General features: G+C 41.2%; 5 protein-coding genes across 7 annotated transcripts; 1 reads left to right on the forward strand and 4 right to left on the reverse strand.

Annotated features, from left to right (window-relative positions):
* Positions 1-23,381: 23,381 nt before the first annotated feature.
* snai2 (snail family zinc finger 2) lies at positions 23,382-25,649 on the reverse strand. The gene is made up of 3 exons (XM_062403528.1): positions 25,440-25,649; positions 24,718-25,239; positions 23,382-24,332 (listed from the first exon to the last, which is right to left on the reverse strand). The coding sequence occupies exons 1-3, from the start codon at positions 25,516-25,518 to the stop codon at positions 24,151-24,153; spliced, it is 783 nt and encodes a 260-aa protein (XP_062259512.1). The 5' UTR covers positions 25,519-25,649; the 3' UTR covers positions 23,382-24,150.
* A 13,179-nt stretch (positions 25,650-38,828) lies between these two features.
* Positions 38,829-59,855, forward strand: sntg1 (syntrophin, gamma 1). The gene is made up of 17 exons (XM_062403598.1): positions 38,829-38,855; positions 41,134-41,268; positions 43,377-43,433; positions 43,630-43,687; positions 43,771-43,814; positions 44,203-44,244; positions 44,599-44,701; positions 45,268-45,350; positions 45,702-45,832; positions 46,873-47,002; positions 51,694-51,732; positions 54,311-54,427; positions 55,940-56,011; positions 56,493-56,645; positions 56,820-56,912; positions 59,263-59,373; positions 59,465-59,855. The coding sequence occupies exons 1-17, from the start codon at positions 38,829-38,831 to the stop codon at positions 59,645-59,647; spliced, it is 1,578 nt and encodes a 525-aa protein (XP_062259582.1). The 3' UTR covers positions 59,648-59,855.
* Positions 59,856-62,427: 2,572 nt separating this feature from the next.
* pcmtd1 (protein-L-isoaspartate (D-aspartate) O-methyltransferase domain containing 1) lies at positions 62,428-77,241 on the reverse strand. 2 transcript variants are annotated; one of them, XM_062404208.1, is made up of 7 exons: positions 77,010-77,241; positions 72,978-73,058; positions 69,455-69,925; positions 68,498-68,600; positions 67,670-67,841; positions 65,486-65,609; positions 62,428-65,131 (listed from the first exon to the last, which is right to left on the reverse strand). In XM_062404208.1, the coding sequence occupies exons 3-7, from the start codon at positions 69,759-69,761 to the stop codon at positions 64,746-64,748; spliced, it is 1,092 nt and encodes a 363-aa protein (XP_062260192.1). In that variant the 5' UTR covers positions 69,762-69,925; positions 72,978-73,058; positions 77,010-77,241; the 3' UTR covers positions 62,428-64,745. The 2 variants fall into 2 exon arrangements, with proteins under 2 accessions (XP_062260192.1, XP_062260193.1); XM_062404209.1 differs by lacking the exon at positions 72,978-73,058.
* A 5,341-nt stretch (positions 77,242-82,582) lies between these two features.
* st18 (ST18 C2H2C-type zinc finger transcription factor) lies at positions 82,583-101,467 on the reverse strand. The gene is made up of 21 exons (XM_062403512.1): positions 101,363-101,467; positions 99,314-99,365; positions 98,486-98,516; positions 98,160-98,347; positions 93,860-94,561; positions 93,037-93,171; positions 92,090-92,180; positions 91,900-91,992; positions 91,139-91,347; positions 90,638-90,837; positions 88,529-88,774; positions 87,530-87,639; positions 86,818-86,880; positions 86,429-86,497; positions 86,095-86,157; positions 85,517-85,597; positions 83,938-84,159; positions 83,683-83,771; positions 83,445-83,548; positions 83,191-83,334; positions 82,583-83,063 (listed from the first exon to the last, which is right to left on the reverse strand). Exons 2-21 carry the CDS (start codon positions 99,363-99,365, stop codon positions 82,923-82,925), a joined length of 3,033 nt encoding a protein of 1,010 aa, XP_062259496.1. The 5' UTR covers positions 101,363-101,467; the 3' UTR covers positions 82,583-82,922.
* A 25,668-nt stretch (positions 101,468-127,135) lies between these two features.
* rb1cc1 (RB1-inducible coiled-coil 1) lies at positions 127,136-142,061 on the reverse strand. 2 transcript variants are annotated; one of them, XM_062403976.1, is made up of 23 exons: positions 141,731-142,061; positions 140,628-140,760; positions 140,406-140,532; positions 140,138-140,308; positions 139,779-139,981; positions 137,900-138,359; positions 137,652-137,822; positions 137,380-137,564; positions 137,076-137,262; positions 136,169-136,250; positions 135,983-136,047; positions 135,767-135,870; positions 135,047-135,173; positions 132,825-134,758; positions 132,422-132,608; positions 131,434-131,542; positions 130,929-131,256; positions 129,849-129,900; positions 129,699-129,746; positions 128,908-128,966; positions 128,591-128,718; positions 128,266-128,336; positions 127,136-128,046 (listed from the first exon to the last, which is right to left on the reverse strand). In XM_062403976.1, the coding sequence occupies exons 2-23, from the start codon at positions 140,696-140,698 to the stop codon at positions 127,969-127,971; spliced, it is 4,947 nt and encodes a 1,648-aa protein (XP_062259960.1). In that variant the 5' UTR covers positions 140,699-140,760; positions 141,731-142,061; the 3' UTR covers positions 127,136-127,968. The 2 variants fall into 2 exon arrangements, with proteins under 2 accessions (XP_062259960.1, XP_062259958.1); XM_062403974.1 differs by having other exon boundaries at positions 135,047-135,194.
* Positions 142,062-144,179: the final 2,118 nt, after the last annotated feature.

The raw sequence follows: 144,179 nt of genomic DNA on the forward strand, positions 1-144,179 counted from the left end.
ACAACAAAGAGAGTTTGAGCCCATATATATTATGGATGAGTACGAATGTTGTGTCGCCGTTGATTCATTGTTCTCTGGGACCACACCAGAGAGAGTTCATCGAAACGCTGATTCAGAGAGCAGCCCCCCCCCCCCCCCCCCCCGTGTTCACTTACACACATCCGCGGAGCCGGTCCGCATTAGGATGATGATCACACCTGTACTCTCAGAAGCTCCCAGTGATCAATGAGACTGTAAGATGAAAAGGAGAGGATTCTCTTTTTTTCGGCGGACAGAAAGTGATTCCAATCAATTTGAAGAGCGATGCGAGCCGCGCCGCTGAAAGCTTTGAGAACATCCTCACCTCGGATGACATCAGATCTCTCTCAGAAGCTCGGGATGAGAAATAAAATCGACTTCTCCGCAACTCCTGTGAAAAGTGTAACGCTCTGTGAAAAATCTGACCAAAGCGAGGGCCATGATGGAAGACAAGTCGTTCCACCCTCTGATAAGGCCCCATACGGAAAACTCGCATAAACTCTAATTAATTAATTGATTTATTAATTGCTGCTCGGTCATTTACTGACTCTGTAAAGATCAGCTACTACCTATGAACGAGAACAACTTTTATTATTCTTTAACGAGACCTCTTCAACAGACTGTTTGATGGCCTCCCCTCTGGAAAATAGCCATTGTAAAAGTTAATAAGCAGGGTATAAATGAGTGGTGCCCTTTTACAGAGGATAAGTAACAGTCCACTGCAGAGCTTTCGCTAATGAGTCGAAGGGCTGGAAGGACGAGCGGTGTCTTGCTAGCAGAGGATTTTCAACAACCTGGCAACCCAAAGGTTTTTCCCCTAATAGTCGCTTATAACTAATCCATAAAGCACCCACATCAATAATGCCATTAACTACAGTTTATAACCCCTTATAAATAGTGTCCTATCAGAAAGAGGCTAAAGAACTGTGTGATTTCTCCTTATATAATCCCAATGTGTGGATCTGCACTCGAGTTTCACGCTGACGTGATCTTTGTGACAGAGCCTGACTGCGGCTGGAGGCATCAACCTGACAGGCTAACACCACGTTTCCGTCCTGGTCAGGTAATCCACCTTACAGGTCACCGTCCCTGCACGTCTCAGGGCACATTGTGTGTTGTCTCCAGCTCCTGGTGCATTGTCAATATGAAGGGGACCAGCAGATTATATAACCTCACGTTCATGCACAGTGGGGATGATGCAAAAAGGTGAAGCGTGCACATCCAGAAGTGGGTTGGATGACGTATTCCGATATTTATGTCGTATTTCCCTGTCACATAGATGAGTCTAGGTTTAAATTAACTCAACAAAAATACATCAACAAAAGCCCAACACAATAATTAAAACTCATCTTTGACTATTTATATCATAAAAGTTACCTCAAAATCCAATCACAATCTGCACTTTCTTCATGACTGCCTTATTTACTTGTTCGTTTTCAACTGTGAATAAAAAAAACAAAACATAGTAATTAAATTAATAATAAATGTGTCTTTTTTGTGCTATACATTATTTCAAACTATGTTTTACTACATGATTCATGGCAATCATGTGCTTAATAAATCTAATTTGACTACACAGCTTCCAGTCCACAAACAGCCCTCTTTTTGTTAAGTCATCACATTTCTCCTTCTGCATAAACAGCTAAATGCTTTTGTTTCGTGAGGAAAAGCTGTGAAGTGGTTTTGCGAGCGATGAACTCTTCACCTTCGCCTTTGGGCTCTTCGTGGAGCAACTTCCTGTTGTTTTCTCAGTTGCATGGATTGAAAACTCTGAATGGGTTTGGAAAAGCCTCCTTTTAGTCTTGGCCCTGGGCGGTGATTACAAAATAACTGATAGCCGAAGGCGGAATGATGATAATATGGAGATAAGAGCTACTTGAACCTGTCCTCTTCACTTCTGCACATCCAGCGTGTCTCAATGAAAAACCAAGGGGATCCTATATTGTTTAGCATAATGACTGTCTGCAGTTTCATAATGCATCGCTCTGCAGACAAAAACTAAACTACACAATAGCACGTTGAATGTGTAGGAGGGAAAACTGGTGAATCGTGAGGGAGAATTCCTATAACTCCGCTTGTTGTCAGTTTCCTCTTTCTCTATTTGTGCAGGTTTATTTCCCGGCGTCCACCGTGCACGTACGTGTCTCGGGAGATTGAGTGACATCCCCTGCTTTTAAGAGGATTTCATTTTGTGAAGCCGGGGAGATGGACCATGGCGCTAATCTATTCTGACACTACCATGCTGGTGGATCTGCTATTCATTCAGGCAGAGCAAACAAAGGAGGGAAGGAAGATCGTTTTTTGCTTACTCTGCCCTCATTGTTAAGAGCCTCCACTCCTTCAGGTGATAATTACGTCTAAACTTTGTGTTTTCTTTATCCCCACGTCGCCACGTGTGCTCCACTGGATGTCGAGAATAACTGGAGCATGAAGCTTCCTCACTTAAAAGTACCTGCTCTAACTCGGAGGCTTAAAGGGTTATATTTAAATTCATGTGGATCCAAGTTGTTGGGCATTGACGTGATCTTTGATTACCCAAAACCAGCATGAGGGCAAAAAAATATTTCACATCATCTCACTCAGGGGCCTTTTCTTCTTCTATTTTTCAACACAGGCTGAAACGCTTTCTGGATCTTAAATTTCCCCGCTCAGATCAATCCGCAAACGTCCTGGAATTTTTGATAAGTTCTGGCCTAACACCGCCACAGTGAGGAAACTCGCTCGTTCTCCGTGTGTCAGTAATAAGTTTGCATGGAACATCTTTGAAACGCTCGCCTCAGGCCTTCCATTGCCACTCCTATTAATAAAAAAGAGAAAATGTTTTCATCAAGTGTAGCACACGGTGAGTCACATCTCCTTCAGAAGATTCTCCTGCACATTATTCACACCAAATCTTTTCATTCGCCTTTTCCCCCCTCCGCTCAGGCTCTTCTGCGCGGATGATTACTGTTGCTCTGTGATGATAGGAATTCCACCTGACATGGCCAGACTTGCAGGCTGACGCTGGTCCGTGATTCGCTGCTGCGTATCGGCAGCTACAGGTGCCTCTGTGGCGCAAGCGAAGGGAAAGCAGATTTTTTAAAGCAGTTTAATTTTTTTGCGCAAGGAGGCTGAGTGATGAATACAGAGGAGGCTTAATGGAGAGAATGACGGGTTTTATTAAGAAATACGGCCACATTTCTGAATAACTCATCAGTGGAAAAATGAGAACTCTCTGCTGTAATGCCTCATAAGTGCTCGGGCTATTACGTACCCTCTAAAACTCGAACTTTAGGATCAGTCCACTCCCATAAAAACCAACATGTCGAATTTCAAATATAACTGCTGAGCTTTGTTGAAAGACATGTGCCTTTATTTAAATGTCTGTAAAGGCATTTAGGGTGGGACATAAAAGAGACAATCCCTGGGACTGTAATGGCTGTTATGATGTATTATCTTCCACATATGCCTCCACGACATGCATCACAACAATCCTATAATTTGATGTTGGAGCGCTGGGATTTTCCAGCTCCTACATCCCGATTCCAACCCAGGGATCTGGTTAGTTCTTTCAGAGCTGGGTGGTGACTGAGCCCTCCAACTTGTCCCGACAACTCAGCAGGTTGGGCACTTCTCAATAGAAAACACCTCGGCAGCGTCACGTCTGCTACCTGCACCTGCCACAGGCAAGTGCTTCTGCCTCACAAAGGCATAACTTAATGCCGGAGCAGGTCCCAGCCTGCATCCACCCCCCGCACCTCCCCTGCATCCTCTTGCTCAGCCCTGCCCTGTTGTTCTGCTGCCTCATTGTCAGACCACAAGGAAGGCAAGAAAAAAAAGTGTCTACTTGACCTTCTTTGGTCATTTTCTCCGCCGTGACTTTCACATACGAGGATAACGTTTTACCCTGGAAGAGTCGCTGGATGGAGTCCAACGTTAAGAATCTGTCCCAGGATTTGAAAGCCTGCTCCCGGCTGATGTTCTGGCTGACAGAGTGAGCAGCGCTGGTAATGCTGTTTGCCAGCAGCTCACAGTGTGTCTTGTACATTAGCATATCCAATTTGTTTTCCTGCACTGGCCCTGCGTGCTCTGTGATCAGACGGGGGTCTGCTAAGTTTGTATTAAAGGCTCCTTCTTTCAGGCTTGCTGCACTCTCCCTCCACAGCATCGCTGTCAGTGTTGCACTGAAATGTCAGATTTCCACAGCTCAGACTGTGAAATGAAAGCGCTTGAGCAACAGTGCACCAGTGAGACAAAAGTCAAAACATGATCCCTCTGTGCTCATGATAACCCCATGATGCATGCCCAAACAGATAGTATTTTGAATTCCTCCTCCTTTATCTCCATCTTCCTCCGCATCTGCTGCCAATTACATCATCGTAATGCTCAAGTTCCTGTTTCCTCCCTCCGTTGAATGGCTGATCACCCCTCGGTGGCAGCCGAGCAGACCCACAAAGGCATAAATTTAGAAGGTGCACACACTAGTGTGCATTGTGAGCAGATGAAGGGGAGCTATTAGTGTCAGAGAGATACAGAGGATATCAGGAAAAAATCTGAATTATTCTGCTCCTGGAGGTGGAATTAAATTCATCATCAGAAATCAGCTAAAATCTGTTATCTGAAGCGTGAACAGGTGGTGGACAATATAACAGACACCTGAGAATGAAATCCAAGCTTGTGTCGTCTTCATAAGGCTCATAATGTTAATCTCTTAACGAATTTTGACAAAATCACAGTACATTTGATTGCAGATGAAAAAAATGTTGATTAAACAATTGTAGCGATAAGCAGTTAATTCATATCTGAAGGAAAACAGAAACAAATGTTGGATTCTCACCCAAATATGAAGATTTGTTGGCTTTCACACGTCCAGTAGATAACATTGAAAATGTTTTGGTGTTGGACTGTTTGTTGGAAAACTAATTATGGGGTTGCTGGCTGAGATTGATGACATCAACTTGGGCCTTAGGAAATGGGGATTTGCATTTTCCAGCAGGAAACCAAACAATTAATTGATTAATTGAGAAAAGAAATGGCAGATTGCTCATTAGTCATAGTTGATGACCCCAAATCACACATATGCCTCAAAGGGCTTTACAATTTCATGTTGTCATCTGTACACAGCAGTTACAAGGGTAATAACTTGTTATTCAGTTGATGTCATATTATTATAATTACAATAAACACCTCAGTAGCATCTGTCTGTCTGGAAAAGTTCATGGTGACGTGTTGACGGCTTGTCAAAAACAGATTATATGTGTTTCATCAGATTTCAATGAATTATTTCGTAGACATTAAAAATAAGAAAATAAACGAATAAAAAACACTTAAATTTGTTGTTGTTTGCCTGGACAGATTGCAGTTTAAAATGTATATACAGTTGTTTGGATCTGGCTTATGCATATATACATATGCAGGATCAATGTTAAAGTATCTAGTATTGAATTGGGTCCAACCAACTTATACGGTAGCCTATTGCTGTTATGTTGTCCACATCCAGTCATCCCAGTAATTTCCAGGCTGAATGCAGCAGAGCTTCTTGGCCCAGTTGAGGAGCTGAGGCTGAAGTCATGTATATATTGAAAAATCCCCTCTCATAATTGCTTGCAGCACATGTTTTCGCTCCTCACTCTGTGGCTTTATTGTATTTCTCACTCCTTAGTCTCCTTTGAATGATGCACATGAATGTAGGTCAATGAGATGAGCACATAGCTGCTCCGTTCTTATTGTGCTCCGCGAAAAAAAGCCAAGACATTTGTCATTGATTCTATTCCCCTGGCCTTGCCTCACGGTTGCTCTTGCTCCTCTCACAGCGCCCACTACCTCTGAGGGAGAGAGAGAGAGAGAGAGAGAGAGTGTGGAAAAGGAGGGCAGCTACACCTGTGGCTGCTGAACAAGTGTATCACTGTCTGGGCGCTCTGTCTTGGCTTGTCGGGGCCTTCGTACCTGGAATGTGCCGGTGAGACAATCAGGTGCAGCAGGCGCGTGGCAGCTTGCTGCGGGGGGAGATAACCTGCTCTCAGACGGCGAGCAGGAGAACAGCGGAGGACTCTCTCCCCCCCCCCCGGTCGACACCTCTCCAAAGCCCTGAGACATGCCGGTGCAGAGAGAGAGAGAGAGAGAGAAGTGACACAGCGTCGAGCACGGCGGATGATTTCTAAACAGCTCCTCACCGGCAGTAATGTCAATGGATTCATCATTGTGCAGGCTTGTTTGACTCTCCCAGCGTGACTCACTCACAAGGGTGGAGTGCTGCGAGATTTTGTTTAGCCCGAGGGGGAGAAAATTTCATTTCTATCAAGATAAAGGTCGTGAGCAATGTTCCAGCTTCACAGGAAATGCATCAACGCACATAATTGGATAACCTATCAGTTTTGGGGGCACCGTGATTGAAGTGACACTATTTGCCGACGGTATTTGGTCAGCTGGATTGGAAGCGCATGAAAAATGAGGATTGAGAATCTCTCCGCCTGCTCAGGCCCAACTGTTGCATTAATCATTTATTGGGATGCGGATGCAAAACATCTTAAATACAGTGAGTTATTGAGCTTTAGATATCATCATTAAACCGCTCAAAATCTAATTTTAACTCTGATTACCAACCAGGAATAACCAAGGCGTCATTGTTATATCCTTTGGCTGGCCTCATGTTAAGACATCTCTGAGTGATACAAATAACTAAACTGTTTAATTTTTTGGGGAGTTATGAGGCCCCCCCCCCCCCCCCCCCTCCCTCCCTCTCCCCCACTGTTAAACAACTTCACTCTTGGGTCACCATGTGGTTATATGCTCTTTTTCTTTTAAACGACACATCACAGCCCTTCACTACTTGTAAATTTAGATTGATGGTGTGATAACAACACGTCTCGTATTATCTCCGGGCAGTTTTGTTAAGCTGCGCGATTTTCCTCCCTTCAGAGGGGAATATTATTTACCACCGTAACCCAAGCAAGACGTTTTGAGGAGGAAAACGACCCCTCTCAAGTGTTCATTTTTCCAGAAAGTGTGTGTTTTTGTTGTCTAGGCTTTCCTTGGTGGCAGTGAACAAAGTGTTCTACTGTGGAGCAGTTTCAGCAATCGCAGACACAGTGTCTGTACAGGGAGTTCCTGTCCCTGGCCCAAACCCACAGACCAACAGCAGAGAAGGACAAGGTCGACCATTGCCTCTGCTTTCTCCTGGCATCACGGCAGAAGAGCTCTACCTCACGCTTCGAGCTGTATTCCTCCCGGCCTCAAGTCAGTGGGTTTCTTTTGCAGGGAGACGTGAGAAAAAGAAGCGTTTGGGATGCTTTACTTCAGCACCAAGTCAAATCTGCTTTTATTAAGGCTGTTTTTTTTTTTTTTAACTTGAAGACATAACATGAAGACAACAGGAAACTTTGGGGAGCTGGTTCACTTTGTTTAGTTGGCAGTGTAATTTCATTATGGTTTAACTAGCAGCCAAATGAACAGCCTTGTCATTCAAAGCGAGAGACTGGCTGCTGTCTCAACTTCATGCAAGCTATCCAAACTATCCAGATAAATGGTTTAACACTGCGAATGATCCGAACCGTGGTTCAGCCTCATCCGGACGGGCACCACCGCTCTGGGTCGCATTCGATTTTGGTCCGTTGGCCTGAGGCACCTCTCAAACCTGCACCTTGCATTTGCTAATTATTTCAGTTATGTGTGCTGTTAATTTTTGTAGTGAACTTTATTGGCTTTAATATTTTCCTCCCGAGGTTTAAATAGCTATATATCAAACTCCAGCTGCTTGAACATGCACTGAACTCTGTATACTCTCCGAACATTATCCTGAGGGGCTGCATGTAAGAATGCGAATGTCCGACTGGGCCCTCGGGATTTCGGAGGGCTGTCTCCAGCCAGTCCCCTTGTAATTAAATAACTGCAGAGAATTCAGACGAGGTGATGTGAGAAATCAGCAGGAGGTCATCAGCAGGAGTCACCGCCAGCGAGTGGGCGTGTTGATGACGTTTTTAACGCACGACAGACGCGGCAAAAATAAGCGATGTGCTGGAAACCGAAACACGAGATCTCTGCAGCAGGATAAATAACTTGTGTCTGCTGCCTGAGCTGAATCCTCCAGAGGTTTGTGTGTCGGGATTGTGTCTAAGTGGAGGATCTACTCCTGCGTTGAGCATGTTCTGAAAAGGAAAACTCCGGAGAAAGTCCCGACCTGATTTTACGGACATCCTCCGGAGTTCACTGTGCACGGCCGCTGTTAAACAAACTGATAAACCAAACAAACTAAACCAAACAGACACTGGGGAAAACATAATATCGTTGCTGGAAGTAATTGTGGGTGCATGTGTTTCCTGTGTTGTCTCTTCTCAGCGCTCCTCTGTTATTGTAAAACCACATTTCCATCCATTTCCTAGTTGATCATAAAAAGAAGATATTGCTCCATTAGCTGAGCAGTGTCGTAAAAACTACAATTCAAAACATGGCAGGGCTGAGAAGCGTTGCAGCTTTTCGAGCGACCTGCCGTTGAGGTAAAGGACGTCTGCTTGTGAAATATTCTCCAGTCCACGGTTGTTTAACTCTTTCCTTGGGTAACCAAAGATTACGAGTCAATTATCAGAGGCTGGAATTCCAGACTGTGCTGCACATGATAAGAGCAGCTCAGCGGTGGTAGAAGATAAAAGCAGAGACACTCACCAATGAAAACACCACAAGCCTTATCAGATCCCGATAGACTTTGTAGATCCTCCCTAATCTGTGTGTGTACTTGCTTTGAAAAAAGCTTTCACTGTCACATCAACTCTGCCATATGTGATTCGTCACCTCGGCCTGTGTGGGAATACATGCTCAATTTTTTTTTGGTGAATGTTTTATTGATTTTCATTTTTTCAAATGAGCTGTGTGCTCCAGTTCGGTTCAAAGCAGACGAGCAATTATTCTTTCACAAATGAGAATATCCATTAAATCTGGATAACATTGAAGTTTAATTGTAGGAAGTTAAAAGAGAGAGCGACAAGATAAATGCGATAATTGTGTTGTTGATTTTTGGGAGAGGTGACGCTTCAAAGTAATGAAGAAAGTCTTCAGTCAACACAATGAACCCAGACTTTCATAACTTGTCGCTCCCTAATACACTCCAGTGATGCACATGATTATAAACACACACCTCACGGGATTTTGCACATGATGCACAAGACTTGTGTTTTGTGGTGTGACGCTGACGGGGAGCTTACACATCCTGCGGGGGGGGTGGGGGGGGGGGGGGCGTGCCTGCTCCAACATCATGTTAAGAGATTCCAGAGTCCATGCACTTCAGCTGCATCGTGGGGGAATCTGACCTTTGACCACCTGCTCACACTGACATCATCGATATGTTTGGAGCCACGAGGGAACGACTCAGTGTGTGACTAAAGCAGCGTCACTTGTTTAAACCTGACACGCTGATACACATCAGATAAAATAGTTTGAGAGCGTCTGTGTTTAATCTGGGGCTACAAACATCATGTTTAGGCTACTGAGGCTTGAGCTGTGTGACCAGTTTCTAAAGGTTCTAAACACTCGATTAAAATCACAGCTGCCGAAACGTAATCTGAAAAACTAGGGATTCATTCTTATTTATTGGTTTTCATCAGGTAAAACTATTTATTTTTTATCGTCATCAAACTACTATATAGACTAAAACACCCATCTCACATCTGGCTTTTGTCTGCAATGGGAACAGATACAATCGGCATTGCTCTCATAGACTTGGATTTTTACCAGCTCCGATCGGCCACCTGATGATCATTTCTATTTAAATAAAAAAAGGGCAATGGCCAAAGACTCATCACCTTTTTTTAAGCAAGTTTTCCAGCTTTAAAAAAAACCCTCTATATACCAACTGATTCAGGTGTAAAAGAGGTATAACACACCAAATGTGCATCCACTGCTGAAAATAGTCTATCACATATTTACTTTTTCACTCCAGTATGAGTTATGTCAATATAACCTTTCAGTGGTTCGCAGGTTTAAGAAATTAATTAAGAATGTTTTTAATTAGAGTTTAAATATAAACTCATAACCCAAATATACGTCTGCTGTACAAAACAGGAGGCTTAAAGACAAATTGAAAATCTGAAAGTTCTGAGACGGAGATGAATGTTGGCTTGGTCTTATCCTGTGATTTATAGACAGTAACCCAATATATACAGTTCGTGAATATATTGAATAGTGAGATTCAATCTTTAAAGAAATTGTTTAGGTGGAATAATTCGATTGTCTTTGTCTCTGAGCGTTTAGAGAAGAACTAAATTCCAGCCAAGAAATACACGGGTCACATATATTCCCTTTGAAAACCTCAACTTGATAAAACATTTCAATAAGCTTACGTTATACCTTAAGGTGCCTTTTTCTTTTTGTTAAGCAAAGACCAACTAACCTGCTGTAGCCTCATATTGATCATACAGAATGGTAGCAGCCACCTCTTGGCAAGAAAGCATAAAAGCACATTTCTCCAACAATAATGAATTATGCTTTTAACTTGCAGCCTACACAAGTGTTGGGACTTCTCGTAACTTCACCTCGAAACTCAAAGTCAAGCGCGAACAGTCAGTAGTTATTTTTCAAACACCAGTAATTCATTACCATACATTATTATGTCAAAATAACAACTTAAACATACTGTCCCTTTGAATTATGTAAAACAAATTGTACTTAGAATTGCACCGCGTCGCTTAACGACTCTTTGATGTGACACCCCGCGGAGAACAAAGCACAACCGGTCTGCGCTTCATGATAACAATTCAATTATAGGACAGTATTGGCCATGGCCACTGCTTCTTTTAACACATCGTGCCAGTGCAGGCAGAGCCCCCCCTTTGGGAGCTCCCTTGTCTACACCACATCCTAGTGAGTAAGAGCCGCACCAGACGCTGATGTACTGCGGGGCCCTGCCTTCTTCTCCACACCTACCCCACCGTGTCATCATGGTCAGGGCCACTCGCTGGGCCGTAATTACCTCGGGGCTGACACGCACAACAAGGGAGATGCCTTCAAGTAAACACAGTCCAGATTCTGGCCCAGCTCACTTCAAAGCTGGAGCGCGCTGATAACAAAGCAGACCCTGGAGAGCGCCCCACCACCAGCCCCTTTCCCTCTCCCCTCCCGCGGAGGAGGGTGGCCAGGGCTCGGGGGTGGCTGCTGGGGCTGGGTGGGTGGGTGGGTGGGTGGGGGTGGGGGGGGGGGGGTGGCAGTGGTGTGAGAGAGAGCGGGAGAGGAGAGGTGTGAAGTGGCTTTTGACAGCACAGCACCTGCTGCGTCTTCACTCGCAGGCAGCTCCTCGCCATTTGTCTCGACTGACCAGTTAACTGTGGGATTATAGAGGCTGGGGGGGGGGGGGGGGGGGGGGTGGACGGGGGTCAACCAGGAGGCATGTTGATGGGGAAGGGTGGTGTTGAGAGAGTTGGAGGCGAGGGGGGGGGTTGTTGTTGTGTGATCAGACACGCCCTCTGTCATCCCAGTGGAACATTCCAGCTGTATGTGGCAACTAACACTACTGTTGTGGGATGATGACGCGTCTGCCCCCACAGGCCCTCGATTCATATCCAGTGCTGCGCTCAGCGGCATTTCTCGTACAGACGCCATCACCAGTCGTCCCAAGCCGGTGCCTTTCCAGTGTAGCTCCAGTCACAGAGGCCGGAGTCAGAGCTTAATTCGAGGGTCGTTAGCGTTATCTCCTCACACCATCCGAACGCCACTCGTTTGCCTTTAAAGTCGTCCCCTTATTATCCCACATCACTCAGTGTCTGCTCCCTATCAGCCGGGGTTTCTCTCTCCGCGGCTCGCGACACAGCTGGACCAGGTCTCCTGTGATCAGTCCGCTGGAATGAAAGCATCGGCGCAGACCAAGCAATCTCCGGAAATACTCAAAGGCTGCGGTGGAGGCGGAGGAATGCACCAACGACAGACAATATTTATGACAGGGAAGACTGTGACTGCTAGCTCGGAAACACAAACAATCTGCTGCTCGGGGGGGGGGGTTGTTATATTGACTTGGTGTTTATAAGACTCATAATTGCAGAATATCCCTGCATGCGCGTCTTTGGCTGCCTGCTTTGTTATGTTTGAAATCTTATAGCGCTGAGACGTTTCCAACTCGGCTTGAAAAACCCCGAAATATCAAGAGCCAGTTGTGTTCGACATAAATAAAAAAAAGCTGGCAGTCCCAGAGGTGGTTTCACTTCACTGTGGACTGTTCTGTGGAATACGGTTGTAAACACTCTTGTATCTGTTTTGTTCCAGTGATTGAGATGAACACATCTGGAGCCAAAACACTGAACAGTTTTTCTGAAAGGACCGATGACACGCTGCCAGGCTAATGGTGTTTCATGGAGCAGAACCTGTCAACATGTGCCCCCCTTCACACTGAATTCATTATTTTGTATCCCTGCTACTTCCAGCACTACAAGTTTATATGAAATGGTTTGTTTTATTAAAACTTCCCCTTTCAAAAATTAAATCAGAGTGCATACCTTCTTCAAGGCCCAACAGTCCCCTTTAATTCAATCAGGCTGCACCCCTTTTCAGAACCAAGGCTTTCTTGGCCCATGTTCCAGGTAGTTTTGATTAATTAACTTAAGGACAAACTTAACACTGTGTTCTTTTACTGTGGGATAAACTTCTTAAAAATTTGGCCCCGATTCAGGTTCTCAGCTTCTTGGCTCATCAGACCAAACAAGTAACTCAAGTGAAAACTGAAAAGGAGAGAGGTCAGAAAATCTCTTGCTGATATGCCCATTTGATTCTTTAGTAAATGAACATGTTGGCAAGAGGAAAAACTCTCTGGCGTTGCTACGATCAGGGGTTCATCCTTTAGTGAGCAAGGATACCACAACAAATCCTCTGGGGATCCAGCTGTCAAAGTTGACATGTTGGAGTATAGAAGGTTCACGTGTCCAAATAAGGGAGGAATATGTGCATGTATGTATGTTTTATATGAGTTTACCCACTCAGATCTGATATAGTGGTATTTGGCCAATAAGGAATTAATGGTCAGGCTATAAATAAATGTTAGTTTTCATCCTCTTGGGACCATGAATCTACCACAGCTTTACTTAGTGTACGAAATAAAATAGCTTATTTTCTTTTTCTTTTTCTTATTTCTCACAGAAATTCCAGGCTATATATTTTTTTCTCCTTCAGGCTCAGGAGATGAAAGATCAGAGGTAAGACTCGCTCATCGCTGGTCACAACTTTTTGATACATACAACATAAATGCATAAGTCAATGTAAGTTTGTGTTAAAGGTGAACAAGCCAAAAAGAATGAGAACCTATCATGATCTACCACGTATGAGAATGTATGGTAGATAAGACTATACACGTTATATAAAAAGTTTGTTTAGCACTTTTCACTTGATTCGTAAACAAACTTTAAAAAGAAGAATTGCGAGCTCATTAAATACAGATCGATAAATACTGTATCATCCTCATTCTTATATTTATGACTGCTCTTGTGAGACTTAGAGTTTTTAATCTTTGTTTACTTTGAGTCAAATATATTGATTCAACTCTATGGGAATTTATGAGCTGTATTTGGAGGTGTTGTTGTATTTATAACATTGTATTGAAGCGGAAAGTAGAACAGGCCGATGCAGTAGCTGCCCCTGAACTATAGAGCAGTCTGTCCCTGCTTTTAAACTTTTAAAACTCACCTGAAAATCCATTCTTACTCTTATTTATGTGGTTTTATCTTATTTCAATATGTTTTGTTATTAATGCATTCATTCAATTATGTCCTATTGCTCTGTTCTTTGCTGTTTATTTAATTCATTTTGTGTATCTCCCATATTTTGGGAGCAGTGCATGCTTTACAAATACATTGACTGGACTTGACATTTAATTGTATTGTTGACTTTTTCTAATGTTTGATTGACCACGATAAAAGAAAGTGCAACCCGAAAATGCACAATCAACCTCAACAAGAAACCAAAAGTGAGCGTCTTACATCCAGTAATATCACTGCAGCGCTGCTGTATCACATTACACAACATCCTAAATACGTTTCTATTTTATTAGTTTTGATATTTCATGTAGTACAGCTGTTGGGATTTGTGACTCAGGTATGAATAATGCAGCAGGTAAATATACAGAATATCTACATAACTTTTTTTCGGATATATATATATGTAACAGCAGAGATCGTTGTTGAGCAAGCAAGTCCTACCCATCCCCGGAGAAGCGTCTCTGACGGCTCACGTCCTGTTGAGGCTTGTCAGAGGAGTACAATACCTGAGTCTGAATAATGTGGCCGGGAGCTAGTTTATTCAAGCACCTTTTGTTTGCGCTCCACACTCAGCGTTTCCCTCCCCTGATGATCAGATAACCACAAGACAGAGAGAGGGACAAAATTCCAGGCTATCTGAGGAATGTGTCACAGGGGATATTGTAGATTTCATACCGTGTCATGGTCTGAGGCTCATGCCACCATCTTAGAAATCCCCCCCAAAATCCCTCAAAGCAACATAATCGAGTCTTAAAATGTGATGTGGATGGAGCCTAATACCAGTCAGAGGCCCAATGTCATGGCAAACTACAGGACGGGCCTTTTCTCAAGCCCCCAGAGTATTCAGTTTCACTATTTACCCATAAGTTAAGAGAGGTCACGCAGTATTGTGTGTGTCCCTGAACAGCTGCTCTTTGATGTGGCTACCTGGGACTCAACAGGAATACATATAAGCTCACACAAAATGGATCAAGTTATATTTATGCCAGAAAGTTTCTCTTTTGAATTTTAGGACAATATGTATTTATTTCGTTGCTGGTATTTTGATGAGAAGATCGATACCGCTCTTGAGCTGACAAAGCTAGTTCCAGCGTATGATTAGCTTAGCATAGACCGTGTTTAAAGATACTGCTGCCATCTCTTTCGCTTTTGTTGTTATTTGAAGCCAGATTCCGCGAAGTTGCAGTCTTTCAGTTCATTGGCTGTCATCAAATAAGCCTCTGGGGGAAACGACCAATATCTCCCGGCTTCCAGCGTCGTTATCCAGGCTAAGAGTCAGTCTCCTGCCCGCTGCACGTTATCTTTACAGTGTGACTCGTTTCTTTTATCACAGGGTTTTCTAAACACCTAACACAAACAACAATACTTTTGTAGATCAGTCCATGCAACATTTTGGCTAATCTCTATTAACAGCTACCTGCAGATATATAAAAAAGCTCATAGCAGATGCCTTTCGGTCAATGTGATCTTCCTCTTGTTCTCTCCCATTAACATTCTCAACCAATCGTGAGACAGTGTCAGCTGTCAATCACAATCTAGGAGGGGTTTATGACCTATACTGCCGCCAGCCACCAAGGGGCGATTAAGATGGTTTGGCTTCACTTTTGAGAAGCTGTCATGTCGTCCATCTTTTTATACAGTCTATGATGACAGCTGGAAATGGGGGAAACAGTTATCCCGGCTCCGGGCTAAAGTGAACTCCACCAGCTTCTCTAAACCTTACTATTTAACATGTCATATATTTTTTTTTCGCATACTAAGCCAAGCTAACGGGCTGCCAACCATATATTTCCCAGATGTAGGAGTGGTATTGATCTTATCATTTAGCTCTTGGCAGGAGAACAAATAAAAACTGAATAAAACTATTACTTTAACTGCAAGAAAGACATCATATGTTATTCGTTGCATTTTTAAAAGGCTCCGACCGACTCTCTGGTTCCATTACGGGTTTGCAAGACTAAGAATAAGTGCTAATTGGCTTATCTAAAACCCCTCCGCGCTGCTGCGAGCATCTCTGTTGTGTTTTTCTGTTAGGTCAGGGCTGTTCCTCCTGTTGCTGTGTAGTGTAAAACCACTTAGAAACTGCTGATGGCTAAACAGCTTTCCCTCAGCCTTGATTCATCATAATTAGGGCATTGGCTGGGTCTTCCGGCCTCTCAGGGATCATGTCACAGTCGCACTCGTCGAACACACCACCCAGATAATCAGTGATCACAATAATACACAGGGATGAACACACAGCCTCTTTTTTAACCTCCACATTGTCTCGCGAATCCATCTCCAGCTCATCTCTTTGTCTTCATCTTCCAGTGTGATTAGTATAGATTCAGAGAGTGAAATCAATCCGGGGTAATGGCTTTTTACCACACCTCACCTCATCAGTGGACGTCACGTTAAGTGCTCCCACAACATTTTCAATATTCAATGTATGTAATGGATTGAAATCAGAATAGCATTGAGATGCACCGCGCGGCCCACAATAGGTAAACACAGTGGGGATATTAATCTGAATAAATGACTTGGGACACAGCTGTACAATCACAAATTAAATCTCATTTCCGTGATGGTTATTTGGTCTTTTTAAATCTGCTGCGTTCTGGGTTTGTAATTTAGCCTCCTCATTTGGACGCGAGTGAACGCAGCCTCAGTCATGATTGGACCCACACAGCTTGTAAATACGCAACTGGCTGAGACCTTCCCGCTGTTAATATGTCGCTCACAGCAGAGGCAATTGTGAAATTGTTCAATGGCCACTGAAAAGCCGGGATCCTGGGAGACAAACAAACATGTGTGCTGTAATTAAAGTAAACATTTACCAGGCCTGCTTATTTAAAGCTCCTGATGCAATAGCTTGCGTACTTTATTTCCCTAAAACCCCTCTATTCTTCTCCAGTGTCGTCTTTTACCTCTTATATATCTGTCATTTACTGACACTGTGACCTTTTCATCTAAATTGGCACGAGCCAAACAAACGTCTGGTGTCTAACATTCATTATGAAAAGCATCTACGCCATTTCAAAGACCAAAGACAGCTCCAGCAGGATCAATTTACGTCTCACAGCTGATGGCTGTCAAAACCCTAGAGAAAGAGGCAGAGCAACTTTTGTGTTGTCTTACCAAATGAAGAAAATATTAATATTTCATGCTTTTGAAAATACTGCTGCTCAAAAAAACTATCAGAGCTGTCTCCCGGCTGTGAATAGAAAATGAAATGTCTCAGATGGCAGACGATTACAGTGATAACGTTGAACAGGTGGTTCAGAAATGGTTCCATACAGATAGATAATGTTCTGTTTGAGTTGGTTTCCATCAAATAAAAAATTACCCTAATTTCTTTTTTAAACGTCTATTGTGCCAAACACAGGAGTTTTTCATTGTTGACACAACAGCACAATAACAGTTTTCTCAAGATGCTATTTTGGAGAGATTATTGGAAAGAATCATATCCTGTGGTTTTCAATGTAGAGGACATAGGACTTATTACACACTATCTGGAGCTGTATATGAATCTTTGTTTCCATATGCTGGCCTTGAGATATGCTGGCGACCTGTTCGGGCTGCACTCGCCTCTCGCCTGGTGTAAGCTTGAGTTGGTTCCATCCCCCCCCACCCCCCCTACAACCCTTAAAGGAGAAGCGATGTAGATAATGGATTATATGATGGACTATGTCGCTTCGAGTCTTTCAATCTGCTAAAGTGTGGACAGGACTTTTGTTTATAGTCAATTGTGCTTCTGCAAATGAGTGGTCCAAATGAAATCGATTTAAATGTAAACTAGAATGGTGGAGTGCAAAGTGTCTCCGCCAAGACCCACAGTCCCCTTCAATGCAATCAGGCTGCACAACAATATTGCCTACACTCATTGATATTAATATTCTTTGATTTTTTTCATAAATATTTAGAAATTATACCCTGGAAAATTGGTGAAGATGTCAAAAGAAAACTCTTAATCTGTCCCTTTGGGCAGATGGATGTCGAAATTCAGTGGGTTCTTTGTTGGCCCGTGTCCCATCCTTCCACTAAGTTCCGAATAAATCTGTAATGCAGTCTTTGCAAAGTCCTGCTAACAAACAAATCACGAAACAAACCAAAGGACAGGGGCAACAGCACAGTCTGCTTGATGGAGCTAATGGATCTCTACTGCTACAGAAAATACAACCAAATGCTCCCGAGCAGCTACTAACTGAGCCCTGTGGTGAGACTGCTCTGTCAATTTCTGTCTCCGAGCTCCACAATGAACTTTCAGTCTCAACTTCAAGCCAACATCCACAGGACGGCCCTGAAGTTCTCAGAAAAATATAGAAATTTGAACATGTAGTTTGCACAAACTCCATCTGATAAAAAAGATTGCTTGATATGACTGAGCGCAAGAGAGTGGGATTGTTTTTAAACTGCTCCTTCCAAGGCCAAGAATTTCACAATATTAATTTATATATTTATTTATTGAGTCTATGGCCATACGAGTGGCTCCGTGGCTTTTTGACGGTTGTAATTACATTTTTGAACAACACAGCCACAAAATTAAACACTGTGTTTGCAGATTATTCATCCCAGGGGGAAAACTTGTATGAAGAAAAGGTTTCGACCAAAAACAAAGCACTGCAGAGCTCCAGGAGTCGCTCAGGAGAATTGAATTGAAGTTTCTACTGGTGAGATAAAAGTTTGTGCTTCAGACGAGAGAGTAGAACCAGTGGAGCGAGGGACGGGTAACCACCCAGAGCTCATGGCTTTCAAACTCAAATTGGATGATCACTGGTGTCAAAGGCAGCTCGGAGGTGTAAGAGGATTTAAAAATGCATGATTTGCTGCATCCACAGTCATCATCATTATTATTAGGCAGGGTCTGCCCATTTAGTGTGACAGGTCTCCTGCACCACTTTGTGATGAATATGATGATCATCCAGCATCACCTTGTCCTGACACATTCACCTGAGTTGACCTGGAGGGACATGGAGGGAAGAGACTTGACTCTGCAGAGCTCCATGTTAATGGAGATCAGCTCAGCTCTGTGTCAGCAGCAGTAAATAATGTGGTTTTATGTCTCTTCTGGTTAAGTTTGAAACTATATGAAAAATGATCCTCCAAGTTCTAATGGTTATGTTGCATTAAAATTGGAAATGCATGACCGAACCCTACGGTTAATCATAATTGCAAAAATAATAGATAAAACTCAGTTTAGAAAATGCTTAAAGATTTTCCCTTCCCAGGTTTGTCATGTAACTTACCCTATTTGAAATATACAGCAGTTTATTTCACATGTAATGAATGGTTTATTATAACCTAAAGTGTTCTTATTTATAAATGTATTTATTATATGTAAAAAATAAACTACACAGTCATCAGTTTTTTCATATTTGTAGAAATGTACACTATATTTTATATGATAACTAAAAATGTATTAAGTGAATGTTTTATATAAAGTGCAAACTGCAGGTATATGATAAGATGAAATACATGCGATGATATTTCTGTGAAAACTTGGGCAACAAGTAAAGGAAGAAAGCTATAGGAAGTGTAAGCTAGCTCCGAGCTAGCTAGTGTGGGAGTCATAGCTGGACCTAAACTACATTTACTTACTGAATTCCCTGGATGTTATTTGAAAATTAAAAATATAGATTTTTTCCACTTCACTAAATGGCTGCAGCATGTGAAAACCCAATCATGATGGAATACAGAAAAACAAAGGCTTAGCTCGCGTAAAAGTCCTCATAACTTGGAATAACAGCTGTCATATTAACTTTAGATTAAAATTATTTATTTTTGAATGTGATTTTAATTAAGTCATTACAATATTGATATTAATTGTAAAGAGACAGACACAGAATAACAAAATATAGAGCGGGCTGTAATCCCTATAATCCCTGTAAGCTCTAGGCTCTGTTAAACAAATAAATAAAGATGATGGTACCTGCCTGTCTGAGGTACTTGAGGTTATATAGTGACATATATAAAATAGTTGCCATAAAACTAAAAGTTACGCGAAGTTTTTCTATCTGTTGTGAAGTTTCAAAACGACTCCATAAACTTCAAACCCTCTTTTCTCAACTTCACTGCTTCTGTGGTGAACTGCTTTGTGTCAGTGCACCTAAAAAAGTGTTATCTCTGCCGCTTGATTGTTTATGTGGCGCTTAGATATGATACGCAGAGGGTTCAGAGCAAAGGTTTAAAGAAACTCTCAGAGTACCACATCAAATCATCTCTGGCCACAAAGGCCTGCATTGTTTACGGGGATGATCTCTTACAGCTGTGGTCATGAGGTTTAGTGTGCTGAGAAAACGATCAAGTAAATATGATCACAGGATCCTTCGACAGCTGACCTCTGCTCAGCAGAAAGGCAACAAACAGAGACCAGCGCTATTGATTAAGTCAACACAGCCTCGTCTGTCTCTGCTGGTTTCCTCACTTCAACGCTCTTAATGACACAATCCCCCCAAAAAACTCTTTTCTGACCTGGTGCATGTGGTCAGAGCCTCATTTAAAGTATTGACACAACAGTGTTCTCCTTCATATTACTGCAATGAGATAAATACACAAGACGAAAGCTGTGTGGCAATTTGGAAGCTGCATTTCTCATAGCGGCCCAACTAGGCTGACCCATTTCGAAGACCCCTTCCCAAACAGCTGACAGGACGTTTTTAAATCAACCGTAGACTCTTTCCATTCGTAACTTTGTTGTGAGGTGATGGCTGTAAGGGCGGGACAAGTTGATGATGCAATAGGGAGACCAGAGCGGGATGCTGCCAACTTCAGCTGCACAGAACGGGTCCTTCGAAGGATGCACCCGCTGAATTGGGACATAGCTTATAAAGCCATTTTCAGACATGGCCTCTAGAAATAAAGGTCCAGAGAATTGGGACTGGACCTTCTCAGGAGGTTTCTTTTCACACATAAACAACGCAGATTGACATTGGTGTCTGCCCTTATCACCGAAAGCTCTGTTGACATCTTTGTCGGTTTCTACATGTATGGCCCCGCTTTGAGAAACATGTGTTTGAAACATCATCAACACACCCACTCGCTTGTGGAGATTCCTCCTGCCGTCGTTCTCCAATCGGCTCCTCTGGACTTTCTGCAGACTTCTTACTCAGACAATGGACGATAATAGTCATTCAGTTCATGTCTGAAAGCAGCTTAAGACAAAGCTTCCCTGCTGATGAAAGGACGTCACCTCGATCTGCATGAATTAAAATTTTACCAACAAATAAACCAGTGATGCTAACGACACAATATAATTAGAGACAAACAGTGTCATCTGGACTCTAAATGAACAGCAATGCCATTCTGAGCAGACACCCAGTCACTGGAGGAGACAAGACAAATGAAAGAGAATCGTCTTTAACAAGATGCAGGAGCTCAATAAACAGGCAAACATTCCTCCAGGCGCTCGGAGTGGAGGGGAATACACAATCATCTCCATCACTTCCGAGCTGAGACAATCAGACCGCAGAGGACGCCGCTAACTTTATTTGTTCCACTTGATGGTCGTAGAGGAATTATGTTCCCTGATTCACCATAAAGTCAGCAGGTTGGTGACAGCCCCGCCCTGCTTTACATCCGGCACGCTGCTCTCCGAGGCTGCTCCGGATTCGTTATGTCACCCGTGGCACTTCTGTGTGGAGAGAGACTGTGATGTGATGTAAAGGAAGGACATTATGAACGGATGCATGAATGGATGTGCCGTAAGATTTGAACAAGCCGGTGGGAAGATGCGAGAGCTGCAAGAGTAAATCTATTTCCTGATTGGCAAAAAGATAATTAATCGGGTCATTTATCAAACGCAAAAATACCCAACAATCTCTAGTTCCAGCTTCTCGGGTGGAAGGATTTGATAATTTTCTTGTCATAAATAAGTTAACTGAATACCTTGTGTGTTGGTGCAATAGAAAAATCGATTTGAATACATTTGGAAATTATTGAAAGCATTTTTCAAAATGTTCTGTCATCTTAGAGACAGAAATGGTTTTAAATGATCAGCAAAATAATCAATAATGAAGTGAATTGTTTGTCTCAATCTTAACTTGCATTTAATCCAATAAATGACTCAATCCAGGGCCTCAAATAAAGTCATTCTTGTCGACTTGTTGGAGAGAAAAAGACATTTTTAACCTCATCTTCATATTCTTTCTGTGAGACAATGATTTAATTTGTTTTTTATCTAACTGCAAAAACACCCACAGGGTATTTTACCTGCATTACCGGCAAAACAGTCAGTTTCAATTCTTCAACACGTCTTCTTATAGCCATCTGCTTTGAAACAAATAAAGGAATAATATAACAAATAATAATTAACGACTAATCCCTCTCCTCACATTCTCCTCCTACAATCATCACGACTGCATTTAACAGATTCTTGTTATCTGAGAAATCTGTCATGCACTCAATTGTCATTGTAAAGGGGAAATCTTGCAAGACATATATAAAGCCATAAAGCTAATTTAGCATTAACAATTCATGATTTTTTCCCCCGTCTCTCTGAAGTTGCATATGAAAGAAAAGGTATTCGATTCTCCAAATGATAGTGAGGACAAACTGCCTCAGCATCTCAGCAGCGCTAGTGAGAGTTTAAAGTGCCCACTCGATGGCACTTTCCTTTTACGATGCGGATGATGTGTATAATAGGAGTCGGCTGCTTGTAACGTTTCCACGCGAGGTCATGGCGGAGGTTTGTGCAGTCTCGGCGGACCTTTGGCTGCGGTTTGTATCCATCTCGGTTGCACCTGCTTTTCAGCGAGAGCCCCGGAGCCACATGGTTTGAACCAAAGAGCGGCAGCGAGCACCTGGAATAGCTCGAAAATGACTCACAGCGAGGGAAAAAACCTACCTACAGGGGAGTTCAGGCCCTCGCAACCAGCAAAACAAGTGTCTGTTTGTCAGATCACATCTTTCAGGTCAGCAGCTTCCGGGCATTAGGGCAAACAGGAACACATTCAGGGGTTTGCTAGAAAGAGTCCCTGGATTTACTGTAGCGCTTAAGGCATTGCCCTTTTTTTGTGCTCTAATATTTATCTACTGCGAGTTGACAGCATATGGTGAAAGACAACAAAATGTAGCCCGAGGACGTCTATTTAATCCAAGATGGCAAGCGTCCCAGACTCCAAGGAGGTTGTCAAAGCAAAAGCAGACGTGATCTTTTTGTGAAAACACATTCAAATCTGGAGCTGAAATCTGAGTGACCTGTGACCCTGTAGTGACGGAGCAGGAAGATAAAACACTCAACTTTTTACTCAAGTTATTTTGAGGATATTTGTTTGTAAATGAGGATTTTACTTTAAAATCGACATCGACATCCTCGCATTGGAGCCGGACACACACCTGTGTAAAGAGAGAGTCATGGGCCCTCAAAGGGTCTGACAAGTGAGTGCAGATCAATATCACTAGTATGTGTTAGATTTCATGATTGTTTGATGTCTGGACAGGTTGATAGGGAACAGGTTCAGGCCTGATTCAGGAGCTGAGTCACCTCGCCCCCTCGGTTCTTCTTTTATTTCACATCGCCATAACATGAGACGGTGCAAGCTGGATTATATATCATTTGTGTAAATGATTCTGTGTGACGCTCGTGACAATCAGTGAGTCCTGCCCACTGAGCTGCTCGTGCCTCAAAGCAAGAAGAAGAAACTTCACAGATGAAAAAATGCCTTCAAATATATATATATATATATATGTACAAAATGTCATGAAACTTTATTTTCAAAAGTGTCATGAAAATATGAAAAGTATCAAAATCATTCAGCATCACAGTTTTCACTGCAAATATACAATCATCTCAGTCACGCTTACATTCAGGATATAAAAATATAAAATAAAACTGTCGTTGAAAAATACATATTATTGCCAAAAACCTGTAAAAACTGAGGCACTTGAGAATTAACCGTGTTGCTATTTGAGTGCTGGCAAACCTGCTTCTACTGACTGTGCAAACGTTTGAAAGATTTCGCCCTTAAAAACTAAGTTTGCACTTGTTCCCTAAGTAGCCATGGCTTCCGTATTCCTCAGGTCGTATGTATACTGTCGTTCATAATGCACCTTTCGGTATAGTTTGTATAAAACACAAGTGGAGGACTGTGTAACAGCCATTGAGAGACACTGGTACAAACACTGACGATAACATTGAGAAGGCATATTACACACTCTAAACATGCAGGAAAGTGCATGAGTAGCACAGGTAGGTGAGTACATGTTTGACAAAGCTCGACACTGATTGCAATCATAGAAACACTGCTTGAAACGAGAAGCACGTGAGCACGGAGCTGTTTCTCACTCTGAAATGAAATCGACCGTTCGTGGGGAGAAATAAAAGTCTGCACGTTAGGGAACGAACCCCCTCGGTGTGATTTCCTGACAGTTCTCCACTTGGGCTTGGGGGGGGGGGGGGGGGGGAGAGAAGCAACAGAGGAGTTTTTTTCCTCTGGTGGTGGAGACGTATCCCAGTTCAGTGTGCTACACAGCAACCAGATTCCTCATGCTTGTGCAGAAGAGACATCCTGGAGAAGGTTTTGGAGCAGTTCTTGCACTGGTATTTCTTCACATCTGAATGGGTCTGTAGGTGCGCCCTGAGATTGGACCTGTCCGCAAACGCCCTGTTGCAGTGAGGGCAGGAGAACGGCTTCTCTCCTGTCAGGGGGGGAAACGAGAAGAGAGACAATGTCAGTGGTTGAACACAAATAAATCAAATATCACATTTCACTGGGCCTGTTATTATTGAGATGGCAGCCACACACTCACTGCTGATGGATTCGAATTGAAATTTGTTTAACAGGAGGAAATGTTTCTTTGCAGAATATAAAAAAATTACCCGACCCTGAGAGCTTCACATCTTATAATTCTCAACAGCAATTTATTCAACCTCACTTCAAAGTTTCTCAACAGGGTCAAACGCAGCTCTGAAGGTTGTTCAATTATGTACCAGGGTGAATCTGTGTCTGCAGAAGCCCAGAACAACAACAGCAACTAAACCCTCCACACCGGAGGCCCCTGTCTCGCTGCCTCAGCCACTCACCGGTGTGCGTCCTGATGTGTCCTTGGAGCAGCCACGGTCTGGAGAATGCCTTCCCGCATATTTTGCAAACACAAGGCAAAGTGTGAGTCCTGATGTGCATTTTGAGAGCTCCGAGGCTGACGTACTCCTTCTCGCAGTATTTGCAGCTGAAGGATTTCCTCGTTTGGGCGTCGCAGTGTAGCTGTTTGTGTTTGAGCAGTCCAGAGTACGTGGAGTAGGACTTGCTGCACAGACCACACTGGAATTTCTCTGCCTCCACTCCGTGCGGGTCCGTCAGCTTGGGCAGCATCTGCTCGTCTTCATCGCTCCTCGGGCTCTCGGAGCCGCTGTGGTCTTTGGACGAGGTGTCGGAGAGCGACGAGGGGTATCCGGAGATGGGGGAGAGGTCACTGGGGAGCGGGGACAGCGGCAGGCTGCTGGTAGTCCACACGGTGATGGGGCTGTACGCTGCCGGGCTCAGGATCTCCGGCTGGGAGATGACAGGCAGGGGCAGGCCCTTGTAGATGTGCGGCGTGAAGAACACTGGAAGTAAAAAGGAAAGTTAGAACGGAGTAGGTGGAACTTTTACGCACAACTGTCAGTGCGTACATTTCAGAGTTGGGCAACGGCTTTTACAACTTCTGCAAAGTAAAAACACTTTGTAACAACTTTATGTCATGTCCGAAAATACTTTAACACAAATATTTAAAGTTACACTTTTCCTTAACTTTAAAGAACTTTACCTGTTGTGCCTTCCAACTCACTATAGTTTGGCTTCTTTGCGGAGTTAATGTGTTTCTTGACCAGAAAGGAGCGTGGCATCTTGAAAAACAAGTGGACAACTTTGGCAAACTTTGTTTCTCTCTCGGTCAATACAGAGCCGGACGTCAGTGTAGTGCGTAAAGATGGAAAATCCTTAAAGTTTAAGTCCAGTGGGAAGTCATGGTGCAGCGCTGCGCTCTTGGAAACTGCAGCGAGTAGCTGTAAAGAGCCGTAAATACTCCCTATCAGGTGCATGGGAGGAGCCATCCACGGACATTTACATATGCTAGGATCACAAACCAATTACATCTCGTGTTTGAAACGGAGCTTTAAAAACGCCTATAGGGGCACATGACCCTCCAGAGAGGGGGGGGGGGGGGTCACCGCCTCACACTCCCACTTAAACAGGTGCTTTGTGGGGATACAAAGCGAACATGGCACCATGCAGTTGGCCTTGGTTGTTACTCAACAGCAGAGTCGGTTTGCACATTGTGTAGCAGCGAGCATGAGCTTGCATCTGATAGATTCCTGCAGCTACAGAAAGACCACGAGAGAGGGAAGTGCTGGGAGGAGAGAGAGGAACAGAGCCACAGCGAGAGGTAGAGAGAAGAGTTTAAAATGCCATCGGTAATGCAATCATCACACAGAGCGCGCACAGTGATTGTTGTTATGAACCTCTGGGGACTTGATTATCCTGTAAGGGTGGAATATTTGAGTGTGAGCATACTCCCACTAAGAGCAGCTCGCCTAATGATGATGATAATGAAGGAGGATGGAAGATTTGTCTTCTACATGTACAGAAATGTTCACAACCTACATACTCGGATCTATTGAACTGACAGATCTGTGGTTTCCAAAGCTCCAACCAGGAGCTGGACCAAACTGCACGCCGCCATTGTCATTCTGAGGCTCTGCCAAAAGGATGGCTCTCCCTTAATGCAGTTGTCTGTGGAGGAAGCCACACATCCCGTTGCCAATAATGCAATAAGGCATTCCTCCTTGAAATGTAAATCTAAGTGTAGTTGCCTCTCAAGGTCAGACATGATATCATAATCAGATTTATCCCTCCCGCAGCTCCTGCTCAACTGGGCAACTGCAGAGGCAAACTTAGCAGTCTACGCCCCCTTGTGTTCAAATGCGTGCTTCTGAGAGGGAGGCGGGAGTTGCACATCTCAAACAGCAGCAGCGAGGCAGAGGGAGAAGAAACACAAAAGGCTTCAGCTGTGGTGATATTGAAAAGCATCTCCTGGAGCAGTTTGATTGGCTAGGTCAGCAGATATGAAAAAGCTCCCCGTGTCTGGGGCAGGCCTTAAGTTAATTGTGAACAGCTTATCTTATCTAGAAAACATAATTGCAGATCATGAATAGTTTCCCTTTGTGCTTGCTTGGATTAAAAAGGGAAAGGGAAGGTTATCTGTGCATAATAACTCCAGGCTATTGTCACACATTTAGTGCTCCGTACGGCACAGCAGGATGGGCCGGGAGAGGAGTGGTGGAGTTTCGAGGAGATCCACCATGTACACCATGTACACCATGTAAGCCATAATAGATAATACTTCCGAAATCAATATCGCCCACCCACCGATCCCTATCCGAGAGGAGAGAAGCCATGCATGGCCAGGTGAAAAAATTCCTCCTCACAGATTTCATGCTTCACCTCTGTTCCCGCCTCACGGTGGATGTGGAGGCTGTTCCACTGACAGTAATCAAGGGGGAGGGAGAGCCGAGCAAATCGTCTCACTAATTCTGAAAAAGCAGAGGCAGAAGTTTATGAGCTCGAAAATTAATTAGCAGAGAGGAAGTCTTGTCTCCTCTGCTCGGCGTTGTGTCTTAGCAGGACGGTGTAACCGTGTCAATGTGCAGGATTATATAATTAACCTTTTTTGTAAATTCTCTGGTCAAACACACATAGAGGATTGATATTTGTTTTAAGAGGAGGCAGCAGCTGATTAACACAATGTGCAGCATCTTCAGCTCCCTTCAGATTTAGATTGACATGAATACATGATGTCTGGTGGAATCCAAACATGCATTTGACTAAATCTCAAACAAATATTGTCTATATCCCGATTACAATGCTGACTGATTAACAACTGGAATGAAAGTCCCTGTCCCCCCTCCTCAGTTCTTCCTTTTACAGTTTTATTTCCATCCCCGTTGCCGTTATGTAGCCTGGTCCTGGTGATCTAACCTTGATTTGTTAGGGGTTAGATTTAACTGTATCTTTGCATATGGATGAACGTCTTGGTGCACTTATTGTATCTTTAACAATAAATCTTTGCAGCTGGGGGTCAGGAGATATAGAGTGTCGTCCACTGACCACAAGGATGCCGTTGTGGTTCGATTCCCTGCTTCTCCAATCTGCTCAACACATGAGACCTGGCAGCTTCAAATCAGCCATCATTTAATTTGAATTAGTTATCACTTGAAAATCAAAGGGCAGCAGGTAGCAGAGAGGATGCAGTGAACTTGAATTTTATGTTCATGACAAAGTGTTGGCAGAGACACGGCAGTAGATTTCCCATCTGGATACAGTATGTGTTCATTAGTTTAATATTGTTTATTTGTTTACCCGCTGCACAGAGCCGTCGATGTAGTTTGAAGTGTCTAATCCAAAGTGTGGAAATCAAGTCCAACGATCAGGCATTGTGTCCAAGTCTATCACCATTTCAGTATCTGTCTCCCATGAATACTCTTTCCTCTAGCGCCCCCTTCTGTGGGGGGTGTGAGGGCCAAATTACAAAAGGCATAGAGGTAGAAGAGGTGGTTGAGGTTAAGGATGATGTTTGGTTTGGATTCAGGTTAATAAAGAGATGAGATAAAAATCAATTGATGCAACACCAGCACTGTGCAGGTTCTGTTCTGGGTGCACAGAGTGGAAACAGCACAATTGGGACTACAAAGGCTTTCTCTGAATACATATATAGTCATAATAAATGTCACTGCCTCCATTATTTTCACTTAAAGTATGTACATTATTTGTATAGACCTGGATTACTACTATTAGTCAAAAGCCTAATATGACCCAATCAATGTATCATACAGCCAAACGCAGAATCTTTTAATGACAAAGTCACTGCAGGACTGTTTATTGTGTATATTGTGTGTCGCATCACGGCCGATATCATAGGCTCCTTCCGATCTTGATCCAACACATCCGTTTCAGATCAGATACAAGAAGGTTAAGGGTGTAATCAGATCAAATGTAGCTCCCCTTTAATTCCTCTTCCGAGACCTGAAAGCTATACCAGAGCCACTACCTGGATGTTAGCTTTTGCTTGCTCATGGATCACGGTTAAGCCATTAGGAGGGACAGGGATGGAGAGACACGTGTGAAGTCACTGAGAGCTTCCATTTATTATCTTCAAATCACAGCACTTCCCCCTTGGTACGGACAACCTTTAGAACATCTGCTGCAGGACCTTCAGGGCTAAACCCATCCAGAGCTGCAGGATTTGCCTTTAAATTAACAAACTTTTCAAAATAAAAGACTCAATCTGCGTCGGGTCGTAGACTAAAATGTCTACGTGCTCCTCAGTTTATGGATGATTATGGACAAGGGCAGCCTGTGGTTGGTAGGCAACATGAAATGACGTCAGAGGAGTCAACTCGCATCTTGTGGGGGAGACAGTGTGGGATCTCTTGGCCTGATGACAGCATGGAGACTGAAGTGCACCTGGTTCACCTGCTCAGCTGTTCAGGCCAGGGCCTCAGGGAGGGAGTCCACATACGACTCACTACTGTGTACGTGTGTGTGTGTGTGTGTACAGATATCTTTAAAAGGACCATATTGAGCCTAGAACTATGCGTAGTGAGGGCATTTTAGCCAAGTGAGGGATATTATGGTAAAGTAGGGACATTATGACCCGTCCTCAATTTCTGACCCATGTTCTAAAGGCTGTTTGAGGCTTAATACTTGCTGGTTCCCCATGAAGACCACTAGACCTCATAAGGTCTGTTTTTATGCTGGAAAGGGTCATAAAGAGGTGACAAGTACGAGTACACACACACACCCTCCATTACTCCAGAGGATATTACATCGACTTTCATTGATTTCCTGGAGACTTACTCTTACCTTAACCTTAGTTACTGCTTCCCTGACCCAAATATCATAACCTAAACTCAAAGTTAACCAAACCGAACCTTTACCTTGACCTCAAACAACACAAAAAAATCTTAAAAACACACAAACATATCTTTCACTGATTTTTCACATTACAGGGACCTATAATGTCCTCAGTATATACGTTTTAGGCTCATAATGGTTATCAAAGATAATTAAAGTACACAAACACATATACACTCACTTGTCTCACTATAGTTGTGAGGACACTCATTGACATAATGCATTCCCTGGCCCCTAACCACAACCCTAAAACCAAGTCTTAACCCTCAAACAGCCTATTGCATTTGTGAGGACCAGCCAAAATATCCTCACAATGATGGTCTTGAACCTAAATTGGCCCCCATAACTAAAGACACACGCGCACACAAGCGCACGCGAACTCACACGCACACACACACACACTGACACACACTAGGACTGCAGTGCAATTGGCAGAAGAGGAACAAAAAATAAAGCAGAGTGGTGAGGTGTTGGTGCGTTCTCAGCTCGACTCGGCTCGGCTCGGGTGGGACGGAGCTGCTCACCCTCCCTGACTAAGACTCACACACACACACACACTCACTCACACACTCACCCTGAACGCCAAAGTGTAGCATCATTTAACACTGAAGGATCCGGAGTTGTGCGCGTGCTGCAGCTTCCGTGGATGAACGGAGCCGATTGACGCGCGCGCGCTGGAGGCGGCCGCGTGTGATTTCCAGCCTCAGTCATTGAGGCAGCAGCAGCACGATGCGCGAGGGAGACTCACAGAGAGCCGAGGAGCCGCTGCCGGAGATGTCGACCGACAGGAATCCCTCAGCCTGCCCAGGATATAGGGACTAAATCCGGCTTCTCTCTGGCTGTTTCCCCCCTCCTCCCTGCTTCGGCTTTTTTTTCTGCACGTCGCCACAGTGTTGTGTAGTGGACCGGGATGCCGTGTGGGCGATGCTGCCACAAGGGATACGTTGTGATTTCGCAGAGATGTTTGGCCAAAGCGTCGCTTGCATATAATTAGAAATAAAGGAGCAACCTGGAGCGCCAGAAGGGGGATCTAATAATAAAAAGACATCACCACCTGTTACCAGGAAAACCAGGTAAAAAAAAACAACCTTGCACGGACATTCGCATTCACACAGAGCATGATGGAGGCAGCAACATAATTATAATCACATCATTAATGCACTTTTTGTCCTTTTGAGATGTCATTTTCTTGTGTGAAGCGTTCAGCAGTGTGAGATCCGAAGCATCACCTAATCGTCACATTGGTGTTCTGCCATGAGCACAACAGTTTGACTTATGAAGGGCCTGCAGGATGAAACATGCCTGCTGTGTGCGATTTGCAGGGAATATATATTTATAAACATCTGGGAGCTGGCAGGAGCTTTTTGCTTCGCCTCAGTGCAGGTGTACACACACACACAAGCAGCAGACGCAGTTTCTCCGGCCAGTGCAGAGGCAGCAGACCCCCTCTCTCCTCCACACTGCTATAATCCAGTACCCTCTCACCACAGGATGCCCATCATCCAGAACAGTTTTTCTTCCCTGTGCACGAACGTCACTGAACTATTCACAAATCAGTCCTGCACCCTTCTTTCTGCATCCTTCTTTCTTGCAAACAGATCCACTGAGTGATGCACCAGAGGAGGATTCCAGCCTGACGCTGCTGATGCTGCTGCTGGTGGGTCCAGTGTGTTTTATTAGCCGTGCAAAAAAAAAAGAAAAGCTCCTGAATCCTCTCTTCCACAGAATTTACGTCGCTTCTCTAACTATATACTGCTCTGGCAGGCTGCTTATAAGGCAAAGCTTGTTTTTTTGTATATCTCATTATGGGCTGCGAGGTGACAGACAATCAGTGGATGACAAATAAAGAAAGGGAAAACAGTGGAGATGGAGAGAGAGTGATTTCTGGAGGCGCCCCCTGCTCATACAGGCATATCGAGCTGCAGCCGAGCGCAGCCGGTCCATTTGCTGGTCATAGGTCAGGAGCAATCTGTGTGATGTACTGGAGGTCTCACTTGTCAGAGGCAGAGACGTTGACATGTCATTGACGATTTTATGCCCCGGCACACCCAGCCCCCGTGTCTGCCTATGTGTGTCCTAAATCAAAGAGCAGTTTGAACCGAGTGACAGAGGCTCACAGGCAGAAAATCCCATTTGAGTGAAACAGTGTCAGTCACGTCCTGTCACCTGAGCGGGGCCGGGTTCATGAACCCCTCGTGACGTGCAGGGTGTGGATCTGATGACAACTTGCCTCAAAGTTATCTCCCCCCCCCCCCCCCCCAACCGCCATGATTTAAAGTGCACTGGCGTCAATCACGGCCCGCAGACAGTGGCCGCACGCACTCCACAGTGAAGACTTCCTCCTGGACACTTCATTTTCCTTATACTGACGTGATCAATAACCTGATGGTTCTGCTGCAGCCAAATCCCAAAGGGTCATTTAGAAAAAAAAGGAAAATCCAGACTGGTTTAATTTCTTGAAATGGGATAAGCTGTCCTACGGCATCCCAGGAAGCGGTGGATGTATGCATTAGCATCAATTATGTACAGCAGCACATTCAAAGTGATAAACTCCCCTGGCAACACACCGCGGCCTGATATGTAGCAGAGCACGTCTGAATTATCAAGGATTACATACTTTCCCAGTGTGTGTTCAGAGAAAGCAAGTGTGTTACCTCTGAATGGAGCGATTCCTCTGAACCTTTTCTCTGCAGCGGTTCCTCTGGCTATAAGGGGGAGGCTGCATGGGAGAGCCCGCGGTGTGCCAGCGTTAGCCTGGACATCTTCATCTCACCATCCAGCCCCCAGAGCCCGTGGCCAGGCAGCAGAGAGAGAAATGCATCACACCTGATGTTTCTGTGGGGCTTTTCACGGCAACCGTTTGGTCGACCATCCGTACAAACTGCTCCAGATGTGGAACTCGCTGAGGAGGAGCCATATGCTTTTATTGCGGCTTGATGTACGCGGAGGACAAATAAAAGAAATCGAGGATATTTGTCTTTAGAGAGAGAGAGAGAGAGAAAGAGAGAGTGTGCAAGATAAAAAAATATATCAGTGCTCCGTTGGTGTCATGCAAGAGGAGAGCCATTAGTCTGTCTCAGAGGAGACTGATGGCTAATGAAGCGAATGCACAGCAAACTCTTGAGGAACGTAGAAGACACAACTCTCATTTATATGCGCCTCATACAGCAGCCCATCTGATGTAGAGGTTCAGGGCTGCAACACTGAGAGCTGCACATAGGTGATAACTGCCCCATCAGAAAACCAATGAGGGGTTAGAATATTCATCTACATCTATATAAGGATTTATGATACTGGCTTCACATCGATATCTCCCCAACACTGGGCCTCTGTGCAGTGGAAGTACAGTGTTTCTTTTATGCTTCGCAAGCTGTGAAGTAGCCCGGGCTGGACAATTTTAGGTCACATTTGATTAATGTGCAGCGTCTGCTTGTTGGTGAAGCCCTGTTGCCTTGACAGCACGCTCGCAGCTCCACCTTGATGGAAGGCAGTCTCCTACACTGTGAATTGCATTGTTATGTCTCCTTGGACGCATTTGGAATTCACTCGACCATTAACTTCACCATTCTCTCATACAGCAGCCAAAAGAAAAAGAAAGGGGGTTAATTCAGGGTCTGTTACCAGTGTTATCATTTGTGAAATTGTCCGCGACACAAGCATTTGATTGATTCATTTAATTTTATTGAGGCATAAATGTCCTGTATTCAGGTTATGAAATGTGCAGTTTGGCTTCTTCTCTATTTTCTATCACAGAATACTGATACACATCTGTGTTTAAGACTCTATTTCAAAGACGTCACTTTTGCACATTTTCATGGAGACGACTCAATCTATTGATTAATCTCAAAAATGTGTCAGTGATTAAAATAGTGATGAGTTGCAGCGCTGAGGGATTGCATGCAAATCGTCCAGGTAGTCAAACGCACTTATCTCAATGAGTTTCTGCTTTTAGCCACGATGCAATTTACAACTTTTTAACGTTCGTACTCTGCAGAACTTCATTTACATCCCTCAGGTTTGAGATTTCTTTCATGTCACGCAGTTTGAAGCCATAAATAAGAGATGGCTCCATGTTTCCCCTACGTTATGTTTAGTGGTGAACAGATGTGTCCCTTGACTGTGCCGCTTCATTTCAGTGCAGTCGAAGCCTTCAGCGAAGTGCCGAGCTTTTTAATCCTTTCATGCACTCGAACTCGCAGCATGGGGCCATTTCCAGGCCCCCAAGTCTTCTCCTGTAGGGCTGCTCAGGCCGCAGGGCTTAAATCACAAAAAGAAGTGATTATATGTAAAGGCTGTATATTTAGAATCGACACGTACACTCATATACAGTGGTATAATTATGGGAGTGCTGTAACTCAACGTGGTACAAAGGCTGTGCGCTCATTTGCTAAGGCTAATTAAAGCGCTAATGTGAGATCACATGCTTGATTTGCCCGGTCTGTTCATCCACATAATGTCACATATGAAACAAAAAATAAAACTGATTACAATCCAATCAGGGAGCCCGTTAGTGCCGGATCGGCTTCCTTCCCCTTGTAGTTTATTATGTCTGATTTTTTTGCTACCTGATATCCAGCATTAAAAAAAAAAGGGAACTAGTTTATGAAATGATTCCGGCTGATTTAAGTTGGCACCCACCTGATATCTGGTGGCTCCCGGTTGCCAAAAAACATACATCACAGTCTGGAGGGTCAGGAGACCGGCTCATAAATGTGTCCATCACTAATTTACTCCTCTGCCTATCATTCATGAGCATCTGGCGCCGAGAGCACCGCCGGCTGCCGCAGGGGGCCGCAGGTATTGACTTACGAGGCAATGAAAGACTTATTTTTTGACAAATGCGCTAAAAGAATTGAAAAACATGATGAGACGCTCTTTCCGCCTTTCCTGCGAGTGATCGATGTTGAACATTATCTGAGAGAATAAGGAGAGGAAGTAGCACCTCTAGCGGCGCAGACAACAGGCTCTGCTGGATACTGAAAGTGCTCTGTAAATACAGAGCGGTTCACACATCTGCCTCACCGCAGGAGGGACACCGGGGGGGGGAGGCTTGGTTTATTAATGTGTCACTTATTGTCAGGTGAAGAGGAACCTGAACACAACACACAGAGGTTTAAACCATTTAGAGCTGAAATGAGTCGACTGAAAAACTAAATCTGCAATAAGTTTCACGATCACACAAATACTGTGGCTCCAACTTTTCTCAGGTTTATTCATCCATCCATTATCTGTTCCGCTAACACTCTTAGGGTCACAGATCCTGCTGAGCTGGGGCGAGAGGTTCACCCTGGACTGGTCGCCAGCGTGTCACACGTCTAACATACAGAGACCACCCTCTCTAACCCTAACCCAGAACATTAAATTTCAAGATGTGATGCTGAGCTCTTGGAACATTATTAAGGACTTGTCCCGCAGTCCAAAGACATGCAGACTGGGTTCATTTGAAACTGCTAATTGTAAATTGTCCAAAGGTGTTAACGAGAGCCTGAAGTGTTGTTTGCTCCTGTATCTGACACTCATGGTGATGCCCCCCCATGCCCAATGTCAGCTGGGATTGGCTCAAGCTCCTGACGCGACCCGGGAAGAAAGTAAACATCCAGGTAATGAAGGGATGGGATTGACCAGAAAAACTTAATAGAGACAAAATCAGCTAATGAATTGATACCGGAACAGATAATTAATCACAATTCATGTCAAAGAACAAGACAAAACAAGATATTTAAGAAGACGCTCTGGGCTCACCTGGAAACTTTTGATGAGGGCTTGGCGTCACCTTCCAAAACTTCAAGATTAAGATTTCCTTTAAATAGATATTGACACTTTTATGGTTTCTGCCTCTGAGTGAAGGTTGTGTTTTTTCCTTTATGAAACAGAAGATGATAAACACTTGATAAACAGCAAAACACAAATCTGAGGCCGTTCAATTCCGTCTTATATCCCCTCACTGTGCTGCACAATGCATAAGCAATGCATCAATACGTGTTGAATTCATTGCGATTGGGGAAATTTACGATGCAGCATCATTGATTATTGTGTTGTTGCCTGGCTCTACTTCTGATGCACTGGTTCCAACTCTGCTGAAGTCAAGAATAACAACTGTGATCACTGATCAATAAAACACTTTGATGTTGAAAGAGCAATAACGAATGAGTGCTCTGCCTTTTCTGTTATCTACAGAAAAAATAAAAGTGTTGCTTTAAAGACATTTCCATTTATAACAGCAGAGGGGCAAGAGGAATGTCACTATATATATTTTGTTGACATTAATTGGAAAGATAACTGTGTCAGTGCTCTGCTGCTGCCGTTGAGCACGACTCTTTTGGGATGCTTTAGTATTTGAGAAGCACAACGTCTGCCGTGGCACCGGCCAAATTAAAAAGCTGCCCTCTCAGGCCCTATACCATCCAGGTCACAGAGCAAGTGGACCTGTACAGTGAGCGAGAGCCGTCTCAGTTTTGGGAGCAGTAAGACCACATTTGCCGGAGCGCGGTGCAGACAGCTGCTCCACCTGCACGCACAAACGGCCATTCATCATCCTCCACGGGTCACAGCTGTCCTCAGGTCTCAGAGATGGAGACGTCAAGATACACATCTCTACATGGTGGAGGCAGCCTCGCTCGCTCCTCTCTCCTCGTTGCAGAAAACACTTCTTGGCAAATTGGTCGTACCGAAAATATCTGATAGCGTGGTTGGAGGAGGAGTTACGTCGACGTAAAAAGGCACAAAAGGTTCAAGCTTATTTAATCTTTGGAGAATAAAGGTGAAACAGAAAAGGCAGAAGAGTGCTGGTGTCTGGATGTTCGGGGAGGGGGGGGGGGGGGGGCCTGCTGAGACAAAGACACATTTCTCTGCTGACCATGTGAGCGAATTCATTTTTAATAGCAGGTCCACAAATGATGTCAGGGTTTCTCTCACATCCGGTGAAGCAGCTGGCTCGACTCGGTCGCAGACACAGCTCACAGTGTGGGCGCGGGCAGAGACAGAACCTGGGATCGAGTTTTTCCAATGGATTTCTACGGAATCGATAAAAGTCCGACCGCAAATCTGTGAAAGAAACACACATATTGGGCGTACACTGAAAAACACTTCAGCTAGGTCATGATATTATTCTACGGATACTTGAAAAATAATTCACAAATAGTGGACAATATACTGTCAACACATATACTGTCTATACAGGGGGCTAAACTATGGCTCCAGTAAAGATAATTCTCATTATTGATCAATCGGATTAAGACATTGTTTATTAAATCAATGAATCAAGATCTATAGAATGCCACCAAATGAAAAATATCCCTTAATTCTCTTTTAATTGACCAACTGTTGCAGATTGTATATATATATATAGCAATATAATTTAAATTAGCATTTTCTCTATACTGAACTATCCCTCGCTACGCTGCAAATAATATTAAATTGACATTCAGTTGCTTTCTTATTAGATACACCTAGCTTAACACATATCTTGGTATAATGCAGTTCAACCCAAGGGAAACTCAAATGATCTTTAAGATGAAATCTACGCCTCTTCAACAATGGCTACACGTCTTTAAAGTAATAAAGATGCTCTGGATCACTCGCTCCCGCTCCTCTCTCTCTCTTTTCCCCACTTAGACAAACAACCGTGTGAGTTTCATCAAGGCTTCTCTCTCTCTCGCTCTCTCTCTCTCTCTCTCTCTCTCTCTCTCTCTCACTCTCTCTCTCTAATCAGAAGTCAATGATTTATGCATTAATTGTGGCTTGAAATGCATACGCCGTGAGTTCTGTTCTAATCCTGTACAACAATGATCATAGTAGCACTGCAGCTCAACAAGACGGTGGCGTGGAGCCAACAATGCACACTAACGAGGAGGATATCTCGAGGGTTTGCTGCTTGAATTTAATAAACACGCTGAAAGAGTCATTTGCACTCGGCGTACAGAAATCCAAGAATCGCAAGAATGTAATTTAATTGCATTTTTTGGCTTTTGTGCAGACGAATCCATAGTTTTGTGTTTGTTTGTTTTTTGACGAATTTAAAGGGTTGTTTTTGTGGATCCTCAATCGCAGTGAGTGAGAGATGGAATTCACAATTCGGAGTTTGCTTTCTGAATTTCCCCTTATCTTGCACCGGATGCGTATTCGGGGAAATGAAGTCGTGAATTGCTCCTGATTCAACATCCCACGTACAAGCAGCAGTTATATATCGACATGTTGCAGATTGCATCTCCTCAGTCGATTTCAGAAGCGTTTAACAAACAATATATTCAGCTCTGTCTCCCATCCCTTTTTATTCCTCAAGACTTCAATTTTGTTTTTGTATTCTTTTCCTCCAGCTCTTATCTCGTCACAGCAGCTCCTCATCTGCAGGTGGCTTTTGTGTCAGTGTGGTACCTCCGCCGCGTCCCCTGCAAGCACGGACACCGATTAGCGGCCACCAGGAGTGAAGCCTCGCTGCACCGATAGCCTCATTCTGCTCCTCAGCTCCTCCGGGAGCCATCCTGCAACATCTCCAGCCTGCCAGGGGGGGTGACAGCTCCGCTCGCCGCCTCCCAAGTCACCAAAGCCTGTCAGCCATGACTCGGGGAGGCCTCCTGCCGAGGCTCGGATCAGGGAGCGACTCGCTGCTCGATGGCTAGATCTCGCCACTCAAAGAGCTGGGGGCCTTTCTGCTGAGGTAACTCTCAGTCTCTCCACGTGAGTGTGAGCCATTTTTGTTCTGTACTTGTTATGTGGAGTCAAGTGGCAGTCAGGTCTGATTAGGAGTGAGTGGAACTGGTCCATTTAAATGAGGCCCTCGTGTAAAAACTCCCACAGCATACTACAGTGTTTCTCTGTCCAGAGCAAATGGGATGATAGTGAAAGCATCTGGTGTTCATGTGCAGCTTCATACCTTTTCATTTTCTAACCAGGTAAAGGTACTTTTTGCCGTAGCCCTTTTTACTTGTGCCCTCTCTGACAAGACACCTCATTCGGCTGCACACATCGATATTGAAACATTTATTAGGATACCTGGGCTCTCACCTTTGCTAATGAATTATTCATTAACACCTAATGGTCTCTGGCTTGATGGATTGCATTTCAATGAAAAATCTACTCCTCTCCATCGTCTCTATAATGAAAATAGGCATCCTGCTAACAATGCCGGTTTAATTTGACTGCGGTTTTGCTGCAGCGAGTCGGTCATGTCATTAAGCGATTGCCTCCCCAGTCCAACTTAATCTTGTTTTTCTCCTTCGCAGTATCCCTCACTGCATAGTAGCACATGGATTTCAAGACTTCAAATGAAGAGGTTGGTGGAATTCAATCAAGGGAGCAGTTTGAGCGGGGATTGACTGTGATTAGAGAAACTGTCGGGACATTTTCAAGTGACAGAAAATCAGCACGGTGCGTCAGGAAGCACGTGGATAAAGCAGCGCTCTGGGCCCCTGTAGCCTTTAACACGTCTATTCTCAGACCCGAGCAAATAACCAACTCACTCTCTGCTGCATGAATAACTGATTGCTTTTTGTTTCTGTTCAATCGCATTATTTTAAATTACATGATAAACTGATCACATGTACTCATCATATCTCAAAACATACCTGTTGGGAAATATTGTACCTTCCAAGCGTCTTAGTGCCTGGTGTAAACCCGCCTGTTTGGAAATTGGTTGTTTGTTTGGCCTGTGGTGACGCTGGTCGCAGTTTTCTATCTGAAACTGTGAAAGTGACCTGCAGCAATTGAGCTGCAGTAAGTAAAGCTCGCTGCAGGAGTCACACCCCTGAAGCTGCATCCACCCCCCCCCCCCCCCCCCCCCCCGCTGCTGCACAGAGAGCTGTTCGCCTGTTTATCCAAAGTTCAGTGAAGCTAGATTCAAGACGCAGAGCTGGAGAATCAGTTGTTCTTGGGCCCTTAACTACACACATGCCAAGGGTGAGGCGGATGAGATCGGCAGCTCTGGAGATATGTGAGCAACACAAAGACAGACAGGGATAGATATGATCTTTTTATACGCCTCAGAACAAGAAGGTGCTCGGTTCAAGTCCTGGTTCGGCCGGGGTCGTTCTCGTCCTCCATCTTCCTCCAGTGGTCCTAAGTCCTGCAGGTTGATTCATTGGAGACTCTAAATTGACCGTAGGTGTAACTGTGACAGTAAACGCCCCCCCCCACCTCTCGCCTAATGTCCACTGGGATTGGCCCGTGCCCCAACGTGATCCTCAAAGGATATGCACTATAAATAATGGATGGATTATAAATAAATAATTCCCCATCTTCTTATTGTGTTGTTTCAGATGTGAGAAACTGTCAGTGATAATCTACGTATTATATTAATAACATACACTTAAAAAACAAACAGCGTTTATGAGGATCATACTCAGGGCTCTTCACCACATTGCTCCTGTCACTATCACACCCTTGGGATGAGGAGCAATGCCCGGGTTGCACACGGTGCACCAGCTGCTGCTGTTTGCCGGGTAAATAATCAGGTGGCACGCGCTCTGATTGTAGACCATGATGTAGATAATAATGTAGCTCTGTTTGCAGGGGCAGAGTAATGACACATAAGAGATGAGTCTAATTACACACGGTGCTAATTATACACAACAGGTCAAAGTACGGGAAGATGCCGCCTGACCCGACTGTGTACAGTTATGGCTCCACTGACCTGGTTTTCCTGCTCGGCTAATGACTCTCACACGCACATTAGTCTAAATAATGTGGATTAATGGCCCCTCCCCCTCATGTCATTTCTCACGCCGCTGCTGCAGGCGGAGGCATATTTCTTTGCGTTCCTTATTAGAGCTGAAGGATAACACGCTCCATGAACTGACTCTGATTCCAGTCTGACCTGCGGTTGATGTACGCTCTGTTAGAGCAGCAGCCGACTGTCACCGTGAACTGATGAGTGGTGTGTATCCCTGGTCACAAGGACGCTGACAGCGGTGGTTTCTTCTTCATGATGATATTATACATCTTGTTTGGTAGAGGGGCTGCTTTTATTCTGACCTTCTGAAGAACAGGGCAGGACAGGCATTGCAATTAGCCAGCGGGCGGGCAGGGGGGGGAAGGACATGCAAGATGCAAATGTATGCGGATTAGCATGTTTTTAAATGGATCATTGGAAACACACACCTGCTGTGGAGGAAGCATGGAAATTCAAATGTGCAGGGTGCAGCTTGATTCCAGCCGCTCAATTTCACAGGCTCTTAATTTGTCGATGTCACCGGCAGCAGCCTCACACTTCCACACTAATGTTTCCTCTCTTCACGGGTTTACACCGCGCACACAGAGGACACGGAATTACATCACGACCGATAAAAAGCTCTCTTGTGATTATAAGCCATAAATATGTATTTTTTTTCTTTGCTTTTTTATAAATGTGTGTCTATTACCCAGAGCGCTGAAAAGTGGATATATGAAAAATATTGAAAAATGAAAAGAAAGAAAACTGATATTTGCAAAAGCTGTGTGTCCCTAATTTCCATGTTCATCCCGCAACAAGTCCTCTCAACCACATTTCATTTCACGGCCAGTTAATTCAGTCACGGAGCGATGATGAATGAGTTTATCTCTCTGACTGTTCACAGACAAAGACTGGGATTTATTTGATGCAAGAAGGTAATGAGGAGCCGTTTAATATTCGACTGCACTTGGCCAAAGATATTCTGACCATTCAAGAACAAGATGTCATCTGTGTGTCAGGGGAGCCTTTTTATTCAAGCGTAAGTAAAACAGTCCTGTAATTACTGAATGCTGGGGTGCCACACTTCACCCTGGTGCTTTGATGTCAGTTACATGTACTGTTCGTGAATACATGAAGGTTACAGCTCAATGATACTGAGAAACATTATGAATAGCTGTGCTAATGACGCATCTGCAGCAGTTAATGTGTACTTGTGTAGTTATTACATTTTAATATCACGTAGCTAGAATATTTTTGAATATGTGAGAGATATAAACACAATGAAAGATGTAGGAGATGCAGCTTATAAATGTCGAATTTGTAACACACGTGAATTAAGACTAAAAAGTAATAAAGGAACTAACAGTAAAAGCATAGACTAAGAAAATTCAGTGGAAATAGGATAAAAGTATAAAAAATATATTTAATATTTTCTTAAGAAAGGACTCAGATGAGCCCTGAGTCTATGACCTTTATACAAAATTACCTTATTCTTTTCTGAGTAAAATAAAACCTTCAAATACAAATGGACGACGCGCTCGTGTCCTCTGAAACATGGGCGAAGCCGAGGGGACACCAGAGCAGAATGAGGATGTCAGGAAACGTCAACTTCTCAGCTTCGGCGGTCGATATAACTTTCACATGTTTCTTTTAAAAAGAAATAGATTGAATTTGTGTTTCTCTATGAAATGTGTCGTGAATGCAGTGTAACGATTACACACCTTTGTCAGGCGCCATAATATGAATCCTTCAGAAAATCACAAACAACAGAGACATCAACACAGGATAAGACCATATAAAAAAAAAAAAAAAAATCCATTAAATTCAACAGATGAACTGAAATGGGGAAAAACCGGAAAAAAGAGAGAGAGAGAGAGAAGACATATTCTTAGGACATGGAGGACTTCAGATATAAAAGGATAAGAGGAAGATGGGAAACCAACAAGTCCAAGTCACATGACCAGGTTATTACCAATTTTAATAGGAAATTTGGATTTGTTTGATCCTCCCGTCTTTCTCTTATTCTGCTTTGACCTTCCAGAGTTTTCATTTTCCATTTTCCAGTCTGATTTTTACAGAAGTTATTTCTCATTTGTCAACGCTCTTATAGACGCGGTACACACCTCGTATTAACATTTGGATTTTGTGATCCGCTCACAAGTGGACTCCTCAGAGTAAGAGTGTTCACACTGGACATAAAATATGGCCGCACAAGCGTCTCATGATTGGATCGGAACACAACACCTACATTTTAAAACCAGGGGCCTACTGGGTCATCGTCTCAAGTGTCTTTTTTGATTGGCTGTTGACGTCCATGGATTCAAGAATATGTTTTTATTTCATGAATTTTATGTCATGCGAAGTTGGATAATGTTGCTTTTTCAATAGATGAATATTCAGCAGCGGCCGTGTCTGAGAATCCAACACTTTCCTTGGCAGGGTTTAATTTGTCCGTGTAGGCGTACCTACTGTGTTTTCACTAGACTGCACTTAATTTAACATTCAGCCTCCGTGTGCTTTCCAAAGATGTTAAATGTTAAAAGCTCACGGCAGCTTTTCTTAAAATGGACAGGACTGACGACCTAATTGAAAATGAAATGAAGAACACTCTAAATATGACACAATGCAGCAGCTGCATGATTCTCAAAGCACTGAACCGAGACGTGAAAAAAACACGTCAGAGGAATAGTTTGATGTTGTGGAAGTCGATTATTTGCCCGTTAGCTTTTCATTCTCACATTTAAAGTGCAAATATTAGAGCTCCATACATTCTCTATGCTAAATCTAGGCAACAAAGCATTAAGCGTATTTTGAGAATGATTCTTTTAATTGTCAATTACATGTTAGTAAATATTACTTTGTCCGATGAAAACATGTTAAGATCACATCACCACAAAGTGTTTCAATTAAAGTTATCACTGCTGCCTATGTGTTATTATTATTATTTGAAAATATGCTGCCGTATGTTTAGCTCTTTAAATCTACTAGAAATAAGCATGTGTAACTTAATTAATTGGTGTTGTTATCTTGCAGTGTTTTAACCACTTGCTATGTTTGTGTTGCTCAGATTGAGTTTTGGTTTGAAAGCTCCCTCAGGTTCAGCGTCAGCCTGAACTCATTTGTTGGTTCTAACTGAATCTCTTGCAGGAGCGGACCGTAACGATCAGGCGGCAGACGATTGGAGGGTTCGGTCTGAGCATCAAGGTAATTTAGATTGCGGCTGATTGGACCGCTCCTCCTCCCGACTTCTTTAAATTAAGTCCAAAACAAGCGTTATTGATCATTCTCTTGTAGAACGACAATAACAGCATTAAGCAGGGGGAAATAGACTTGCACTCGAGTGTCTCCGGCGTTTGAGTTACCTGTGTAATTCATTTTTATTTAATCTTTTTCTCTTTAGGGTGGAGCAGAGCATAAAATCCCTGTTGTCATATCGAAAATATCAAAAGAACAAAAAGGTATATTGAGATTTTCTTTACAACTAATGCCATTTTGTTTTGTTGCCTGTTTGTCTTTTCTAAAGTGATTTTTCTATTTCCAGCCGAACTCTCCGGGCTGCTCTTTATTGGAGACGGCATCCTTCAGGTAAAATTCCACATGATTTACACAATGACTCGTTCCACACGGCAAAAAAAAAACATAATGTTCCTTTAATAACTCAGGGGTCACATTGTAAAGTTATGTATTCCTATAGCTAAATGCCATTTATTCATTTGTCGCATGAATTTCACATGAATTTCGATGGAAAAAAAATCTGCCACGTCTCTCGGCTCCTGTGTTGCAGGGGAAACATTAACAAGCCAAAGACATTCAGTATTCACGGCAACTGCGGATGTGACTGTCTTGTTTACAGTTTTCAGCGCAGATGCCGTAACAGTTATTGTGCCGCTTCATTAATCATTTCCAAGATGGACCCAGAGTGATATGATGCCAGCGGTGTTATTTAGGGTAACCCTGTTCCTGTTGTTTCTAGATAAATGGAATAAACGTGAGGAGCTATCGCCACGAGGAAGTGGTAAGCTGTCGGCTCATATCTCAGATTTCCTTGCACCGCGACAGCTCTTTCAGCGGCTTATCTCTTCTCACTTTATGATTTGTATCTTTTGACATGTAAAGCCATTGGTGTGTTTTTTCTGTCTGATCCCTCCTTAAATGTAACTGCGAGAAAAGTGTGTGTTATTTTGTGTGCGCGTGTAAGGAGCATACAACTTTCAGTCTATGTAAACTAAATCCCTTTATCTTGGATTTCCATTCTTAGCCAGACATTGGCACACCGTGCTGTCATCGCAGCAGACGATCAGCACAGAGCCTCGTGGTTTGCAGCCCCTGGAACCGGAACTAAATAAGTAAATCTGGCTCTACCTTCCAGGTGCAGGTTTTGAGAAACGCGGGTGAAGAAGTGACGCTCAACGTCTCGTTCCTGAAGAAGACGCCGGCCTTTTTGAAACTGCCCCTGTGCGAGGACTGCACATGTGAGAACCCTCCACATGCACACGCTCTGAAAAGTATATTTTCAACTTAACTAATGCAGAGAATAATCCACCTGGTGTGTTCATGGCTGGTGTTACTGGTTTCTGTGTGGGACTGGTTGTCCTGGTGACAAACTGAAGAAAGCCGAAAAAGCCCAAAATAAACCTTTTCTCTATTTTTTCGGACTTGCCCGTCGTTCTAAAGAGAGGACGGGCCTTGAGCTTCACAAAAGAGCCTCGACTCAAAGAGATTGACACTGCTCATTGTGACGCACCTGATTCGCTCTGACGCGGGAAGGCTTCGGTTCCTCATCAGACATGAAAGCGTTCATAAAATCCTTTCATATGTCTATATGGGGCAGGTTGAGTGGCCAATCAACCAGTCACCCAAGGACAAATTGGCTCAGGGCGGGGGGGGGAGAACAAAGTAACGCACTTCTGTGGATGGCTGCGATTCAATGCAGCTGGAAAAAAACCCTGAAGTAGAAAAGAGGAGTTGGAGGTGGGGGCTTTATTGTTCTTCCGTGTGTGTGTGTGTGTGTGTGTGTGTGTGTGTGTTGTGCTTTCAGGCATTCCGAGCGACCAGAGTAGCGGGACGTCCTCTCCTCTGTGTGACAGCGGCCTGCACTTGAACTACCATCCCAACAACACGGTACTTTTCATTTCTTTTCCCTCCTTCTCTCTCCCGTGATTGACGGATTCTATAACTGTCCCTTTGTAACCAGGCAGCCACATTCCCTCTGCCAGAAAGTTGTTTCCATGCAACTGTCACTTGGACGCTCTATCTTTATCTTTTGAGGAGGGTGAATCAGCTTCCCCTTCTGCAGCGCGTGCTAGCCCGCTCTGCCTGATGTACAGCTGCAACAACAACAGCAGCGGCAGCGGCAGTGGCAGCGGCAGTGGCAGCGGCAGGACTCAGGCTCTTGACATGTCCACTGTTTCCGAAATGTGTGAGGTGGGAAACGACAAGCTCCTCTTTATCTTGTGTTCCACTGTCCCGCAGGACACGCTGTCCTGCTCGTCCTGGCCCACGTCCCCGGGGCTGCGCTGGGAGAAGAGATGGGTGGACCTGCGCCTCATCCCACTGCTGCACTCACGCCTGACACAGTACATGCCGGGCTCTGATGTCTGCAGGTGAGCTGGGAAGCAGAAAATATGTTTTTGCAGCTTTTTCTTCTCCTTTGAAACAAAGACACAAAACAACTCTGCAGTAATATGTACCCGCACTAGTTCTGTGCACGGATTGGTTCTATTGAACAATGGATGCTCGATGTAATAATCCATTATCTTGCCAATAAATAGACTTTCATTATGCAACACAGTGGATGATAGAAGCAGTAATCTTGTAGATTGGCTCTTAATGAACCGCGATTGTGGTTTGGCACGTTTTAGCGCATTAGCAGGAAATTGTTCAAACATATTGTAGGATTTCAGATTTATTAGCTTCACCACAGGGTTTTCTTCAGCCTAGAATGAAGATTTATCCTTGTCCTTGTCTGACGTCTTTGCTTTGTCAAATAAATTGTTGTTATCGCTACAGTTGTGTGGGTGTCTATGCCACAGCCGGCAGCAGAGTAGCTCAGTTTAGCATTAGCTTAATGTAGCACAAAGACTGTAAACAGTTAACCTGGTTTAAGTAAAAAAAATACTCCAACTCTAAAGCTGCTTTCAGGCATGCACTGAAGGACGGACATTTTCCTGAAGTTTTCCGGGGTCAATTGTTTTGGAAATTTTCTGGAACTTTTCCTGCAAACGCATGGTAAAATATCTGGAAAATTTTGCCCATGTGAGAATATGGCTTTATGATTTAATCACGAGTGGGCATTTTGATGTTCATGCTGCCTTCTTCAAATTAAGAGGAAAAAATGGGAAGCCAAACTTTCTGGGCATTTTTCCGTTCATGTCTGAAAACTTTCACACATTTATAATTTCTTTTATAGATGAGATTATTGTCTCTTGTTTGTATGCAACAGCCAGCAGCCAATTAGCTCAGCTTAGCTTGGCACAAAGATAGGAAGCTCTTCCCTGGCTCTGGCCAAAGTTCAGAATCACACCATACTCTGAAAAGCTCACGGATTCACACATTATTTAGTCCTGAGCTGACACACCTCAGAGCAGTGTTAACGTGTTGCTACAGTTTCACCCACTCTTTTTATTTTTCTTCTCTCTTTCAGGAAAAATGCTTTCCAGGTTATCGCCGTGGACGGAGTCTGCAGCGGAGTCGTCCAGTTCCCTGCGGCGGAGGACTGCGTGGACTGGCTTCAGGCAATAGTGGGCAACATCTCCGGTCTCACCAAGCACAATGTGAGTATGAAACAATAAGACGTGTTCGGTCTGCAGCCTTCCCCAGCCGTCCATTTAAAGCAGCGGGATGTCGGGTTTTATTGCAACACAGTTTCAGTTTGTGCATCTTCCAACAGTCCCTCTGCAAATGCCATGGCATTAAGTAGACACATACTAATGCCTCTCCCGCCGAAGAGAGTACACACTTATTTCTAAGAGCCTGAGATCCAAATAACAGAAATAGTACTTCTCGTGCCGGGCTCCCTCCAGCCAAACCTGAGCACTTGAATTATCTATAATTCATCATAATGTATAATACAATAACGATACCAGGAGGCAGCAGGAAACAAAGAAATAATGATGCTGTATTCTTTGTTTTTGTGTGAACATGTTTTTTTTTTTAGCCAGCTTCACCACCGCCGCTGCTGAAAAACTGAAGTGTGTCTCTGTGTTTCCAGACGGGGCGATGATGCTCAGCGGGGGGGTCAAAGACAAGTACTGCCAACAAGCTTCATCGCTGTCTCGTGCAAAAGCCGACAAATGATTTGTCCAATTTTGACAACGGTTGTCAGGATGTTTTTGTGTTTTTTTTTCCCTTCACGTCCGTACGATACACAATAATTTATACTTTTTCAAAGGGGGGGGGGGGGGAATCACTGTTGAGCCACCGTCTAGTTAAATTTAACCAGAACGTAATGGCGCTTTTGTTTCTCCACATTCAAATCAATACAACATGAAGCGAGCGGTGGTGAAAAACAGGGATTCGTAATTATCCTGTGTCCACTGGCGCGTATTTGTGTGTGTGTGTGTGTGTGTGTGTGTGTGTGTGTGTTTGTGTGTGTGTGTGTTTGTGTGTGTTTGTGTCTTGGAGCACTGGCCTGTGTGTGCCTGTGGGGGATAATGGAGGCCTGGTTAATTGGAGTGGACAAAGTGAGGGATAAACTAAACATAACACTGATGACTCACTGCCAGAATGGCCTCAACAATTGAGAGTGTGTTTTTTGCTCTGGCCATGACATTTAGTTCAGGTGTGTGAGGGAGCTGCAGGACGCACAGCTCCCTGCATTTCATGGTGTATACATGGTAATGACATGACATCTGTAATATCTTGTTATTAATGAGCTTTAATATCTGTACGTTTTTTTACTGAGAGACGCTGGAATTTAACAAGACAAGATTGTGTTGCATCTTTTGCTCTGATTTGTGTATCTCCTGCTGCATAAACACGTTGTTCACTGTCGATTACAGTTAGCAGGGTCGTCCTCGGAGTACGCTCCAAGTGCTGGGACGTGAGTAGAAAAACAAAAATAAACTGCAAAAGAGCTGCTTCACTTGTAGCCAAAAAAACAAAAGGTATAATAACAGTTTTTAAAGCTCCTGCCAGCTCTCAACTTAACTCCCTGAGGAACAGGAGCACATATAAACCTGCAGCAGATGGTGGATAGAGTCGTTTATTAATTTCTAGGTGAAATTGCAACGTTACAGCAGCAAAAGTCACAACAACAAAACTAACAACAGGAGGACACGGAACAAACTGGATTAAAGACACAATAATCTATTTCTAAAAACTAGGATCATTATTAAACTAAACATATGCAACAGTGCCTGTAATATATGTATCTACTCTATATCATGTTTTACACAAGTACTGACTAACTGTACACTAAATCTGTTATTAAATATAAGTATCAGTAAAGAAAAGAGGAATGTTACTGCACATGTTCTCAGGCTGTAAGATATTTAAATTATATATATATGCTCGTATTTTAACTGACAATTTATTAACTCTTTTTTTTGTATATTCTATTTTTGCAATTTTTTTAATCTTTATTCATGTTTGATTTGCGTTTTTATCCTTTTTTCATTTCTGTGCTGCAGCTGCTATTGTTCTTTGGGGACAAAGGAAGGGAGTGATGGAATTATGGATTGATTTAGCTGCAGATTTGAAAGATTTTGACTGTTTTAAAAAAAAGACAAATTGAATATTCATAGATTAGCCTTTAAATAAAATGAAAATGAATGGCCCCCCTTGTAAATGAGACAGCCAGTGGACAAAAATAGAACCGACATCTCAAAATCTATTGAAATCAGGCACAGAGTAAAGAGTCGGGTCAATGTGTGCTTGTAGGTTTTGCTCCGTCTTGTTTTGCGGTCAGACACTTGAACCGATTTGTCTATTATCAGATATTTAATCATGATAAAAAAAAACTAAAACTCCTGCAGTGCTGTGAGTGATGTCGGAGGAGGGAATCCGCTCCACAAGCTCCCATAAAGCTTCAGCCATGTTCAGGTCTGGTAGCCTCGGAGGCCGGGCTGGCGCTCATGAAACCTCTCCTGAGTTTGTTTAGTGATGCATTTGAAGACGCCATTGGAGGCGATATGGGAACATTATGAAGGGAAGTGTTGCTCCATTGCTTCTAACGACTCCCACCGGTCGCCCTCGCAGCCGAGCAGCAGGTACACGGGGCTCACGGCTTCTTTCAGCTTCCTCCACCCATGATCCTGAATCAAATCTGATCCAGAAGATAAAGTGTGACTCATACCTAATGACTCATTACCTTTCTCTATTTTGTTGTCAATGCTCCGTCTAGCAGCCCAGGTGTCTTTGTGCCTTGGCCGGGAACTCGTGCAGATTTCCGAATTTCAGCTCTGCTTCTTTGATTTTCAACAAAGCTAATGCGGAACCGTTTTCTGCTCACGATTCAAATATGTGGTGATTTTTCAAGGCTGTTGTCCGGTGGCACTTAGCAGCTCCTCTCTGAGATGTCTGCCTGTCACCGAGCTCTGACATGTGATCGCTGCTCGTCCTTCTCTTTTTTTTTTCCGGTTCCGTGTTTCTAATGCACGGTAATTATTCGCTGAGACGGTTTCACCTCAAACATGTTGAATAATTTAGCAATATTTTGACTGACACGCTTACCGTTAGTGTCACACGGCTCGTTATTAACTGTCAGTGGAATTTATGTATCTTGTCAAATTCTGAGTGCATGTTACCCGATACAGATGACAATATGAGCACTTCGCGTATTGGTCGACACAGAGTACCGATCCAATGCTAGTGCATTTGAAAAAGTGTATAAAGTATTTAAACGGCTGAGTACTACTAACCCTGCACGGACGTGATGCTTGCTGTCAATGTGTTGCACTGGTGTTGGCGCGGATTTTCCGGCCTACGTTTTAGCTAGCTCGGGCTAATGCTACAATACTGGAAATTACTTGTTCTTGCAGCTCTAAATGCAACCGATGTTACTGCAGTTACTGTTTTCTCTCTATGAAAATGCCTCAAAATTCTGATATTCGGTAGCATCTGAGTGATGAAGTTATGACCCCCTCAAATGTGTTTATTTATACAATAATGAATCAGAAGCTGTGCCTTTATTCAGAGGTCACCTGCTGCCAAGGACGCAGTCTCCTCGCGTCCTTGGCAGAAGGACACTGGATAGGTTGGCTCTACAAGGATCCCCCCCCCCCATATTGCTTGAGGATGGAAGGATGCATTTGTCTGCTGCATTTGAAGGGGCCTTCAAAATAAGACAGCCTAGACGCACCGCTATGACGCAATATGTCTTTAAACGCAGCCTCTGACGGACACGGCTTCTGACATAAACAAAACAAAATCTTGCTTCAAGTACACCAGAGTCTATTTTTAATATCTAGTCCCTGGAAAGATGGTAAAACCAATAGAAGTTGAAATTTCAAGTTTATTTCTACGTCTATGGAGAAAAAATGTAATATCCAGGTTAGTCAAAATATAATGTCATTGTCAGGTATCGATTAAAGCTCGTAAGTATGAGTTTGTACAATTCACTAATGCAGTAAATAATACAAGATAAGATATTGGCGATAACAACAACAAACTGTAAACAAACCATCTGGGGTCGTGTCATTGAGGACCAGTGTTTTCCTGACATTGGGATATATTTACCATAATCATATGTATTTTTCAGACAGGGAGAGAGTTGTGGTGATTTGTTTTACAACATAAAGAACTTTTTCCTGATTTATGTCCGACCTGTGACTGTGACTGGACACGAGAGCCCACACAGCTGAATGTGAACAAACCCACTGTCGCTGCTCGGAAACCAGCTCACATCATCTACTGGTTATCCGGCTGCTTCCCTTTCAATTCCTCCACCAAATTAAAGTTTTCTTTTTCTCCCCCGGCACCAAACTTCAGCACCTTTTCACGACAAGCAGCGGAGACGTGTTCCCTCGCCTCCATAGGAGGACGGGGATCAGGCCCGAGCGGCTTAATGTGGTGTTCAGCTCCTGAGAAAGACTTATATTGATACTATAGCAGGGATTAGGTGCTAGTGATACCTGTGATCGGAGCAGAATGTTTTAATTTAAAGCCTCACTGCTCCCCCAGTAGTTTCTCCTGCCTTTATTACCACAGTGAATGGATTTTTTTTAATGGATTTTTTAAGGACGAGCCTTGGGTCCTTGTGGAAATGATTCTATCTCATTTTGTAATTTGCATGCATTGAATAAATGAAGTTGCTCCAACAGCTTTTCCTTCGGTGCCGTGGTTAACATGTTAGCGCCGCCGCTGTTATTCATAGTTTATTTCCAGCGCTCCGATGTGTCCCCGGTTTCTCCCTGGGGTCCCGCGAATGTTTTTCGATTCTGCCAGTAATTGCCGCCTGCTCGTTATAATGTGATTTTCTTTTTTTTAAATGACTAATCGTTGTTTTTCTCCTTGAATTTAACAGGTGAAGAAGATTAACAGGAATTTTCCAGTTAACCAGCAGGTAAGTTTGTTTTCTTCACATGGCGGCAGAAGCTCCTGCTGCTTCTTTAGATTTCCTTTGGCTGATTTTAATTTGGGGAGGCCGCGGCACGGTGCTGCAGCGGTCGCCTCAGATCCAAAAGCTTCCAAGGGCCTTTCCCGTGTGGAGTTAGCATGTTCTCCCCGTGTGTCGGTGTCGGTTCTCCAGATTCCTCCCACAGTCCAAAGACACACAGATTGAGGTCAGGCTGTTGAGCAGAGGTGTGAACGTGAGTGTGAATCTCAGCTGGGCTTGGCTGCAGCTCCCCCTGTGACCTTCACACATGGTTCTATACGGATATTAAATGTGCTATTTGAGTTACTTTTACCGAATAGAAAATCACCTTGAGTTTGTGCAAACCCAGTCTTGAGAAGTAGGTTTAAGACATTGAAAAGATTCATGTCCTGTGGTTTGAAATGCCAACATGAGGGAAACAGGACTTAAGGACAAAATATCTACGTGCACGGTCACACCTCAGCAGGAAGGCTCTTTTCTGACACCGCTATTCGGGACCTTGAGTTTTCATGTTTTCCTTTTGTCCTAAAACATGCAGATTGGGTTGTTTTCTGTAGCTGTTATTGCAAAGAGTCAATGGTTGTTTGTCCCCGTATGTTAGCCCTGTGATACGCTAGCTTCCTGTCCAGGGTGGATCGAGATGGGCTCCCTCTCCCCCCCATGTGACCCTCAAAAGGATAAGCATCATAGATAATGGATGTATGGATTTTAATTTGTGTGTTTTACCCATATCTTCAAGAATCAGATAAAAATCTAATCAGGTCAGTCAGAGGAGGAGGGAGACAGCTTCATTCTGCTCTTGCAACACACAGACAGTGTTTGCATCATTAAAGTCAATCCAGGGGGAGATGATCAGAAAAGCACTAAAGAGCCTTCAGTCAGTTTACTCTCAGTGTCGTCTCTCAGTTCAAACATTGGACGCAGACGCAACAGTGGGATTCTTTTCTTTCTTTTCTTCTTCTTTTTTTTTCTGGTTACTTATTCATTCCGGTTTCTGCTTCTCAGTAAAAAAAAAAAAAAAAAGAGAGTGTGAATCCACTTGACAATTCATTTGAGAAAATTAAGCTGCATGAGATGCGACTGCTTGTCCCAAATCTTTCACCGGCTTGTTTTTTGCGAATCCATCAAAACCCTCAAAACAGAGAGACGCAAGCAAACACTTTACATGGGCTGATATCACCCTGTCCTTAATGAGTAGTGATGGTGTGAAACACTTGATGTCTTAAAAACCGAGTCTTTGAACGTACGCAGCAGAGGCTTTGCTTTCTTTCTCTTCACCTCCCTGTTGGTCTAACCTCTTTTCTTCTCCTGAAAACTTGATATCCTTTCCCTACACATGAGTGTGGGCGATGGGATGACAAATATACGGTACATGCTTAGGAATTCCTCTGCTCTTGACTTTGCTTCCCACAACCCCCCCCCCCCACACACACACACACACTATATACATTAATAAACTGTCGCATCTGCATTAGCGTTTATACACTATAACATCATTTAGAGCAGATAACAGCAGGCGTAATTGAAACAGATGAGTCTTTGATAACAACCGTAATTGTATTTAATGATCCATCATAACACACATGAGTGAATCCTCACTGTGTGTTATAAAACATCATTAACGATTTAAATACACACGAGGGGGTTAAAATTATGTCTATGTTTGCATTTTCCTGTAAATATGTACCAACCTCAGGACGACATGTGAAGAGGGCACAGTGAATTATTGACCACAGGAAACATCTTTAACTCTGGAGCTGTCGATTGCATGTCCTTGCCTTCCTCTGCTGATGCTTAGTTCTTTATTTAAACATATATATAGATACAGCATATCTAACATTTATTCCCGGTTATGTAATGCTTATAAATTCAAATTAAGCAGGTTAGAAGTACTACCGATTTCTCTATAGTCAGAGATGTTTTTCCTTGCTCGTAACTTTGTTGCAGTTATTGCTTCAACTACAAAATGATGAACAGGGATTGGCGATATTGCTTCACAGTAATGGGGGGTTCCCAGTTTGGGTCCCAGGGCCTTTCTATGTAGAAATTGAATGTACTCCCTGTGGTCTCCCAGTGTCTGCATGGTTTTTTTCCTCATAGTCTGTCACAATTGTCCATAGGTGTGAATGTGAGCATGATTAGTGGGTTTGTCTGTCCAGCGTGTATCCCACCGCATGTTAACTGGGATTGGCTCCAGTTAACTTCCTCCAATGGATAAGCGTGATATAGTGGAAGGATGGATGGATGGATGGATGGATGGATGGATGGATGGATGGATGGCTGGATGAACAGGGATAATGGGAGAAAAGGTGTTGCTTGTGATCATTTGGGTGATTTATCAGATGAGTGATTCTATGAAATATTTAGCTTCCTTGTAAATCATTGTATAAATGACATGTACTATGATAAAGTAATTCATCTACCTGACACACCCCCTATTTGTTTTGCCTTTGATCCATGTTCATCCAGTCATCCATCTATCAATCCAGCCATCCATCCATCCACTATATCACGCTTATCAATTGTCCGTCTCTGTTTCCGATAGATTATCTTCATGGGCTGGGTCGACGACAAGGAGCAGGACTCCGTTCAAGACCGAATGTATTCACCAAAGTTCCTCGCGCTGAGGGGTTCCTCGCTCTTCAAGTTCTCAGCACCTCCCGTGAGTCGTTGTTTGTCTCGGACCAACTTCTTCAAACCGCAAAAACTTCTGTGTTTGAATTGATGTTGCCCAGCTCCGCGGGGGATTTGTCATTTGATGTTTATGTATTGTTGAGGGAGGAAATGTTTCCCCCGCCGGAGAGAAGACAAAAAGGAAGCAGCTCAGTCATAATCATTTGTGCTGCATTGATCCTCCTCTTGATTGATGATGATCATTAAGTCTGTTTACATTCTGCCAGACACTTAAGTGATTATGACAAGAGGGAGAAGCTGTCGATGCCACTGGAGATGGGCAAAGATTGATAGATATCTGAAATTGCCTGTTCATGTCGAATGTGCTGATATGAATGGAGTATGCTAATGTGATTGGATGGTAGAGTGTCGGAGCCGGCTTGTTCATATATTGAAACACGAGTATTCATTGTAGACGACTAGTTTGTCTTTCAGGAGTACTTCCCGTCAAGTAACCGTTTGGTAAATCCCGCCCAAAGAAAGTGATTGACATACAGAAAATCGCTAACTCTTATGTTTGTAGTTAGAGTAAATACTCATTATACAGAGTTGTGTCTTTTTTATTACTTTTCCAAAACCAAAATTGACAAAAGCAGAAATATTACTGGTTTAAACTGTGTCTGTTTGTTTGTTTGCTCCAACGTTAGCTGAAAACATTAGCATGGCCAGCTAATTATAGCTTAACAACTACAACAACTTTATCATGGTCACTACTGTTTCATATTTTTTCCATCATGGTCACTACTGTTTCATATTTTTTCTATTTTCATTACAATAACACTTAACATCATTCCACTTTATCCCCAGCACCTGCTTTTTGTACAGTGTCTGTTTTTGCAGGTTGTTAGTTTTCATACTCCTATTATGTGTAGTTTTAGAAGTGTACTTTTTTTTTTTACAGTGCTTCGACACTGTTACTTTAATTCTGTTTTTCTATTACTGCTGTAACAAGTGAATTTCCCCATTGTGTGGATAAATAAAGAAATCTAATCTAATCTAATCAGGCCTGTATTACCTAACTATATTATATAACTTTAAAAAGCTGTTACCAATTATGTTTGAAAGGTGCCTTGACTTGATGGGTTGCACCATCTTCTAAGATCCTTTGTAAAGTTTAATAAAGTTTCAGACGGACAAGCATTGAAATCGTATATGCTACATTTTCAACATCATCAGAGTCAAGTGGCTGTATGACACTTAGACCTATGCATACAATTGTCAAAAAGCTTGTTTGTTCTCTTCCAGCATTTTGCTATTTCTATCTTTCACCTCGCCATTACATTTCAGTTTTGGTAAATATGAAGTGTTACATAAGAACGCTGTAATTGATTCATGTGTCAATTTGAATTAAACAACATTCTACATTTGAGCTCAGTTAGTGGAGCTTGGTGGTGACCAAGTCCTGGCAGCAAATGTATTTTCATTTTTAGAGTGTTTCCAAATACTCCTGGACAACACCTGACTCTTATGATCAAATATAACATTTCTGCGACCTTTCCAGGTGACGACATGGGACTGGACCAGAGCGGAGAAAAGCTTTACTGTGTACGAGATAATGAGCAAGATTTTAAAGGTAAAGCACCTTTTTATTTTTATTTCAGCCATTATACATTTAGAGAAGAAAATCAGGATCTGACCGCAGCCCTGTGTCAAACTCATTATTCGTCATATTCAAACCAGCAAAGTTAAATTTGGCCTGTTTTGTTCATTCTCTGCTGATTCAAGGTCACTTTGACTGTGAGAATTTATCTGCAATTCATTATCTAGAAACTCATTATACGTCATTTAATTCATACAGACAAAGATATAATTTAACCCATGCTACCATTTGCATTCCACAGTGGGTGTTTTATATGACTGTAAGGGGCTACAGAATAAAACTGCCTGCATAATTAACCTATTACCTTAACTTGAGTGTTGTAGATATAGAGAATAAGAATCAAAGTGCTCTCTGAGGGGCAGTCTGCACTCTGTCTTCAGAGTGAGATTAGCTTGTGGTGTCTGCACATCACTCTGCACCTGATCAGCATGACACTCTCACCGTCTCACCTCAGGATAACGACCTTCTGGACAAGAGGAAGCACGTCTTCAGCGTCCAGACGGAGAGCGGGGAGGACATGTTCTTCAGCGTGGAGCTGGAGTGCGAGCTGCTGATCTGGGAAAAGGCTTTTCAGATGGCCACCTTCCTGGAGGTGGAGAGGATACAGGTCGGCACCTGAGCGGTCGGCGACGTGCATGGAATCTTAACAGCTTTAATCCGGCTTCGGGTTACAGCTCAGTCGTTTTAGTGCAGAGATTGATAATGCTCATATAATGTTTTTAGCAGAACAAGGGAGACTTTAGTGTCCCTGTGGGTAACATCTTGTTCTCTCATTCTGCAGAGTAAAACATACGCCTGTATCATGGAGAGCCACCTCATGGGTCTTACTATTGACTTCGGCATGGGCTTTGTGTGCTTTGATGCAGCTTCAAAGGTGAGTGTAAGACATCCTTTTATTAGAAATAAAAACTGTAGCAGGGGGAAAGAGTTCCTTTCCGTGGGAGGTTGTTCTCTGTGTGATGAAACTAACCACGATGCCTCTGCTTCCTCCCCTTTTCGTTCTTCTGCTGCTGCTTACTTATTCTGCTCTGTGTGCATTTTGGAGCACATTAGTTTGTTTTGACGTCTGCACCCCCTCAGCTCAAACTCCACATCTGCCCGCGGTTCATTCTGGCCTTTCCCCAAATCTGGAGACGAGTCCTCTGGTGCACATTCTGTGCCTGAGCAGGACACAAGCGCTGCCATATTGTTCTCCAAGACTTTGGCCCCAATTCCTCCAATGAGAAGCAACAATGTCCCCCAAAGACATTCAAAATGTTGCCAGTGTGTTGTTTACAGAGTGAAATACACAAAACACAATCCATATGTAAACTATTATCGCTGACAGTATACGCCATGGGATTACTCCATAATTAAAGCTGCTTTTGGCACATTTCAAAACGCGTGTTCGAATTAGTTCTGATCGAAAACAGCACAAATATAACTGTGTTCAGAACGTTGAGCTGTAATCTGCTGGCTCCGGATCTAGATGTTCCACAGCTCTAGTATTTTCAGCAAAAAGCTGTTTAAAGCACAATGAATATAAATCTTAATTGGAGCTCGTAAAACACAAACAAAACGAGGCTGACACCACAGAAATATTCACAATATATAAAACTTTGTGCGTATAAGTGCGAGTGCAGTGATAAGCTCCAGCCCTCTGAGAATTGATAAAGCACTTAGTGCTGTTAAATGAAATTAATGAAATGTGATAATAATGAACACATTTGTTTAAGTAGTGATTATTGTGAGTAGAGCATGTGAGATCTGAAGGTTCGAGATCCGGCACTGAACTGTTGAGTTAATTAGCTAAACTGTGGGAATATAAACCATGAGGGAAACAGTGTGAAGGTTCATCTGAATTTAACACCAGCCAGCATTTAAAAAGTCATCGAATAGTCTGGCTATTTTTTTATTGTAAAGATGTTTTAATTACAGAATAAAACATTTATGCACCCAAGGATTGAAATTGAAAAATCGCACAACACAAATTAAACTGAGGAAGATTCACAGGGATGTTATTTTCGGACCAGGAAGTAGCGTCACACATAATCATCCATGTGGGACGTGATGCAGATTTAATATCAAGTGGCTGTGACTGACATGAGGGAGATGGAGACATCATCACCTCTGTCAGACGAGCAGAGGAGAGGACACGCTCCCTGTTCCAATCTGATAATGTCTCATGAATATGTGGCCTGATTCTAAATGATGGTTTTCAAGGTTAAAACATTTCGAAGGCATTAGACTTTTATGAAATAAAGTCATGGATTCAAATCATTATTTACATGTAATGGCAAAAATAGGTAAAAAAAATAAAAGAATTGGTTTTGCATAACATTTTCCCTGTCAATGTCAATAAGTAACTGGTAATATTAGTAATTCGTAGCATCATTATCTTAAATAAGTACTACTGCTGTAGTTAAAATAGTATTATCATTATTATTATCATATATATTTTATAACTCTATATACTCTTCATTTATTCCACAGCAATGGATCATCTTTAATGAGATTATCATGTTTTTGTTGTCCTTTGAGAAGACTGATCTCCAAAAAGTACAGTTTAAATAACTTATGCAGCTCCGGGTCTCAAACCACAGAGGAACATGTCGTCCTTCACTTTGTCAGAAAAAGTCAAATTCAAAATCATCACATTTGGATCTGTGTGGTTCTCAGTGGACCAGGAGGACATGAAATATGTAATATTGTAACCTGAGAAAAATACCAAGGAGCTACAACTGTCAAATCACCGCAGTGCAGTATAAGTACAACATGTCCCTCCGGAGAGAGTAGAAAGTACCAGGAAGTGGAAAAACTCCAGGAAAATAAAGAAATAAAAGTCAAGTTCAGAACTTGGGTAAAAGCACTGCTGATGAATGAGATGGATGTTGCTGTGATTATCACAGCGGGGAACTGTCACATGAACCCGGGCTCGACCTGTTGCTCGGCCTCATCCACTTCAGTGCTAATCAAATCACTGACACGCTGCTGGTTCAGGTGAAACTGCTGTGGCCTGTTCAATTTCCCAATGGCAAAAAAATAACTAGTTTATCTCACAGCAACTGATGTGCTGATGAGCCGCATTTCTCACTGGATCCATGTGGATTTGAACATGAATTATTCATGTCACAGTGACACAAGGAGGAACACGCAAATTAAATCGAAGCATACAAAGATTTATATTCGTATTTTTGTTGTTTACAGACTTAAAACTCCCACTATCTGTTGTGTCTCTATTCAAGGCCGTACTGTGGAGATACAAATTCTCCCAACTGAAAGGATCATCTGATGACGGAAAAAGCAAGATCAAGTTTTTATTCCAAAATCAAGACTCCAAATCCATCGAGGCAAAGGTGATTCATTGCCAGAGAGTTTCAAAGCAACGAGGCTACAGAGAATGACTTGAGTTAACTGTGGATGTTTTTTGTTTCTTCTCTCTTTCAGGAGCTGGAGTTCTCGAACCTCTTCGCCGTGCTCCATTGTATTCACGCTTTCTTCGCTGCCAAGGTGGCTTGCCTGGACCCGATGTTCCTGGAGAGCCAAGGCACCGCGACCTCCACCGGAATTCCTCCCCTCTCCGGTATCTCATGTAATTCACAGACGCCCAAACTCAAATACGCCACTTGACAGGCGCCGCTCTCCGCAACACGCCTCTCAGAGAGAGACGCTGCCCTTCGGTGTGACTGTGACTTAAACAGGCGGAGAAAAGACATGTGGAGAGGTGGAGTAAAAAAATACATTGAGATTACGACATTATGGAGGACAACTGTAACGGTGGAATAAAAGAGCCTCTTGGGGACGGATACACTCCATATCTCTGAAGAAGCATCGGATTACTGGGATTTTGTTGAGTTGTTGTGGACCTGAACACAAACTGAAACACTCTACGAACACAACACGTCCGACTCAAAGGGTAGAAGTTGATCCGTCCTGCTCTTGACCCTCAGACGTCCTTATAGTCAACACAACACAAAGAAAATGTTAAATCCTTTGCCCTAGTTTTTCTACCTTATGTAGTTTTACTGAATTTGAGCCTTTTTTTTCCACATTAGATCGTTTTATTTCAAAAGTAAAATAGAAGTTGAAAAAGTCCAAGTTCAGCAGTTGAATTTGGATTGAATTGATCACATATTCGTTTTCTGGCCGCTTTAACGGAAGGAATGACTGGTTTCAGATCAGCGTGTGTACAAACTTTCTCCACAACCTGAATTCTTTCAATCTGCATATCACGTAGACCTGTGTCTGAGGTCAGAGCGTAACCATCTGGAGGAAATCCTGGACTGTCGGTTTCTATCGTATGGGTGGGAAATGAGAATTTGATAATCGGGTTCACCATCCACTCGACCATAATCTGACTCAACCCGCTTTAAACGTGATTAGAAACACCTTTCATAATCCTTTTATCATTATTTCCCCCTAAAGCTCGATTATGTAAATAAACACTGACATTCAAATGAACTCAGAGAATTATGAATCACGGGGAACTACTCGTAGGGATTACTGCATTTGTTGATTTGAGGTGCACCCGAGACGACTAGCTAGATACTGCAGAACCCCGTACTCTCTTCATCCTTTACTCTATGGACCAATTCAGGAGAACAAAGATCAGCGATGGTGTATTTTTGGAAGATTTTATCTTTTTGACTTCAGCTTGTAAATATGATAAAGAGAAGAAACTATAACTTCCGGAGTGAAAAAACACACCGAGAGTGGAAAACAGGAAAACCCGTAGCAGAGGTTGGAGACGGCCCTTTAAACTTCACCCTGTGTTGTATTGTTTATAAAATCCTGCCGAGCCACAACTAAACGATCGCGTCCGACGAGAGAGCTCCGGCGCAATTAGTCACGCTCTTACCTTCCATTTACCAAGTAGGATTCGAGCAGAGGAGGCCCGTGGGTCAGTAAACTCTGGGGGATGGCAAATTAATGGGGTCAGTAAAGAGCTCGGCGCCGCGCAGGCTTGTTAAGCTGACTCGTGTGTGTGTGTGTGTGTGTGTGTGTGTGTGTGTGTGTGTGCACGCGAGAGGGAAAACGAATGGCGGTGCAGTCTATGCAAAAGAAAGTCAGAGTGATGCTTCTGTGCTTTAAAAAATGATCTCGGTCGCATATACCCTTATAACACGGGATTCTAGAGGGAGGTTTATTTTATTTTTTGCAGATGTTTTATTAACAAATATGCTGTGTCAGAAATGAATAAATGAAAACTTTTATAACACACGACCCACGTGCGCTTGGTTTGTTTTTATTTTCTCACCGAGGGTTGGGGGTCATTCCACAGGGGAGAAGTCAGTTCACAGCTTCACATGTTGAAAAAAATTAACTATGCTGCTGGCGGGGCGGTTGAAGTGTTTGAGTCCCCGACACACTTTAGGAGTCTCATGGGTAAACGGTGCTGCAGCCAAAGTGACCTCTTCTTCAGACGTAATAAAACAACAGGAAGAAAGCACAACACGCCTCCATGGGGCTCGTGCGGTGTCATCCAAGTGTCCACAAGCCCAGATGTTCATATTCAACTGTAAACATGGTCATTTACACCTTGTTTTAAGCCTAAAAGTCCACTACCAGACGTAGAGATGCAGTTTTCTGGTGCGTCCCTGAGAATGTGATACCTATGCTACAGCCAGCAGATAGAGAGATGGATACTTTATTGATATCTTAGTTTTCCTTAGCATAAAGACAGGAAATGAGAAGAAAACCAACTTTATAAATGAACTTTACCATAACTCCAGGTAGGCTATGTTTTTTATCATTTGTCCGTGTGTTTGTTTGTTTGTTTGTTTGTAAACAAGAGATCTGCCCAGTAACCTCTGGGCAGATGACAATGAAAGACGTGGTGTAGGTCAGGGAAGAACACATCACATTTTGGACCAGGATCAGGGGAACTAGGAATTCTTTTCACAGGAATAATTAATGTATCTTCATTTGGTGCTTTTAAAGATTAAAGGGAATAAAATAAAGCTACTTGGAAACTGTTTTTTTAAACCAACATAGATCTGCAACACATATAATCTGTTTCTATTGTAGATAAAAGCCTTATTATGGTTTCTGGTTCTCGTACGTGCATTTTTTAGAGTTACCAGAAGAGCTTTAATTGACGTTTATTTATTGATTAGACTCAGTGTGTTTAAAACGCTGCTTCCCAATTTACCCAAGATAAGAAATAGATAATTGACACTGATGAGTTTTGAGGCTGCGTCGTCCCGGCTTTGACTCTGAGACCTTCATCCCATAATCCCTCTCTCTGCTCTGACGTGTGTGAGGTAAAAGCAACACAGGCTTTATTCCTGCACACACCACCTTTATTAACGTCGTGACTCATTTGATTGCTCGCCCACGTTGGACGTGAACTCAGGGAAGAAAACAATCAACACAAAAAACTAGCGCAGTTGCAATAATTGGAAGAGGCATGATGCGACCGTGACCTTTATTTTTTGTGCCAAACATTTACGGAGAAACAACACATTTCAAAATGAACTGAACACGCTATGACAAAAATCAGCCTGATAAAAAAAAATAGTAACAGAACCGTTTTGGCTCTTAATAATTAACGTTATATGAGAATTGGTTGTGACGCGTCCGATGCCATTTCCGTTTCGTGTTACTCGAGCCTTGTGCACATCGAATGGAATCGAAGCATTCTCATCAACTTTGGTGCCAGGCGTGACCTGAGAGTGGAGGTTGGAGGTCCCCTGCTTCCGATGCTTAATGTGCTCCCTAATTAGCAATTAAAATTCAGATAATGGTATATTATCAGTTGCGTGCAGCTAATTATTGTGATTTATTGATATTGTGCAAATCCAATGGGACTATGTTGTCGTTTGTAATTAAAAGCTGATAAGTTGTTATCCATTATTGCTTAATCGCAAAAAGGCTTTCCAATGAAGAAAATGCAAAACTAATAACCAACTAATTTAATAACTTTACATTAAAATAAACGTTACCTCTTCACACACAAAAACGAAAAGAATTAACAGCCCAGTTTAAAACAAAAATGTTTTTTTCATTACACCCAAACCAAAAAATGAAGAACTATATCACAACTATATGTCACCTATTTAAAACAGCAGTGGAGGTTTTGATTTACAGAGTTCCCAGTGTCAAGTTACAGTACAGCGAGAGGGTGCTACAAAATAAAATGCCAATCAAACTGTAGGCAGAATCATAAGATAACAATACATATATCACCTTTATATTGAAGAGAAGTAATATCAACAACATTCAACTCAGCTTTTGGAAAGTACTAAAAACGATGCATTCAAAGTAAAATGAAGATTTTCCAAGTCTGCCTTGGTAAAGCATGAAGAAGAAGTGGGACATCTATCAGTGATGTGCTGTTTTTCTGTTTCACCGCGGAATGTTTTAGTAGAAAATATAGCATCATCCAATGCACTGTGCCAGGGAACTTACAGAAATCCCTGATGTGATGGGTGCGTTGGCACTGAAAGCCATCACTATCAGCGACGCTCGGCAAGAACGTTGTACTTTTATTTAACAGGATTTACGTGACGGTTTACTTTAGTCCACGTTACAGATGAAGCCCCCAAAAAACCCACTGCACCCTCTTTTATATCGTTCACTGGAGGACTGCAGGTTTAAAGGTGCTTTGACCGGACACGTGCGTCTCAGGTCCGGGATACAAAAAGGCTTCAAAATCCTCCATGATTCAGATTTTGCATTGGTGTCAATTACAAAAAAAGGAGTTTGTCTCAAGGCCATCAAATCGATTAGTCATCTCCTGTGAGCGATCGATAAATGTGAAGCAAAGTCAGGAACACCCAAGACATAGACACTATATTCATGCATGTGATCATTACCGACATCTGCCCATCACCAGCTCTCTTTACAAAAGTTGAACAAGTGAAGTATTAAACACCCGTCATCGTTTTTTTTTTTCACTATTTCAAACCTCAGATGTGATTAATGAGACTTATATATTATTTGCATTAATAATAGAGAAAAAACCACTGAGAGGAGGGGCCCACAACACCTCATATCAAATGTAACTCGTATGCAAAGTGAGGAGACGGGTACATGGTGTTAGAGCACCTTGTGGAAAACGTTCCATTAAAAGGTGCCGTGTAGAAAACACTAGGAACCAATCCGGTCTCTTGACAACTGTAAAAGGAAGGTAGAAAACCACGGTGACCTAAAACAAATCATCCAGGGGCGTAATGACAGAATAGCCCCGGTCATTATGACGTCAGAGCGTCTGACCCTTCAAACTCAGAGTGGGAGGATGTGGCCTTGTTTGACTTTCAGCGTCTTCTTGTTCCTTCTCAGCGTCGTTTCACTGCCGGACACGGAGTACAGTAAAGCTTCTAAAAAAGGTGCAATAAAAGTCTTATTCTTTATCATGATCATATTTAAACAAATATAGTAAGAACTTTTTTTATACATTTGTTTTTTTTCTTCTGCAGAAATCCTGACAATGTGATAGAATCTGACTCTCAAACATTTTTTTTTTCGAAATCTATGTCCATTAATTGTACTTCTTACATCTTTTTTTTTTCTTTTTTGATATACAAATCAACAGAAAAATGTCAACAAAAACGAACAAGTCACGACAATCATAACATTATTATCCAATATTATCTATGACGTCTTTTCATTTACAGTTTTGTCATCAAGATTTCATGGAAATAATGTTACAGTTGTACTGAGTCGGGTGAGGAACAGCGATTCGTCAGGAGCTGCACCCGTTACCAACAGATACCCAGGGAATCAGTCATTTCTCTCTGTAATACAGCAGGTATGCCTTCAGGGACTCAGGCAGCGGCAACGCCATTATTTGGTCTCTCAACATGTTCACTTGCTTGAGGATTTCAATCTCGCCAATGTCTCTCTCCTCCTCCTCCTCCTCCTCCGCCTCCGCCTCCTTGTGTGCGTCCACGGCGTGCTCCTCATCCTCGCTCTCCACCATTTGGGGGATCAGCTGGTTGCCCACGAAGACATACGTGTTGATGCGTCGCCGCCGGCAGCGCCTCCTCTTGCGCTTCTGGGGGATTCTCTGCAGCAGGCCCTTCTCCAGACTGTCCTCGTTGGCCAGGCTGCGGAGGGTGCGGCGGATGTAGATCCGGGACAGATCCTGCAGGCTGCGGACGGTCACCGGGGCTGGGGACAAACGGAGACGACACAGCTCTTCAGGGCGATGCGCCGCCACAACAACAAGAAGAATCCATACAACTGTACCCTTTAAATAGGTCAGCATAAACAAGTGAGGCCGTCAAGGAAAAAGTCTGTCTCAGTAATTCAAGGAAAGGAAATAAGTGGCACTATGAAGCAGCCGCGGGACGAGATTCATACGTCTAAGCAGATATGGCTTGAGGAATCATCTCGTCACATTACTTTAAATGAACTGTCTGACTTTAAAAGATGTGCGGCTTTACACTTCAAGACGGGTTAGGCATAATAAAACATGAGGACTCAAAGATTTGTTCTTCTTGTGTGGAGTCTGGGGAAACTTACGCAGCTGAACAGCGTCAGGCTTCTCTCCGTCAGCTCTACTCTGCTGGGCCAAGGGGGCAAAGGACACTGCCAAGATGTTTTTGCTCTCCCATGTGCACTGACCAGTCCTGGTTATCTGGGTCAGCTGCATACAGAGACAGAACCTGAACTCAGCACTGAACACTTATAAAATATGAACTACTGCATAACATCGGGGAACAAGGGCTAAAGGCCTAGACCACCTTCGAGCATTCTTCGATACATATTTTTTATATCATGTCCAAGTTTGCACACATGCCGGTGATAGTTGTGTGGATACTCATCAGCAGTCTATTTATTTGCAGATTGAATATTGAGGATTCATGTCAACGTTTGATTCAATGCCAACAAGTAGTAATTATCTCAGTATAAATAAATACAGTATTTACTTGGTAAACAACAGTCACACACACACAAACACACAAAGGTGTTATCCAGATTGCAGGTGGTCATTACAGGTGGCAGATGTATAAACTGTGTGTAACCAGAGAAATAAATAAATCATGTCCCAGGAGAAGACGTTTAACTTTGTATACATTTGCATATATGCTGTCAAATTAAATAATAGCATCAAACATTAACCCTGTTTTTTTTTTTTTTTTTTGCTTTGTGAGCAAAGATGGTGTCGTTAAAAGACTGTGAGGTAGCTGCTCTTTTCACAGGCAGCGATCTCAAGGTTGTACAAAATGTGAAATGTATTTATATCTAATGGAGAAAACAGTTGGTGATTAGAAATTGAAACTGACAGTTATATCAAATGTTGTCTTATCTGACTAATCAACGTATTTTATCCCACTAATTTAAAAATGAAACAAAATATAATCAGTTTGTCTTTTCCAGATGAAGACGACTCTGTCAAGACAGACCCGAGGTCAGCAGCAAAACAACCAGCAGCCTGTCACACACCATCCACTACAGACAGCACCAGCATCTATAAAATAAAAGTACCACAACTATATTATTTATATTTTTTTTTGTGCCATGTTTTACACCTCAATAAATTCTACTCTGTGGATTGACTTGTAACACCGGTCACAGCCAGGGACACTAAGAACAAATAAAAAAGATAGATGTTTGTTTTATGTTTTTTTTTAAGGACATCTAACAGCATAACCATGACGACGTAGTATAAAGACAAAGTTGACAAAGTTTCCTCCATAGGAACTCTGTGCTTTTCAACCAGAAGGACCTAGAGCGAAACTAAGTTTACCCCAAAAATAGTCCCTGCTCAGGGGGTGTATACGCTACAATATAAATTAACCTTGGGGGTGGAGCTAGCAGTGCTAAAGATAAATGATTGGTCGAGTATGCCAGCGTTTTATCTATGAAAATTCTGTTTCTTCTTTATCAGCGATTCGGGTGAATACATTTTGCGACCCGTGCCCTTTTCTTTTCCGATCAAAAAGAGGCACAGCTTGAATCTCCTCTATGTTTACTGCTGTTGTGTTTCACTCCTCATTGGTGTTGGAACAGCTTGTTGTGGCTCATCTCCCCCTGGTCTGTAGACTGCAGTCGAAACGCATCTCGGTTCCTGGGACCTTAAGTTTTTGAAAAACGTTTAGGAAAGTTGTACTATCATGCTGTTAAAGATCCCTGATCCATATCCTGCATGATGATTTTGTCCAACTTGATTCATGTGTCCGAGCTGTTTTCATTCTTAATACCTTTTACCTTCTTTAAAAAATAGCAAAAATACATTATAACATCAAGTTGGTGTCTTTTAAGAGCACTGTTACCTGAACTCACTTCGGAGTGTATACTGAAATGAACTTTTGCTCACGGTACCTAACCCAAGCCGGGGGTTTGTTTTTCCTTTTAATGGATTCAATTGCCCTGAGCCCTTGGCCATGAGTCTGCCGAGATCTCCACCCTCCTTCCAAAAAAAGGTTCCTGCTGAACATTTTCTCCACCGACATTCAAAACTATCACGACTGACCTCTTACATGGCCAACGGTCTGTCCACACATCCACCATTTTAAATAAAACATTCTGGTGTGTGCTCCTTGCACCGCTGCTCAAATCCAGGGGCAGTTGTGGCTCAATAATGCATGTGAAAGTTGCATAAGCAGTCTTGTGGGTAAGAGCTATTTTACCTTGTGTTCCCCCATGTGCTGGCACTTTGTGATGTGCAAATCCTGTGTTATACTGGTGCCTTGTAGCACTTACCTGATCCTCTATAGGCATCACCAGAATTCCTCCAATTTTGAGCAGCACTTTCATGTAATTTTCATGGTCCTTCTGAACCCCGGCGCCACAGTAAATCCGGTCGTATTGATGACTGTCAGTGGAGATTTCGAGGCAGTTCCCCACCACAAAGAAGGGTTCGCAGAACTCAAACCTGTAAAAAAAATCATAATAACACAGACAGTGAGCAAAATACAGGAAACAACCATGAAATCGTCACATATGTGGTTTGATTACATTTAATCATTGTTAAAGGAAAAAACATAAATATGCCATTTCATTTTCTTGCTGAGGGGTTGGATCAGAAGATGCCCTTATGTATTTGGTAGAAATAAGACTACAGCAAGCAGCTGTTTAGTTTGGCATCGAGAGTAGACACAGGGGAAAACTGCAAACCTGTCTCTGTCTGAAGGTTAAAAAAATCTGCTAACAAGCTCATTAATTAACAGGACATATCCTGCATGTTGATACGGTTGAAAAACTGAAGTGCAAGAAAACTGCATCAGAAACTTTCATTGTTACGAATTTATTACATTCTGTTTTTGTACAGATTGAACACAGCGAAGGTCCAGGCTAGCTGTTTCCTCTCATTCCCAGGCTGCTAGCTGTAAGTTAATATTTAGTCATCAGATATCATCTAATTCTTAGCAAGACAACAAGCAAACATAATCCCCAAAGTGTAAAATTATTCTTTAGAAAAACAACTTGATGTATTCAGATCACAGAATCTAGTAAGGAACCTTTTCTCTTTTATTATGAATCTTTTTATTTAAGTCTCAAGAGAGTGTATTTCCCCAAAGATGTACTCACTTATCAAAGCTGTCACTACTCTTTATGAAATCCTCAAGTTTCTCTCTGGCGTATTCAACCACGTCCTTGTGGAGCTCAACTCCATGGTTCACACCAAATGGCCCTTTAAACAAAAGGAAAGAATATATACATATAAAATATATTAATATAAAAAATGTATTGTGACACAGCTAAAGTACTACGTATCATGTAGAGCTGAGACAATCACTTAATCTATCAAATGACAGATATTAACAAGTAATCTTTATTGAAGATATGCTCAACATGATCTGATTCCAGATCCTCTTGGGCTTTGGGAAATAATGATTGGTATCATTTACTATATAATTTATATATTTTTTAGAACAATTCGTGTACATATGTCTACATATTTATTTTTCCAGATTCATATAAGGTCACTGACCTCTGACCACTGAAATGTCATTATTTGAGTCCAAGTGACAGCGGGATTAAGAGTTGATGAAATTCCCTCAAGCAGTCTTGAGATATCACATTCAAGAGGCCACCAACATTGTTTAGGTCACTGTGACCTTGACCTTTGACCACTGATATCTAATCAATTAATCAATAAGTCAAAGTGAATTGTAGCAGGTGTGATGAAACTCCCTACGGGCAGTCCTAATATATCACATTCACAGGGATGTGAGGTCACTGTGACCTTGACCTTTGACAGCAAGTCACCAAAATCGAATCAGTTTTTCACTTTAGCACTGGATCCTATTAAATTTATATATATATATGTATATATATTTAATCCTTAAGAGGCGACAAATAATTTTTTAACCTCACTGTTGTTCATGGTGGCCCCTGCTGTCTGCAGGTTAAATTTCATGTGATTTGAATATTATTTAGTCAATGTGACCTTTGAGTGTTGAACACTGAAACATGATCATTTTTAGGCAAATAAATTGCTTTGTGAGGTCCCCGTGACCTTGAAAAAGGGTACACGATGCTTACCTATGATAAGACCAACCATTGTGCTTAAGTAGCCAGTTCCGCTGCCCAGATTGAGGAAAGAAAGTCCTGGCTGCAGTTTGAGGCCCTCCATCACCTCAGAGTATATACACGGAGCAGACAGGTGTATGTTGCCATGTTTCCACGCTAAGTCTTTGTAGGCACTGTCCCGGTAGCCGTCCAGATAGTAGTCGCCGCGGTCTATGGCCCGAAATGCCTGCTCGACTTTTTCCGTGCGAATATACTGAGCTTCCTTCAGATTGTCAATGAGGTCGTCGTTGTCCTCGCCGGCGCTCACAGCTCCCCCCATGGTGAGAAGAGCAGAGGAACACAAGGGGGCGAAGTCGTACTCAGGATTGAGTGGTTCCTCCTCACAGTGGCATGGAGATGAGCGACTGGCTGAGGGATCGTGCTGCTTTGACTCCTCCTGAAAGCGTCCGTTCAGACAACGGTCATGTCCAGGTGGAGCGTGACCTGAGACACACAATATAAGCACGTTAGAGCGATCCAAGTGTAGTGTACTGATTCAATATGCTGATAATAGTAAAGATTTGTTAATAATCTCTCACAACTGGGGTTGTTTTATGATGAAAAATTATCGACTGTAGGAGAAACAGCCTGAATAATCAGTGACATTCTGCTACAGTTATGTTCTCCCTAATTAATTCCCCTCAGGAAAAAACGTAGGCGATTTATGTCTTGAAAAGCATTTGCAGATTGCCAGATGAAACAATTTAGCTGTATTTGTGTTAAATAATCACGACACACATTGAATTAATGAAACTGTCATGTTTGACAATAATCCAATAATACAACATTTTCCTTTTAACTGCCAAGGGTCATTGATATGTTACGCCTATGACTTTCCTTCAATGACAATAAAAAAAGCTTAGTCGACAAGTTAAAGTAGTTAAAAGAAAGCTAGCTCGATTTCACTGCCGGCTACTGTTTTCAGAGCATTGTAATTTATTTAAGAGAATACAGATAAGTCACTGGAGGTTTATGTTTTTTTTTTCATTTTGACCTTTGATGTAAGCAATAGGTTTAATGTTAAACAGGAAGTTTAAGAGTAAACAGGAAGTAGAAAGACCACTTGTTGAGTCATGCTGAAGCCTGCAGCCCTACATGCTAATGCTAAGCACAGCCTGTAAGTTGTCTTAAGTCTAAGTAACATTTTGTGAACATATGACTTTGTAGAACATCGTGCAGTGAATTCAAACTTTAAGTTAACTTCTGTGTTACCTTAATTTTGCCACTTAACTCATGGTGGTTTTTATTTTTATGTTGCAGTTGTCACTCTGTCTGTTGAGTGGTAAATGTGAATAAAGTTCATGAAGGAGAACGTCATCCAAGCGTCATCAATGGAAGAGTCAGCTGCATCAGGGAACCCGTGAGGGCAGAACAGCAACAAACCGTGGAATAAGTGCACTGTCTGAACATACACATGGAATATTATTTTGCTTTATTCATATATATATTTACCTACTCTTAAACCTGTTGATGAATAAAATGCCTAGAGTTGTCTAGCAAGCTGCACTCGCTGTAAATAGAAGAACTTATTGTTAGACTGACGCACTTGTGGCCTTTTAGAGGGTCATTAAATAACCAGACAGGAATGACTCAGTGTGTGAGTTAAATACCTGATCATGAAGGTTAGACATTACGGTGGTGTTAAAAAAAACAATCACATAAATTTCAACATTACCATAGGTCACTCACAGATTAACACCATCCTTTATGACCTAATACACGATGAGATGTCAAAGGAACCGCTGCGATGGCAAATACTCTGAAAATATTTATTGTCTCTCAGTATATGGGGCTAGTTTAACAGGTAGCTTTGGATTGTAAAGTTCTTCTTTTTTAAATGTTCAGACTGCTAGTAATCCAATGCCTCACAGACAATAAACTGATTATAATCACATTCCGATGAGGCGTTCCTGCCCAGACATGCTTCAGATTTGTTCACGTTTTTCATTGGAAATTTATTTCACAGCCTGCAGTGATACAGCTGCTTTCACCCAACCAAGGTTCAATGCAGGAGTGTAAGGATTTCCTCTAAACATTACAACCTTTGTGAAGGTATGCTTTATTGGATGTGTGTCTGTGTGTCTATCTGTCTTGCACGTCTTTTAACAATCTTACTAGACAAAGGAGCCACTCTAATAATAGAATGTTTGTTTTATACAATATGTCAATGGCGCCTGCACAGACCTACCTGCTATACTGAGACACAGAATATGGGGTGAAAGAAAGGAGAAATGTCTCCACTAATTCATGTTCTTTTCTTGTTAAGTTCTGAACACTTCTAAAAACTAAAATGGTCTAACGATTCTTTGGTTAAACTGCTGACAACTCAAGTTCACACTTAAGCCATAACCCCATGATTATTTATTTTAATGGGTCACAAACTTAAAAGGGTGAGAACCATTGCTAGGAGGGTATTATTTGATTAAATATGCACTATATGAAAAGGGTGTTATGACAGTTATTTAGATTATAAATAAAGTCAGATTGACATGGATTATTTGGGTTGATGCCCTAATGCTGGGGTGTAAAGAATTTGCTAAACCAGCTTGATATTTTACAGTTTAAAGTTTATTATAAATAACTGTATATGAAGATGTATGACTTTGAGGTTTCCAAAACTGAAGAAAATCCATCTTGATCACCACCTGGTGGCTGGTTGCAGTAATGGTCATAATGCCAAAGTACACAATATTTAACATTTACTCTGTAATTTTACATTCTACTTAGTTATATGATGAAATAAACAATGGGGTGAAAAGCCATGATTGACAGCTAAGACTTGGTCGAGCACGAACATTGGCACAACCTTGATACCGCAGCCCTACCCAACAATTACTGTTCTGCAGACTGTGGCAACAAAAACGTCAAAATCACAAAATGGCGTCAATCGTGTCCAGGATAATTTGGCTTAATTTTTGTACAGAGGCCGGAGATTCAGATGCTAAATCCATCTTGACACACAGTCTATCTAAATAATTATTAATGAAAACACAAATACATGTACAAAAAATACATTATTTTTGTGTAACATGTAGATATACTTTATATTTTTGCATTGTTTGTACTGTAAAAGAAAGTATTATTATCTGCACAATCTGCAAACATATACACTGATACTTATATGTCGATGAAATGCTTTTTACATTTGGCCAGCTCTATCGGCAAACTGCTGAATCGGTCGGCCTATAATTATAAATACTGAGCTATTGACTTTACTTTATAACTTCTCCTTAAAGGTATATTGTTGCATGCTGATGTTTCAACATTTTATAAATACTTAACTTATCCCACACTGCCACAGGGTGAATGGGTAAACTGTAGCTGCAGTTGCAAACAAACAAGATAAGTCTTGAATTCCCTCTCTGCCCTCTCAGCATCTCTACAGCTGACTCAGCTAATAAAGATTCAATTCAAAGGTGACTTTGTAGTGGGAGGCCTGGCAGGTAATTTTCCACTGGCTCCTCCTCACAGGCAATAAAGTCATTGATTCACTCACCATTGTTGATTGTACTGTAGTGTGTATTTTATCCCAGTTTCTCCCTCTGCCCTCCCCGTAATGCAGAGTCCTTTGAGTTGCCTGCAGTTGAAAGAAGATCCAGGAAAATGGGTCAAGGGAGGTATGCTGTAAGCAAATTGCTCCTGGGAACTGCTGCACAGTCAGAACAATGATAATCTTGAGTCTTAAAACAGGTCATTATTCATCCAGTCCTTAAAGAAAAACCAACAAAGGCCACACAGATAATTACATTTGTAGCAACAGTCTTTATAAACAGGAATCTGCTGGTAAACAAACACACAGGATGTCCTGGGATTACCCCTGATGTGTGTAAAAAGGGCATGGACGCCATTTCAGGGCCAGCCGGGTTGCTGTGACCCGATTAGGGACACCCCGGTGAACCAGGCAGGATGACGGAACATGTAACAGATCCTCCGGCCAACAAAAGATCACCTCTCGTGCTGGAACTAAATACCACAGGCCTGTCCAGGCAGCACCAAGACATACAGGCTGCTGATCAACAGTCAGAGGGAGGTCACATGTTTGGTGTTGGCTCCATGATAAATGCTGGTAACCATGCTGGTAACCATGAAGACACATAGCAGCTCTGTCTGTGTGAATCTTGAATCTTACAGTTATTTTTAGCCACCCACCCTGTAACCATGGCTCTGGGTATAACATCATTAATTAGACAGTCAGACTCTTTGGTGATAATGAATTTGATGATTGCCTCAATTGATGTAATTAGTCCTCATCTATACCTGCAAAAGTTAAAGTTTTTGAACCATTTAAAACGCTGTTTAATAGATATTCCACAAACTAACCATGACCCAGTTTTTATTTCATGGCAGCTAAGGATAAATTAAGATCTTGGTCATGGCTTGACCTTCTTTGTAGTATTATATAAAAATGTCCAGTTTAACATAAACAAAACTTGATATCTGAAAAGTGGAGCACTATAAAAATGTCTGCATATTTTCATACTCCCCGGAGGAAGAATTTTTCGATTCTATTGACCTAGTGACCTTCACAGTAAACCTTTTACACTTCTCAATCTCTTGAGAGCAAGTGGTCATTGTAGAAAGTGAATGTTTTCAAGAGGAAGAATCCATTTCATTGTTTTGAGCTCCATGAATAAAGGCTATTTTCCTCTTTTACTACATTAAGTTTGGAGGTAGGACGACAAACATTTATATAAGAACACAACGTCCTCTGAAACAACAGTAATAAGCATGTTGTGATATACTGACATACCACTGACATTAATAAACATGAGCGTGAGATAAAAACCTCCATTTACAGTTCTGCTTTGTTAGTTCAGCCATTAAACTAGGACGTGGTTACTACCTCCACGAGGAGGGTGTTGTCACTCCTGTCCATTTGTTTGTTTGTCAGCAGAATTATGCATAATCAACCGAGCATATTTCTAAGAAACTTGGTGGAAGGTCGGGACACGAGCTAAGACAGAGCCAATCCGATTTTGGCGCAGATCTGGGCAAAGTAGCGGTTCCAGGAATTTATTTCTGCTTTCTTTGAAATTATGGGAAAAAAACTGATTTGCCAAGAATGTGTAATTAGGGGACTGATATTAGTGAGTGTGTGCAATTTGGTGTGGCTTGATTGAATCTGAGGGGACTGTTGGACTACAGAGTGCTATTCTGGTTATATATTTTACACAGCCTATATCTTGTGTGCTGAAAAGTCAGACCCTGTACTTTCCCTCCCGATGGTACATTTAAACGCTCTGTTCAAATCAGTCTGACAGGAAAGTCTTTTAAATACACTGTAACATCTATTTAGAAATAGATCTTGCCAGTAATATTTCTTCCCTGCTGTTTTGGGCAATGATAGTTGTAGTATCATATCAAAATGTATCATTTCAATTCCACAGCTACACAAGATACCAATCTTTTCAGTCACCCACCATAATGAATCTTACATTTGCATCTTTCTCAGACAAAAATATAGGACAGACTGTCATGCAAACCTCTGAACTGTTTCATACTCGACACTGGATAAACCCTTTTGATTTGGGGAATAAACAGGCTTTTCCTCTGGTTCCACCCTCAAGCTAGTGGAGCGTTCAGTTAATTAAAAGTGCATTTCATCATTCTCACATCTCTCTCTCTCTCTCCATTTATGCGAATTTGACCACTAGTCTCTGTGTTAATTAGCCACAAACAGCCAAGAGATGTGAGAGTAAAAGGCATGTGTTGTGCCAGAATGACAACAGAAACAGACACCATGCTAGGGTGTGTGTGTGCGTTAGTTATTGTGTTTGTGTAAAACAACTCATGTTTTCAAAATGTACCAGTAGTGTCTCTTATTCTCCTCTGCAGCCTCTTAAGATTGCTCCCGCTGCGATGAGTCATACAGTTTTGTGTCAAATTAAAACTTATTTTCTTCCCCTCAGATTGTGTCACCTTGAAAAACCTCAAACTGTTTGTATCGCTCCTCTGACTGGGTGCAAAATCACACCGCCTCTAAAGTTTACTTTGCTTTACTTTGTCTACACACATCTTAAAAACACTAAATCATTTATCAGCCTATTACTTTATCTTATTATGTATGACAGGAGCGTCAGCCTTGCAGCGCAATCATTAGGACGACAGACTTGTTGTCAACTGCTATCAACACAGGGTCACAGTGTGTTATTGCAGGTACAGCTGAAGCTAATGGTAGACCTATTGATTGAAATGAAATGGTTCCAGTACAGCACCGCATTTTTCACCATGAGATATTAGTTTGTGTTGTGACTTTTGGCAGCGTGTTTCTGTATTTGATTTGTGTGACTTTTTGAAGCGTGTTTCTGTATTTGATGTGTGTGACTTTTTGAAGCGTGTTTCTGCATTTGCTTGTGTTGTGACTTTTGCAGCGTGTTTCTGTATAAGATGTGTGTGACTTTTTTCAGTGTTTCTGCAATTGCTTGTGTTGTGACCTTTTTGCAGCGTGTTTCTGTATTAGATGTGTTGTGACTTTTTGCAGCGTTTTTCTTAATTTGCTTGTGTTGTGACTTTGTGCAGTACTTGTCCTCAAAATGATGAAGACGTTTGCTTAATTTGAAATCTATTTTTAAGTTTTCTTAATCTGCAGTGTGTTGAGCTCTCTGCCACTTTATGACCTTATCACACATGTACTTTGCATGTCTCGGGACACTCTAGTGCTCCCAGACTGATGTTCCCAGATGTTCCCGAGTTCCCTCAACTGACACCTGACGAGGCCAATCAGCGCCGCACCTGGTCACGTGACGCAGTTGCCACACAGACGGCGGCGTGTCGGCCAATCAGAGAGCCCGAACACTTCTGCTCGCACTGCGTGTGACGACGGAGCAAAACAACAACAACAGCGATTTCATGAAACGTTGTTAATCATGGCTGCTGCTTCACCGTCATCCGCGAGGCAACACACGACGAGACACTGTGACACGCACTGACACTGACGGACTGTGTGTGTGTGTGTGTCTGTTTGTGTTTTCATCCAGCTTTTATTCCCAAACTAAACGCAGGCGCTGCTCATCTCTCTGCAGTGCGATTAACCTCACCTTAGAGGAAGTCGTTCACAAATCACAACTGTAATAAATAAAAAAGAGAAACACTCATTTCTGAGCTTCTTCCGCCCGATGGAGCGGAAGTCTGCGCGTCAAACAAAAACAATAACACACAAAGATGCGCAAAAATCAAACAAAACAAAACAAAAAACGAAGGGAATTCCGCAAACGTCAGCCGGCTAAAGTGATCGGTTTAAATAGTTAGCTTAGCGCTCGTGTCACCTTGCGGGTTGTCGGGACAAGTGAGCTAAAGTTAACCTGGCTAACGCTAGCTGCTGTAGGGCCCGAGTGCGCCATCACCCAGACAGAGACAAAGCGGGTTAGGTAAGCGCTGCTCCTCTCTTCCTGCTGCCGCCGCAAACACCTCGAAACACCCCGCAAACTCAACGCTGACACCCCGCAAACTCAACGCGGACCACCGGGGAGCGAGCACACACGCGAACCGCCGCTGGCTTCAAAACACAGACATGAAAACAAATACTCACGGAGTCGTGTCGCACCAACTCGCTCCTGAACCCGGGGCTGCTCCGTGCAATGCGACGGTCAGTGAGTGACAGTCTGCGGGAGAGGTCTCCTCTGCTGGAGGACGACTGGTTAACCCTGGTAACTCGTCTGTTAACCAGCTGGTCGGTGGGTGCAGGTGGAAGTAGTGTGAGCGCGAGCGGCCGAGTTCCGAGTGGAAGAAGAAAGAAACAGCTGAGGAGAGGATGTAAACACAGGTCACGTGGTCTGAGAGTGTTGTCGACAGAGGGAAGCACTGTTGCTTCACATCTCTTCTTCCATCATTCTATCCTTCTATCTATCTGTCCATCTATATATTCATATATCTATTCATCTATCCATCTATCCATCTATCCATATATCTATAGTCAGATAGACAGATAGATGACTAGATAGATAGAATGATATTCATCCATCTATCTGTCCATCTGTCTGTCTGTCTATTCATCTATCCATCTATCCATATATCTATCCATATATCTATCCATATATCTATACATTTATCTATCTATCTATCTATCTATAGTCAGATAGACAAATAGATGAATAGATAGCTAGAATGATATTCATCCATCTATCTATCTTTCTATCTATCTGTCCATCTGTCTATCTATCTATATATCTATCTATCTATCTATCTATCTATCTATCTATCTATCTATCATAGTGTTATAGGTGGAGTTTGGACCACCTCTGAACCTTTGGTTATAGTTGCATTTAACAGATTATATTCTGAATCCTTAGTACTTTAAAAAAGTACTTTAAAACAATAGTACAAGCACCTCAAATATGCACGTCAATACAGTATTTTAGCAAACTTATGCAGTATCTGTCTATCTAGAGAAAAGTTGTTGTTAGCCAACACAAAAATAATTAATCTATGATTCATTTTACTTCCATTTGTTTATTCATTTCATTACTGTGCAGTTTGAATCATGTTTTCCACCTATTTGAATTGGAATCATACTAAACGATGCCCTCCATCTGTGTTTGTATCTAATCAACCAGCCACTGGAATCGTAATGTGTCTGTGATAATAAGTGAGTCTGTGAACCTGGGATGATCCCGGAAAACTTGGCCCACCCTCCCCCCTTACACAGTTCCCTTAAGGAAAGGCCTAAATTTAGCCTGCTCTGCCTGCCCTGGTCTGCCCTGGAAGTGTGGGAATAGACCATCAGATTTAATAAGGAAGGATTCATGGCCGCTCTCTAGCAAACGGAGCCGAGGGACCAGGGACCTCACATCACCTCATCTTTCTTCACCTCCACCAAGGAGGTTGTGTTTCCAACCCCCATGTGTTTGTTTGTTATCATGATTACACAGAAACCACTTGATAGATTTCCACGAAACTCGGTGGAAGAATGCAAAATGGGTTCAGGGATCGGATCCAGGTTTTAGTTTTTTTTCACTTTCTTTAACATTGCGGGATAAGACATGTTTCACTATATTCCTTGATTTTCTATTTAAATTTCATGGATGTTGATAAAAGAAAAATCTGCCATGTTTAGGGGACTCACTTCTATATATGTGGGTCATTGCACATTGAGCGAACATAAGGCAGAGTGATCCTCTCTACTAAGTGCCATTCTAGTTTTGTAGCCTTCTATAGATTTGTATGTGAAAAAATAATTTTGAAAATTGACAAAGCAGCAGTTGTTTTGTTTTCCGTCGTCCTTCAGGTCGTCAAAGAGTTTTAGAGACACAACTCTCAGCCTAACCTGATTGTCGATTCCTAGAAAGAAGAGTAGATCAGCATTAGCTCTAATCAAAACTATTTCCTCGTGATCAGTAAAAGTCGAATAAGTTGATTTCACTTTTTTTTTACATTTTGTGGCAGAACCCTTCGACTGCAGTTTGTCGTCTCAGTTGAGCAGCACTGACCAGTAGTGAAAAGAAACTATTATTAGAAAGAAACACACGAGAATGCAGAGGGTTTCATTTGGGTTCATTCAAGTCCCTCTTGTAACTGAAGCTCCACTCGTCCGGGTTCATTAGTCGTGTCACTCACGGCCTCAAGGAGCCTGACTAATGAATCTCCAACCTTTTTCTTAGCAGAACGTAAGGATGACAGAACGAGGAGCCACCATCAGGATTTCAGGAATACAGAGGCCGGGGGTCTTACATGGCCAGAGCTAATTTTAACCAGATACAATGTTTGATTTAACACATCCTTATTTATTTGTATTCATTGAACTCCTCCATTGTAGGATGATTTTATCTCCATGCTCGATATTCTGCCCTCTGAATTCAATTATATTGGAGAAACACTGAGTTAATTCAGGTTTGCTTAAATTATAATTTCTCTGTACAAATAGTCAAATTTAAAGCAAGTGGATCAAAAAGCATTGCTGCTAATATGTATATTTCCTCCTTATGTCATTATAATGAGAACTTGTAAAGCAGCGTCCTCATCTAGCGCCCTAATGAAGTATATATGACTATTTCAAGAGTAGATCATGAAGTCACATTCAGCAGGATCCTGGATCTGCTTCTTCTGTTATTTCCATGAAGGCAAACATTTGCATGCCTCCGTGCTTTATCAGATGGCTGTGAACAGACTGTTTACTTCAGCAGGGTGAGCTGAGGTCACATCCCTCCCAGTGTGTGTGTGTGTGTGTGGCCGTCAAGTTGCCCTATATATCTGTAACACTCTCACATTATACACACACAGCACATATACATTACAGGAAGTCTGTGTGGTGACAGGGAAAATGTATGCGGTTACTACACACCACACATCCAACCTTGGTTTAAAGTTAAACACAATCAGCTTTTGTTTCAATCTGGACTTTGACTGTAATTTACTTTTATCTCACACTTCTCTCTGTAAATAAATAAATAGATTCATGCATTGGATTAATTTCTATTTGTGCAACATTCACAAGCATCTCTGAAGCACTGGAATTATCAATTATATGTAATCACTGTTGAGATTTCTTTTTCTCATATCATCTATTCGGTCTGTAACATGTCAGAAAAGTGGAAATGGCCTGTTGAGTCTTTAAATGTCCAAAACACAGAGATTACTGCAAACAATAGGGACAGGATAAAGATGTCCATTGAATAGTCTGTTTCACTCTTGAATCATTACGTTTGCCAGTTAGAATGTGTTTCTTACTGTTAATATATATATAGACCTTACTATACCTGTACCACACCTGTTTGGCCTTTTTTTTTTACATCTTAATTCATTCATCAGTTTTTAATTGGTTTCTGAACAGCACTGATATCCTCTTTTAATATCTTTTTAGTTTTTTTTCTTGTGTTATTGTTTTTATAGCAGTTTATAGTATTGTTTTTATAGCAGTTTTCTAACTTCAAAAATCTATAAAACTAAGTTGAGAGAAGTGGAGTTCGTCAAGTAACTGATTATTTGATTTGCAAAAAATTTGCCTGCAACTAATTTGAGAACTGATTGATAGCTTGTGTTATTTTTCATCTTGAAATTCACTAATCATTTTAGCTCTAGCTTGGGAAATGTGGAGATTTTCAGTGAAAATAAAAACTAATCTCGATACTAAGAGACAACAAGCGATGGAAAGGCGTCACATCTGGGCTTTAATAAACTGGATCATACAATTTTATAAATATGTGTCATTGCAGTACATCACTTATTTAGATTCTACTTGCAAACACTTCCTGGTGTTGAGCTTCAAGTGTGAGCACCACTGCCCCCTGTTGTTTCGGATGTAATGTCTAATATTCACCAGTGGGTGATGCTAATGCCTAAGGAAAGTTGATAACTGGAGTCAGAAGCGTTTGAGAAACCACACAACCATTTGAAAAGTTTATTTCTACCATACACAAACTGTACAACACAGCGCATATCTGTTTATTATGAAAGAGTAAAAGTAATAGGAAGTTTCAATTTACAAACTACTCCAAATGAAAAACAAAGCATTACATTTGAATGTAAAAGAAAAGAAAATACAATACAATTTCATATCATACTAATATCTTTCCACAAAAAAGCATTTCACAATACAAAACACCAATCACTAACGGGGAAAAATAAATATCATTCACAAAACTTCCTGAGCAAACGATGTGTGGTATAGGAATTAAATAGAATTAATTATAAATAAAGGATTGTTAGTTTTAAAGAACGAGATTCAGTTTTTAAAAGATTAAAATTCTTTAAAACATATTTATCGAGTATTTGGATAAAATAGGGTCTTGTTTTTTTTTCTTCTGTAATTTGGCTCATTTGCTGTTACATTTTTTTTTCTTCTTTGAACTGTCGCAGGCTACATGTCTTTGACTTCCTTCCTTTTGCAGAAATGAAACAACGTATTGCTCAAATGAATTACCGTTATTATTTATTTTCTTGGGATTAGCCTCAAGGTAAATTAAGACACATGTAACGACTACAGTGTCCCGTCTCTCTCTTGTTGGTGAAGTCAAGGGCAGTGTGGTGAACTCAAAACAATAAATCATGGAAATACAAAAGTGCAATCGATGCAAATAAACAACTGATTAGCCATCAACTGTCACATGTCTCCGTTTTCATTTCTCTTTTTTTTTTCTTTCTCTTTTTGCATTTACTGATTGAATTTGTGTGACTTGCGGTGGCCGGCTTGGTTTTGGAAACAGCTACTTTTCAGATCTGCCCCAAGCGTTACAGGAATATTCAAACTGTGAGAGCGGTTGAAATGTTAAGGCTTGTAAGCAGTTTAAGATAAAACAGGAGCAGATGTATTTTTAAAAAATTCATTTTTTTTTTAAAATTAACTCCTTTCCTTTTCTCCCTCTCCATGCTCGCAACAAAGTTCAGATCAACACCAGACTTCTCAATCTCAGTCAGGATACTTGAAAAGATAATTCTGAGATTACAGCTACTGAGACACCGGTAGTTCAACAGTCATCAGGAACGTCTCCGTCTATGAAAATAATTGTACTGTATAATAAATTAGACACCATCCACGTAATACTGTCCTACCACAAAACATAGTACTCATATATTTTTATGGGTTCATATACATTTAGGCACATACTATATGCACACTCCCACGTGTGTGCACAGAAGGCAGTTTAATATCTATACTTTTTTTTTTTTTTTTTTTTTTCGAAGAAAGACATCTTGACAAAGTGGACTTTAGATTTTTGTTTCTCTCCGGTTGTGGCCCGCTGTGCGAGGCTGAATTGGACATTCGGTTCACTGAGGGACGTTGCATGTTTGCTCAGTGTCACTTCCTGGTTGCATTCAACTGTAATTTGTTGTGAAGGAAAAGGTACATTGCATTGTTTTTTTTTTACCTCAGTGTTCACTTTGTCTCACCATACATTCAGGTTCCAATAAAGAAAGCAAAAGCAATGCTTAAAATTATTGATGCTTAGATATTTTGGTAGTTTTTTTTTTTTTTTTACTTTGAAGAGAGATCCAACTTATGGTCTGATAATAATAATGACAATAATAATAATATACCTTTTTTCAACACTAGATGGCGAAAGTATGCCATGAAATTGGAATGTGCTTCTATGTAATTTACAATGTGCAGAAAGTAAAACAGATTTCTCAGATATTAATCATTTACAATTCAAGAAATAAATAAAATACACTGATGAACAAATATAATAATAATAATAATAATAAATAGCGATAATATAATAATGACATGAACACATACAGATTAAAATCAAGCAAACCATACAAAATAATTAAGTGCAAGAGGGGTAAGAATCTCACCAGGGTAAACCTATCACGTGAATGCAGAAACAGTGAAAGCATTACAGATCCGGCTGGTCATTTTCTCAGTGCAGTGTGTTTACCGGGAAATGACAAACGCATTTCCAAAAGCCTCGTCTTGCACATGCAGCCAAGCCAGCACTCTTCAGTGAAATGGAGCTATCTAGTGCCATTATCCCAAGTCGAAGGAACCTCTCGGTAGATCCACAGCTTAAACATGGATGCCCTTAATAGCCTGTTTGATATTATCCAAGAGGGCCTTGCACTCAGGAGAGTATTCATGCTCCGAGTTGTTGTACATGTCAGTTAATGTGTTCACATAGGCTTCAAAATTATGCTCACTGATGGGTCCCTGCAACACAAACACGTCGAACTATTAGTGACAACAGCACAACAAGACAATTCATACAAGATTTCTTCCAGGACAGGTTAGATATATAATGAGTTGTGGTGGAGTCTGTGGTAGAGGCTTACTGTACCATTTGAGGCAGCTGAATGTCAGTAAGACTGTTTATGAGAGCTTGGCTGAGGCAAGCAAGCTCCTTCAGAAGGCTATCGTTGTGCTGTTCGATCATCTTGTTCTCCTCCTCAATTGTCTTCAGGTTGCACTCCATGGACGAGATCTGCTTTCGTGTAAAAAGACAAAAAAGAAATAAAGACGCTTGTCAAACCGAGCGAGCGACGATCTCGAGCTGTCCGTCCCCGGAGAGAGCTTGTGGGAGTAGAGACTAACCTGGGTTTGGAGTTGCATCATGTCTGCTTCTATCTTCATGTTGGACTCATTCAGTTCCTCTATTTCATGATCCAAATGCTGAACGTCGTCTGTGTCTTCAACGCCTGAGTCAAAACAGAGAATCTATCATGTTCCAACTACAGATATTCATGTTATTGTTGATATTGTAAACATTTTTACATATAACAGTTAAATACTCATATTTTCGTTCAACACTCTACGTCTGAGTATAGCTTACCACTGCTGGCTTTCAGTTTGATAGTCATCATCTCTTCCTCGGAGTGTTTCTTCTTGATGCTCTGTGCGTTCAGTGGGCAACCTGACAAGCTAATTCAGCAGGACACAAATACAAATCAGTTTAGGTGCAAAAACATCAGCAAACTTCATCACAAACAGAGACTGTGAACGGGGGTAAACAAGGTGCCATTGTAAGAAAGCAACATGTCCACCAGCAGCATTGTTTAGAGATAAAATGGAGGACAGGCGACCTCACCTTCTGTGAGTGGCAAACACATTATTGGCGTGTCCAAGGCCGTTGCAGCCAGGCAAGGGACAATGGGGCAGTTCCTGTTTATTGGCCTTCCAGGCAAAGGGCAGCCCGTTGATGGACGACTCCTTCTGTCTTTTGGCAGCGAGTGGACAACTGCCTGCACTGCGGTGGGATGTGTATTTTCCCGATATATGGCCCTGTCCATCACATCCAATAACTGGACACCTACCAGAGAAAGCAGCAAAGAGTTGTGCATGTTATAAATCTGTTCACAGTACTGAGTCACACAGGAAACATGTACGCAATTTCAATTTCTGAAACATTTTAATTGCACCAAATAGCAACCACTTTATTGTTCAACTGCAAAAACACGAAACTAAATCATTTACTGAGATTATTACAAAATCACTCTTTCAACTAGACCGGAAGATTTGTTAACCATTACGTTGATTAATCCGCAGCCAAATGCTGATTAAAAATGAAGTCGCCAAAACTACAAATGGACTCAAATAATCACATTAACTACAAGTTACTAATCCATGGAAACTTGAGTCCCAACGAACGCTGCGTTCGGTGCACGGATTCGCAGGTGACTGATATTTGCGCTTGAAAAAACACAAGCACAACTGCCGCTGAATATCACTGAGTTTGTCAGTTGTGTTTTCAGGTCTGTTTTCTGCAGGTCAGTAATGGAGTGACATGAATTACAGATAATTGTCATGTATCCCCTCATGCGAAAGAATGTAATTTGGAGGTGGCTCACCCTTTCCCTTATTGATAAAGGTGAAAGGTCACCTGAGATGATACAAATGGCACGCGGCGCTGCAGAGTGCTGCTGCAAAAAGCCTGTTTCAGCATTTTGTTACTCGACAGCACGGCAGCACTTAGAGGACAAAACAACACCGGTCCCATTACTTACATCTACCACAGGTATGAAGCTTGATGCAAGGCACCAGGACAATGGAGGCATGCCATATGGCCCACTGTTTACAATAATCTAGGGACTACCCTCCCCCTGTCTCTCCCATTCTCTCTTAATGTGTATGAGATCTATTCCAGTCTAATTCCTAAGCTTGTGCCCTTGCATTAGTAATTAAAAAGAAAAATCAGTGTCCAGATGTATAAGTAAACAAGGGCTCATATATCTGACTTTGGATTTAAACTGCAAATCAATTACATTATATTTTTTCCAATAACACTTTCACGGGCAGCAGTGATTAAGCTGCAAATGAGTGCCATGCCATCAGAGCAGGCCATTCAACATTTTCTTAGTTCCCTCTAATTACAAAGGAAGCTCTCGGTGAAGAGTGATAAGCCAGATATTCCATTCAGAAAATAGCAAAAAAATATAAAAAGCCCTGGAAAAAAAATCCCACAAAACCACACTGCTAATCCTTAGAAAATAATTCACTAATGTTCCGACAAGAGAAGTATTATTTTCTTTGTTTAACTTAATGGCCTGCAGGTATAATGCCCCCCGTCACAAGCGCATGACACATTTTCAACAATGTTTCTTGTTTTATTTTTGAAACACAAAAACATGACAGCGACAGCATAGGATGAAAAAAAAAAAAAATCTTACTTAAGCTCTGGCTCATCTTTGTCATCCTTGTTTGGTGTGAGCTTCAAACCTCCTTTTCTGGCACGTGGACATCCTGACAAGCTAGGAACGGTCGGATAAATACAATCAGTTAACATGAAGGAAAATCTAAACAAAGGCTCAAATCATACAGGCAGTAGCTTGTGGAATTTAAATGTTTAGTGTTTAACCGAATCTTAATTTATAAAAATATGGATGGAGCAAAATAAACGGAAAAGCTTTAATATAATTTATAGAGAGATGGATAAACAAATTAAATAATGCCAACACAATGTATCACTCTATCAAAATGATTTGAAAACACTTCCTCCTCGTGAGAAATAATCTTTTTCCTGTTACCAGTGTGGAAAAGAAATGACATGAAATCTATATGGATGCAAGCTATGTGACATAGACACATCGATAGGAAATGCAGCCAACAAAATGAGTAAAAAAACAAGAACTCAAAAAGTGCAACATGTTTGCGATATAAAGTGAGAATTTCACCATCTGTTTGAATGTCATACATCTGACAAAATGTATTTCATGCTCAGTTGCGGTGGCTTTTTTTCCTCCGTTACCTTCTGTGCGAAGCATAGTTCCCAGTCACATGTCCAGATCCATCACAACCAGGTGTTGGGCACCTGCAGGTTGAGAGACACAGAGACCAGGTGCTTTTTACAGCAAAAGACTGCGAGTAGAGCAGAGCGAAGGATTCATGCTAATATGCAGAGAGAGAGTGCAAATAGCAAACAACTTCATGTGGAGTATGGAGAGATTTGCGAGTGGGAAAGGAAAGGAGAGGAGAGGAGAGGAAAGGAAAGCATTGAACTCAGCAGACCTTCGCTAAGGCAAAAAAAAACAAGCTGCCTAGTTTAACGTAAAAAATCCTAAAGCAGTTATCAAAACACGTACTTTAGTTCCTGAGAGTTGGCTGCCATCAGTGATTTGAGTGTTTTGTCAGCCAGGGGACATCCAGACACACTAGAGAGGATAAGGAGCTAACAGTCATTTTAATGCACTCTTTGATCACAGCCGAATTAAATAATCTCAATACAATGTCTCAACGCATATTTATACAAAAATATTTAAAAAACACAATTCCACTGCCTCCTTGTGAAAAAAAAAAGAAGCCTTTTCCAGTCACCAGTGTGGAAAAGCAATGACTTGAAAAATCTAAAAACACTCGCTATGTGACACATTTTCAACTGGAACAATCAGCACAATTAAACAATCAGCACAGTTTCCCTTGTCTATATATCTGCTATGGCTGGTGCTAATAAGAGTGTAATTAATTTCAGTACCTCCGATGTGATGCATAATTCCCCGTCACATGGCCGCTGCCGTCACAGCCTGGGGTCGGACAGCTGCAGGAGAGCACAAAGCATTTAATACACAGATTACTCCACTTCCCACAGACTTTGCAAAGCTTGAACTGAATCTTTGTCTTTGACACTGAGAACCTTTTCATGGGCATTAAAAGATAATAAAATGAAAGAGTTAGTACAGCGGGAAGTTTAGTAGAAAATTATTATTTTGTATTTTTGTCTCTTAGTGTCACTGAGGAAAATCGAGGGGTGGGGTAGGGGGGTGCTGTGCTGCGGAAACTAGAGGATTCCTACTTTTTTCTCGTGGTGTGATTCTCAAGAGGAGACCCAGCAGAGCATGCACTCTATTACTACAAGAATCAAGAGTTGTAAGCTTGTACGGGACATACAGGGAGAAAACTCACTTTCAAATTTCAAATTTCTTCTCCACATGAACCTGTAGACATACCAGGTGCAATCATATGTAACACACAGAGTTACATTTGTGTGTTTTGTCTCACTTGTATCAAAGCTGTCCAATTTACACAAAAGGTATGGTTTGGAGTTACAGTTCCCCCCCCCCCCCCCCCCCTCCCCGTTTTTTTAATCTTTGATACTGACCATCTGCCAACTGAAAGGGAAGCTCGCGTTATGCACAGCTGACCGAGTAAATGTGCCTCGAGAACTTTCCGTCATAGACGCAACATACCTCAAAAGCTCTTTCTTTGAGTCTCGTAATAGCAGCTTGGTTTTGGGGCTTAACATGCTGCCGTCTCCTAGATAGTGCTGGTCCTCCAAGGAGACCTGATCGTAATCTTCCTGCGGAGAAAGATGAGATAAAGGAGAAAAAAAGTGACTAAGACTCCAAAATAAGAAACCTGAAAACAATCTGCAATGACCTAAAAGTGAATAATTAATGAAAACCAGGGTATAATACTCTTAAAACAAAAGCCCTGTGGGTTAGAGAGCAATGCAAAGAGATTACGCTTAAGGATACTTATACTGTAGTAAATCATACATCCATTTAAAGTCATACTTAATCCACATAGTATTTATGATGTATGGACAGGACGTATGGATTTCCTCTTTTTTTTCCACAGACAAGTCGGTGCAGTCACCAGATGTTGTGTGATTTAAAAAGCAGGTCAATGGAAAAACTCCTGATATCAACTACACACAAATTGCACTTGTTAAATGACGAAAAGAAAACACCTTTGCAGCCCAGATTGAGCCTCATTCAGGCAAGTGATGTGTGGAGACTAGAAAACATCCTTATTATGTTTCCTTGTTAGAACTATGTAATTGTATAACATGATAAGGAATTACTTGAATTTAATGTGTATATAATATGTTTCCACAGCTGAATAATTAGAATATGATTTTTAGAGACTTAAAAAAGGGGGGGGGGGGGGTTGGAAGACTTGACCTCAATATTTCTGACCCGGGCCTTGCTGACCTGGAAACCTATGAAACTCTTATATACACACACACACAGCGTCTTTTACTTCCATTCTGTTGCTCAGTCTCATTGTTTTATTTGTGCACTGTAATTGAAATGGATTAGTTTGGTGACGTGACTACAAACAAAGTGTAAAACCAGAGGCGCCTAATAAATTCTCCTCCTCCACCTCCATCTCCCTCAGGTGCTCTATGATCATCTTACATTTTTGAATTAGAAGTGTCAGTTGCTGTTTAGTTTTTTCTTTACCTCTCTCTCCTGTAAAACGTGCACTTTGCTGAAGTTGACGGGGATGGGGCTCTCCCAGCTGTCCCTCTCACACAGCGGCTGGTAGAAGGCGGGGCTGATGAGCACGCTGCCGCCTTTGGCCACATTGGACTCGGGGGGAGACAGCGGGTCGTCTGAAGGTGGCTTCGTCTGGGCTTTTGGACTCTCTTTACATTTCTTCATGCTCAAGTCCAAGGTGCCATTTTCATCCACTTCTATTAGCATGTCCTAAAGACAAAAATGATTTCATCTTTCAATGGAAAACATCATGTTGGGGGAGAGTAAATAAAATATGTCTTGTATGTGTAGCGCGTGAAAACAAATTATTGCATTTTCGAATCAATCTGTTTGTATTTTTAAGTAAAACATTGAGATGCCTGATTGATGTGAAGGCAACGCTATGTTTCATTTGAAATTTCTTTATAAACATGGAAAAATTCAGCGAAAACATTAAAAGTATATAAAACACACAGTGGTTATCTCACACGAGACAAAGTACCAAACTAAGCCAGCGCTAATTCTGCTGAACACAAAAAAAATAATCACTGGTGTGTAGTTTTTCAGTGACAGCTGTGTCATCTGTTTTCTAGGACACACAACCAAGATGGCAGCTGGGGGTGGGGTGGGGTGTGGGGCGCGAGGTGAGGGTGTGGGGGGTAGGGGGGGGCTGCTGGTTTTAGGTCATCATTATTATAGCAAAAATTAAAAAGCTTAATGTGGCATAAGTTTCCCCCCGCTGACAGATGTGTTTGTCGTTTTTTGTGCTGAAACGCAATCGCCCGATGACTTATGGCTGTTTTATGGTATTAAAAGTTTTACCTCATTAAATGGTGAAATCCTTTCCCATAAATGGAACCAATTATTCAACGCATATGTTTCATTAAAACCTATACATCAGTATTTTTTTGCAACAAAGGGGGAGCCTTTCAGATTAATTAAAGGGTATAATTTTCATGAACATTGGATGTGGCTGTCCACTTTAATTATGCAGCCGTTTCATGATGTGTGTACCTAATCAAAACAACACCGGTGACTTTCTGTGATTTATTTAGACTTTTGTTTTATGGCTAAAAACTAAAACTAAGGATTTTGTTTATTTTGCTCTTACTAATTAATTAATGATGTAATTTCAGACTCTTGCACTGTTAAATTAGTATATTGGCTTAGTTTCCACTCACTAAAGGGATGATTTTTTTGTGTGTCAGATATTTCAAAGTGTAATATACATATGCAGATAAGGTAAAGCATGCAACACCATATAACGCTCTAAATATGGCCCCCTTTTTCAGACTGGAAAGCTGTTCTTTATGTGTCTCTCCAAGACAACTAAGCTGTAAATGAGAGCAGATGATTAACTTGCTAACACTGTTTTATTCATTCAGTGGGCTGGTACCTGGTACAGGGCCACATTCTCAGCTCACCAAGCTGGGAGACAAGGATCTGTGCTGTGTAGGTGTGGAAACCTTGAATCATCTACAGTACGGTGTATGTAACCCACAGAATGTGATCAATATTAATCACCAAGTGAGTTTGAACACAATGCTGGGTTGGAGACGCAGACAGCTGAAGAGATTTTGGACCCGCGCTCATTTCCATTAAAGAGTTTGGATTTTGTGCGAATTAAACTTTTCAGATGTTAACTCCTTTAGCTGATTGGCTTAATCCATTAAAACGCTTTTTAAGACTATCTGGTGTAGACACACAGCCTCTGCTGGATCACATAACTAAGCGAAATATCCTCAGCCATCTGCAGTGGGCAAGATGCATTTTCAGACAACAGTTCAGGGTTTTTACATGCCAGCTGATGTCAAAACTAAATACAATACCTCATGTTTTATAAAAAAAATAGAGGAGTATTTTTAATTGGGAAGGAAGGCTTATTGTATTTCCTCTTTTGACGTGATTACACGGATCTTCACGTGTGTCCATTAAAGCTTTACGGAGTGGAAACCTCCTTGTTTTTCTGCCATCCGAACACCATGTTCCCTTTGCCAAATTTTGTCTTTTGATGTCTTTCCTTTTTATACACAAATCAGAGTTCCTTTAAAATGACCACATTAAAAACCTTTCCAAGTGGTCTAATTTGATTACCTTTGTGGAGGTTGCCAAGGGTCGGCCGGCGACCGCCTCCATGTTCTTCCGGTAGTGAGTGGAGAGGTTAAGGATGGTGGCAGTCGTAGCTTCAGCTTGGAGACCATCTTCTTTTATGAATTGACTCGGCGGGCTGTGCTGTCCAGAGGTGGTCAATCGGCCACCTGGAGCACCGAGGAAGCCAGGATACTGCTGAGGGGCTAAACAACAAATAATTGGTGAATAATTTAGATGCTGAGACACCAGGTGTTCTACCAAACTTAATAGGAACACAAGTTTAAGTAGATTTTTTTAAGAGTTTGGCAACGATCACTGAACTGAAAAATGTAGAAACCCTTAAGCAAAAACAAACTGATAAACATGATATCTGGAAAAAATTGGTATTAATTTGGGGACTAAAACTAAGTCTACATACTGCAAACATATGACAAAACTTGTTAATCTTCCAAAAGGTGTTAACTTCAGTTATGTTTTAGGGTGAATAAAATATATTAAGCTTACAATCTGGGAAATGTGACATATCCTGGTCCTGGTTGGTCCCCGTCAGAGGCTGCTTGCCGAAGACCTGTGCATCAAAGCTGGCGTAATCAAAGCGGATCCTGCTGTACTTGTCCATGTCTTTTGTGAGACTGGTTTGCAAAGCTGCTACTGGATGAGAGAGCCTGTAGTTCAACTGGTTCATCTCAAACTTCTTCATTAAGCCAATGGCTCTGCAGAAGAAAAAAAAGAGAGAGAGAGAGCGAGACTGAATATTTTATTGTGTAAATCCTGTATAATAAGATGCCTCACAAGTTCATATGAAGTAGTTAAGAATAGACATTGTTTTAAACCATTTAGGGACGCCAGCTCTTTTGTACACATGAGTCTGGGATCTGATGAGTGTTGTAGATCCACAGCCAGGTTGCCAGACTAATTAATATAGTAGGAGTGGGCATCCTGCCCATGATATATCCACAGGGAACAAAGAGTTCTGCTCTTTTATCATCTCTAATAGAGAGGAGCTCACAGGACCAGCAACCATTGCTTATGTCTGCCTGGAAAGCTGAAACTAGACTGTGTGCGTTCTGCTGGGATCAGTGAATAAAAATATCCCACACTCTCTTCCACAATAATAATGTTTATCACTTTTTTGCATAACCTCAGTTCAGCGTTTACAACTTTAGTCCACTACAGAGCTGAGTGTGCGCTTGTCTCAGTTATTTCTCTGCACATGTGAGCACACTGAGAGTGGAGAAAATCCCCCACGTTATCTGGCATTATACCTTGGTGAGCGGTCAGGTGTTTGTCTGCATTTCAGGACGTCATCCTGAGGTTTGGAAACTTTCACTGCGGCGGCGATAGGGCAGCCTGAGAGACTGGTCGGGGAGGAAATCAAACACATTAGCCTAATACCGTAACTCATCTATGAACAGGGTATACAGATTTTCTAATGGCTCTCCCGTGTGGATGTACCTCCGGTGGGTGCTACGGTTGCTGTTGACATGGCCTCTTCCTGTGCACCCGGGTGTGGGGCACTTGAGGACGTTCTCATGCATGGCCAGGACTAGGGGGGGCACAAAGGAGATAGTTGTGGTAAAATAAATATGTCCAGAATAATTCAACATGAGAAACATAGGGAAGCTGAAAAATTATAATATGGTAAACACATGCATATATATTTATATATTTACAGTGCATTTAGGAAATAATACATTTTCATACATTAAACAGAGCTTTATGTAACTGGTTGGTACATTAGAGACCATAGAGCAAAGATCCTTCAGAGACAGACGGAAAAAGGCAAAGACTTTCTCACTATGAGGAACGCTGTTATGTGGCTGAAATGTAAATAGCTTAGTGCAAAGAGCGGAGTAACAAGACTGCTGATTATATTCTTCAAAACAAGCGCGTCGTTAAAGGTCCGCTCTGTATCCTTAGAAACTTCTTTTCTGTACATATTCTCCAATTAGTTTGTTAGAGTTGTCTATTTATTTTTGAATACTGCGTTAGCTAGCCCTTTGATTTGCAAATACTGCCTCCAGTCTAAGAGCATGCGCTTTTTTGAAAAAGTTAATTACTTTTTCTGTTCCTTTTGTAACATTACTGTTTAATGTTGAATGTTTGTTGAGTTATATTGAAATGACTTAACAATCGCCAATGTGTGTGGGGGGGAAGAAGAATTCAATATTCGCACATTAAAACACATTACGAGAAAGAGAGAGGGGGTGAGAGAAAGAAATCCTTTAAGTTTATTTGAAAAGTTTCAAGCTCATCATTGAATTGAACTAAACGTATGAGCAGGTCTTTCTATTCTTCGGGCTCGTGCTAAGAGGATTTCAATAACTGGGACTGATTGTAAATCCTAAAACTGGCAGTTTGTATGAGTATTTATCATCCGTTATACCACTGGTGCGACTTACTCTCTGGAGGAACTCGGACTTTGTGAGGACACCCAGACAAACTCCTGTGATGTGGGTAAAGGCCGGTGACGTGACCGGTTCCGTCACAACCAGGGGTTGGACACTTTATATCCTTTTTATCAGTCCTGGGAGAATCTGTAGACACAGCAAAATAAGACAAAAAATTGAATAGATTCAAAATACTGATGCATAAACAAACTTTGTGTTCCGTCAAGAAATGTGATATATATCCTGCATATAATTCTCTTGTCCCATATACGTATTGAACGTAAGTCCACAGATTGAAATATCATGAGAAGCCAGACACTTTTTTTCACAAAACGCATCTATTAATCTCTCATTTTAGTTAAGGCTGCAGTTCAACACAGAGCATTCACTTCTTAATTCCCATCCATCGAAAGATTACATCTAGGATTACACATTTAGCCGCAGTCATTTGAAGAATCAGAGGGAAACATGAGAGGTACTTTAGGAGGATTTAAGACTTATGGTCATGGTTAAATATCCAGTTGATTCCTATCAAAATCCAATATTCTGAGTAGTAGCAATTCCATCAGAAAATTTTGTTCTTCTTTATTTGAGTCAGTTTATTTATTATTTCACTTGTTGCCAAAATGTTTTTAGTATTTAAGAGGATTTTCTCCTTCCGATTTAAACCTGTGGATGCTTCTTTTATTCCTTTAATGTTTTTTTGAGCATCCAATCATCCAAATCACAAGTGGTCGATCTGAATTACTCTGAATGGAGATACATTTGTGAGAAAGGTCTGTTCCCGTATACTGATCACTTTTCACATTGCAGGTCTCTTCCTCTTTATTGTTACCTTTTCCTCCATGATAGCTGAGTCTGCCCTCCATGTCCATCATCCTGTGGTGCCTCCTCTCGTTGGTCATCTGCTCCATGAGGAATCGGTCCATTTCCCTGTAGGCATGATGCAGGGCCTGTCTTTGCTCTGTCTGCAAAGCCATGGCCTGCTCCAACAGGCTGAGGTTTACCCGCCCTCGGCTCATTTCGAGGCCTCTCTCATGGAGGCCCAGCGCCCAGCCGTCCAGCCGAGGTGGCCTCTCCACCTCCATCTCCCCCTCGCTGTCCTCTTCTGTAGGGGGCGGCCTGTATCTCAAAGCCTCGGCTTGAAAGATGCTCGCTCTACCCATCGCAGCCCCTAGTTCTGAGTGTGGCTCTTCTTTAACATGTCCGTTCCTGCCTGTCAGGTCTTCTGAGGCCTGGGAGGGACTGCAGCCTGAGCCATTCAACCTGGCAGAGAGAGACAGAGGCTCCCACACAGCTTCCCCAAAGTCTCCTATTGGACTCTGAGGCGATGATGTACCACTCATTCTGCCTCGACTTGTGTCTTCTTCTTCGTTATTAAGGAGCTCCTCTTCATCCTGATCCATCAGAAGTTCAGATGTGTCTGGCTCACACTGGGGAGAGTTATCGGATGTAACTTCTGACCAGTTGGACTTTGCTGCAGCATCATGGAAGCCATTTCTGTTGGCCACTCCATTCATTGCATTCAAGTTTCCATCTAAGACAACAAGAAAACACATATTAGTTTTCACATTTTTTTCAACCCCTTACTCACACACAGGATAAGAATTGTTTGTCCTCGGTAATCTTCTCCAAATCCTTTATTAGTTTTCCATGAATAAAATCTTCAAAAAAACATGTTTTTATAACCATCATAGAGGATTTATAAGAACACATGTTGAAATGGAAATGAAAATCATAAGGTTGTGAGATTTCCAAGTAATTCTTCCAGTCTTTTAGAAAACATACATGATCCTTCTCTCTGCTAGTGGAACATGAAACCTGGAGATGAGGAACACTGTTGTTTTCCTTTGCCCTCTGTGTCTCCAATTAAAGAAACAACGCCCAATTGATTTGAAAGAAGATTACGGAGGGATTTACAGTGCACTGGACAGTGAATATCAGTTTTTAAGTAGTAATGTGTATTTTTAAACGCAAGCTAAGCAGCAACATGTTGTCATCTGTGAAGAAAAATATTCTAAAAACACCAAAATTGTTGTTTCTTGTGATTAGAAGAAGGGAAGTGAAGGGGATTCTTGAAAACACAGATGGAGAAAATAACAAACACCAAGATAAGAGAGAGACATGTCTATGAGCTGTTGGTGTGTGTGTGTGTTTGGTGTGTGTGTGTTTGTTCATGTGTTTGTGTGTGTGTGTGTGAGCTTGTGAGCCTGTGTGTGTTTGATCGTGGTTCTGGCAGAACTTGGTTCAGGAGGAGCCGGTCTTACATTGACTGACTTGTTGGATGAAAGCGTCAAAAGCAGAACAGGAATGAGAAGCTTCAAAAATTAAGATTAATATTCGTTATAGATATATTTCAATATATTTTAAAAGTATGAGTAGTAGTAGATTGTTAAACTTTTTTTTCAATTAATTTAACTCAAATAACAACTATCAACCAATTAAGAATGCATTTCATTGAAATATACATTTTAAAAGGCTATTTTATAATATAATTAAAATCATTTATATGAATGATGTGGATCTTGTTGAGAAAAATATCCTCCATTTCCTGTTAGTTTTTTAATGAAAAATATGAACCCACAAGAAACCAATACAATGCTGACTGTTTCAGGAAAATAAAAATAATTGAATAAACTTTAGAAAATTAGAAAAAAAGCTTTTCTAATGTTATAATATTTTTCAAATATAATATAAATTACTGTAATAGATTTTGAGCGTTAGGCTTCTTTTTTTTAAATCCTTGTGGGTGTGATAAGATACCATGTACGCTACATGCATTATTCCAGATTAATGAAATATATTGGTGATTCCTGGTAAATTTTAACACTCATTTTGTATAATCTCTCTTTTCTCCAGCTGGTTTTGCTGCGTGCTCTCAATAATTGAATTAGCATTGACCTTTGGCCTTGCATCTTTTAGAATAATCCAGAAAGCCACAAGATTGTATGAAACGCAGAGAGTCTGATCAGTGGAACAGACAAAGAGGGTTAGGGTTATTATCCCTCAAAATGCATCTGAGACAACACTTTATTAACGCCACTGATAATATTAAGTCGTGGTCAGTGATTAACAATGGAAAGATATCATCTGGATTGATTCAACAAATCTCCCTTGATCCCCAAACCAGTGAAACTTATACTCGATTAAGGCGCTTTGGACTGTGAGGGTTTTTACTTTCAGCAGGCTGGACTCTATATCCTCTTAAGTGGCCGGACACCACAGACTGACCCCAAAGTAGGATTCGATAGACTGAGAAGATAGATAGCGATAGAGTGTGAGAGTCAAATCTCACAGATATGGGCATTATCAGGCAGCTTCTTCTCATTAATGGGAGCATCACACAAACTTAATCCTACGCAAAAGAGCTTAAAATGTGACAGAAATTATCGAGCACTACAAAAAAAAACTGTTTCATATGATTTTGTGCATTTTTGTTTGCAGTGGATTTGACATGGCTGACAAATACACTGTTCCCGAGCAACATTACAATGTGTCACTATCTGTTCCCTTCTGTGGACAATATTTGAAAATGGGGTGTCTGGAGACAAACCCTGTCGAAGAAGAAAAATTAAAGCCAGTTACACGTATTTACATTTATGAGGGAAGCAACAAGGGTTTTGTTTTTCATCCAGATGGACTCCCAGGCCTGACACAGCCGCATACAGTCAGAAAAGCACACAACGTATACAAAGACAGACACACACACACACACGCACATACACACACAAGTGCAAAAAGGGAAAGAGATTGAGGAAAAAAACTTGGATCCCTCCAGTGGTTTGTGTGTTGGAACAGGTGAACAGTTTGTACTCCAGAATAGCCATTACCAGCACTCTGCAGCAGGGCTGCAGTTGGCTGGAGTTGAACACAGTGTGGCTCGACCAAACAAGGGGCTTATTTTCCTCCCTTTTTGTTAAAATGCAGATATGACCAGCTTCCCACTGCAAAAATTCATACTGCCTGCGGTCCACTTTTTCCAATTTTTCATTTTCCCACAGAAAATAGGCCCCAAATCTGATAACAGCAAAACATGTTGTGAATATGTGTCTATCATTATCCGTGTTCATTTGACACTAATTAGACCTTCTCTTTTTTACACTGCCTGGATTTGTTTTGTTCTAAAGCTATCGTCCCCTGAATATCAGGTTCAGATGGCGAATATATACAGCAGTCAATCAATGTGGGGTGATAAAACAAAAACATGTCCAGAATACACAAAAACAAAAGGAAAAACTGATGATGCACAGTGAATTACTTAGATAATTGTAATGTAATATGAACTCAGGAAACAAATAAATTCCATTTCCAATGAATCCACACAATTCAGTGAGCTACTCTCCTGGTCCATTTAACTACACACATGTGTACTATAATGAGCTGTAGACATTATGCCTAATTATGTATTAGACTGTGTTAGAGGGCCCAACAAAAGCTTTTGAAAGGCACAATTACGTTTGTTGCTTAGTTACATCGTTAAAAATATACCAAATCAGTGCAGATTATAGTGGGTGAGAATGCACATGTACACCAGAAGCATTGTCGCCAAATGCACAAAATACAATTCATTGGTGAAAAATAAAAATATTTTCACTATTGAAAGGGACAGCGGCATAAGTGAAAATAAACAGTTTTAACTGTTGTTGATGAAATCCCCCTTCGGGTGATGGAAATCTTTGTAAAAAATAAACAACAACAACCAAGCCAAGCCAAGCGTTGCTGACAACTCATTTGTTTTTCACAATAGGCCACTTCAATAATCATTCTATATAAAAGTTTAATTTAAATCAAAGTGAACTGGTGCACTCCCCCATTCAGATTTTCATTCTATGCATTCAATGGGATTGAACTGGCTATTGAATGAGGACAGATGAGGGGTCTGAAATCTGGCCTCATCAAACGAGGGTAAAGCCACGCCAAAAATATCATGGCAGATCAGCTGTCAAAACTTCAATTTGTGGACGTGAGACACAACTAATGTGGACCCAGCAGTGTAGTCTTTCACTTCCACTGCACAATGACTGCGGCTGCTGGCTGATGGCAGAGGGAGGGAAATATGAATGCAACAGATGGGATTTTAAAATTCAGCGTCAATTGTTCATCAAAACAGACAAAACAACAGGACATCTGTTTACCTGCTGGAGTGTCAATGTTCCTCAGCTCTTCTTTGTCCTGTGGCGGTGCCAGGTCCTCGCTCTCCTCTTCACATGCCTCGCTGGGGCTGTAGTGGCGGGGCTTCATCAGCAGGGACTTTCTCTTGTTGACGGGGGCGCCCTGCACCCCTTCCTGAGCACTCCTCTTCCTCGCCATGGACCCATATGGGCTGGAGGGAAGAGGGGAGCAGACAAAAAGCACAGCAGGGTCAGCAGAGGCTCCAGTTGGCTCATTGTAAATGTTCAACAACAAAAATGTAAGACTTTAAGACAAACATGAACAACTGTTCACATCATTTATATTGTACCTGTGAGTGTCAGCCATGCAGTCGGTCAGCCCTGTGAAATAAAGGCCAAGATAGAACAGATAAAAAAGTCATGTTTACATTTCCACTACAGTAGAGCAGCATCTGTCAATATATTCTTCATCAAAGATCCAAGGTGACTCACCACTTTTGGGCTATCACTAATGAAATTTTACGACGTTCTTCAAATATTTGTTTTGGAGATAATGTTTTCGGGATGATAGCAGCAGGGCCAACACTGCCTCATCCAGCCTTTTACCATATATTGTATTCTCTTTTACAATGCCATTGGGTACAATCAGCATAAGGACAGAGAAGTGGTCTCTTCATTGATCTGAAAAGCTTTTCATTCAGTTTGCGCGTTCTCTGAGGGACAAACAACATGATCTAAAGGCTAAATCAATTTTTCCCAGAGGCCCGCATCAATCTCAAGTTCTACCCATGCTCCCATGAAGCACAACCAATAATAACACTTTTCATGAATTTCCTCAAATGTAGTAATAGCTCTAACGTGAGCCGGCGAGCCTCAGAGGCCCCGCACACTTGCATAATGACATATCCAGTCTAGAGGTTTTCAATCACACAACATATGCACACTCCTTAACTAATTTGAGCCAGTGTTTCAATTTAATGAAGTTATTCCCCTCTGAATAATGAAATGGCAGTGCAGTGCTCTTCAGACCGGTAAGATAATACATAAAATTGACAGTTATAAAGTTGAATTGTTGAACTGATACCCCTAGCCCATGGTGGTAAGTGGAGTAAGTGTGTGCGTGTGTGTATGTGTATGTGCGTGTGTGGTGTTACACTAAAACTAAAAGCTGTACTCACCCGTGCTACTGTTACATGTGTTCATGGTTTGCTCCTCACCATCACACTCCATCTGTAAATAAATAAAACATTGAAAATACACATGAGCCACAACGGATATATTTTATTCTACATGTAAAAAGAGCTTAAACATAGCAGTGTATTTTTTCGTAAGTCACCCAAAAGCCAGTGAAACGCAAAATTTGTATGCACGGCAGCATCTCTGGCAGCTCCTAAAAGAGCAATAATATCCATACACATAAAGTATAATGTTCGAGGGAAAAGTTTCAAAGGTGAGTAAAAACATAATGACTCTAAATAATGATATTGACGCACGGACAGCACCTCGCTGTGTGTGTTTAGACAAAAATAGTTGCTAAAATCCATCCACTCTCACTGGCTGTTGCTTGTGGGTCCCAAATAAAACCTATTAAACATAATTATTCCGGGCTGATGGTGGCGCATAGTGGTCACAGGCCAGTGAAATCTGTGAGTCATAGGATATGCTGTTACTTTTCCCTGGTAATGGGAAACATGACTCCTCTCTCTCGTTTGCTGTTGTGATTGAAGGCACTGACCTGTCATACATTTATAATAGGGGAGCAGGTGTGGCAGTGATGGACCTTAATTTCCTTTAATAAACCTTTTATGTGCCACACTCTTAATGCCACGCCGGGCCCTCCGAGGTCCTGCTCATAATAGGTTCATTACTTTTGATTACTACAGCCTATTGAGACAAACAACTCCCAAACACTATAGATTACATTCTGTAAAAACGAATGTAGCTCATTAGATCGGAACACTTTTCCACACAGACATGTTTCAACATTTTGGATGAATTTGTTGTTCTGTAGGCAAAATGTTGCACTTCTGTGCTGCAATTGGAGTCTGTAACATGGACGTTAATCAAAGTTCAAAATGATGTTATCAGTTTATCTAAATATCACCACTGAGTCACACACGTTTATTGCCAAGGTTGTTTATTTTTTCTTTCTTTGCTTGAGATTTAGACCTGCTCCTGTTGTGCAGAAATTAAAACAACACTATTTTATCACTTTCATTCATAGTTCCTCTGGTTAATCATTAAAAAGATTACTGCAATAATAATAGATTGCTAGAGTGAGTTACATACAAAAAAGCGAAAAAGGGCATACTACAAGAATAAATACATTTGTGTTGCAATTCATAATTTTATATTAAGTCGTATGTTTGTTCAACCAATGAATAACAGGTATAAGGTTGTTTCATACATCTGACTGTGGCTCTGTTTTCTCTCCCAGCACAATGAGAACAGTATCCAGTTTCACAGGTTACATAAGTTTTAGCCTAGCAAGAAATCTGAAACCTTTATTTCTCGGTTTTGTATGATCTGTTGTTTGAATTGTTTTTGGATCTAAAGATGTAATTCACACGACAAGAAGCCTAACATGACAACAGGAAAGGCCTCAGTAGATGCTCCAGTTTATTAACAGGTCATTCTGGCATGAAACAACATGACAAACGTGATGCTAGGCAGAACAAATAGATACATTCAAGGTCTATATGTATACGGTTAAAGATTAGGAATGGGTTTTCCAATCATCTTGGGTTTGATTTTCATTTGTCTCAGTTAGAAATTCAACTAACCAAGACTTGAGATCTAAGACCCCACAGTACATTGCATGCTTGCTTTAAAAAAAGTACTTGATTGTTATATTAAACCTTGTAAATATCTCTACGAACTTCCTGTTGTGGTTGAAGAAGAAAAGTTTAATCAGGTAAAAAATCCAGCCGAGACTTCGTGACACCTAAAGGCAGCAATCACTTTAGAACAAGCAGACTCAGCACCACCTTTTAAAGAGTTTATTATCTGTCAGCCTCCCACAGCTTTGCATAAGTTAAAACCAATCTCAGTTGGGATCACTGTGGTCAAAGGAGCAGTGACACTCCTCCACTTAGCGTGCTACTTATCCAAAACACTGTTACACAATCATTTATCCCCCGGAGACTTTTCTGTCCCTGACAAAAGTAATTTTTCTACTTTGTAAATAGAATTGAAACTGTGTGTGAGTCCTGTTTGGGATTGTTTACCTTTGACTGTAGTTCTCCGAACGCTCTGTAGGATGAGAGACCAGATCCACACTGTTCACCCTGGTTGATGCTTTCACACTTCTTATCTCTCAGGAGGCAATCGAGCAATTCATTATCTGTAACAGAATATACAGCAAACACACAAACATGTAAACCTCAGTCTTACAATCTCTAACTTTTTAATACTTAAACCAACCTTCTGATGGTTTTTAAAAATATAAGTTTACATTCTAGATCAAATATACAGGCAGAAAAGGTGGAAAGAACATATTAACACGTCACTTTGAATAAGGAGCACAATACAAATTGATTGCTTGACAGAGATCAAATTGCTTGCTTCTAATTAATATAAAACATCCAAGAGGGAAAACAAGGATGAACACAATGAGTATGTTAAGCCTCTTCACTTCACAGATCTTATTATGGAATTATTTATTTCTGTTAGCTTTGAAAGAAAAAAAAAAAACCAACAACAACATCTTCTTAATTATATAGCACAGAGAATTTCCCCGGGAAAACAAAACTGGGGGGAGGAGAGGAGAGAGAGTGAAGGAGGGAGGGTTATTCACTCCGCTTCATTAGCATATGAAAAAAGCCTCACTACTATTTGAGCTGGTTCGTCATCTGCTGAATCATATTTATGCGCCCACCCCTCCTCATAAACACACATACGCAAACCCCAAGTCCAACACAAATAAAGCTTCTCAGAGGACGGCTTCTCTTCGTCTGGGGCAGATTTCTCAGGGGGAAAGGAGGCGGCCTGATGCTGGGTGTCTATGAGATTTTCTATGTGTTAATCTGGCTGCTAGGTGTCCTTGAGCCCAGCCCATTCCCCCCAACCCCATCTGCTATCATTCCCACCACAGAGGAGAGAATGGGCTGTGACTGGGGGTAGAGAAAGAGGGAGACCTTCCCAGTCCGGCAATCATGAATAACCATTGCCTCACACCATTATCAGAGAGGCTGCATCCAAGCAGAGATGGTGGAGAGGAAATATCTGTAAAACACCCAAACGCTCCTGACATTACTCTATTCGCGCTCTCGCATTTTGTTGTGGGTGCTGCTATTATTATTATTTTCATATAATGCCTTATTAATACAGTGCAGCTGCTGTGGATATTCATCACTGACCTTGAGTCTTTGTGTCCCCTTGTTCCCAGCTTATCCGTGCACTTGGGACACTCTCATGTAATTAACACAGACATTATTGTGATGGAGTGAAAAACTCTGCGCTGATACCTCATCTTGAAACCAATAAACCAGGCCAGAGTAGCAAAGTAAGATTCTGGAAACCATAAAATTAATTACATTATTTACATTTCCTTTAGATAGAGGGTATGGGCGAGATGATAGAGGCAAATGAGATTATACAAAATAAGATTTCAAAATGTCAATGCTGCACACTCAACCAACCAACTGTTATGATTAGATTGCTCTTTTAATATAATTACTGTCTAAGGCTGTGTGGAAACAATGCATATATAAAAACAAAAAATAAGCAGGAGCTGCGTCTTAACTGATTCCCATCCTTTTCTGGGTGAGCTTCCTTCTCTTAACCTTTCTTCAACAGTATCATTTTGAATTATAGGGAACGGATGGGTGCTCTGTGCAAGGTCACTGTCTGGTGTGTAGCCCCCCCCCCCCCCCCCCCTCACCTCCTTGTTTTTGTTTCCTCTTCCAGAAGCACACTGAGTGAAGGGTTAAAACTGGAATGGATTTAATTATGGAATGAATGGAATTATAATGCGCCTGCAGCAAGTTTTCCTCCTTATTTATTAAAGCAGCTGATGGGCCAGGTTTGATGAGCCACTTCTGGCATAATTGAGTCATCACACAAAGAGGGTTCCTCGCATTCAGAGTGGTTTTATCAGCAGCAAACAGACCTGATTACTGGCAATTACACTCTGATCTAGGGGAAGGAGAAAAAAAGGGTAAATGTGCAGGGTAACTTCTGTGTTTATAGTTTACCCCGGGAATAATTTTCACATTAATTTTACATGCTAAGTGTTTTTTGTTTATGTATAATAAAGAGCAAACGGCAGGAGATTGCACCTTTTACTTTCATATTTCCTTGTAATGAATGTCTGAGGATACAGCAAACTGATCAGAATTTATATATACCCCATAGGCGGTTTGAGGCATGAAGAGAATCAGCCACACACACAAACACATTCTGTCTATCTAGCTGAAAGGAAAAGGTGAGCAAGCAGCAAAGTACCTGCTTGGACAAGGCTCCCCCCTTTTCTGTGGTAAAGCAGGTAAAATTGTTCACAGAGAGCAGGTGAGAGCTTTGCACATTTTTCATTGAATTGCAAATGGCCCTGTTGTGAGTGACTTAAGCTCTGCACAGGGATTAAAATCAACTTCTGTTCACAGTATACAGATAAACAACTTTTCCCCTTTGTCTGTTTTTGGACAAAAAGGACAGGAAGCCATTAGAAGCCCTGTCCCCTAAATACCAGCTGGACATCAGAATAATGATTGCGGTATGTTTAAGGAGGGGGGAGGGGGGAGGGGACAAAAGACATCTAGCAAGTCAAATTTAGGGATAAAACTTGGTCTAAATTTTGTATTTTTTATTTCACCATGTTAAATTATTGGTTACCTTCAAATTAAAATTGAAGGTTTATCAACAGTGGATTTGCTATGTGTTATTTATAAGAAAATAATTTTAATTTAAGGGACAAAATACCAAAAGTATTTTTTAAGTTGACGGCCTTGAATGTTTTATATATTTAGTTTATTTAGTACAGTGAGAAAAAAAAAATTAGGCTTTTATATGTGTTGTGTATGAAAGCGCTCCTTCAAAAAAAAAAATACACTGTATGTGAAGGAAATGCATTCTGCCAGCAATTTATGAGCATTCCTCCGTCTGATAGAGATTTCTGGATTCGTGCAGACACACTCAAAAATCTTGAAGTCAACTGCGATTTCAGATATAACAGCCTCACAGCTACCCTGACGGCCAAGCAAAGTGTTTGTGTCTTTTGCCAAAGAGTACTTTTATAGAGAAGCGTATTGGCATCTTATCACTTCTCCAAGACAGAGATGCTTCAATAAAAGAACACAGCTCACAGAATTCTTAACAGACAATTAGGAGCCTGGCTAGCTACTATCGCTTCAATGATTTGTTATGATGGCATAACTACAGGGGAAACTTGTTATTGGACGGAGTTAGCAAGAGTCCCATAAAAGAGTCAGATGGTGACACCTTTGCCGAGGTGATTTATGAATCTTGTAATCGCTTTCCAAAGTCATCGCGAAGCCTTCCCTCTAAATTGAGTTCATCTGGAGCCGGACCACACAGAGGCACCAAGTCCAGATTGTTTCTTCTGACATCAAAGAGCCAATTTCTGTTTTTGACCAAATTTCTGGTGCTTTTAGTTCTCTCGTCGTATGAAAGGGGGCTAGATGATATGCTATTTTATTTGTGAATTTCAATCCAATTAGGAACACCAAAAATATTGAGACAGATAAAATGAGTATCTTATTGCACTACACTCTGCATCAATAGCATAATCAATGGAGCGGGCTGACACTCGTCCATTGGCAAGTCTCCAGTGTGCCAAACCACTCTCATGTTAGTTTGAATCTTTGAATTTTGTCATGAACATGCTTGTTTCGAACCTGTCTAATTTGGGGACAGGTGTTCGGGGAAAAATAAGTTCCAGTCCTGGTGTAACAATGAGCAGAGTAATCCTGCTCATTGTTCCTGCCCAAGGAGGCCCTTTCATGGAGGAGGTTGCATGAATGCTACCAGGTGGTCTGCAATTTGGAGAAACGTAGTAGCCGTTCCAGCTAATCCCCCATCACAAAAGGCAGGTCTCCAGTGCTCTGGGGCTCTCCGGGGCAAAAGGGAAAAGTTTACCTCGAACACACACGCGTCTGAAAGGAGTCAGGGACTCGAGCAGTGATTCCTAATCAGATTGCGCTGAAGTGAACAGCTCGCATGGCAGCTGTAGTTTTCCCAGGGTTAATTACCTTTCACTGCTCTCTCTAAATGAGTCAGCTGTTCCTGTCATTAAACAACTCCACTCTATCTCTGCTCCTCTGTCCTCCACACACATGTGCACGCACACACACACACACCCACCCACTAACCAATACACAAATACACACACACCTTTGTTCTTCACCCAGTGTTCTTAATGTTCTGAGTATGAGGATCAAAATAAAGTCTATTAAAACATCAATTATTTTAATATTACAGCAACTTTGATCAATTTAGCCATGAGTCAGTGGCCATTGAAATTGAGTTAGTTGTCTTCATGTCTTCATGCACTCATGCTACCGATGTTCATGCAGATAGAAGGCTGTATTCCCAATACACCTCCCCTACCATGGTAAATGAAAATAATACCAATCTGTCAAGGTCTCATTCTAAACAGGCCCTTTAGTACTAATTGAGTATATATAGGAAGCAAACATGGTCACATATGCGCACACACACAAACATAGGCATACGTACATACACGCAAACACGCGGACACACACACACATACACACACACACGAACACAGAGTCCAGCTCTGATATACTTGTGCTGTCATCAATTCTGAACAATCTGTCTGCTTACTGAGCTCAGTGGCTCAGGATGTTAGGGGAGTTTTAAGTGATTTTTGCCACTGTATGGTAAAATCCCTTGGCCACCTGGATTACAAACTCTAGTCCTTTAACTCATGCCAGTATAAATCCGTGTTAACTCGGATTTACCTCTGGCATATGAATTCTCAATCTGCGTAAGCTTTGTTTGGAATGAGCCGAACATAAGTATTTCATGCAGTAAGGATGCCCATTGGTAAATTCCTATTTCTGTGAAACACACAGTGGGAGATACTTGAGTAGTAAATCACGTATTAGAATAACTAGAGGAAGCCCTAAGCAGAGTTTTAGTGCACTCAAAAGGTGAGGCCCGCGCAGCCGTTCACAATCAGGTGGAAGTGTGCAATGCTGCACTGTGAGATCCACGTAACCATGGTGACAAATACAAAACTCAGAGCTGTACGCTGTGGTCAAGAGTTTAATCAGATTCCTTATACCAAGATTTTGCTGTGCTTATTGTCAGACAAACATTATTTGCTCAGTTGTTCAAACACAAGCCCTGTTCTTCTACCAAAGCGATCCTGATAAAATAAAATATGGTGTGAGCAGCCTGGAGGATCTAAATTAAGTATTATCCAATATCCATACAATCTCTCACACTCAACACACACACACGTTCGCACACACTTCTGGGCTCACAGAGTTAAGCCAGACTATTTTGTACTTAAAAGGTTAGCAGGGCTGTTTTTTGAGTTTGATCCATGCTTGCCAAATCAGCAGATGGTCCATGAATATGATTATATGCATCAATAAAAGGAGTAATCTTTAACAAAATGTAAATTTGACTTAAGTCCAGGGTTTAATATACGCAATAGAGTTTAACCCACTTTCCAGTCTGACAGTGGAGCATGATAAGCTAATGCACTTGAATTTTTGTATTACAGCAATCACCAGTGATGCTCCAGTGCCAATATTCAGGATCAAACATACACGATATCTGCACTGTGTTCAAATCCTGCATGCTTGTGTCAAAACAACGTCTATTCAGGTTTAAGTGAGTGTCTAAACAGTGTAGTAATCGATGCAAACTGAGTCCAGGTGCTTAACAAGACCCTCTCTTGTGCTGTCATACTTTTCTCTGTCAAAGGCTTCACTGCCTCTTAGATAAATCCGTGTACAATAGCGATTCAGGCTTCACTCAAGGATCAACAATATACTGAGTAACCACACCTTTAACAGCCACAGGCACACAAAAAATAAACCTTTGTGACTTCATAGCTGTCATACAGCCTGACATGAGGTTCAGGTACAAGGTGAGAAAGTGGCTCAGAGAAAGAAATTGAGAGAAAACTTTCAGCAGCAATTTGAAAGTTAAGAACAGTCAAGCAAAAGGTGGTGATCTTCTTCTGAGTCATGCAAAAAAGCATCAATGGTATTGACCCTACTCTTAATCTACTTATATGAGCCTGAGCATCACGCTGCACAGCACATCCTCACACAGACAAACACAATCACTTGTCTGCCTCATCCAAATGCTCCAGCGTTAACATGTCTGAAAGGGCAGAATCGCCACCTCGACTTACCATGCCCATTTTAGCCTTTGTTTTGCATCTCATAGTACACCGGGGAGGAGACGGAGCCGAAGAATATCGAGGTGGGGTACAGGGTAGTCCAGAGTCTTGCTGCTGAGAGAGTGTGTTTGCTTGGAGTGCGTGTGCATGTGTGTGTGTGCAGGGACACTGTGATATTCACCCGAAACGCTAAGCTTTTTTCTTGTAGCCTTTGTGTCATTCACTTAACAACCAATCTCATTAGCTGCTGGGCTACAATGGGCTGAATTATTTTCTGTGTAAATACACCACATGGTGATCCTCAAGGTAAGACCTCTGAAGGTCTTTTTAATCACATAAAAGATAGATTCACCCCCCCCCCCCCCCAAAAAAAAAAAAAAAGACTATTTGGAAAAAAAAACTGGCTTTTCCCACAAAGAATTGAATAAAACTGTAATTTAGAGTGATTTTAATTAAGGAATTACATTTATAGTCCTCAGGGTCTGTCGTGAGAAGAGTGTAAATGTGTAATTATGGGACTGTAATTAATATAACAAGGTAATATATATAGATATATATATATAGATATATGGCTGAACTGACTCAATGGGTGGATATACTTTTTTTTTAAATGTCAAAGGATGGCAGAGGTAAATTTTATGATGAGAAGTCGTCAACGCATTTCAGAATAGGATGTTTCAAAAATGTTGTTTTTTAACAAATCTCTTGCTGCTGTGCTTGTTGGTGCAGAACCATGAAACCATGTAAAATGTAACTATTGTAAGCACTTGAAGTCATGACAGCTGTCTATAAGCATCAGGGACATGTCTATTGGCCAACTTGACCCTTGTTAGAAAACAAAACAAATACAAAAAGAGAATACTGCAGCCTGGGACTGCCGAGCCGGGTCACTGGAGATTTTCCAGACAAACGCCGCACAGGGGAGGGGAGGGGAGGGGAGGAAGAATAAAAAGGACAGGCTCAGAATCTCATTTTAACAGACCGCACACAATCTGGGCTCCCACAGAACTATCTCTGCCTGACCGCTTTCTATTTATCCCTTATCAGTGTTTACCAACCGCTAGTTTTCTTTCATTCACACTGTGAGGCAGTTCTCTTACTATCAGTCAACAGCTGACACCGTGGAACAGCCTCAAAGGCAAGAGGAAGGGATCAAAACTAAACCAAAGCTGTTTAAACAATACAACAGAGGAAATAAATTCATAAATCCTAATTCTTCCCAGCCCACAAGGGTATAAGCAGATCCTTTATAGTTAGGCCAATAAACAAAACCACAGCCAATGAGGTACATTACAATCAAGGTAAATTCGGAAATATATTTAGAAAAAAGAGAGGCGGAAAAAAATCCCATGTAATATTAATTGGGAACATTTCATAGTCTTGCCCTGTCAAACAAATATAACTATTCACTAAAAGGGCTTTTCTGATTTTGAGAATCCCACCTGATTTCACCTTAGTAAGATTTTTACATCATATTTCTTTGGAATAGGACCAAACCAGAAAATATGACTGACGTTATATACGATCCTATAATATTTACAACCCTACCATTTTGTTACGATTTTCAATTTTGTTTCTATAATTACCACTAAATGAGAAATCTGATCAGTCCACAGAAATTATCAAAATCTAAGTATAAGCTTCTATTTTATTGTTTAAAGGAGGATTACTGTTATGTAGAATTGTGGTCATATAATATCATATTTAATTTATAACAGGATGATTAATAATTCCTGTTTTATTATTTCAAGGAGAGGTATTTTTAATATATAACCATCCTGACCCTATGGATTGTACATTTACACCAGACCAATTTTAACTTATACTATAGGCCACACTGAAATACTATTTAAATTAAAAAAGCTAATGAGCTATGAGAAAAATAATTAAATTTGAAAGGTATTGTTCACAGTATTGCTTTACATTTTTTTCAATAAACAGCACAGCTTTTCTGGAATACTGTTCAAAAGTTAAGTAATTAATTACATTTATCCTTTCACCAGCTGCTCAACAGCAGATGGATCGTTTCTGAGACCTTGTTGAGTTAAATCCACATAATTCATTTCCCTGGATTAACTAACTGAAGTTGGAGCATAGGGCAAAAACAGGTAACACGGTGCATTTTAGTTTGACATGTATGCTGAGCTCTATTCTTGGGATTTGATTGTGTACATTGTGGGCACCCCGACGGCAGTTGACTTAAAATGAAATTAAGCGATTGAAAAAACAACAAGTCATTTTAGCTCTTTAACAAGTTTATATTCATTTCTTATTTCTTTTTTATCAAAGGTTTCTTTTCTCATACATTCAAATCCAAATTACCATTACCATCGTTTTATGTGTATTTTATCTACAGGAATAAGTTAGTGAATTCAGGTTCGCTGGGCAGCAGGTACCATGGACAGTTCCAGGAGGTGAACAGACGTGACATTAACGTGTTGTGTAGCAACTAACGTCCCTGTCGTTTGAAGAGGAGGGTGTGGAGCACAGAGGAATAATGCCTCTTACTTATCACTGCTTTGCCACACATCCCTGCCATAGTCTGTGCTGTCCCTGTGATTAAAACACAGTGTAGAGGAGCAACTTTGTAACCTGGGTGATGTCTCCCAGGTTAACATCTCCACAATACTAACAAACTTTTTCATTATCGTTGTGCAAGCCAGTTACACAATGCTACGTTATCTAATGTCTTTTGTTGCTCTTTTCATGTTTATTAAGAGATGGGAGCTGACGGAAATAAGCTGATGGAGTTGTGATTAAATGGAGGCTAACGGAGGCAGAATGACAACTGGCATTTCGTTTAATTTTTTACCAGAGAAGATTTTATACATTTTCCAAAGCAATTCTCCAGAATCTAAAAGATAGTTAACACCTCCATTGCAGGGTGTAATGTCTCAGAAAGACATGGAAATAGATATTGATAGATATATTACCATGTCCTATAGGAGACGTTAGATTACATTAATAATGAGATAGTGTTATTTAACAAAACCTATTTTTGATTCTAGGCTATTTAATTTATTTTCTTTAAAAGGACATTCAAGTTGTGATAATATAAGGTGAACTATAAATTCATCATGAAACCTTCAAAAATTCCTTATTTTGTGTAACAATGAATAACTTAAAGTTGGGTCATACGCGCAGATTTTGAGCCATTAGTGTGCCGCAAGTTTCTGGTAAATGATGAACTTTTCTAAACAGCATCCGTCCTCCTGAATCAATAGTTGCCCTGGAGACTGTCGAGTGCTTTGGCCCAACAGAATTTGTTCAAAGCTGAGACCTGCCCACATATAACACAAAAGTTCATGGTCGACTGTATTACTATCACACCACATTCAGCGTTTGCTGAATTGGCTTTGAACTTTACTACGTTTACAATGTGAATAATTACAGATAATCCGAACAGAATGTAATAGTTTGTCCAAAATATACGAATCATATCAAATCTCAGGCTTGCTCCCCGTGTAAAAAACTAAAACTCATTTCTAGATAATTTTTATTACACTTTAAATTTTACATTCAAAGGTAGTTTGTAAACTTTACTGGAGTTAAAAATTGAAATTACAGACAGCCACAACAGGATGCAATAAAATACTTCACTGACTGTTCAAATATATTATCGGAACACAGAGTCAATGTTTAAGTGCATTAGGCTCAGTGGTCTTGTATGTACAGCTGTTACTGTCAAGCCACAGGCAACCTGACAATGCTTTGTCTCTACATACAATACAAACATGTGTTCTTCTAAGACAAGCTTATACTCTACACAAATGCTGTGAATTTAATCTAGGTAGACAGTATCACATGCTATCTGGACGATCAAAAATAGGTCATGCATCTCAAAAAACAGTTATTTAATCTCATTTAATCTCCTCTCAAACTGTCTAAAACCTGGACAGAAGCTAGACTCACTTTCCAGCAAAGATTTTAAGAACACCGATTTGTATCAGGGAAACAATGTCCATCAACGGGGCAAAATTTATACGGTTCAAAAACAAATGGCAGCATAATCCTGCTTCAAATCGTCATTTAAAAATCCATAGAAAAGGAGTTTACCAGCTGAGTAGAATCAAAGTAGAAATCTGAGTAAGTTTCTACCACAGAAACATTTCAGCTCCTGTTTTGAATCTCACACGAGAGCATCTAACAGCACGAGCTAAAAAGGCTATCGTTCAGATATGCGATGAAGAGCAACAATGATGGTAAATGCTGACCAAAATGACAGTATATTAAATATAAATAACTTTGACACCAACCTAGTGCTGTGATCCAAAAAGTTTGATTTTCTCCCTGTTTCTTGATAGCTGAGCCGGTGCTGTGCCTTTGAAAGGTAGTCCCCAGGAATATGACATACTGTGCCTTTGACAGCCTCGAGATAAGCACCTGCGTTCGGGTCCCTTTTTACGTCACACCTCCCCATTCACAGCCCTTCAACATGATGCACATTTGCACATCAACAGCCACCAACCCCCCTCCTCGCTCTACTCCCACATCCGCAAAACACACAAACATGCACACAAGGAGGCAGATGCGCACTAGCCTCTACTCATGCGCGCGTACACTCGCACAGACACATGCACCACAGATTTGTGTGCGCTCGGTGGAGATGCAACATACATGCAGGCAAAGCGCTCACATGCACAGACAAAACACTAACAGGTGAATTATTCCTATTTTCATGAAAAAAAAAAACTCCATCCAGCCTTATTCGTATATCGATCCTCAGTCTGTGTATTTAAAGAAAACTTTCACTTGCTTTGTCATAAGACCGGGGCATATACCCTCCCAAGCTCCTCATACATCACTCATCATGCAAATGAGAGGGAATGTCACTCCTCAGCAGCAGATGGCCAGGGATGATAACAATGGCTCAACAGACCAGTTTCAATGTCTGCGACTTTATCGCTACGGCAACAACAAAAATAGATAATATGAAATCCTTGTCTGTTAATTTGATTTCGCCCCTTTTTAATGTTTGTACCTGTCAGCCTGTTTCATTTCTCCTGGACCATTTGAATGTAGAAGCTTTGTCCGAGGTTTCCGCCACAAGACGTCTGGCTATCAGTGAAAGGCAGAGACCTGGAAATGATTTTTGGTGACTATGGAAGGCTGCTGCCGAGCAGTTATTCAAGTAATTAGGTGTAATTCCTCCCTGTAGGCCATGTTAGCCTCCTGGGTTAGCTCATGCGTTCGACAGGCCTGGATAGAGACAGGGAAGAATAAAAGAAGAAGGGGGCCCCGAGAAAAATCACAAATGCAGATTTTCCGACACCCCCCAGCCAAAGTGATGTCACCCTGCGTCCTGCTGACTCCTGTTCATACAAGCCCCCATAGCAGAGAGTAAACAGTGGAAGCGTTTAGCAAACAGGGCCAGATTACAATGACAAAGGCAACCACACTTCTGGGTGGAGCCTGGGGCGAGGGGGGCAAAAGAGGGGGGGGCGGCATGGTGTGGCTCAGGATTTAAAATAAGTGATACCCATAAGGGGGCCCCCCTCTATATCCAAGCGTAGCCCTTCCCCAGCTGATGGTAGGGGCCACCCAAACACGCTTATCTCCCGCTGATGTCCCCCCAGGTCCCCGGAGACTGACGTGTGAACACAATATGTAATAATAATGTATTTTCAGTTCTTTTTTCTGTGATTTGTGCATTTGATTATGCAAGGCTGGGGACTTGAGAATGGAGAATATCATTACTTAAGGTTTGGCAGTTGACCATCACCTTGTTTAATGCCTCATTTGAAAGTCTAATTTCTAACTGTCTTCAAGAGCCAATTCATGGTACACAGTGAAAGAGACATTCAAAGAAGGCAGACCTTTCCTGTTTCCCCTCGTTTTCAGCATTGGTGCCTGATAATCATACAGACATATCAAAGTAAAGAATCATCTATCTAAGCGTCTTATCAAATAACATGTTCTTTGTTTGCTGAGGCAGACAATCTCACTGTGAGGACACAACAAGCTTGTTCTATGGATGATTATTTCATGTCCTGAACTAGACATCAGTGTTACTGAGGGAAAACATGAAAAGAATCAACTCATGTAACGCAGTCGTGACAAATTGCGAGAAAGCAACATATTGAACACCACTGTAACAACATGTAAAAAAAAATGTTTTTGGCTCAAACATCTGTTCAAATCCACCCCCCCCCCCCCCCAACAAAAATATGGAGAGACCTGATTCAGAGTGAGCATGGACCATAAACTAGTATTTTGTCAAGCTGTTTCATCAACTGAAAATGTGGGCATAACTGGAGAGAGCTGATGGAGAAATGAAAGAGTGGGTTGGAAAAAATTACATGTCAAACAAAGGTTCACATTTGAAAAGTCCTGCTCATGTTTGTAGAAAGTGTTTGATTGCATTTAGAAAGGTATTACAATGGGTCACATCTGTGTCTAAAAGCTTTTTGCATCCTGCTGCAAATTATGTAAGCAAAGTGAAGTGTCACAGCACCCTGTTGTTTTGAGCACTATACCTTCCTCCTGTGAAACCTACACAAATATGTCTAACTGTATTCTTCTAATGCACAGGATCAAAATGTCAGCAGTGGAACTTCTACAAACTCCACCGCTCAACACCCCGCCCCATGACTCCAACCAAGCAACGTGACTAATTTCACATGGCAGCCTATACAGCAAAACAACAATACATATTCATACTGTGACATTGAATGTGATAGATGTGTAAAAAAATCTATATTAAACTGTGGTAAATTTCAGCTGTAATGCTCTAAGCTTGGTCTAAAATGGCACAAATGCTTCTTTTCCGTGGTGCTGAACCCTCATTGTGCAACCACTTGATGCCGCTTGTTCATCACAGAAAGTCACATAAAAGGACAGAATTAAATTTTTTTTAATTTATTTGCATATGCAAATGTGAGGAACCACACATAAGTACATGTTGTTGATATGGCTCCAGGATGCAGAACTATCTTTATGTTAATGTCAGCAGACAGGAACTATTCTTTTGAAAATACAGTACATTTTTCATGGGGATCATTATCTACACTGCATGTCAGTGCGTTTCAGTTAAAAGGAATGATTAGATTACTTCCCAGCAATCCCCTTCGGGCCGATTTGTGTGTGACCGTGGGCAACCTTACAACATGTTTATTCAGTGTCCTTTGAAGACACTTCAATAACATCAGAAATGTTTTATGGACAAATATAGGATGTATTCCGTCTTTGCCTTTTACCGACACCCTTGGAACTAGGACTCCAGTTGTATTTGATTTTGTTGTTCAAAACTAACAATAACACACTTCAGGTGGGCCGAGTGGATTCACAAAAGTGAGTGGCTAAAAATAGAGCTTTAAAAGATGTAAGGTGGCCAAATATGGTCTCCTGTCAAGCTTGCATGAAGACAAAAGTTAACCAATCATTCCTAAAACCACATGGATCCATTAAAATGGTGATTGAAATAGTATCGATACAATTACAGGTCTGAATAATACATTTTATGAGTAATCAATGAAATGCATCATTTATTGCTCGTCAATACTGCTTCCCTACATTTACTGATTACTTAGAAATCAGTGCCTGGCTGGTCAATTGATGTCTCAGCACCCCCCCTGCAGGTCTAAATCCTCTACTTTATCAGTCAAAATGAAAAGCATCATTCATTACCAGTCACTGCTTGCTCTCTACATGCACTGCCCCTCAAATGAGAGCATCTGATGGCTTACATCTAAGAAATCAATGCTGGACTGGTCAGTCGATGTGTGCCTTTTGTAGTTCATGGGCCGTGGACTCATTGTGTTGTGTCATTGAGAGGTTAGTTCAGATCTGGGAGTCTCTGGGGGGTCCCTGCCCATCTTTTCTACTCAGACAATGAAGCAGACATGCCTATAAATGGCAAGATAGGAGCTTGGATGTTCAGCCAAAAACGGGCATCTAAACAATGGTAACAGGTGTGTATAATGCATGCTTTGATAATGACCTTGGTGGCCATAATAGTATGTCTAGACACAACTAAAAGGGAGGCATTTCTGTCTGGTCTCAGAGGTCCCATGGGCGCTCAACTGCACGATCCTAAGGAGCAGATATTGGTTCATTCTTGGTCATTAAGACTAAAATAAAAAGGTCTGAGAGGACGTGTCTCACACGTTTAACTGTGACATCGGAAATAAAGAGAGGCTTTAAAAGAGTTAAATCTACTGTTCAACCGTGATTTTATTCTGTCTTTGAAATATTTGTTGGCCAGTTTACATAATAAGCTAAAATCATCTTGCGCATTCAGAGACATGCACTTGAATGAATAGAAAGAAACTTCATTAATGTTGATGGCTTGGGTTTTTTGATTGGGCCAGATACGGCAAGCTTGCTGACATGAACTAAAATGCAAATGCCCTTTGAGCAAAACAAAGAAATTGATTATGAAGTAAGTTTCTTCAGCACAAGTAGCCGGGTTTGAGTGATTAATGGGGGTGGGTCATTGATTTCCCTTTGTTTAGATCTTGGTTAACTTTCTGGAGACACAATTGTAATTTGTTTCCAAACAATAAATCCAATCTAACTTGAGCAAATTACATTTCCCTATGGCCTCTTCTGAATCGCTTTACCTTTGAAATGGGTCGTTATCAGAAGGCATTGCAAGTGAACGTCTGCTGTTTCTGTTTGTCACCTTTCTGATTAGATATTGTTTCTCCCGGTTTATTGGAAGGAGAGCACCTCCTCAGATTAGAGGGAGCTGTTGTGACTTGTCAGCGACAGTGCCAAGGGTTAATCTTCCAGCTCTCACTTCAATAGCTGCATGTCACACACAAGAACATCTCCTATTGACCTATCTACCCACAGTATTTGAGAAATACTACCTGAAACATGCCAAAATGCTGTGTATTGTTGAATGAGCACATATTGTCAGTATTTACGTTAGCTCTGCAAAAGGCAGGTGAAATGTTTTTGGAGTTATCACAGCACAATGTACTTTATATTTATGCATATTTGCAAGTCAAATCGCAGTTTTACAGACGCCTTTATTGAAAGGCTGTTTGCCTTACTCTTCAGCTTTACAACTTTGAAAACTTCAACAGATCCAGACATTTATACTTCCTGATTTCTCGCATCATCTCTCCAAGATAGTGATAATACGATTTCTGTGTTTTTCGCTGTTGAGAAACAAACTGGATTATGAACAGATCACTACATAAACAGCTTTCTAAAAGGAGGCAGCTATTTTAAAAAAGGCTGAAGAAATGCAAAGAGGGATTTAAATTTTAATTTGAATTTATTCCAGCAAGTGAAAGGTTCTTTTGAGAGGGGATTTCAGCAAAGATGATGGTATTTAAAAGTGATAAACAAGCATCTAAACCTCCAGTGGAAAACAGTCATTTTGCTCCCTTTTAGTGTAGGAGAGGAATTGGGCTTGCTATGGTCACATCCAAAAAATAAGAATAAGTAATAGTAGTAATTAAAATGTAAATAAGCGAGATCCATGGTGATATTTCAACTGATTCCTGTCATAAATTGTGTCATTTACATTTTGTCTTGACATACCTTGTGACTCTGGATGTATAGCTTTATGTCCTCAGGTCCAAATTCATGTACTCTGTGTACTTGGCATAGCTCACTTTATAGTGTATATGGATGTTTAAAAAATATTCCACACTTATCACATCGATTTAAATCCTGTGCCTCGACACCAGAGGGGAACATCAGGCAAAGTTCAAAATTATATGCCTTACAAATTAGGACTTGTGTTAATTATGGATCGCTGTTGTTGTGGTTTGAGGTGGTATCTTAACATTTCTAGTGAATAGGATGGCTGAGTGAGTCACTCTGGGCAGTCACATGTCACATTTGTGTGACAAAGGTTGCAATTAACCAAGGCTGTCATCTATTTTATTTGTAATATATGGATTATAGGGATGCGACTGGATTTCAAATATTTCTTTTCTCTTGTGGATGACCACTAAACTTAAGCACAGAAACCTATGCCACACAAGAAAGACAAAGAGTTACATCATTTTGTTGAACAGTTAATCCGATCATGGACAGTGTTTGTGCATTTGCTATCTTCGGAAAATGCCAGCAAAGGCGCTAAGTAAACCTATTTTACAAGACTCCCTCACAAGGATACAGTGCCAGTATCGGGATAAAATTTCACACAGCGGCATGGCTCAGTCACATAACCTAAGCAGGCTTAGGAAAATGGAGCACTACAAAGTATTGCACTTTCTCCCTGTATGTGTGCTGTGGTATACCAAATGTTCGGATGACTGATGCGAGTTTGGGCATGAAAGCCAAAGTGAACTAATGGCTGAATAACACATAGATACTGCTGTTAAGTCTCTGACTTGTTTAAAATGGTAGATTATGGAAGTCTGCACCTGGCATTCTGCAGGCTAGCCTGGCAACACTCCTCCCTTATAATTATAATGAACACACAGTAATTCAGGGTTGAGGCTGAAATACGAACGATGTCCTCTGAGACAGCTTGTTTTAATGGTTATGCAGAAGAGTTCCTAGAAGTGCAGATGGCAGATGCGATGCCTTTGAAGCTATTTAGAGTTGTGCGCTAAAAGGTATGGAAAGATCCGTAGTGTGAGGCCGCACTGCTCTTTTGTGCGGCTGAATTAGACATTAGGCTGGCTCATGAACCACTAATGAAAGCTTAAGATATATTTTAAAGTACATTCACTCCGATACTGATAGCCCATTACACTAAACAGTTTGATAGGAGGACTGCACGGCCTCCTGAAACAGTGTTTCATCCAAATACCCCACTGTTCTTACTTTGTCCACATAGGGGTGCATTTGCTCACAACTCGGGCCCTCATGTCGTCTTTCATGACAGTGTCAGACGCCTGATTTCAGTTTTCTGGAAGGATAACAATCTTCTCTAAGATACTGCACTGTAGTGAACATTTTTGCACAATATGGTAAATAATTTTCCGAAGAGCCAAATATGGTAAAATATATCATCAAGAGTATAAAGTATTTGTCCGAAAATTTTACTTTGTAACATAACAAAATGTAAAATAAATCAACATACAGATAGAGGCACTACTGTTTGGTTAAATTGATATTTGTGCATATAGTTTTAATTTAAAAATCAATAATCATAATATACAATCACACATTCAAAACATAATTTCTCTGGTCTGGTTCATGGATTTAAAAGCCATATGTTTACGCCTTTAGGCAGTGAACATGTACAGCCTGGTAAATATGTCCCTGCATCACTGTATCTCAAACCTATATGAAAGAGAGTGGAGCCTTTGAATCAGCCCACTACTGTGACAGTATTGCAACAACAAAAATATTAACTCAGAGAAAAAGTTTTGCCGCATTAAAGTCACATAGGAGGCACATTAGCATGTGAAAAGAATAAACAGGAGCATTCTCAGTTACACACTCCACCTGGCTGCTAACCAACGTCCTTGTCAGAAGTCCACCCACCGCACTGGCTAACACTGAAAGACCTCCTGGGGACCACAGTGACCATTCACTCGCTTCTCTCTTTTTCCCATGCACCTGTGACTGTTTTTGTGTTTGCTATTTTTTGCTTTGTCTTTTTCTGGCAACACTGTATCATTGGAGACACACTTTCCCTCAAAAGGAATTCTCCTGCCCAACAATGTGGTTTGTTTGTTCACTGGATATGGCAGGCCACAGAGTCAAATGAAAAAAAATAAACGCAACAAAAAAAAAATAGTAACCACTGTAATAATTAAAATTGCCACAAGAAAAATAAGCCGGGAGACGCGGCAGTATGAATGGACTTTAAATAAGAAAATATGGTACTTTTACCAACTGGTTTCTTGCCGAGTTGGGGGGCTTCACAGGTGCAGTTGGAAAGGCTCTCCTCCTTACTCTCCTCGGACGGCTCATCCGGCTTCTCCATGGTCCTGGACCTTAGAGAGCTGCTTTTCCATTTTCCAAAGGACTTTGCCACAATCGCTTTGTCCGCTCCTTTCATTGTTTTCTGTAAAACACATTTACAGCATGACTTCCCAGGTTTATCCCTCTTGTGAGCCATCTGCCCCCTTTTTTGGCTCTCAATAAACCTGGGCTCATCTTTCCCAAACCCAAAGTAAGAGAGAATTAGGGCATTGTGTGCATATGCATTCTCTTAAGCATTCCAGAAAATTTCCTGATTGCCCTGGCATCTTTTTGAGAGAGCGCTTGGACATTGTTTTTTCTCCTGACATTTTGCAGTCCTGTGTGGAGAGAGTGGCTGCGATTGAAACAGTATAAAACAATACTTTAGCAAAGTACCCCCACAGTAACCGGTAGACGGAAACAGAAAAAACCCCAACATGTTTTCACATTTAATCCAACTTAAAGGAAATAAAAATAGCACATTATGCCCTAATTGAGTGCTGTACAGTCCGCAAATACTATTACAAGGCCGATCAGGATTAGCAGTGGAACATACCTAGTTATCTATTTTTGAGTGCCAAGACTGCTAGCAGTGGGCAACTAAATTTCAAAAGCTGGCAAATCCAGTTGTCTCCTAAATACAGAAAGTACTTAAATCCAGAGCTAACAGAAGAAAAAGACGGATAAAGGGTGCTCTGCATATCACCGAAAAGCTTGTGCACTTTTCAGAATCACTGGCTAGGTTAAACAAATATGCTAAGTAGAGATCAAAACAATCCTTTGATCTGCAGCCTAGTTTCCAGAGGAATGGTTTGGCTGTTGTTGTAAATAACTTGTATAAATCTATATACCATTTGCCTTCAGGTAATATCAAAAGTGCCAGGGATTCGCAGGCAAATACCTTGTGGTTAGGAAATAGATCAGATAAAAGCATATAAATATTTCAGCAACCCTGCAACCTGTCATTTTCTGAATTATAGCAGAGATTTTAAGCCCATATGATCATTTTACTTGTTCAGTTCTGCTAGAGAAACATGAATGAGTCAAATCTGATAGCGAACATACATTCTATCCCTTTCTATTTTGTGATTTAAAAAAAAAACTAAAAAAATGATTCCTACCTCCAGCATGCCATTCAGGTCCAGCACAGTGTAAAACATTGTGCTAAACTTCATACAAAAGAGGCTTGAAGAATCAGAATGCAGAAGCTATGCAACGTGCTGACTAACTTTGCCCTCTGTTTTGATCGAGCGCACAAAGAAAAACGCTGTCCATTCAAAAACAGACAGCATAACTCTTTTCAGCGAGGGGGGACTGTGAACAAACGAGGCCATGTCCTGATCTGCAGTCAGTTTCCCGTCAGGCTCGCACGGCGCTCGGTGAGGGCCGCAGGGACGAGGACCGGCTGACACCACACTCCCAGGCAACAGAACAACTTTTGTGCACACTGTCCTCCTCTGGAGCTGTTTTTTTTTTTTTTTTTTTTTTAAACATCCCTTTCTACCCAAATTTGGATTAGCATGCTGCTTTGGGTTTTTGCAGCTCGCTTTCACTTCAGCCCCTTTGGTCATACTTCAAATCCACGTTAGCGGAATTTGACAGGCTAATAGACTTTTCTGCTAATTAAATTAAGAGCGATATATATTCCCGTTTGGGCAGTAACCTCTCATCATCGTGACAAAGCATGGCAAACAAAAGAAAACATGGCAAAACACAATTTAACAAGTAAACTAAGTGCTCAAAACACACAAAAAAATACTTTGTTGTCATTACACCAAAACATACAGGTACTAAATATAGATCATTATAATTATTAATTTAGCTTTAGCGTTAATTTATCGTGTCAATAAAGCTAATTGGAATTGAATACTGGAGACACTCGCAGAAATAATGACACTAATAGCTAATGTAGACTGAGTAACCAACTATCCCTGAAGCAACATGGCTTCCTCACTCCATCACTTAGATTCAAATGAACTTTGTCAACTCGAGAACATCTGTAGCTGAGCCACATAGATTTGTTGAATAACTGCTAACCGACAAAAACAAGGCTAAGTCAGGCTACGTATAGCTCCTAGCACTAGCTAAACTAGCTAGCGTAGCACACAACAAGTTAACAGAGTGAAAAAGGATGGCTTTAACTGACCTGCTCGTCAAAAGTTAGTCATTAAAAAACTTTGAACAAAATTTGAGTATGACATTATGTTCATTCTCCGGCTTACGTCCTTTAGTAGCGTTGAGGCTATGCTAGCTAACGCAGCAACAAGGCTAACAGGCAAACACAACAAAGATGGAGACTCACCTGACTGTTGGACCCAACTCATCTTCAACTGGTTTGTTTTGCATTAAAACATCACATTTAAATAATGTTTGATGAAGAAATACCTGTTTTAAATAATCAGGTGTTTTTTTCCTATCAAAGTGTCTATGTTGTAAATACTTATAAAAATGTTTTTTTTTTTATAATAACAGTAATAACTTTATTGATAGAGAAAATGCTACACAACAGAAAACAAATGGTCAGAATAGAGCGATAGTATATAAATACTAATGCAAATAATAATAATATTTAAAAGACCGATATACCCCCCAATAAATCTATATGTTTATAGTTGAGACTTAAAGTCGTTATATGAAAGGTGCTTTACCCTTTTGATTTGATTAAATCTTACTTATAAAAGTGATCATCTTATGTAATGTGCTTGTCAATCACAGTAAGATTCACGTGCACACAGGTAGGAATAAATAAATGCATTGATACAAACCATTTGTATCCCTGATGAGTGTTTTAAATGCTGAGACCTGGTCTTGGGTGGTTGAAGGATATCACAGGAGCTTTGTCTCGGTTCCTTAGAAGTCCCACAAAAGCAATTCTTAGAGAGAACAGAATGTACCATATTCTTGACCTGTCTGCCTCGGATGCTCGCTGTATATGGAACCGAATACTGGACGTGAATTGTATCGTTCCCTGTGTCAACTTGTGAGATGGCACTTGCTGTAGTCGAGTGGTGAGAGCGGCACATATGCATTACAGGAGAAAATTGTGAAATGACAGATTCCGGGTGTGATACTGAGGGAATGACTAACTAATAGGAGGGGTGCTCCAGGCTGTTAGCTTTGAGAAGCAGTTTGCACATTACTTTATCTTGTCAATCAGATTCCTGGAATGGACGAGGTGACTGATAACTTGAATTAATTATTTTCTTATTGCATGCATGTGTTAATTCATGTTAATTTATGTCCCTTACAGGCCCAAGCCAGAATATCCAGAGTAAAGCGCCACCTCTGGCACACAGATCACCACACCACTCTCTTTGCATATATTTATATCAAATGAAAGACTTTTTTTTTTAATCCTGTTGGAACAAGGAGCGACTGCCAAATTTGATTTTTAAATGTACTTTTAAGCTGTTCATGCTTTACGTTTGCATTTTTCTTAACAACTGAACAACATGGAGCAGTGTTTACGGCTCTGATGGGATTTCAAAGTTACAGATTATTATTTTTTTATAAGCAAATCACCCCCCTAAAAAACATAGTCCCTTTTTCTCACAGCTAAATTGTGTAGCTCAAAGTCAACAAGGCAGTCCCTGTTCATTCTGTAATTCTGTATGTAGTAAATTTGATTTAATTATGAAAGGGAAGGTTTACGTCCATCAATGAATGGGGCTTTTTTTCTTCTTCCTATACTGTTTTCGAGCTGCAGCAATTTTGTGGATTGCACTGAGCACACTTTAAACAATTGCATTTCGCTAAACATCTTTAAACATTTTGACAAATTTAACTTCCCCCTGAACACAGAGGATAAGAGGAAAAACATTTCTCTGATGAGAACAGAAACAGCAAGAAGTTCTAACAAGGAAAAGCCTGCCAGGTGGCGAACTGGCTGCACCAACAGAACGCACAATCTGTCTGCTTCTCCTTCCAAACCATTGACAGCTGCCATCACCAGCCTTGCACACTCGCACTCAGTGGCTCCTCAGCTCCCTGCCCATCCCTCTTTAGTGTTTCCTGCTAACCTCAGAGACAGGGTCACCTGGCCCCCTAGTTGCCCGTCTGTGGGGCCCTGCTGGCCCCCTGGAGACCTGCCTGCATGGGGATGCATGGCTAACAGAGGTCTAGTAAAGCCTCTTTAATATGCAAACCAAGGGGCTATTCCTTTGACCTGGGACCATAGCTTTTCTAACAGTGAAATCCAAAAAAAATCCTTGTGATGTACAACGGGGAGATCTGATGGGCACTTTTTGATCTGCTGGTTATTTGATACCTAATATTCTAACGTACAAACGGCAGCGCATTTGGGTATTTTTCCTCAAGCAGGTCGGTCATTTACAGCGATGTAGCATGATTGAATCAGAGTACGTTCCCTTCACTTTATTTGAACGAGGAAATAATCATCCGCAGTTTTAACATTCGGTTAAATTGGAACAGCATTTCTCCGCTGAGTAGAACCTAAGCACACAGATGCACAGAGGCTAAACTGAGAGTGTTCCACAAAGCTACCATTGCAACTGGGCTAAAAATAAAACCTGGCAAAGTTATTCTGATCCCTTATTGGTCCCATAGTTTGATTTCACATTTAGCATTTGCATTCCCCTCCGCATAAACATTTCATTCTTCCCCCTCCTGCAGTACAATGAGACTTGAGTGACTTTGGCAGCAGATTTTGGATCGGTGCTCCTGAATCCACCAGTGTATGTTATCAGCAGGTAAACAAGCTTTCGAACAAAGCCATAATGGAACTGCAAGCGGCATAAAGAGGCTCATCTCAAAAGCTATACAACCCATCAAAGCTGGTGTCATTTCCTCAACACTGCACTGCAGCTGGAAAATGCATGGCTGTTAGTTACAGTTTAAATCGCCTGTCTATTTTCAGACACTTCAGAACTATTTGTATTGATTATTTACTTGTCAGTAAGCAGCCAGATTATCAAAATAAGACAACAGATTTTTAAATATTTTTTTGCTGGATTCTTCTCCGGGTTTTTTTTGTTGTTGTTTTGTGGTAGGAAATCAAAAACTGTGTCATGCACTAAATTAATGGGATTTGCACTATAGGGTATTTGAATAATTATTTTTCCACTGAAAATGAAATACTTCTGTCTATATTTGGAAGGATTATGGATGGCATAGAACTTAACGTGAAAATAATGTGCCCTTTAAATATGTAGTTAAGCTATATCCTACACTTTCTTCTCACCAGATGCAATCTTGTTAACCACAAGCTTGAATGCTTGTCACCAAACTTTCCACATATTTGCCTTTTGGGCACAGCTCAGACGCACAACTAAACCTACGCACTCTCCTCCCAGTGAGTGGAGGAGCCTCAAAGCTTCCCTTTCATATGCTGCATTATCTCTATGGCGGTAATTATCCATAAAACTATGCCATCAGATGGTGATGATTTCCAATATGAACCCAATAAAATGTGTTTAAAAATTTGAATTATCATATTTATGTGGATATGTGTTACTAATAGTGATTATGTTCGTCATGTGGGTAGAGAATCAGCCATCCTTCGTATTGCGCATTCTCACATATTTCTCAGACATTTCATCACACATTTAATCTGCCCCTGTCTAAGATTTTCCACTGAACCTGGAGTCAAGGCAGAGAGAGGACAATAACGGATGAGATTATGAAGCATGTCTGTTAAAGCATGTCTGTTTGATCATCGTTCTGTTTAGTCGAAGTTCCCTACTTGGTCTCTTCAGTCCCTGACAGCAGATATATAACCTAATCTCTTTCCCTAACCCTTTTCTTAGGCATGAATAGGGTGGAAATGTGATGGCATTAAGTCGATTTACACCTTGGTTTGCAGTTTCAGCCTTAACGCCTCCTGGCTCTTCTTCAACACACTCGTCCCATTTAGATTTAGAAAAATATAAATGTTATGTTAAGGCTTTCCCATTTATTTTCATTTATCCATCATTTGAAGTTCATGCATATATTTACCCGACAAATAATGCTTGTTTATTTGCAGCTCCGTCTATCTGGTATAGAGTCAGAGATATTGGGAAATCAAATACAACTTGTGTATTATCTTCAAATGCAGGAGATATCAGTGACAAAGGGCAAGATCTAAGGCTGTATGACATTCTTTGTGAGTCGTCCCTGACACCATTTTGGATATTTCACATTTACTCATCTAAACCTTCATTTAGTGCCTCCAGCATATGTTGACATGTGAATGAAAGCTATTATAATGCGTCTTTGAATTTCAGCTGATGGCATTTGAAAGCTGCATTAATAAATCTGTCCTCACACAATTACTGTAGTTTGTTTGTGATAAATGTATGGGTGTGTTTTTTTTTTACATAACAGAAGTTCAAGTTGGTTTAGAACTTTTTTTCTATGATTGTAATAAAAAAAGTAGAATTATTAGAATTTATGTTAATTAGGTCAGTATGATGGTAAATACAATTTAAAAAAAGGTCACAAAAATGTATATTTTAAAGGTTCAACAGGCAGTAGCATCACTTCATCCTTTAGAAATTAACATTTGTCCAACAGAAACTGTCTATGGTATAGTAAACAAACTGTTATGATTGTTTACTATAAAGGCAAATCTTTATTGTGTGATCCATTACAAAAGGCTCTCATGGTTAAACAGTGGAGTAAACCTCTTGCAAAATTTGTATTGTTATAAACGTTTTTTTCAATAAATTAATTTGGGTCATATCTTTTCATATCTGTAATACATACTTGATGCAACATGTATATTTGGATTATTTGACATTTCATTTTGGGGGGGTTATTATTTACGCTTCAGATGTGTAATGCAATCTGCCAATTATGGTTTTGTAAAAAAAAAAAAAAAAACTTTATTTGAAATCTTGACTAACATTTTTTTTTGTATTAAATAAAATGACAACTTTCTGTGGAAATAAATAACACACTGAAAACGTACGATGCTCGCTGCTAAACAACAGCCAATTTAATGACATAGTAGTGAAGAGCAGTCATTTGTTAGGAAAAGAAGTTTGACGGCGAGTCAAAGGCAGTTTTAATGGTGGAACTAGCAAGAGACTACACATGGCAATGTTAAATCCCATTCAGCCTGATGAGAGTGACTCCCAGCAGCACTGAGCTCAGTGGGGGGTTGTAAACATTTACACTAAGAGCCTGTCCAGTGCACATGGTTGGTGCTTGCCAGCCACCTCGGTATCGAATGTTGTGTTGCATATTTTGTCATTCAGGCCTGTCCCGAAATTGTAGGAATCACACCATCAATTTATCAAGGAGCCATCCAAATGTGACAACAGGCTTATGCTAAATGGAGAAAATAGAGCTAAACATTGTTAAAACACCCCTAGACCCACATGGTAGAGAGTGCTCGGCACAGAGCTGCTATGCTCCCCGCTGTGAACTGGGAAAGTGATGTTGGTGGGCTTCCTTCTCCATGAGGGCCGCATCGTTCTTGGGCCCCGATTTGAAGCCTTTTTGAAGTCTGTTTCCTGCAGTAGTGTGCCAACATTAATGTTTCCACAAAAGCAAAAATGCTAAATCAAGTGAATACACTATACTGTGCTATTCCACATTGACTCCTGAATCCCCCAGAAATTATTTAAAAGCATCATTAAAAAGCTAGTGACTGTAAATGCCCAAAAGTCACTGTCTATTTCGTCTCATAATAACAAACCATTGTTAAATAGTTTTTCATTAGTTAACACAGGAAAATGTACAATTGCCTTCTGGTCTAATAAAATAGTATTTGTCCTTAAACCGGGGACACTTTTATTCCCAAAGGACCATTGTGAAGGTGATTCCAAGAAAAATTATTTATATTTCTTTGCCACAAATATAATATGGAAGAATAATTAGCCATCACAAAATATGCTTGGGATCCATCCTTTATTGTTTCAAAACTCTATCTTTTACAATACAGTCATTTATTGTTACATGTGTGAATTGATGGGTAATGTACAATGTCATCCGATAATGAAACACAGTCACAAAGTTTTCCTTTCTACATATCAATATTCTATGATAGTGAGAAGTTTGTGCTGATATATTTACTTAGTTCTGCAGCTCAATCACTTCCCTTTTCAATTCAACAGAAGCATGTTTTTTTTTTTTGAAAGTGCATTTCAAGGATTGCAAAGACGACTGTTGTCATCAGTCGGCCATAATGTACATTTCAGTATTGACAGAGGGCCATTCTGCTTTGTGAGTAACAAACAGCATTAACTACATTTCCAACTACAACATTTATCTGGATAAGTAAATCAAAGAAAATATATCAATATGCATGCCATGATCATTCCTCCATAAACATTTATAATAAATGTATATTTTCATTTAATTATGCTGATAATGACACATTATTTTCCACAAAAGGACAAAGGCTGATAATGAGAACTAATATTTAACATCCAAATTTTGTTCAATTTTACACACATGTCAGATGGCGTTATGCCACAGTGTATAGGGCAATGCCCTAATAAGGTTAATAGCATTTGGTCCACGATAACAAATCTGGGTTATAAAAGAAAACAAAAAACGTGGTAGCAGTTGGGATTTTGAACTGAAATTCAAAAAGAGTATGATGATGATCTTAATTCTCTCCATTTTTAAGGTCTTTCGTTTTTCAAGTTATGAATTATGATGTCAAGTTTCTGATCAAAAATTAAGCAATATAAATATACATTTTAGCTGATAACTCGACTATTATACTTTTCTGTTCCATGGAACAGCTTTCACTCTGTAGAACTTGGTTCCTAAAGGGACCTTGAACCTGTTCTGGGCCTGATGAAGAAAAAGAAGAGAGAGAACTTTGTTAGTGAAAAGATTTAAATTGTGCATTCATCAACATTACATCATTACTGACATGGATCAAATCCACACATGAGGAAACTGGAAATTATTACTTAAAACATGAGTTCCAAGACCACACTTGATCTATGTTGGTATATTGGGTCTTTAAACACATTAAAAACGTTTTACAACTTTCGATAAAGTCAATACCTTTTTTGCCTGGCAATATTCCTTTTCCATCACTTTTCCAAGAACCCACGGCCGTCTTGAAGTCCCTGAAGCTAAACGACAAAACATCAATCAACACTCAGTAAAACAAAGAAACAAAAGCTTATTAGGCAAAGTCCAAATGAGCAAAAACAGGAATGCACGTGCGTATATTACACACATTCGTTGTTATAAATCTATTCATACTTGACATATGATATCTAATTACCAACTGATCTGATATCTATTTATCTTATTAGTAAATCCCAAAATAAATTCCAACACTACAGTTCTCATCAGAGGCTCAATAGGTGTGGACAGGACTGACCTGGTTTGAGGTCCAGTGCAGTGAGAGACTCCGAGTGGAGGAAGTAGAGGGTGGGTCCGACAGTGAACAGCACATAGTTGTCGTGTCTCTCATCCAGGATGATTAGAACCAAATCACCGACCTGGAAGCTGCAACATTCAAAAAGACAAGGAAAGAAAAAGAGACGATGGGATGATCAGTTCATGGTGATTATATAATGATGTGTATTATAACATTGCACATAATGATGGTAAGTTTTAAATTAAACTAAATAAAAATATTTTTGTATTCACACCAGGAAGCAGCACTTGTTAAAGCCATGTGTTTTGTTCACTTACTCTCTGATGGCGATTTTGTCTGAATGCCGTGACGACACAGACGACATGCTCTGAGACATCTGCAAAGAAAAGGAGTAGGGACATTACGCATGTTAGAGAGAAGAGTTTTACAGTGTTGGCAACAAATTACTCCCAACAGAAAAAGCTTTGTGACTTGAGATTTCGAAGAAATAGTCTTAGTAAATAAGTGTTTGGACTTTCACCTTAATTGAGCGAATTAAAATCAAACTAATCTTAGTTGTGTTTTTTTGTCCAGCCTGATTTAAACTTTTCAAACCACAAAAGTAAACTTTAACACGTATAGTATATTTTTGTATTTCAAACTATTTTATAAAATATATCCCTCTTCACATTTCATGACTCTTCTTTAAATTTCATCGCTGAGCTCTTCAGCCTCCTGGGTCAGGATTTTAGTCTTTGATGCTACTGCCACCTAGTGGAGCAGGTGTTCCATAGCCCGCAGTGACAACTAGAATGGCACTGAGAGCTTTGTCTCCAAGTGTTATATGAAAACATTTAAATCCTCTTGATCCAGGTTTTTATTGGGATCTACACAGAATTGCACACACTCTGAATATCAGTCTCCTAAAAATGGCTGATATTTTTTTTATTCATTAAGATCCATGAATTATTCTCCAAGAAATCAGCGAAAATGTTGCATAACAACCCGTCTAGCAATGTGAGAGAAAGAGCAAATATTCCTGCATCTGGATCAAGACCATTATTTAATAGGTTCTACTCTGACCCAGACGGAAACATAACCTCCTTGATGGAGGCAATAATTAACCTACCAGTCTTTGACTGAGGCGCTTGTTTTCTTCTTCCTTCATGTGTAAAGTCTGCAACATATATTAAAATGTGATTTAACACATCCAGAAAAACAGTGTGTTGTGCACAAATACTATGTATTAATACTGTAAAAGATAAAGATGTTTATTTACCCTCTCGAGTAGGAGTATCCGCTGTTTCTCCTCTGACATCAGGATATTATCACTACACACAGAAAACATCAGGTTACTGAGAATCATCCTCTGAAAATGGCACCAAAACTTTATGCATTATGTGGAAATAAAACATAACTTCCATATCCTAACAACTAAATAGGTCTTAATCTTGTGATATTAATGATAGAAACACTTGCACTGTCTGATCCTAGCCTTCCTCCCTCTCTGTTCATCCACTTTTGGCTATTGTACACAATGTCTTTTGAAATGTCCCTTCAATAATGCAAAGGCTTCTGTCTGTCAATCAACCTTCATGTCCCTGTTACATGGAAGCTTCTCTTCAGCAGCCTCCTACAGCTCTGCAACATTGTGGGTTGAAAATTATTAAGATGCTGTGAAAGCAAAATAACATGAAGTGCAGTTTTTCTAAATTATGTACTTGGTGAAAACTAAAGGGCAACTTAGTAATACAAAATACAGTAAATGTTGATAAACAAAAACAATGACACAGGAAAAAAGTTTAGCAAACTAAATAAATGAAAGAGTTTTTCAAGAAAAGGAAAAAATAAAATAGCTGGAAAACAATTCAATTCCATACATTTTTCATTGTGTGAAACTAGTTTAAAACAGACTTCAATAACCTGAACAAACTCCATCTCTTGTGCTTAGTGTTTATAAGAACCAGGGTTTTGTCGGTTAGTTTAAGAGACAAAGAAAACTTGGTTCCTCAGAGCTACGTTTCTAAAGCCAGACATCCAGACATCCAGATTGCATGATTCTCATCAACACAGTTTGTCCTTTCAGTGAGCTGTCATAACACTGTGACCTAAATAAAACTTAACATCACACAGAACTTTCTTATATAAGATTTAATCCTGTTGTAGTTTAATGAAAAAAATAAGGTGTGAACAAAGGAAAATGCACTGACGGGTCAATGCATGACATGTCCGGGTTAATCAGGTTAAGAAAATGCATGTAAAAGTGTTGCTTTAATCAGAGTTCTTCCCAATAGGCGAGAGTGCAATCACTATAATATTCTATTAAACTATCCACATGTACTGTAGAGAGGATGCTTACTGGGATGTCACCATGCTGGCCTCCACCGCTGAGTCCACATTTTCGTCATCTCGTATGGCTGCTACAGAGGCCAGTCTGTCAGGTTCAGCCATGGGCTCAGAGGAGCAGGACCCAGCTACATACAGAGCTCTGGCGGCTGCTGCTCCTGCTACTGATGCTCCCAGTGCTCCTGATGCTCCCGCCTCCGTGACCTCCACAGCTGATGGGTGAGGGCTGAAGAAGGCAGAGGAGACCATTGCAGTGCAGCGCAGGCGATTGAGCTCTTCTTCCAAGTGTTTCTTCTCCTGCATGACACTCGCCCGGTCCTCAGAGAGAGACTCTATCAGAGCTGCAATATGTGAAGATAAATAAGAAACGCTGCGAGGCCCATCTCTAACTTCAAACTTCAGAGATGTCTCTTTAAAATACAGTAGAAAGCAGTAGAGAAAATATGTGTTACTATGTATTAGGTAAAATATTAGGATTAAAAACCCTCCTCTCAAAGCTCAAAGTGTCCGACGCTCACCTTTGTCCCTCTCCTGCTGTTGGGTCACATTCTGCAGCTTCTCTGTGAGGTCATGGATGATCTGCTCCTTCTTCAACTTCTCTCGGGTTAGAACAGTGTTGAAGTTAGTCTAGAAGAACAAAACATCTTGAGTTTAAAACGAAGGCACGTATTTCTGTGGCAAAGATCTTTAACAGTACATCAACGTACACTTGTTTTTGAGGGGAGGTCTTTGAATTGCTTAATTCTAAGGATTTCAGATGCTTTGTTGATTTTAACAAACCTGTTTAGAGCTTCTGTGTTGCGCTGTACCTCATCGTTTCACTATTTATTATATCAAGTGACTAAAATAAACTGAAATAATGCATGTTGGTTTTTTTATTTTGATAACTGTGACTAAATTGTGTGAAAAACATCAGCTTGAACTATGAAGAGGGGTGAAATAGAGAGGGGGTTGCCTTTGGGAACAGTGAGTGATGGAAAAACTAATTAAACAGTACAAGTTTAGGGTTAACATGTCTTTCTGCTGCTCCCTTGGTGTCCTGACAGAGTGAGATTAGTGCCGGCACAGTTTGAGTGGATTTTCTGGACAAATGAGTAAAAGCCTGATCTCTAGATGTGTAAAAGCTTAACTTGGAATTAAGTGCAACTGACAGTGACAGTGCCAAGAACTATTACAAATTAAAGGTTTCAGAAAGTAAGTGCTCACTGCTGCATTAGATTGTATCACTCAGTTAATGGTAGCTCTGTGTTGAGTTTACTAGGCTGTGCATGAATACAAACACAAAAGAACTAGCTAGGTGTACCTAATAAACTGACAAGTAATACAACAGCCTGCCTATAAATACTCCCTCAATTGAAGTGGGTCGCTTAGACAAACAGAAATGAAAGCCAGAGAAACCAAAGAAAGACCATCTGTGGGCAGCACTTTTTTTTGTCTGTATCCTTTCCGAGGAAACTTAAGCATTCACAGCCGCCCAACGTTATTTTCCATTCTCTAAATACAAACCTGCGATTCTGCGATTAGTGATGTCTTGAGGTTCTGTATCTCCTCATTCTTCTTCTTTTCCAGGAGCTCTATCTGGGACAGCAGCGAGGCCCTCTCCTGCTGCATCTGCTCTTTTAGTGCAGAGTCCAGCGACAGAGGCGCTGCGGCATCTGAAAGTTCCTCAGCGTGCAGCGACGACCCTTCATCACTGAAAGGCACGTAACAAACTTTTAATCTGACAGGGTAATATGCAAACTGTTTAACAGTTTATTCTTAACAGAGTAGAAACCTTATTTACATATCTCATCTATCCGTGTGTAATTTTAATGTAAGCAGATTCAATTTAAACAAACCATTAACTTAACTCAGGTTTTTAATGTGAAAAACCAACCAAAGTTAAATTCATATATGTGGTGTTATTTACCTTTTTGAAGATCGTCTCTCATGAAGCTCACTCTCAAGTTGTTTGATTTGCTTTAACAGTCTGTTTTCCATCTCCTCCTTCTGCTGCTCCAACTCTTTTAAGGCTTCTTGTGATGCATCCTTGGTGGACTCTTGTTTTTCTAGTTCCGTCTCAGCGGCTCGTCTGTCCTGCTCTACTTTTTGGGAGAGCAGATCGTTTTCGGTCTGTAGTTTGTTGACGAGAGTCCTCAGCTCTTGCTCCAGTTCTCGGAAGCTCATGAACTGCTTTTCTTTCTCTTCATTTTGAGCCACTTGCTGCTCTAATTCCTGCTTAAGTTTCAGTTTTTGCTCCGAATGGTTCCTCTCACCATCCTGGGACTGCTGCTGCAGGGAGCAGAGCTCATTGCGCAACAAGATAGTTTCCTCCTCGTGTCTGTCCACCAGCTCAGAGATGCAGTGGTCCTTCTCCCTCCTCATGAGACTCCTCAGCTCTGCCAGGCCCACCTCATACTCCTCGTTCTTTACCTGAAGCTGCTTTTTGATGTCTGCCAGCTCTTTGCTGAGGACATTGGTCTCAGCCTCAACCTGAGACTTCACAGCCTCGGCCTGCTGAGTCTTGGCCTCCTCAAATAAGAGTCTCACCTCCTCAGTCTCTGACTCTTTGAGGGCCAACTCAATCTCGAGTTTGCAACGGAGTTCAGCAAGCTCAGTTATACGAGTCTCCAAGTCCTTGATCTGGTTTTCTTTCTCTGTAAAAGCAGTGGCATGTTGGTCAGCAGCCTCACTTAAATGTGCACTGTTTTCAGAAGCCAGATGTTCCAGAGCCTCCTTATTCTGCTGGGTAAGAGTCTCCAGCTGTGCCTTGTGCTCCTGCATCATTCTGACCTCCAGCTCCTTTAAGTGAGATTGCTCCACAGCTTCCAACTCCTGTCGAATCTTCTGCTGGCCACGTTCAATCTCAATGTGGAGATTCTCAAGCTGGCTGGTCAGGGAGTCTCTTGCGGCTGAAAGCGTCTTGATCTCTTCAGCTTGATCACTGATCATCTGCTCCAGATTTTTGATCCTATCCGTGTGGCCTCTCTCCGTTTCCATCCACCTCTCTTTCTCATTCTCGAGATGAGCAAGTTCTTTCTCCTTGCGCTCCATAAGGCCCTCCAGCTCGAGCATCGCACGCTGTACGTCCCTCACAATGTTCTGGTTTACTTGGTTTTCCTCCGTTAGTGTCTGAACCTGCTTCTCAAGCTCTTGCCGAACAGAGAGCAGCTCACTTTGATGCTGCTCCTTCAACTTCAGTTCATGGGTCAGGCAGAAGTTGTCCACAACTTTGTGCACCTCTGCGGTCATATTCCTCAGGACAAAGCCAAAGTCGTGTTGTTCTTTTAACACTACACCTCTAAAGTGATGGAGGTCATCCTTTACACTTCTTAAGTTGGAATGGGACTCCTCTGCAGCAGACTGATACTTCTCAATAACTTTTTTGAGGACAGTGATCCTAAAATTCTCCCTCTCTAGTGTTGTGGTGTCCTGCATACGCTTATTGTCAATGGCGTTGATCACTGAAGAGTACAGAGACTCTACCATCATTTCAGGGCTAGTGGGGTCACTGATGGGGTTCGGGGAGGTCAAGTTCCCTTCGATCACAAACTCATTGACAGCGGACATGAAATCAGACTCTGGGCTCTCTGCTAGAGAATCCAGGTCGAGGGAGCCCTGCTGCAGGACTGGGTCCATGTTCGGATGGCCGATGGTTTCAAAGTCAAAAGTTTGTGCATCAATGCTGTCTGGGGACAAGTCCTCCAAAGGAGCTGGGACAGGAACGTGTAGGGGTTGGCAGCCTGGACCCTGAAGGCCAAGAGAGGTGGGGGTTTTGGAGGACCCTGGTGTGGTGCTCCCAGGTATACTTTCAGACAGTGGGGTCTGCATGGTTGATCTGTGAGTGCTACGACAATAGGATACCTTGAAAATGAAACAGATGAACGGAGAGGAAAAGAGGACAACTTAGTACCTTAACGAAGACGAGAACTAAACCATACTATGTATGACAATTTTTTTGGATTTCATAATGTGTATAAGAACCAATATGGATAATGAAAGTAACCAGTAATAAGTGTTTCATATAAATTAACCTAGACTGTTTCATAATGTTTAAAAAAAGGGTTTACACTTTTTATAGTGATATAAGAATATGAAAACACACAATCTCTTAAAGTTACAAATGAAAAGTGTTACTGAGGCTTTGATTACCCGTTGTTCGTTCAACAGGTCAGTGATAGTTTGGGACATCTCATCCACACTCTGCGCTGCTTGAACCAGCTGGTGAAGCGTCTCTACATGGCGATTTAAGGGCTCAAAGTCACACATTGTAGGAACCCTGAAAAGATATGGGGAATGCCTTTAAGGACAGAATGATAAACACAGTCAAGAGTAGGCGAGCAGAAGTTGCAGCTTTAAATTGTTTCAGGCCAATTTCCATGACCTAGGAAAAGGCTCATGAAACCATCAATAACATTTGATAGATAAATAACTTAATTCATAACTTTGCTATCAACTGAAATCTGCCTTTATAAGCTATACTGGGCTTACGAAAAACAAACAACATATCCAGTATGATAACCAATAACAACCTCCTACACTGGGTGTGATAGATTTCAGTGTGTTAGTGTAGAGCAAGGCAGAAAGTTTAAAAATGAGCTGAATAACTTCTGAGTGAAACTCAAAATTGATCTGGATTTACGTCCTTTTCCTTAACTGCATTGTCACTTTATGCAGCAATCGAATGTCTTGCAAGTTGTTCTGATAAGTTTTAATAACACCTATTGTTGTTGTTATAATCTCCAAAGCAATTCATTTGATTTAGAGATTGGCATCAACTTCATGATCTACCATCAAATCCCAGGTTGATTCTGGTAACATTATATAACTGACACAGTTATACCTCAAACCCCTTTAATGACACTGACTTACATAAGGAAAGGCTGCACCTCGACAGGACAACAAGATTTCAAGAACTGCAGGTCGTCAAGTGAAATGTCTGGAAGTTCATCGTCAAACCTTCTCGGCTTTCGTGTCTATAAATAACAACAAACACCCATAGGGGAGAAACCTTGAAATTCAGCTGAAATGATATGCATGATTATATCACTATCAGCTTGGTCAAAGTACAAACAGTTCCCCACTTACACAGAATGATGTTGGAGGCCACGAATCCAGTCCTCTAAACAAACGATTTCTGAGGAAAGACTTCCCTGAAAAGAAGAACGCACATCAATAGATCAAGGCTGATCTTTCAGAGACTTTTCAAAAGCTCATTGTTCTGTAAAGTGAGGAAAACAAATATCATCAGTCGAGTTTTCAAAAGACACTTACTAAAGAGTTTCCCGAAGGATTCCCTTTTGAATTTCTCAGCCTCGTACAGTCGTTTGCCATCCTTCACAAGTGCATAAGCCCACTGAAGAGATAAATAGTCAAGACATTAGTGCAAAAAAATAACTAGATCTCTTTCCATGTCTTCTTTCTGCGTTTTCCAGAAAGGCCTTCAATGTTATTACGCTGGTACAAAATATTTGTTCAAACTCTAAAATCATTGTCTTATAAACCTCATAATAAAAAACTAATAAAAAGAAGAAGAAGAAACATTATGAATACTGTTAAAGAAAACAGAAAGTGAAGAAATATAACAGGAGTGGTTTCATGTAGCATCAACCATTGTCTAAAAATATGATGATGATGATCTCAGCAACAGACAAATATGAGCAACTTCAAGTCAATTCTTGGCTTCAAACTATGTCTTACTCTGAAGGTCTATTTAGAAACAGAAATACAAAGAATGAGTTTTAGTGTTTTGCTAATGCAGTGGGAGGAGCCATTGCATTAGGACACAGGTCCTTCTTGAGCCTGCTAAATGTGATGTGCCATGTGAAATGGCACATAGACACTCAAAATGCAAGCTTATCTTGCCAGCTCAGGCATGAATTATAATATTAGCCTATTCTGTTGCATTTATTTTCTCAGAATTGCTAGATAGTGCAAGATAAAAAACTAAACTAACTGAGCACTCTGTGCAACACTTAAAAAAACAAAAAAAAATGTATGAGTTACTTAATCGTCAAGCTACTGTGTCTTATTTTCTCTTCGTCATAGTGGCAGTGAACTGCCCGATTACTTAAATCTGTAAATTATTCGCTCAGCGCTAAATGTCCCCAAAAGAGCCGGATTCAGTGAGGCAAGAGTCTAGACACGCAATTAGTTTCCAATAACGGCATTTAGCACTGACCTCTCTGTAGTGGTGCATAAACATTTTTCTCCTCACGACCTCCACCACCGCCAAGCAGTACATCTGGGGCACAGTACTGAGGGCCTCCACCACTCTCACTCTTTCCAATAGCTCTGTCAGGAGTCTGAGTAGAGCCTGAAGCTTCTCACTGTCCTGGTCTGCATGAAGCATCACGTAGCAGCACCATCTAGTTAAAAAATTATGATTACCACCATTAAAAGGTTGAAAATAAGACTTAACATTTTGAAACATAAAACTCGCACAGACAATGAACACTGGGGGAAGAAGTGGTTTTAAGCTTTACTTGAGTCTGACTTGAAGGTTGTTTGCAAGTTCTTGTTTGGCAGTAGTGCACTTCTTTTTGATGTCGAGCAGCTTCCTGTGGTTGTTCAGCATGATCATCAGCTGGTTGGTGTGACTCAGACACAAGTCGGGCAGAACAGATGTATCTTTCAGGTTTTCAGCACGCTTCTGATTTGCCAAAAATCCCTTTTAGAGATAAAACAGCAGCGCAATTCATTAAAAACCGAAGATGAAGAAAGTTATTAGATAGTGTTCATCTCATAGTTTGCGTACCTGAGCAAGTTCTTTTTGTTCGTTCACCAACTTCTTACAGCTTGCAATCATTTGGTCAAGAGCATACAACCTGTCCTCAAGCCCCTTGATGGCTTTCATGTTTTGATTATCCAACTTACCAATAGTGTCACGACAATCTGTCAGGAAGGGTTGAATGACCCGTGGGTCAAGCTGAAAGAAAGACAGGTTTTAATGGAAGACTCTCATCCCTATAGAATTCCACATTGATTCATACATCACTGACTCACCCTATTGATTGAGTCAAAGCATTTCCTCACAACGGATTCCACATCATTGGGTCTGTCTTGCACGTTGATCCAGTCTAATAGCGTGACATTAAAGGAGGACGGGTTGGCAAACTCTGGAGTGTCGTCGTCGTCATCATCATCCTCGTCATCCTCATCATCATCTTCATCATCATCTAATAGCGCAGCTCTCAGCCCACCCCTGTCAGTCATTTCATTTGTTTCATGGTCACCGGTTGGCTTACATGTGGCCGCTTGTGAAGCAGAAAAGGATGCCGATAACTTGGGGGGCCTCTTTGCCTGAGCAGTGTAGCGCGCAGACTCAGAGGACTTTTCTTCTTCTGTCCCGTCTGAATCCTTTCCTGGGGTTGGACTGGACTTCTCCATGCTCTCTCTGTAACTGTGTCTTGTCAAACTTTCCAGCAGAGGTATCCTAGCCATTACAGAAACCGCTGTCCCTAACCTGCAATCAGAGAGAACAGGGACGAGGAGTTACAGTTGAACAAGGTCTTTTCATTTTAACAGAAACATTACTTGTTACTGTTATTTCAGACATTATTTGAGCTAAAATTGTGATTACATTATTCAAAATATAACAAAAGATGTAAAAAATAGAATATATATATATATATATATATATATAGTAGGGCTGGGCGATAAACCGATTTTATCGATTAACTCGAGTGTGTAGCTCACGTCGACTTGTTTAAATGAAAATCGGTTTTCTCTTCAACATCCGCGAACGCCCTCTCAGCTCCCGTAGTTCGGAATGAGCTCACCCCTCCCCCCGCACAGACCGCGCATTTACCAAAGTGATACGCGAACATGGCAGCGAGTAGGGAAGAATATGTTCCTAAGAAAGGCACGGTGTCATCCGTCATTTGGAATTGGTTCGCGTTCGAAAGGTCAGATTTAGAGCAGACAACACCCCGCTGCAAAGTCTGTTTGAAGTCTGTTGCTAGCAAAGGCAGCAGTACGACAAATTTACTGCAGCACCTCAGGCAAAAACATCCCGGCGAATGGGAGAAATGTTGCACGCAGCGGAATGAGAGAGACCGCGGCACCACAAGCACCACACGCACAGCTAGTAAAATACAGACAACCCTCACACAAACCCTTGCCCACTGCATCCCATATGAGAAGAATTCGCCCCGCTGGAAAGCCATTACTGATGCGATTGCTATGTATATAGCAAAGGATATGGTGCCGATGTATACGGTGGAAAAGCCAGGCTTCATTAATATGCAAAAAGTTTTGGACCCCAAATATGTGCTACCAAGCCGAAAATATTTCTCCGACGTTGCCTTGCCCCAACTATACAATAGCACGAGAGAACGGATTGCAAAGGAGTTGGTAGAGGTGTCCTTTTATTCTGCCACCACAGATTTATGGTCAAGTCGGATGATGCAACCATACATGAGTCTTACTGTGCACTTTATCAGAACAACCTCTTATTGTTATTAATATTTCATGTTTACAGAAATATTTTATTTGATATTTTATGTATTTTACATTTTATGTTATGTTACATGTTACACTGTTTACAAGGGCAGGGCCTGCCATAATGCCAGCTTGGCTAGTTGTTTGTGATTGCACTTAAACCCCAAGGGGGGAAATCAAAATAATAAAAGGAAATATATTATTTTGGAACAACTAATTATTTGTCCTCTGCATATGATTTTGGGGGGGGGGGGGGGGGTGGTGTAAATCGATTTAAATCGGAAATCGGATTTTTTGGGAGAAAATCGGGGATTTTTTTTTTAGGCCATATCGCCCAGCCCTAATATATAGTTAATAATAATTATACAGCACTTTGTATTTCCAATTCCAGACTACTAGCTAGGGCTATCAAAATATTTTGAATCTCCTTGGCAACACTTACTTTGTAAGTTTCACTTTAATTTCTTCCAACTCATGTTGATAATTTGAGTATGAAGCGTCAAACTTCACAAGCAACTTCTGATAAGACAGAGTGCAGTCGTCCAGATTAGCCATGATAGCAGCCCAGCCTTGGTGTTGAAGGTGTTCATCATGAACCAGACGTTCACAGAAAGAGCAAAGTTTCGTGGCAACTTCAAACATTTCCTGGGGAGGAACAAACATAATGTCAGGACAGTGATGATTATGAGCATTACATAACTAATTGGTTAGTTGCAATCATTTCAATTTCAATTCAATTTCTCAGGACAGAGATGTCCCGCTGCAATGCACATTTAAAAACAGAAAAAAGTAGGTAACTACCAGAGCAAGTTGTGTTCGTGAGGCAACAGTGTGAAAAACAGCTGGCATCAGTAGAGACTCCTCCACCCTGACTTGAATCTCACTCTCAATCGAGAAGGTGGTTTTGGGGATCGTTGGATCCCGGTCACACAAGATCATCTCTTTGTTGAACAAGAATATGGGATTGGTTTCCTACAGATGAACAATGAGACATGAGTAATCAGAACATGCTCCCAGTATACGTTCTACACAAATAAAGAAGCACTAACAACAAGTTGTGTGGACTTACAGTGCCAGCACTGTAGCTGCAGACTCGTCTCTCTGCAGCCATACATTCCCCTCCATTGACAACAAGGACTTGATGTTGGGTTGCAATCTTATATTTGGCTTGGATGGCATGTTTAAGCTCCAGTACACTGAGAAAAAAGGAATAGTGTTTTTAGAGCACAATAGTGAGGACGTACTGACCACAACTTTTAACAACGTGTTGCTAAAAATGCCAGTGTCTTACGTTTGGACCGCAAGGTCAGTGTCAAATGTCAGCGTGCAGCCATTGTTGACCTGGAACACATACAACTTCATGTTGACTCTCCCAGACTTCTACACACTTGCCTAACTTGCTCATTTAGTAATTCGAGGCCAACCTGTGAAAGAAAGCACAAATTAGATGGATGATTGTCTCAGCGCATACATTTCTATCAAACATTCTTTATCAGTAAATGAATGACGCTGCCATTCATTGAATGCACAAAGCAGCAGAGCCACTTGACAAACACCCATGCACAGCGTTTACTGGGGTAGATAATACGTTAAGAGGACATTGTTTCAGTCTGTCTCTTTACATAGTTTATTCTTTTAACAGTAAGGCCCATCATGTCATCATACCAGTCCAACTAAACCCATAGTCTCTTGGACACTGAATAATTTAACCTCGGGCAGTTACCTTGTTGTTAGTTACTGGCTACTCTCAAGTTTGTGATGTTACAATTCACCTGATATGCTGCTCTAGTGTCAAACTGTCTTAACACTTATATACAAAGCTACTTCACGTTTGCTCACGCTCATCTGAGGAGCTATTCACAACTGCCAAGCCAAGTTTGGGACATTACTTCAGTTAGCACCACTCACTGTTCACTGCTGTTAGCATGACAACATAAAACACCTTCTCAGCCAAGTTGCTATCAGAGGCTCAGACAACCTGAGCGTCGGTAAATGTCACTTAATTGACGGTAATCGCAGCTAGCATGTCTCTGGGCCCGCTGTTGGTCCGTGTGACCGGGGGGGACGTGTTTTCCTGGAGCCATATTAAAACAGAGGACACTCAGTTGCTTTACCCAAGAGGCCTCAAGTCAGTCGCTGTTACAGTGTCAAAGAAGCAGTCACCACAAGCAACTAGCCAGCTAGCTCGTCTGGAGTAAACCGCTGACTGTGCTAACTGGCTATTAGCTAACACAGCTGTCAGGCTAGCGCAGGACCGCTATTTCTAATTTCGATGATTTTGACAAATGTGATAAGATTGACCACAACAGCCAACACCAACCAGTTAACACTCATACGGCTGTACATATGATAACTCCAGCTGAGTTGATAACATCACGACTGCGCTTGTCTTACCTCGCTTCTCTCGCATCTCCCCGTTCTTGGTCTCCACCTCGCTAGCCGACAAGCTAGCAACTGAGCTAGCTAGCTAACCTGTCTTAGCTGGGCATACATAGCGCTAGCTCGCCAAGCCACTTAGCTCACGTTAGCTGGACTAAATAAGACACGGACAGCTGGCAGCCATGGTCAGTGGCACAGATCAACCACACTGGGGTAAAACAGACTTCTGATTTGGCAAAGTCCAGCGGAGATGGCGTAAGAGACGCGCCGGAGCCCAGGTTGTTTATCTCGGGTAGCTAGCTACGCTAACACCCTCTCAGTAGCTTGGTCTGTTTTGTTGTTGTCATCTGCTGATGCGCAGAACGTGGACGATCCGACCAAACACGCACGGGTTACACAAGTCAGGTTGACTTTTGTTCTGCGCGTTTATTAGATAAAAACACGCACTTTAATGTTGTCGATTGCATTTTGAAATATCTACGTGACATTTAAAGAAATAATATATTTTATGGATTGTAAATGTTCTGGATTGATTTAGCGATCATAAAATTATGGTAAAGTTTTATCTTGCCTTCTTTTGCCATGCATAACATTATTATAAACGTGTATAACTTGTATTGATTTATTTTAAATAATTGTATCTATTTAAAACTAAAAATACCTTCAACTTCAAATATGTCTATTTTTTACCAGTCTTTAAAATGAAAAAAAACCACAGCCTCAAATATAATTTATACTATAACATTAATGTCCCATGTAATTTTAGTCTGTGATCATTACATTTGTATTCCCTGCATTGCCCATAAAGCCTACTGACGTTAATGAATTAAAGCTACTGACACATATGTGCGTTACACTGATCAGTCTCAAAAGATTCAGCTCTGAAAACGGTGTCCAGTTTCCCATGAGTCTATGCGTTCGTCACTGGGCTTGTCCAGGTGCATTGTGGGAAACTGTGGAGTGTTTTGCTGCAACATGAGAAGGGGTGTGGTTAACGGAGGGCTGCAGTGTGTGGATGATCCTGTTTTGCAGCAAAGACTCAGACTGTTTATAAAAAGATGCAAAGATGAGGCAGTCTGGCGTTTGTAGCACAGCAGATTTCCATTTTCTGACACATAACGTGATTTTTGCACGTGAAGACATTAAATATGAAATGAAGGACAATGCATGACAATAACAAAATTAGGAGACATAGTATTATAGCAACTCATTTTAACTTGCTGAGACTGACATCAAATAAATCAATTATATAATATATAGGCTACCTACGTTTTCAAAGAAAAACAGTGCTGTTATGCCCCTAAGAGTTTATTTTTAGTGTACCTTGAATATTATTATGACAGACCTTTTTTTTACAAAACATACATTTCTTAATAGCTCAAATAGAATAAAACAATACACAAATAAATTTAATAAATAAAAGTGGTGCATTATTAACATTATTACTTCCTTTTGTCCACTATATTAACTCAATCTTTGTTTGTGTCTTACAACGTTTGAAACCAAAATGTGATTGGCATATCAATGGGGTAATCAAGCTGCATGGTCGTCAAGGTGACTGCATATTCATTAATTGCCATAATATATTATTTACTTATGTGAACTGGTGCTATAATCAGTGTAATGTTCTATAAATCAAACTTCCTCTAGAGGTCACTGTGTCAAAGGATTTATTTCAACCAATGACGTCAAATGGAAACAAGTGGGTGATTTCTTTATCTACCACTTCACTTCTTATTGCATCTAACATCATCTGAAATACACAGAGCCAAAGCAAATTTAGGAGGAGGAATCTTCTGCTATTTCTTGCTTTTATTGCCAAAAAGAAACGGATATTATATTATTCCACATAGTGATATAAAGCGTATTTGCCGTCAGTTAGGCCGCTGAGAGCTCTAACTCCTCATTAGACCTTTTATAAATAAAGTTGAAAAAAGTCTCCAGTGAACAGGATCTAATCTCAAAACAGGGGTAACGCATCACTTCCTGTAGCTGATAATTAAAACGAGCTCAAAATCATGTTGTAAGCAATGCTCATGAATTATCATTAGTTTCAGCATATTGATGTAATAAAACAACATGTATTTTTGGAGCTGTTAAAACAGCACATCAGGGTGACATATCTTCTACCTCCACGCATTCAAATCCATGTAATCATGTCTTGTGTGTTGCCAAGTATTATACTCTAGCCCATAGAACACCATTTTGTATTGTGGTTCAGATATTTAGATTATCTACAGGTGCTTTTATAAAGCATTGCACCAAGCAGAAATGTTTCAGAAAGTCTCTTGTTTATGTATGAAACTGAATCCTTATATATCGGTGATGGATGACCATGTTGTTGTTTTCAAGTAGTCCCCACATTTTCTTCCAGCTCCTTGTGAACTTTTAGAAATCAGCTTCGGACCTGGAACAAAATTATTGCATCTTATGCCATGTGGAAATGTTGAGGCAAAAAACACAG

This window comes from Platichthys flesus, chromosome 14, assembly GCF_949316205.1.
Source record: "Platichthys flesus chromosome 14, fPlaFle2.1, whole genome shotgun sequence".
NCBI lineage: Eukaryota > Metazoa > Chordata > Actinopteri > Pleuronectiformes > Pleuronectidae > Platichthys > Platichthys flesus.

What these genes read in the sequence shown, in the direction of transcription:
- snai2 (XM_062403528.1), bottom strand. Translation starts at nt 25,518, where the DNA reads ATGCCACGCTCCTTTCTGGTCAAGAAACACATTAACTCCGCAAAGAAG. An exon ending in TGAGTTGGAAGGCACAACAG is followed by an intron (nt 25,240 to 25,439) that starts GTAAAGTTCTTT and finishes TTTTACTTCCAG; the next exon opens with TGTTCTTCACGCCGCACATC. An exon ending in ACACATCAGGACGCACACCG is followed by an intron (nt 24,333 to 24,717) that starts GTGAGTGGCTGA and finishes CCCCCCTGACAG; the next exon opens with GAGAGAAGCCGTTCTCCTGC.
- sntg1 (XM_062403598.1), top strand. Translation starts at nt 38,829, where the DNA reads ATGGATTTCAAGACTTCAAATGAAGAG. An exon ending in GGTTCGGTCTGAGCATCAAG is followed by an intron (nt 43,434 to 43,629) that starts GTAATTTAGATT and finishes TTTTCTCTTTAG; the next exon opens with GGTGGAGCAGAGCATAAAAT. An exon ending in AATATCAAAAGAACAAAAAG is followed by an intron (nt 43,688 to 43,770) that starts GTATATTGAGAT and finishes TTCTATTTCCAG; the next exon opens with CCGAACTCTCCGGGCTGCTC.
- pcmtd1 (XM_062404209.1), bottom strand. Translation starts at nt 69,761, where the DNA reads ATGGGGGGAGCTGTGAGCGCCGGCGAGGACAACGACGACCTCATTGAC. An exon ending in AATGGTTGGTCTTATCATAG is followed by an intron (nt 68,601 to 69,454) that starts GTAAGCATCGTG and finishes TTTTGTTTAAAG; the next exon opens with GGCCATTTGGTGTGAACCAT. An exon ending in TGATGCCTATAGAGGATCAG is followed by an intron (nt 65,610 to 67,669) that starts GTAAGTGCTACA and finishes CTCTGTATGCAG; the next exon opens with CTGACCCAGATAACCAGGAC.
- st18 (XM_062403512.1), bottom strand. Translation starts at nt 99,365, where the DNA reads ATGGAGTGTGATGGTGAGGAGCAAACCATGAACACATGTAACAGTAGC. An exon ending in GAACATTGACACTCCAGCAG is followed by an intron (nt 94,562 to 98,159) that starts GTAAACAGATGT and finishes TTGTTGTCTTAG; the next exon opens with ATGGAAACTTGAATGCAATG. An exon ending in AACTATGCTTCGCACAGAAG is followed by an intron (nt 85,598 to 86,094) that starts GTAACGGAGGAA and finishes GACCGTTCCTAG; the next exon opens with CTTGTCAGGATGTCCACGTG.
- rb1cc1 (XM_062403974.1), bottom strand. Translation starts at nt 140,698, where the DNA reads ATGAAGTTGTATGTGTTCCAGGTCAACAATGGCTGCACGCTGACATTT. An exon ending in GAGAGACGATCTTCAAAAAG is followed by an intron (nt 132,609 to 132,824) that starts GTAAATAACACC and finishes CGTGCCTTTCAG; the next exon opens with TGATGAAGGGTCGTCGCTGC. An exon ending in GGATACTCCTACTCGAGAGG is followed by an intron (nt 129,747 to 129,848) that starts GTAAATAAACAT and finishes TATATGTTGCAG; the next exon opens with ACTTTACACATGAAGGAAGA.